The 121896-nt window shown below is 34.7% G+C and overlaps 6 protein-coding genes and 1 long non-coding RNA gene across 19 annotated transcripts in view; 4 read left to right on the forward strand and 3 right to left on the reverse strand.

Annotated features, from left to right (window-relative positions):
- Positions 1-1447, reverse strand: part of LOC119076902 (retinol dehydrogenase 7-like) — a 2445-nt gene extending 998 nt beyond the window's left edge. The window contains exons 1-4 of one of the 3 annotated variants that reach the window (XM_037183916.1): positions 1313-1447; positions 781-870; positions 505-726; positions 1-440 (exon numbers count right to left, since the gene is read on the reverse strand). The exon at positions 1-440 is cut by the window's left edge and continues 998 nt beyond it. In XM_037183916.1, the coding sequence (XP_037039811.1) occupies positions 1-440; positions 505-715 (651 nt within the window). In that variant the 5' untranslated portion in view covers positions 716-726; positions 781-870; positions 1313-1447. Of the gene's footprint in view, positions 441-504; positions 727-780; positions 1051-1312 lie in introns of those variants that run through there. The other 2 variants (XM_037183917.1, XM_037183915.1) reach the window with 2 other exon arrangements.
- A 26191-nt stretch (positions 1448-27638) lies between these two features.
- On the reverse strand, positions 27639-30303 carry LOC119076907. The gene is made up of 5 exons (XM_037183924.1): positions 30064-30303; positions 29784-29997; positions 29491-29728; positions 29400-29435; positions 27639-29336 (listed from the first exon to the last, which is right to left on the reverse strand). The coding sequence occupies exons 1-5, from the start codon at positions 30159-30161 to the stop codon at positions 29242-29244; spliced, it is 681 nt and encodes a 226-aa protein (XP_037039819.1). The 5' UTR covers positions 30162-30303; the 3' UTR covers positions 27639-29241.
- Positions 30304-40127: 9824 nt separating this feature from the next.
- On the reverse strand, positions 40128-47205 carry LOC119077224. Its single transcript, XM_037184404.1, has 10 exons — positions 46704-47205; positions 46295-46635; positions 46020-46219; positions 45692-45959; positions 45253-45631; positions 41892-42239; positions 41478-41818; positions 41198-41385; positions 40666-40933; positions 40128-40603 (listed from the first exon to the last, which is right to left on the reverse strand). Exons 1-10 carry the CDS (start codon positions 47043-47045, stop codon positions 40204-40206), a joined length of 3075 nt encoding a protein of 1024 aa, XP_037040299.1. The 5' UTR covers positions 47046-47205; the 3' UTR covers positions 40128-40203.
- Positions 47206-66038: 18833 nt separating this feature from the next.
- LOC119076903 (kelch-like protein 41b) lies at positions 66039-67441 on the forward strand. The gene is made up of 2 exons (XM_037183918.1): positions 66039-66943; positions 67012-67441. The coding sequence occupies exons 1-2, from the start codon at positions 66117-66119 to the stop codon at positions 67316-67318; spliced, it is 1134 nt and encodes a 377-aa protein (XP_037039813.1). The 5' UTR covers positions 66039-66116; the 3' UTR covers positions 67319-67441.
- A 1942-nt stretch (positions 67442-69383) lies between these two features.
- LOC119076921 lies at positions 69384-77217 on the forward strand. Its single transcript, XR_005087720.1, has 3 exons — positions 69384-69395; positions 72102-72107; positions 77002-77217. It is a non-coding gene; the product is annotated as an uncharacterized LOC119076921 (long non-coding RNA).
- Positions 75810-76884, forward strand: LOC119076906 (seminal metalloprotease 1-like). The gene is made up of 4 exons (XM_037183923.1): positions 75810-75964; positions 76023-76279; positions 76340-76672; positions 76754-76884. The coding sequence occupies exons 1-4, from the start codon at positions 75871-75873 to the stop codon at positions 76847-76849; spliced, it is 780 nt and encodes a 259-aa protein (XP_037039818.1). The 5' UTR covers positions 75810-75870; the 3' UTR covers positions 76850-76884.
- Positions 77218-79546: 2329 nt separating the features above from the next.
- On the forward strand, positions 79547-119264 carry LOC119076922 (sodium bicarbonate cotransporter 3). 11 transcript variants are annotated; one of them, XM_037183938.1, is made up of 20 exons: positions 86504-86584; positions 87288-87526; positions 94706-94803; positions 94863-94982; positions 95533-95601; positions 96763-97251; positions 97502-97657; positions 106171-106400; positions 106472-106503; positions 107241-107918; positions 107982-108117; positions 108181-108315; positions 108381-108530; positions 111156-111505; positions 111567-111740; positions 111801-111939; positions 112094-112339; positions 116931-117121; positions 117197-117338; positions 118715-119246. In XM_037183938.1, the coding sequence occupies exons 2-20, from the start codon at positions 87486-87488 to the stop codon at positions 118799-118801; spliced, it is 3663 nt and encodes a 1220-aa protein (XP_037039833.1). In that variant the 5' UTR covers positions 86504-86584; positions 87288-87485; the 3' UTR covers positions 118802-119246. The 11 variants fall into 11 exon arrangements, with proteins under 11 accessions (XP_037039835.1, XP_037039838.1, XP_037039841.1 ...); XM_037183940.1 differs by lacking the exons at positions 86504-86584; positions 87288-87526 and adding an exon at positions 79547-80287 and having other exon boundaries at positions 118715-119245; XM_037183936.1 differs by lacking the exons at positions 86504-86584; positions 87288-87526 and adding an exon at positions 92332-92405.
- The last annotated feature ends 2632 nt before the right edge of the window (positions 119265-121896 follow it).

The following is a 121896-nucleotide window of genomic DNA, read 5'->3' on the forward strand; positions in this document are numbered from 1 at the left end:
TAAATTAGTACGGGCTGCGATCGAAGACAAATTAACTATTCGTCCCTTTGACTTTCGAATCAATGGCAGAAATTTTCTCGTGACACGAATCACTCCCATCGTATTTACATCAATATGCGTGTCGTACGGATCTAGGGAATTTTCTTTCGCCCATTCAATTGGACTGGATAGTCCGATACCGGCATTATTTACCATTGCATATAATTCATTCGTGCCAGAACTTGAGTCACTTAGTACGTGCTGGACTCTATCAAAGGCTGCTGATATCTCATCAGGGTTTGTTACGTTCATTTTAAGGGTTACGATGCGATTTCGGTATTGTGCATTTGTCAGCAATTCTTTAGCACCTTCTCCATTCGAATCAAGGCAAGTAGCAAAAACGAAAAATCCGATTCGGTTCAGTTCTATAGCAGTCATATGGCCGAATCCTGAGTCACATCCTGTTTGAATTTTTTTTTTCTTATTAGTACACTGTTCAATGCTAAATGTTTTTTATGAAAGTACCTGTAATCAGAACTGCTTTTCCCGTTGGATCAACTCTGGGAAAAATAGTTTTGCACAGAAAATCTCGCGTAATTCTTCTGGCAATCCACCACGAAATCGATGCAATGACAGCCACATTAACAAACCATGAGATAAGAAAATACCAGTATCTTTGTGTTGCAATCAAACAGTAAAAGAGCACCACAGTCAACACAACCTTCACCAAAGCCATGACTATTTCAACTGAAATTTTGCCAGGTTTACACTTATCTTACCCACATTCACTTATTAACTCACCCAATAATCTTTCGGTTGTATACGATACGATTGTTGATTTAAGCCCTTCTAAGATTTCAAAATGTTTCCATTTTCATGGTGTAACGAAACCTAAAAGATATTACTATTTTGAGCTATTTGATGTGTTTGAATGAACCGAATTTTATTTCGTAGCACTAAATATGACTGTTGTAGTTGGTGTGTAAGAGATATATGCATAGTATTTATATGTATAAGATTCGTTGTTATATTGAATTCGGGTTGTGTATCTATATTATCGGTTCACCAGACAATCTGAAAGAATTTTATTCGGAAAATTTGTTTCAAAGCGTAGAGTTAAATTCAACGTATATACGACAAACCAGCTGGTCGAAAACATTTGTCAACGTTTTTTTTTATTTTTTTATTTGAGTTTATCATACAGAATCTACATTCAAACGACACGTTTTCACCTCTATGTTTAACATGTTAACGCACTGGCGATGTCGATGCAATTACAAGAGCTACAGTTTTCTTTGAGTGTAAATGAACCTTCGAATATTGCTATATATACCTTACACTCATTAAAATCACATTTTCGGTCAAGTCAGGTAAACAATTAAGTCATTCTCGATAGATCGTTGCCAGCCCAAGACAAAATATCCAGACAATGAACGTGGAGATTGATTTTTATTTTCAAGGGCGAAGTTCAATTATTGTGAACTAATCTATCACTACAATAGATTAAAAAACATTTTAACCAGCTGATTAGCTTCGATGTGCATACAGATGCATTGTTATCGGATCTATAAAAAAAAATATTTTAAAAAAATATTGAAAGAAAGATAATGAATTTCCAGTTGTATAAATATTGAGTTTAAAATGTGTACTTTAGTACTTTACGGATTCATTTCATTAACACTTCTAGCGTTAAGTTCGTTTCGTACGAATAAGGTGAACTTTTAACTTCTTATTTAATATTCTATCGATGAATTCAAAATTTTGTTTAGAATTAAGGAAAGTTCTTATTTGCCTCGTCGAAATTGAAATAAAGACCTGTATCTGCTGTGATATCTGTTGTTATGGTTAATGGAAGTCCGGGTGTCATGAACGAAAAAAAAATTGAGTAGAAGGACCTATGATCGGTGTTCAGTAAAATCGCACCTGACGCAGCCCGGCTACCCCATACAAAAAAGAAAATATCATGAAATTAACCACCCGCTACGAAACATTTTCGCCTTAAATCATTTAAGTTAAATGTCCAACGAATATCGATGTAAGGTAAGCGAGGGTATAGCTGACCGTGCAGGTGTACCTGACCAGCTACATTATTTATCAGTTTGGGAAAATAATTACAAATGAAAATACGCAAATTAACGTTACAATTAATCTTTAGAGCCTAAAGAAATCATCCTGATCTTAGCCGGTCAGCTACTACCTCGCTTACCTTATTGTTCGACATATCCATCTGTCATCTCAGATATTCAGCAGTCTCAATATATTGAAATTCCATCTACTCGATTTTTGGTTAAAGATAGCCAATAGAAAATGTTAATGAACATGTGCAGGTGCAGCAATTATTTGTCAACATTCAACAGTTGTCAGCGCCTCATATGTCTTACAGTTATGATTATTTTTCACTATCTGATCAGTACTTGCTTAGTGGTATGCTCTGTGGTAGTAAGATATTTTACTTGCAAAACCCTGCGAAGTTGAGTTTTAATTCTAGTGCCATACGTGTAATGATAATGACTCATTTTCGCGGGATGCTGCAAGTAAAGTAATTTTATCTACCTAGGTGAAATAATAGCAGTGAAAAAGTGCTATTATTTTGCCTTTAGTAGATAAAATAGCGTATTCACCTCTGTCCACATGTTTATTTAGACACTTGGGGAGTTATTGCATGAGCCGAAGGCGATAATAATCTACTATTACGTTGTTTTAGAGAATGGTAATGTTTTCTGCAATTCGTTATTGAAAAGCAGATTTTTCTCAACTTAAATATATTTAGTCTGGTGTCATCGGAGAGGTCAGATACCAGGTTTTAAGATGTAGTTGATTGTCTCGCAATATATTACACGTATTTGGACATATGAGTCAGAAATGTTTAGAAATGTGGTGAAATTATGAAATTTTCTTTTATGCATGGGGGTAGCATCAGACGGGATTTTACCAAACACTCATTATAGCTTCTTTAGGGTATCTCTACTCAAACCAGTCCACAGCGTTTGGGTGTATTTCGATAAAAAATTGGTTCAGGACACTCGTGAAGTTTTGTTGAATTTTTATTGTGTGAGTGAGCTGAACACTTTATCCACCCTACTACAAACCACAAGCAAATAAGAACTTCGCATCATAATTAGGGTTGAACCGTTGAACTGATGAACTTTCTATTTTAAGAAGTTGAATTGGGGACCAAAAAAAGAGTGAAACACTCGATATCCATTCACACACACCATTACAATGTTTATAGCACAAACAAAACCTTCCACTAACAGAGGTAATGAATATTTTTCCAAGTAAAATTTAATTGAGGGTTGGGATAATTTCGTCCAACCAAACCCATATTTATTTTCTAACGGGACTTAAAAATTTGATTAGATCATAAGACAAATTTCAGTTTTTCCTAATTGAGTACTTTCTCATTATAAATTGCTAGCATTAATTTAAATGGCACAATTTTTAAACAAAGGTTGAACTTTATTTTTCATACAAATTGATTTAATGGAATTGTTTTCGTTCATTTACCTCAACCGCCGTGGTTGAACACTCCCAAGTATAAGCATAAAGTGTATTTTAATATATCGTATTAGGTTCGCTGGGCAATAAAGGTTTTTTTATTGTGCTTTACACCGAGGAAAATGCATGTCTGTAGATTGGTAATGTTGTTGGAGCTCGAAATGGCTTAATTAACGTTAGTGAAAATAATGAATCATAAAAAATGCTTTGTCATTAAACTCACAATACCTCGACTGAGCAATAAACTATTGTCAACATGTAGCCAAATTTTCTTTTTTTAAATGAATTCCCAATAGGAACTACTCACGTATATTGAACCATACAAACACGACTGCGAAAAATAACAACACCCACAAAAAGTCAGCAGGTTTATTGAAACATCGCCGGTTTTCTTTAAACACTGGACAATAGTTGCTATATTATGTGCAATCACATGGAAATCAAAATCATATTAACCCCCTACTTGTGACTTGAAAGTATTCTTCATTATTGTCAGGTGCTGATAATTGTCATTTCGACCAACATTCCTGTAGACATTACTGGTAGAGACGTGAAGACAATCATGTCAATAATTTGAACTCAAAACTGAAGGCACAACTTTGAATTCATAAACGAATTGAAATTCCTGATTTGATCAATTGATTTATTATTGAAATGATGTAAACTGGTCGGTCTTCAGGATAAGCGCATAAGTTGTATACTATTCTCTCTGTCGAAGCCATGGCCACATAACTGTAAGTTGAGTGTGTATATACATATATTCGTCGGTTACGATGAATTTATTAGTTTACATGTCTCATTTGGTCTCTCACAATTATCCTTTAAACTCAAACAAAGTTTTAGTTGGCAAGTAACAAGACAAGAGTATTGAACTCAACAAACAAGTCTACGGTGCAATTAATAATTCAATATGCGATTATAGGAATATGCATAAGTTACAGACAAGAAATCAAACAATTTCCGGATTAAATTTATAAGCTTTTGTACATAAGATACTGGATCGTACATTCAGTGTACGGTCTACGGTACGCAATTGTCTTTTTTTTTAAAGAATTTTAGTGCATAATACTAAATGGTATACTGGTGGCTGACGTTCATGTTACATAACAAATACACATCGCCAAAAAGCGGAATAGAAAATTACATATACTCAGTATCAATTTGTATTGCATGCTCATGGAGAGCCTTCCTTCCGCCCAATTCTGTACCAATTCGAAAAAGGTGTACCAAACATTTAGTCGCACAAAACCATTTTGTGTAATAAAATTTTGGTTGTTGTTGTGCTACATTTATTCAGAAAGCACAAAAGTTTTAATTTAATTCCTCTCTGTAACTCGTTCTTCGTTGAAGAATTTCTTTTAATGTGGCATTGCTTGTTTTGTAACATGGATGTTACTCTGGTTACGTGTATAATAATACGATTCGAATAAACATTTTTCCTTTTCGTATATTTTATGTTTTCGTATATACGGTCGTTCAGATGTGGTCGTTCAAGATGTGGTTTATTTAATAATCGTTTGGTCCCATTTATGGCTTAAACTGTAGTTGTACGAAGAGGATAACAAAAATCATTTTCCAAGTCAAGGGATTTGTGTTGTCACATTACAATAATATATTGGTTCGCCGGCGTAAGATTACAAATGACGAGAGAGAATAGAAAAAGTATGAAGCAGAGAAAACAGCATGTCTAGTCTAACGTATAAGATATTTTAGATATAGATTCACAATCAGTACACAGAATTTGAAATCGAATTAAACGGTAATTTAATTCTTAAAGACAATTTATTGTACTTTCGGTTTTTAGCAGCGACACGATATTGGGTGAATAAATTACACAATGAAGTTATTATGGAAATCGAAAAATCTGCGAAACGGTCCTCAAATTTAATTTTACTCGATACAAGCCCGTTCAAGAGACTGTGTCGCATATAGAACATTCACGTTTTCGTTTCACTGGGGAAGTTGGACTCATCCTCAACTAATTTTAAATTACATAGAAACCATGAATTTTTTATTAATTTATTCAAATTTAACTTTATTAGGAAAAATAATTTAATAAATTCAACCAACACAGAATTTATGTGATTATTGTCGCCGATGTGATATTTAAAGAGAAAAAAAAGAGAATAGAACGTTCGTTGACCCATGACGAGCTGCTGCTGCTAATCTCTGTGGAATAAATTAGGATCATGTATGTGGTGGTAGTCGAAGCGAAAGATGTCTGTGATTTGCTCGCATGATTCTAACGATGCTATCGAAAGCGACGACAATAATAAGCGATGATCTCTGGCTAAAGAAATGTATGACAAAAATGTTGAAGTAATAGATTTTGTGCTATGATACTGTTCACTAATGAAGTAAAAGATTTTTTGTTATGTTATGTTATGGCAATGCTGGGCACATTCTTAAATAAGACGATTTTTATCGAGGCCGCTTTTGAATTCCAGTTTATTTTAACCAATCTCTCGATTATTGTCGACATTGCCTTCGTTTCTTTACCGGGTTTAGACTTTTATGAGACTTTTGATACGCTACTGAGGTCGACTAAACTCCTTCACAGTTGATAAGGTGTGATAGTTGCAGGAAGATAGAAGGAAATTCGACATATTCAATTTTATGATTCGGTAGTTGTTGTCGTTTGTGAGGGATTCCACAAGAATTTCGTTAAACAAATGAAAATCTAGATTTTTTTTTTCTGTATTGTTGTTACAGTGAACGACATCTCAAATGTCTCACTGTCAAATTTTTCTGAGAATTTTATTGTCATTGTAAATTCACAATGACATTCTCTGAAAAAAATGACAGTGAGACATTTGAGATGTTGTTCACTGTAGTTACAAGCTCGCAACACGAATGAAATACTAAAATAAAAAATCTTGACTTTCATTTGTTGTTGTGGGATCATTTACAAACCACAACAACTATCAAATCAGAAAACATAAGAATTTCAGCTTTATCTCCCTGTAGCATGATATTTTTGATTTCCCTTTTTAACTTCAATTTTAACTTTTTTATGAGGTAAAATTTATGTGTAGCTTCCATACAAAAGAGATTTTCGAATTTGCGGTTGTTCCCTTTAGTGTGTCGTTCAATGATGTTACACTTTGAGGTGGAGACTGCTATGCGAGGGGTACATACTAGCTTAGTGAAGGACCTATTTTTTAGAAAACATTTTCTACAATTTTCTGGCATTTGCCCTGATGATTTTCCTTGTTACAAGAAGTATAATGAATACAACTAAGAATTCTACATATAGTGCCATTCATGAACGATTCCATAAAAACACATAAATCGAGTGAATAATTTCATTACATGCAATTTGTTGTAACGAAGCAATTCGGTTTTATTTCAACCAATAAATATATCAACATATTGAAACAGCTATTGTTCGTTCCGACCATAGCAAAATCTCTCCGTTTTATGGACGCTAGATGTATAATCAAAAACATGTTTATTCATCATCTAATCCGAAAACCCTACCCGGAACACAAACAAAAGACCACAACAACCGAATGACCGAAATAACGCTAAGGAAATCAAAAACCGTAAAACAATAACAACGTTTTCGCACACAAATATTGCGTTGAGTTAATCATAAAATAATAATGCCAACCGGTCCAGACTGGGCACCAAACCAACCATCATCCACCCGAACAAAAAGTCAACCACATAAAGCATAAAACACCATAAAAGAGGAAAACAATAATTTTCTCGAAATAAATATTTATTATTTGGACATGTTATATTTTCATTACAACAGCGAACGAAAAAATATTTATAACACATTCTCTCTGTTGTGTTTGTGTGTTTAGCTTTGAGTCAATTTTCCGGCAACACATAAAATACAACTTCGTATACATGTTACGTTACACATCACACATGATTACACACATCAGAGAAATGGGTCTAATATATTGAATGATATATTTTAGTGCAGTGTTGCCGTTTTATTAAATAAGGCAATAATTATACGCCTTTTGTGGTCCCATAAAATCATTAAGGATATATAGGCCAGAAATAAATAGATAAGCATGTAGGACCATCGACTTTGAATGATTTGATTGGATTTTTGGTTACAGATCAGCACCATTACATTCGCTATTAATTTAGGATGACTTGTCGAATCGTATTGTCTCATCATAGGCCCATAAAAGGGACATGAATAACGAGGATTTTTGTTGAGAATGGGATGGACGTGCGCCGCATTCATTATATTTGGTTTGAGTCACTCTTTCAGTCTTTCAATTAAGTTGAAGACTATGACAAAAATACATACTGTATCAAGGATGTAAGAAATTTCAATTTATTATCCATTTAAGTCAGGAATAACAGGATTAGCTTCTGATCTTGAGGTGATAGAATATTTTTTTCCTGATTAATAATCAGTATGAAAATCCACCTTTTGCTTTTTTGAATCGTGGCTGCACCAGGAAATTAATTTCCATTTGTTAAGTAGTTGAAACGTTTCAAAATATCTTCTAGTATGTACAATAGCTGTTCATTGCCAATAAAATTCAATCAAAATTTAGAAAACTATGTTTATACAAAGACAATGTTCCTTACTAATCAAAAGGAAGTCAAGTAGATTTTTTTTTATTATTTAAAATTTTCCTAACTTTTTAGAAACGGCTGAGTAAATCTGTTAATCCAACTGTTCAATACGTTCACAGATACAAAATCGTCTACTTCATTTGTTTTGACATACATTTTACTATGCTGGTGCATGTAATAAGGCTATTACATGTATAGGCAATAACCTTTACATCACTCGCATAGTAAAACGTCGTACTACACACGGAAAATAAAGTGATATCTCGTATCACGATGAGTAAAAGTACCTCGGGCTGCCGCCCTCGGATACTTTTTCTCATCTGGATACGAGATATCACTTTACTTCCCTTGCATAGTAATGTACTATTGCTGTGTAAGATTACATTAACCGGAGCTCACCCCTCCAGATCCAAGTTTTTGTCAATAAATGTCTAAGATGAATTCTGAAGATCTTTTGGCCAAACGTCATGTCAAACGAAGATTTGTGGCGCATAACCGGTGTTGAGAACATGGCATTAATGATTTACTCAGATCTGTTAATCCAACTGTTCAATACGTTCAAAGATACAAAATCTTCTACTTCATTTGTTTTGACATACATTTTGCTGTATAAGATTACATTAACCGGAGGTCATCCCTCATTTTTGTCTTTGCAGTCGATAGCAGATGATTAGACGTTTAGAAGAAATTGGGAAAGAACTGGTCCCTTAACCGTTTTTCAGCACTATACGTGTACCGTCGTACGGTAGGTCACGATACAATGGTATACATTGGTTAAAATACGAACTAGTTCAACCATAAAATCTGAACATTCAAACGAACCCAACGTATTATAGAATACTTGTTACGATTTAAGAGTTAGCCGCACAACTGTTAACAATTGTCTGAGCGACACAGGCGAATTTCGTAATCTTTGAAAGAGTTGCGAGTCACCGAAAAAAAACTTATATTAATTTTAGCAAGAAGTTGAAAAACCTCGAAACTTATCGCTTTTCTATACAGAATCTCGGTATAACGTTGACAATTTTTTCTAATTGTTTCAACCAGAGTCAAGCAAAACTAACTTTTGAAAGTTTTTGCAGCCAAAAGAATTCTGTAGATACCATGACAAAACGTGTATCGCATGAAAGTTTTATTATTCGTTTTTCTATTAGCTCATAAATCTTATATTGAATATATATGTATTTTCGTGCTTCTATTAATTGAGAAACAAGTATCATATGGTTAACATTAAGTTGCTGAAGCTTAATAAATCATTCTGAGGGATTCTTTTGAAAAACAGCCTACCGAAATCGGACGCATTTTCCAGTGGACTTTTTTATATGTGCCTAGAAAGGTATTCGCCCCTAAAAGCCAAAACCACTTTCAAAAAAATTCTTTGAAGTTTGTGTGGCTGGTGAAAGGTGATCAAAAATCGAAAACTTGCACTTTTCTTACAAAAATTTCTCCAGTTACACGAGCCGTACAGGGTCGTGTGGGGTGTCATTTGAAAGGTAATCACATGTACTATTGAGCCGAATATGGACTTATTGTGTTTAAAATTCATCGACACTGAAATACGTGCAGTTGAAGTTTTCAACCGAAGACTTACACTGTTCTTACTGAAATTTCTCGAGGTACACAAAACGTACATGGTCGTGTAGGGTGTCATTTGACAGGTAATTTAATGTGCTTTTGGGCCAAATAGGGTCTTATGTGGTTTGGATGCATCTACGATGAAATAGAAGTTGAAATGTTTAGGTGCACATATTTCATCATAGATGCATCCAAACCACATAAGACCCTATTTGGCCCAAAAGCACATTAAATTACCTGTCAAATGACACGCCACACCACCATGTACGGCTCGTGTAACTGGAGAAATATTGGTAAGAAAAGTGCAAGTTTTCGGTTGAAAACTTCAACTGCACATATTTCAGTGTCGATTAATTTTAAACACAATAAGCATTATTCGGCTCAACAGTACGTGTGATTACCTTTCTAATGACACCCCACACGACCCTGTACGGCTCGCGTAACTGGAGAAATTTTTGTAAGAAAAGTGCAAGTTTTCGGTTTTTGATCACCGTTCACCGTTTTGGCTTCTAGGGTCGAATACCTTTCTAGGCACATATAAAAAAGTCCACTGGAAAATGCGTCCGATTTCGGTAGGCTGTTTTTCAAAAGAATCCCTCTCTAATAAAACAAATCATTAATGTAAAAGGTCTGAAGAGTGTAATGACTTCAGTCAACATTAATTAAAATTGTTGTTTTGTATGTCAATCATTCAATATCTGATGTCATGTTGCGCGCTTCACATAACTAAATGAAATTTTATATAATGTGAAGCTTCTTCGAGCTTCTTACAAAATGTTTTCCGGTAAAATTATTGTTGTTATAAATAACCGAAGAAAATTACATAAGACACTTTATTGCTTACAGCAAAATAGCATAAGCATTTCCTCAGAATCACTACTATTGCACTGCTGCACACACGACGATGCTTTCTCTTTTATATTGTTGGAAAATTGTGCAAAAATAAATTTTCCATAAACAGTTTCCATTTAAAAATTCAACTTTTGCTATGGGGCACATTTACAATTGTAAGACTAGTCAATGTAGTGGGGCATATGTTGCCAACCAGTACATTTTAGCCACAATAAATATTTGTTCTTGTAAATGAAATTGTAATGCTACGCTCGTATAATGTTACAGATCTTAATTCAAGTTTCGTGAATTGATAAACTTTGTATTCCCAAATGGTCGACGAAATTAAATGTTTCCCAAAAGTAATTAATGAATGCATATAATTGCTAAGCACGAACAGACCTTGAGATATGTTCAATATACAGGCGGTAATAGATTACATTGATGAGAAAAACCAATTAAGTATTGCTTCAGAGTCTTAAAGAGACAAATTAGATGGGAGTTCAATGGTGTTACGTTTTCGTATAGTATTGAAAATTATCGAAGTTCTTTGCTTTTTAGCAACATATCGAACTGATATTAGTAATGGACCTCTACTAGCGTAAGAGTCTACAAATAGTTCAGTTAATAGTATAATTCCGAAATTTAGACCAGTGGAAAATGTTGTTACCCTGATTCAAAACCGATTGAGAGACCTTGAAAAAGTACCACCCACAGCCCACAAAATACTTTCGAAGTTGGGTGGTACAGAGGCAAGTTTAACAAATTATTGAAATAGTCTTATGACTACTCCACTGCTTAAATTAGACTTAACTTTAGTAAGGGGGGAAAGTTTTTTTACGCAGCCAAAAATTTTCTGATATTTTTATTTTCAGATGGAATTTTCCTGCAAAGTGGTTCTAAGTTAGTTCAAATATATCTACTCCAATACGTACTCTAGAAGTCTGTGTCCACCAAACGAAAGGTATTGACGAATGCAATCAGTGAAAAGTTTATGAAAATTGGTTAAGTGAATTCTGAGGTGTTTCTTGAGCATGAACCTATTTCCACAGTTGAGTCGTAAAAAATAGAATTCAAACAGCGCGAACACCTAAACAAACGATCAAAAACCTGGAACGAATATAAGTTAAGTGGTCGTTGGTGATAATTTTTTGGTACTCTATGGAACCCTTGGAGTAGAAACATATGATGTGATGATACATCATTGCATTTTGATATGGTCTTGGGGAATGTGGTCGCATAAAAACACTTCAGTATTCAACATTACGCAGACTCTTTCCGGCAGTTTTGTCTTAAAAGAGAAAAATAACTTTGGGTAAGCAAAAATTGCTCCTTCCGTGTTTTTATTTTTGTCACACTATGCTGTCTCGACCTCGAGTGACAATCACCATATCTAGCCTAGCTTCTTCTTGGACTACGAATTTCCTTCTAGCGAAAACAATACATTTCACAGCAAGGAAATATTATTGTTGTACCCATAACACTTGCAGAATTCGATCGTTCTAATGCAATCCCAATCCCAATCCCAATTCGCTGCTTCAGGAAAGTTTAGATTTGGGGGTGCTTGTTCTTTCGTTGATTAAATTTCCCAGGATGTTAATGAAATTGACACATGACAGATGTAAATAGCTCGGTGCTACAGTGTCGGAGCAAATCGCATCCCAAACTAAATTTTGACATTTGCTGCATTAGATGAGTGTTACACCTCTTTCCATCATCCCTGAACATTCCTGAAGGCTCACGCTTGGCAGGAATATTTGCTGATTGTAACGTTTGTGATTTTTTTTCCTGGTTTTGTTTGCAATTTCAATTAAAAAGCTAACGAAGTATTTGTTGCAAAACCTTGGTTTCTGTTTCCATTTCAAGGAGGTGACATTATTCAAATTAAAATATTAATTGATTCAACAATAAAACCATTTATAAATACCAACCCTTGTGCCTCCAGGACTTAAAAAAAAAAAAAACTCATGAAACACATACTACTTCCTTATTAGTAGTCTTACGACATAAAGAATCCATACAGCACCCTTGTCGTAAATTTATATAAATTATATTATCATGATATCATAGTGAATATGATATCGCTGAGCCGTTAGAAACAACCTATATCCCTTTTTTTTATTATGCTGTTGTTTTAATGGTGACATCCGTTACTGCTTGCACACATTAATGTTCATCCAAAACGAGGCCCAAAAATGTGAAATGTTTTCGAAAAAGGAAAAAAAAATATTTTCCCATTTTCCAAGCATTCAACATTTTTTTCATCATGAATAAAATAAAACGTTAAATCAATGTTGTTAGCACAATATTACCCCTTCAAGTATGAAATCGTTCCATTTTACATATTGTTAAGAATGGAACGAGAGAATGAAGAAATTCAACATCTTTCTGGTGGATTATTTTGAGATATCTTCTTGTGTATATACGTATGTTTATTTACTCATACACACATTTCTGTTTTTTTTTTTCGTCTTTTGATTCCCTCATAACAAGTGTTCCAAGAAAATGTCAGAGAAAGAAAATTGGAGTTGATTTGTGTATGAAAAATACATGCATTTTAATACAAAGCGAATGGTAATATTTCGGAAAATGAACAATTGTTTGTTGTGCATGATATTGTTGTAATCATACACTACCACTACCAGCAGAACATCTTTTCATATTATCCTGCGACAGAGCACACTTTCGTCTTTTTATCTTTTTCAAACTCTACGAAACGAGACAATCATTTTTCAAGCGTTGACAAATAATAATGGAAATATTGTTGACGAGTCGAAAATTATCTCGCGTAACAATATTCTTTTCGCAGCACTTATAGCACTCGACAAGCGATGTTTTTCGTCATGTTTGCTTTTCTCAAATAAGTAATTTTCGGCATTGTGTACTTTACATGATCACATAACAAATTGTTTAATTGAAAAGAGGGAAAAATAAAGTTTCGCATTTTGTATCACGCAACTCGCATAATGGATTCTATCGAAACTTTTTAAGACATACTCTGGAACGAAACTTTTGCATAACTTTCAAAGAAACGCTTTCTTTTCAGAAAGGGATAATAACACTCTTAGTGGAACAGCCCCTTAAACGAAGAAATGTTATTATGTGAAGTAGAACAGAAGACGCAACTGTCGACTTTCTTATCTGCATGTATGTCATTGTCGAAGGACATTTTCAAAGAAACACAAACTTGACAAAAATTCTTTGATCCATTCAAAAAAGTATGGAGTCATGCTGAAGAGTTTTCTCTATAAATGAACAAAATCTACTTAAATACTTAAACAGACATAGCAACTCGATGGCATTATTATCATATGTAATCGTACACTGCACATACAAACGATATCTAATCCCAGTAATACTATACTATATGGACTATACAAATATATGTACACCGACAGTCTCATTAAAATACATAAAAGGCAACTATAAATTCATGTTCAAGGTGTGTCCCAACATAATGCTTCTACATGATTCTCTCTACTTCGATAAAAGTACATCTATAAACGAGACGGTGTGGTGTGTTATCGCCAATTTAATTTACCTCACACCTTAACCGAATAACAAGGCTTTTTGTATAACTGAAAATCTGACATCGGACGACAAAACCATTAGGGCCTGTTTGGGTTGATTTTTTTTTTACAAAACGAAGTTGGAATTATGGTTTTGGCAGCTTTAACAGAGTGGCAAGGGTAGTGCTCTTTTATAGTTGTGTGAATAGAATGATGTTGTTAAACGAGTTGTATATAAGTGGAGAGGAAAAAAATAAGATGAAAGCTATAGAAAAAGGGGTCCGGATATTATATTGTGAACTGTGAACAACCTCTCCTGAGTTGGATGATAATTCAAAATTTCAATTTAATGTTTATTAACCCATCAAAACAATCAGTTTCTTTCTTTGTAAATCGAAAATCTGGTGCTGAAATTCGTTTCGCTCGGTTTTAATCTACAAATTAATTATTCCAATCGTCAGTCAATTAATTGTAAAGGAGATGAAATGGAATCGGAAACTCGGAAACAAAACAAATGCGTGAAGAAATAGGGAAAATATTGATCGGAAATTGGTATTCTGGGAAATTTTTAGTTGAATTAATCAGATGTTGATTTTAACGACACCACATTACTATTAAATTTTAGAAGAAATTTTCTCATTCAAGCTGGAACTGGAACCAATTATTAACCCCTAGGAGACGTGTTGTTTTAATACAACAATTTCAAAAAATTTTTGTACTGAAATGCAACAAAAATGCAACAATGCAACACTTTTGGTCTACCGTTAGTAATCATAGAGTCGCGTTTTGTGGATGAAAGAGTTAAGGCTTGGAACAGGTCGACCGCTGCCAACCTGAACCTGAAAATGACTCGACCTGAAGTTTCAGGTCAGGTTCAGGTTGCTCCAAAAGGAATGACCTGACCTGACCTGACCTGGTTTTCGAAAAACCTTAAATGACCCGAACAACCTGAATGACCGGATCTCTGACTGAGTGCAGTCTTGCTTCACAATTTTGAATTTGACGGGATAAGTTTGAGTAAATTTGAATAATTTGTTTTGCATCGCTGAAATTTTCGGATTAAGATGAAATGGGAATTTATTTCAAGAAAAAAAAAAGAAATTTGATTTTGTCAACAAGTGACAGAATTTGTTTATGAAGTATGAGTTAAGTCGAATAGAAAATATCTTGATACCCTGATTTCACCAACATTGTGTTTTCTTGTAATGACGAACGGGTCGGGGTAACAATAGGAACTCCTTTGTAGAAATCTCGCTCCACAGAAATGGGTTCAGATCGAATTGTGAGGAAATCTCTCGTCATCAAGCTTAACACAGGAAAATATTTTTGGTTTGCCTTTTTGATCCACCTAAACTTTAATTGAATGAGCCAACTCAAAAATATATTAGCAGTTCTCATAACATTGCATTGACGTGAAAACGTTGAAAATAGCTATAACGGCGACAAATGTAATTGGGAGGTCTAATAAACCCCCAACGCTACCGTATGTTCAAAATGTTGTATAACAATAAGCTCAAACAATAAGGGAAGGAAAGAGACAAAGTCTGTAGTTGCGACTGTATAATAAAAACGCACTCTTGTCTGAAGTATGATCAATTTTTTGAGGCTATAATGTAAACACATTATCCGCGTGTGGAAATGATGTTTTCTTCCCGGTATCCGAGTCAAAATTTCCCGGTAGCCAAAAAGCTAAAGGGAACTTCCCGGTACATACATTTCCCGGTGGGTTTGTTCGGCAGTGGTTTTATTTCCCGGTATCCGTAATTTTTGCCAAACGATTTCCCGGTATCTAGGATACCGCGGATAGCGTGAATTTCCACACGCGACATTATCTACGGATAATAGCGGCCTAGTCGAAAATTTTGCTTTATTTTTGCAAGTGGTTCCTGGTGGTTCCGAGTGGTTCCCGTGTTGAAATCGAAAAGTTATGTATGGAAAGTGTCATTAAATTTTGATAATGAACAAGTCGTCCATACATCATTTTGTCAAAAAACTTGAAATTATAAATTTGGGTCGAAAATAAATAAATTATTGACAAATTTCAAAAGGATATGTTTTAAACTGACTCACTTTTCCTTGATAATTTTATCAAATTTGCCGTGTTCTGCGCACCGTTCCGTTATTTATACCGTAACTCATTTATAAATTACGAACCAAAAGATTTTGGTCATTTTGACTTTGCCGCTATTACCCGTAGAGTCTCTGTTGTTTGTATTGAGGCTATTTAATCAGATCGATTCAGGTCGGTCAGGTCAGGTTCAGGTTTTTACCTGATCAACAATTCAGGTTTTCAGGTCAATCAGGTCAGATCAAAATTGAATAAACAGGTTTCAGGTCAACTCAGGTTCAGGTGACCTGCTTCAGGTTTCAGGTTGACCTGACCTGATTCCGAGCCTTAGAAAGAGTGACTGATTGAAAGCGGAGTGAATGGTGAAGACGAATTGCAGTGTGTGATCTTGACGTCATGGCAGTGAGTACGGTGTGATTTGTTCTTGTTTTTTTGGATTTTGTTGTTTGTTGTTCGAATGTTTGCTATCTGTTTTCTTGCTACGCTTTGGGTTTGTTCTTCAAAGTAGCCTTCCGCTTATGTCTGAACTTTCCATCAGTAGATGGCAAATTTTTTAGTGAACTTTCGGATACTTGTTCAAGATCGAAAGTTGTACTGCTGTCTCCGGAAGGATACAACGGAAACGACTGATGAAGACTAGTCCACTCTAGTCTTTGACCGCCGTTGATATCTGAGGATGGAACAGCCCGTTCTCGTTTTGTATCGCTACACGCGACCCATGTTTTCTTCGTTCGACTGTTTTAAAATTTCAAATTTTAGAGTTTTAATTTGCAGGCATTTCAGCTTTTAGATTTTGAATTTTTAGAATTTGCATTTTCAGGCATTTCAGGGCCTAGATTTTGCTTTATAGGCATTTCAGCTATTGGGTCTTTAGAATAGGCATTTTTCACAGAGTTGTTACTAGCCTTGCGCTGTGGGTGAGTCCTAATGTTGCATTTAGTCCGTTGCCAAATCGCAACGTTAAAAAACCGGCACTGTTATAACGTAATGACATGTATAGAAAGCCAAAAATATTCAATCGACATGGACAGAAGGCCTGATCATTACACCGCCCAAAAACAGAGATTTGAGCAAATGCGGAAATGGGAGCGGGATCACACGATAAACAAAGTCATTTCAATTGAAACTGCCTATAGACCTAGAAGATCGAGTATTGATCACATCAACACCCTTCGGATAATCATCGAGCAATCAGTTGAGTGGCAATCTTCACTGTTTTTGCTCTTCATTGGTTTCTAACAGGCCTTCGACAGTATCGATCGAAACACGATGTGGCAAATATTATCGAGCTATGGTATACCTCGTAAGCTCTTGAACATCGTAGAATAATACATCGTGGCAAGTTGGGCGAATGCTTTACCATTCAGTCAGGCGTGAAGCAATGATGTGTCCTCTCACCACTTCTGTTCCTCCTCGTTCTGGCTTAAGTGATGAGAAAGACAAATGTCCAATCAAATGGCATCAAGTGGAGTATCACAACCCGACTCGACGATTTGGATTTCGCTGACGATATTACACGTTGGAAGAGACATGGAAATCAAATGGAACCGGCTCATTCACTACGGAAAGCAAGTCGGTTTGAATCTGAATTCTGGAAAGACGAAGATACTTCGTGTATGCACGTCACGAAACTGTGTACTTACCATCGACGGCAAGCAAATAACGGAAGTTGACAGTTTCAAATACCTCGGAAGCATAATCACAAGAGATGGTTGCGCGGATGCAGATGTTCAATCCCGGATCCAAAAAGCGCGACAATCATTTGCATCACAGATCCAAGTTTTTGTCAATAAATGTCTAAGACGAATTCTGAAGATCTTTTGGCCGAACGTCATGTCAAACGAAGATTTGTGGCGCATAACCGGTGTTGAGAACATGGCATTAATGATCAGGAGAAGAAAGTGGAATTGGATAGGACACACTCTACGTAGACCCAGTGAAGACATAGCAAAAGCTGCGCTAGATTGGAATCCACAAGGAAACAGGAAGAGGGGTCGCCCAAAGATTATGTGGAAAAGGACAATCATCGAAAAAGCCAAGGACCAAGGAAAGACTTGGAACGAAGTGAAAGCCTTGGCGCTGAATCGTGTGCGATGGAGGTAATTTGTTGGTGCCTTATGCTCCCCCGCGGAGTAAGACAAGATGATGATGATGAATTGTTTGCTCCCACACGCACTCAATCACAAAATTTACGAGCCACTTTGGCACTACCTCATAAATGTAGACAGTACCTATCATTTGATCGTAATATTGCACCGTGGAAGGTGAGAAAAATAGACTCTTATGACGACTGCATGTTGTGCCAGTTTAATGAATGCTTATATAAGTAGGTAGATGATAATTCTAAAACTAGGCCAACCTGTATTGACGTCCAAAAACGTTACACTTCTTCTATTTTCATGCTATACATCAGTGTGTCTATACATCACCCACCACACACAAAAAACTAGCAACTTAAAAGGTTTTGCTTGAAAAAGTTCCATTTAGCCAGTGTCTTCTATTTTATTCAAAAGTGCGGTAAATAATTTATAAACTTACGTAACCATTTTTGCATTTGCTATGCTTTTCATGGTATGTTTCTAAATGAAAACCGAAAACTTCTCCATTCAACGACAACATCGGGTCTTTTTCAACGTGATGAGAACAAGCCACATGTTCGAAAAGTGTAGTAACACAAAATGGAAAACTTTTTGTTTTTTTTTTCGAATTCAATTGCAGCCAAGTAAAATCTGGGTTGAGAGTTTTTTTTTGTTCAACCGATTCCTTTTCTTCACTGACTGGGTTGTTTGTGTATATTGATTTATTCAGAGAATTTGGTCTTCCACAATTCGAACAGAAAAATAGGAAATAAAATGATGTGGATGAAAACAGTTTACATTGAAGAACAGTGTTACAATGTTATTGGCATCACAGGAATGGATGTTACTTTTTCTTCAGCAGACACATAATGATTTATGGTGAAATTCCAGTTAGCATCGTATGTGTTATATAGGTATAATAATCGAACTGTGTTTTTATTCAACAACCTTACTGTATACATGGTAAGATATTCACCCATCCTAATTTGCAAATGGTGCTGGGTATTATACACTGACCTTTTCGTACACTTTCAAAAATACAGAGAATATGTAAATCAAGAGCTGAGGAAAATATCGTTAACATGGGTAGGTACCTAATTCGTCAACTGGGACCTATAAGTCAATATCAATTCACTCTGAATTGAATGCAATGATTAACGAAACGTAACTTTCATACAAATGGTTACTTAAGGATTTACATCGGGCATTACAGTTAGATGTATGATACTGTCATATCAGTTATTATGGAAGATTGTGTGTTTGAAACATCTTCTATGGAACAAAAGCTGAATTTCGTACTATATCTCAAAAGTCGACTTATAGATATTATGAGTCATTTGTCGGTATATACCTTTGCACAATTTATACGTTCTTCGTAGCTGTCCAATCGCCTTTCTGATGTATCTTGTCACTGCGTTCTGATTAAACTATTTGTTAAGATGTTGATTAAATTGGAGTTGAGAATAACGTGAGCTCCGACTAGGAACTGAAAGGAGGAGGGGAGGTGTCAAATATTGTGAAAATCATCTGTGCAGTTTTGTTACCCTTTCGCACACGACCCACTTTACATACATGGAGTTTAAATCTATTACTTGTTTTGGTGCACTATAGGTTTTGCTATATAAAAGAACACCACTTAGGTCTCACCTATTATTTCTGTCGTCGTTGTCGGTAACCGATGACTAATCGCTGCAAAAATTGCGATCTTGATTCTTCGCCTTTACAAAGATAAGCTTTTGTTATTAATAACGCGATGAACACTGAAGTTGTTATGTAAATGTTAAATTCCTTGAAAATTGCAATGACACCTTAAATCGTGAGACAACGACTTTTAAACAGAAAGCGCAAAATTCATATAATTCATTCAAGTAGACCGTGAATAAGACATGCCGCACAGGTAATATCTTTTCCAACTATTTATTCCACTCTGTAAATTGCTTTAAAGAATCGGAAGTAAAACACTTAATCCTCTTTTCGATTACAGCACGAAAGAGACACAAAATGTTATTTTAAATTTCCTTAAAAGCCGTGGATTAATTTAAAACATTTGTGTAACATATAACTAAAGCCTCGTATAAAGCTGCATTAAAACGTTTGAAAAAGAAAATGATAGAATTGTTAGAGAGTGCTTTAAAAACGAACGCACAGATTATGTGAAGCACATAAGTGAATTATGAAAGATATGATTGTTTTAGAATGCACGATTGTGCTGGATGGATATGTCGAGGAGATTCGAGATTGATTTACAGAATTTGCAGATGGAAAAGTATGGCAATTTTTGGCAATTTCTATCAAAAAATTCAAAAAAACTTTCGAATCCCGAATTCGTTACTGACCCTATTATTTGTAGCTTTTGGGACGCCTTCTTTGTTTTGATAATGTTGAGTAATCAATCATTGATGCCTCGAAAAAGAAAAACCGATGGTTTCAGTAAAAATATTTTTTAAAGTTTTCAAAACTGGTTTTTAAAGTCACTTCTTCAAAAATTTTCACTTTCGGTCGGACTCTTGTACCCTCTGACAAATTCTACCAAATTTTGGCAAATTTTAGTAAATTTAGGAAATCAATTTCCCAAGCAGTGTGTGTGGACGACAATTAATACACAGATTTTTGAATATACTAAATCGGTTGATGCTACATGATTTGACCGAATGACCATTCGTGACAGAAAACCATCGAATATTTCCATCATTACAAATTATATTTAATTCGACTTTCTTTCCCGAACTGTTTAAAATCCCAAAAGATTTTCGTCCGCGAGAAAGTAAAAAAAAAAAAGAAAACTTTTATACTATAAAACGTGACACCTGTTAAGCGAACAAAAATAGAGCATCAAATATTCAAATTGATGCAAATTGAATGAAACTTATTTCCCACACAAAATACACCTCATACATGCTATTTTCCCACCAAGGTACACGACAAAATTAATTAAGTGCACCAACACCTTTTCAGTTAATACTGCAAAATAAATGGAATTTCCTTAACAAAATAACGTTGAAATTCTGGCTATGCTGTGGGGCATCATGGAATGACACAACTAAAATCTCGTTTGTATTCATTCTGCCGACAGAGGAAAAAATGTGGAAAAAAATCTAATGTAAAATACACTCATTATGAGCTTAAAACGTAGGCCAGCATCAACAATATTATATATAGAGAAATAAACAGGCTGAAATTACAGCCAATGCCACTTTATACGTCAGTATTTAACCAGATAGTTACGTGAGATAAGCCCAATTTTTTAGTATTGCACAAAGAGTATGCCGGAGATGAGTTTTTTTTTTTGTGCAGAATGAAACCATTTCTGTAAGCAGATCTCCTGTTTGGTACCGTTTGAGGTGTCTTGTTAATAGTTGGTGAGAACAATGTATATAATTCAGACATTTTATGAATGTGTCCTAATTGTTGCTTCGAGCCAAATTTTGTTGTGAATGCAAAATGATGTTATCATATTGTTTACACGTTTAAATCGTGAAATGTTATAGGTTCAATTTGTGCATTGCTAAATTTTACTAACAGCATAATTAGACAAATTACACCAGAGGTGACGAATGTCGATGGATTACAAGATATTAAGTTCATTGTTCTATTGGATTACATCAAAGTCAATTAAAAGTCTATAACTTTTCCGTTTTATACATATTACTGGAGCCGATAATTATTCTTTCTAATCATTTCCGTGGTTCATCGACGCTAAATGAAAATTAACTTTAAACAAAAATTGGGAAATTGTTTTTCGCCGAAATTTCGTTTGTTCCTGCGAAAAGAACGCCAATTTGACTAGAGTCGATTGTCGGTAAAATTTGGTGGAAAATTAAATGCTTTCGTGAAAACAGATTACCGAATTATAATTTGCGTGCTATTCGGCTATATGTACAAATCTCGGCACATTAATACTAACATGTATAGGTAGTGTTAAAGGCTGCAGGGCATATAATCAATTAAACGACTTATTCCATTTTCAAACAAAATTTAATTGCTGCTACGTTACAGGTGCCTCTGGATTAATCAATCATACGGAAAATATGTATTTGCTTTTTGTTATGGAGCAGAGATAGTAAATAAATAAATAATTGTATGTGGAATTGTGGATGGTATGTTAGATAAGTGAGGAATGTACATAATATAATATTCTGGCGGTAAATAGAATGTCGGATTATATTTGCCTGAAGGTTATAAATAAAATGTCAAAGGTTTGATTCATCTGTTGCTTCAGATGATTGATATCATTTGTTTGTTGACGAATAATTTCCTCCATTATCTGGTAAGTTCTTTCCACTGTTGCATGTTAGAATATGTAATCAAGTAAATTGAAAAAAGAAACTTTTCATATTTTTTGTGGTTGGGCAAGTGGTGGGTTTTCATATATGACATCAGCGATTTTGTCTTAGTCTTTAAAACAAACTGACACGGTGAATATCAATTCATCTGTTATTGACAATGAGCAATAAGCTCTGGGTAGTGTTCTCTTATTTTTTGAAGTAAAAGATTTGGTATCCAACACTAGGTCATAATCGAAACAAGTTAACAATTGAAGACTGAAACTTTACATAGGGATCTAAGACACTCAAGTACACTTTCCACCAACGCCAACAGCCGCTTAACGCATTCACTTGGAAGGGCTGACATTTGGGGTTTAGCAAAATGTCAGAATTTCGCCCATTTCAAGGGAATGCAAGCAAATCTTACCGGTCGACAATACAGTTTATCTTCTTTTTTGTATTATATGATCGACCATGCAGGACAGAACATATTTTTAGGAAATAAAGTTTCTAAATTTTCCGAAATTTTGTACATTTTTTTGTAAGAACTTGTAGCAAATTTTTAAAAATTTAGAAAATCAATTTCCCAAAGGCTGAAAACAAACGAGCAATTTTGAGGTGAAGTTAATGGGGTCGACAATTATGTTACCTTTTCCATTGTTTACCCTTTGGCACGTACCCACGTACGTAATTGTCGATCCTATAAACGCAAAATTGCTCATGTGTTTTCGGCCAAAATTTTTTAAATATTTAAATAGGCCGTTGAAAATCATTTGAACTTATAGGTTCTAGTCCAAAACATTCTTGTACAGACCATAGTGTTGGTAATCATCAACGCCAGGCGCGCTGACTTCCACGGGTAGCCGGGGCAAATGCTTCCGACGAGAAGTTTCGTTGGGGGCGATGCCCCCTACGGTAAATCAAGTATCTAAAGATATTTTCAATAAAATATTTAGTTGTATTTAAGAATTGTGGATAATGTTTCACATTATAATCGAAAAATGTCGCTTGCGTTGCATTCTATGCACTGATTATTATTGAAAATGCCTTGCGGCGGCTCATGCTATACCATTCACCACCCGCAGTTGACGCGGTCCGAACGTGCAGACGCGTATCGATGAACTAACAAAATATATTTGTAAATTGATCGATGAGCGTCCGCCCGCCCGAACTGGAATGAGATGATATAAACCAATGTGTGACATGACGTATATATATGCGGGTAGTGAATGGTATAGCATGAGCCGCCGCATCTAAACCTCATCTAAAAATAGCAGTAAAGCCTCACATAATTCTTTACATATATGGCTTGAGGGTAACCGAGAGTTGAATTTTTCCACTTCCGCCTGTTAATTGGGAATCAAACTTTACTTTCGTAATTAGTGGAATGAATCATTCAGTTACGTCACATGGAAAAAAATATTTTTTGGAGCGTGTGAGCGTTGTAGCGCAAGCTGAAGGCGAGCAATAAAGTCAGACGCTCCTTGTAGATACTTTTTCAGTGTTGATTGTATGTCCTCATTTATTCAAACTAGTAAGACTCGCGTAACAGCGACAACTTGGTATAAAGGCGAAATATTAGTTTTTAGAACAGAGTGTTTGCCCCCAACGAGTGAAACAAAAGTCTGTCAACCGCCACCCTGTTGATTCCTCTTAAGGCTAGGTATAGTCAAGAAATATTCAAAATATAAGCATTACCTCATGCTTTCAAGTTACCTACAACTTGCGCATAATTAAATCAATTGCCAATTAAAAACAACCGTGGGTAGTAAACATCTACGCACTGCCTACAAGCCACTTCTTCTTCGTAACAAGTGAAGTTTCAGATTTATTCACTATTAAAGCGAAAAAAAGTTTGATAAGGTATGCGACTTGTTGTTTCGAATTCCATATTGTACGTTCAGTAGCCACCCACTCTAGAATGTGCATAAATACTTGAACCAGTATCACAATACACACTGAATTCTCCATATCGACCGAAAGTTAATTTATATTCGTCCCACTTAATTTGATTGAAGTATCCAACCATATTTGCATTCATATCAGTTGATCTTCAAGTTTCAACTAACCAACTGTATTTGTGCTGTCACTCTACAAGTTACAAAAGCGAAAACTTTTTTTTTTCATTTAATTTTAGAACAATTACTGTCTGTTACAGAAAGGTCTCAATGGAAAAGTAGGTAACCAGTATAGCACATAAAATGCATGACTATATTTTATTTAGCACATTCACATACACCGGCCACAATCTAACAAACAATTTAAAATATGAAATATCTGGCAACATCTAAAAACGAAAGGAAACAATTGCATTTAATTCGTTAAAAGATAAAATTTATATTTATTTTAATTGCATAAAACGCGGAGTACGGGGGGTTGTGTATGGTGGGGCTTTATGCTAGTCCATTCGTTAATCGCCCACAAGCTGTGCTGTATATAAACAACACCGTTCATGCATTGTTTATTATTATGAAACCTATTTAAAATGTTTAGCTGTTGCCTGACCTATGTACTCTAATTTACAATGTTTAACACAATCCATAAAGCACAGTCCCTAATATCCTTTGGGTATTTGTAATGTGCTTATGAAATACGTGAAAACTAAGTACATTTCGCTATATGTACCACATGGGCTTAGTATTGAAAACATTTTTTATTTTTTTACTTTTATTCGGCTCAACAAACCATACAAAACAAACCAGGGTAAATACATACTTCCAGTAATAATACAAATTCGAATTCTGAAATAATTGCATGTCTGTGGTTCCGTATTCAATTATAATGATTAGAGTAATATACGTCGTAGGAGGGAGTGAGGGACAGTTTAGGATTAGGATCAGCTATCATTCGTTCCAGTTACATACATGTTGTGGCTATAAATCGTGGAGGATTAATTGGTTGCCTTTAAAATAAATTGTAACAATTTATAAACATAATTCGGTCTAGTTTAGCCGGCTGATTGTGAATTAAATCAGCACGTATAGTACTAAATTGTTTGCGGTTTTGCACGGTTAAAAGAAAATGTAAAATGAGAGCTTACTTAATTTGCTGCAAGTCTGCTGTTGATTAATTTCTCCAAAGAGTCATTAATCGCAACCTGAAAAAGTAAGAAAAAAAATAATTGAAATTAGTTAAATGAGTGAAATGTTTTTAAATTTGATCAGTTGCACAGAATCTAAAGATTAACTGGAACACTACCACAACGGTATTCGGTCAAAATAACCCAACCAAAATAACGAGTTGTAGTAATAACTAATGTCAAAAAAATTATTTGAAAACTGACGAGATGACCAGTATATCGACAGTATTCGATGATATCGACTATATTCGATGATATGACTATATTCCAGTGTATCGCCTATATTCGAGTATATCGACAGAATTCGAGTATATCGACTATATTCGAGGATATCGACTATATTCGAGGATATCGACTATATTCGAGTATATCGACTATATTCGAGGATATCGACTATATTCGAGGATTCCAACTATATTCGAGGATATCGACTATATTCGAGTCTATCGACTATATTCGAGGATATCAACTATATTCGAGTATATCGACAGAATTCGAGGATATCGACTATAAAGTATGAAAAAGCTTGCCGCTTCTAAATTATAAGAAAACGAGTTCGAGACTGACCCTAAATATTATGGGTAATTATCAGTGTTTTGTCCTCTTTTTTTCACCGATGTTATTTTGTTAGTAGTTATTTTGTCTCGTCGATATTTTATTGGGGTTATTTTAACCTAGAGCCTCGGCGTAATAATGTTATTGGAGCTGTGTTGGTTAGTATTGAACTTTAGCATTGTGTTACAATTGAATTTGACTTGCGGCCAACGGTATAAAAATTATATTCAATTCACCTGAAACTAGGGTTCCATGAGTTTTTGTGGATTTGCTTTACCTTCATATACTTGGATCTAATAGGCGTCTTAAATCTAACTTCACAAAATAGACATCAACGTCCATTTGCCAATCACAAAACATTCTCTTTTATGTCGTATCTTTTACTTAAGAAGGGAAGGGATTTACTCAATTCAATGAAAAACATGTAAATTTGAAAATATATCTTTTACCCTACAAAAAAAATGACAATTACTGCAAAGCATTTTTTTTATTCAATTCGTCATTTATCTGCAGAAATATTTTACAATTTTTTTTTTAAATTAAAATACCGTCTACTATTGTCTGTATATTGCACATAATACCTTCACCAAGAATATCTTTCATAGAAGATGGCACGACTCTTAAGAGTACTTGAATACAATACATAACAAGAGTAGCATTTATATTTTCTTTCATTTCGCTGGAATGATAATTTCACCCCCTTATTACAATAGACTCGTGAGCATAGTTGTACAGTACAACGAACGTACCGAACGCTCATCATAAAAGATGTCTGTACTTGTTCGTATAAGCTGACAAAATACACATTGATATTACACTTATATTATATGTATAAATTGTGTACGTGATCCACGTTTACGTTGTTATACCCAGCGAATAGATCTACGGGGTGTATTATAAGATAGACTAAGGTTTCTGTTGCTTCAATGAGTAGAAATAAATACAGAATAACAGCTAGAGATGATTATAGGTCTGTATAAAACCAGTCGGATTTCAACAGAAATGTTTTATTTTATCCGAGGAGAAACGTAATTAGATTGGCCCCGTGTCTTTTTTCATCTTTAGTTGATGAATCAACAAATTTCACACGAAAACTAATTTCGACCTTCATTTTTCTTACTACTAATACCCACCGAAAGAAGCTTTTTCTTCTGCTTCTGTGGAACAAAACAATGTTTACAATTCATTTTACTCTAAAGATCCACTCACAGCACCACCGTATGATAAACGTTTCATCTGTTTCTAAAAATTCTGGAAACTCCTTTGGGAAATTCATTGAACATTTCTTGAAATCCTCACAATTTTTACTCACAGGACAAAACCCGAGCAGCAGTACTGACTCTTCTTCATCGTCTCCTCTAAACGCCTTCTTCTTTTTATTTCTTTGCTTTTTCAACGTTCGTTGATATTTGCATATAGTGGAAATAAATTCTGGATTACGACAATGTTCATGAAATTCGAACGGATAATATTCATACTGAAATTTGAATGACTTATGTTCTTGCGGTACGATTAGTATAATCATTATATAGTTACCAGGCATGCCGTAGAAGAGATCAATTTGAAAAGTCGATAAACAACCGTATAACATTCTAATCGTAGTCTTATCGTATACTAAGGTGTTTGCTAAGTTATTAACATCTTGTCAGCAAATAATATGGGTCCAATAATTGAAAAAGTCTTTCTAAGTTCAAATTATAACTTTACTTGACAAGGTTTAGCATCGTATACACTATCGATTCTGTGGAAATGTTCATACCGTTCAAACCCATGTTAACCAATAGATTCATAAGTGTAATTATCCGTTATAGTTAGATATATATATATATCCTGGAAACAACCAGACCACATATATTATTAATGGTGTTATGGTGTTATATTATCAACATTAATACAAACACTTTCAAAGTAATTATAAAGCTGTTACGCTCTAGATAACAAATAACACTCTCAAACTTACAACATCTAAGAGATATCATAACATCAAGCAATTATATATATTCGAGCTGAATAAGTTAAAGCTCACGCCACGAGATAGATTTATGTTAACGAGAGGTAAATTTCTATTCTGTGAACTATATAGTAGATGTACACCTACATGTTAAGTAACACAGTGCGGACTATAGTATGCATTAAGGTGGGTAGAGCGTCATATTGAAAACCGACTATATGTTATGTTGTCATTGTACTGTACTGTGTTGTCATTGAAGCAATGCATTTTAACGTTATACATGTGTACGGTAGTGTTCTAACCAAGAATGTTTATCTACACTATTTGGGAAATGAATGTTGTGCATAAAAACCTAATGTGCTTTTTTCGTAGCTTTAAACCGAGATTAAGTAACGGTGTTGCTGGATGGTAAGAACTCGGTTTCTGTACATAAACTACGAACAAAGTTGTTCGCTGAAAAACATAAAGAATTTCGTTAATGAGGCAGAATTAGCCGATATAGTTAGTGGATTCGTTGGCTTGGCACGTACATTATCGGTAAATAGTATGATTGCGTTTCGGCAAACTTCTATACCTCGGCACTTTTTATGTATAGTTTACACAACAGCACATAAAAAATGCTTTGAGAAACGATTAGGTTATTAGGAGAAAGACGATATTGAGCAAAATGGGAGTATTGTAACGGAAAGGACTCAAGGTTTTGATTTGCTTCTTGATTTTTTTTTATAAATCTTTTGTCTTAACAATTTATAAACAGCAAGCGATATAAATAATCTCAATCTTTCACAGTCGGAAAGCCTATCAACAGTATAGTTATCGAATCTGCTGCTTCTGGTCATAAAAGATAAAACTTTTACTTCATTAGTTTCTACAATTATTTTCCTATATCAGAGCACAATTCACATAACTCGTCGCTATTTTGTGTCTTCTCTGTTGACATCAGATGACAACGTCTAAAGGTAAACCAGATGAATTAAGTTTTATGAACATTGACTTGGAATGACAAATACCTCCGCTGAAACTTCTGCAGGCTTTAAAATTTGTTATTTTCTCAACTCCGCTGAAACTTCGACAGGCTTTATTGTGAAAAATGTTGTGTTAACCTTGGGATATTTCATTTTTCCGTGTGATCTGTGGCTCGCTAAGCTCTGGCCCTCCAACCCTTCAAATGCAATTTCCAAATGTTTCCTTGCAAAAGATCATAGTTCACACTATCGACAAAGCTCTTACTTTGACGAAAGTGAAATTGAAAAAATATTTTCCAATTAATACCAAAATTTTTTAACTCTAGTGTATTCTCCACTATATCAGCAGTACCAAAATATATTCGTAACGATTTCGTGTGATAACAATGTCAGAGCAACCCCGGAACGTTTCTTGTGGTCCACATCCCCTTTCTAAAACGTTCAAAAACATCACATAAATTAATGATCAAACCAGTCACATTATTTACGTATTACTTTCAGTGCCATCCGGACAAGGACCCCAGTCGTTACCTAAGAGAACGAAATAAAGATCCCGTCTGTAAATTAACCAATAATTTGCTCATACCAGCTCTATAGTTCCACTGAAGCGTACAGTGATTGCAAGCTACACCAGCGGGAAGACGATATTGCATCTTATACCACCCTGTGTGGTTGACCGTTGTTTTGGTTCCCTGACCGTCAGCCCTTTGTAAAATATTTTGGTTGAAGCAGTCTTGAGTCTCTCCGGATAGCGGACTGGTGCATAATCTAAATTCCATGAATCCTAAATGCGATTGGGTAAGCTGAACCTCAATATCGATAATCTGTAAACCATAACAGAGAATAGTATTTGACTCAATTGTGGACATCTAGGCTTACGCCTCCCTCCGTATATGTCCCAGTAATGATTCCTCTGTAATATTTTCCTCCTATCTCATTATCTCGAGGTATTGGATCTGTGTACCGATCACCACAAACACCACAGTTTCCCCCAACCACTTCTTTTTGGTGTATTCCACCACAAAACAGTTGCATGTCGTCATAGTTGATCGGTGGGTTTAACGGTTTGAATTGTGGCAGTCTCCAAATAGAACTAAACACAAAATAGCGATAAAATCCATTCCACAGAACGAGAGGTTTAGATGAACATTAAACTTACGAACGGTTGACGGGTTTCATTAAACGACCATGCGAATTCACTTGAGCGATAAATACAATAATACAGCAAAGTATCGCTCTTCCACCAATTCGGAACATTTTTCAACGAAGAATTTTAACAATGCAAGTATTCAGCAAGACTACGAGATAAATTTCAATTTGATGTAGATTTTTACGTTTTCAACGATTTTATTCTATTTAAGAGCTCTTATCTACTTATACGAAGTAAATGAAACTAAGAGCTGCATTCGTTCGACACAACGTGAAAATTTTGAGAGCAAGTAAGGTGTCCGTGTGTATTGTACATGTTGGGAATTTCCTCTGTTTCAAGTTTTACGTGAACAGCAAATTTTCAGTCGGTACGTCTCAGAAGTCAATGTGGTAAACTAGGTACTCGATTTCGTCTCGGACCTTTCACTCCACCTCGGTTCACCGATATACCGATTTTTCAGTTCTAGTAGCCTAAATAGTTATTATATGTCTTCACTGAAACGTTATTCAATGACAGAATATTTTGAGGTCATTAGGGTCTCTCTTATTGCCACAAGATGATCGCGCTGTCATTCTGGTTGTTTTGTTTGGTTTCTTTTTTACAATCAGAAAGGTCAGTGAGTCTGAGATCTCAACTATCTTTTCCATGAATTTAAATATTTTTCACATGGTTGGGTTTGGCTTATTGTACTGATAGCCAACCAGATGTTGCTAATGCGAATCTGAGGATTTCTTTCTTTGTTATTATTTAAAAACATTTTCTTCATGTTATTCATCAGGGAAATGTTGATTGATGTTACATTTTCTGGGTTCCACTGTAGAGAAGACTTGTTTAAAAATGTAAAACAAACACAGGAAAAAAACAGCAGCGACCCAAAAATAATGGTTTCATATTCCGCTCCTCCAGTAAATATTTTTCTTTTTTTTTGTAAAAATGAACGGAATGTAGGGACGAAATAAGGTGAAAATTCCAATTTTCGTGTGAATTTTATTGATCAGATGGGAGGTCGAGGTCAATAAACACACGACAACGTAATTAACGAAGTTATGTCGACGTTCATAAAGTTCGTCTGCGAATGGGTATAACAAGAAAAAATTTCCGAAACTCAGTGTCGAATTTGTATTTTCTCGGAAACAAAGCTATCGTTATAACACTTACATCATGCTTATTCTCACCCGTTCTCGTCGTGTTAACGAAATGAATTACCGATAATATGTGAATTGTTTCATTGAACAGTAATTGGAGCTAATAACGGTGGGTCTCCTTCCATCGTCCGTCGAAAACAAACGAAAGTTATTCTCCATCCTCTGTACGTTAAACATACATCATCGTAGAAAGGTTCAAGAATGAAAGATCTCTAACGCGAAAACATTTCCTTGCTTCTCAAAATCTTTTTGTTTTTTTTTGTTATTTAATTAAAACTGTTAGTACATGACTATATGAAGCGTGTGTACAAGATGCAAAGTGTTCATTCATTGATTAAATTTCCCTTTTCAAAAACAATTTTAAATTAGTACTTTTCACACTCTTTCATTTGCTCTTCGGGGAATTGATTCCATATGTAACCTTTTCGAACAAAAACATATATTAACTATATCTGCATTTTCTCTCGTGTAGCATACCCTTTCCGTTATTTATTCACACAGAAAGTTCATTGTACACAAGATATACATGGAAAAGTATATATGATTAGGGTTTTATAACACTCACGTTCCCATTGCTATTTTATGGATGGAAATTTAACAGCCATATATATACATAACATAGGTATATTAAAAGGTCTGAGCATGGAGGTAATTTGAAATTATCTAGACCCAACTCAAGCCACTCATATCCTCACATGTTAAAATGCCTCGTGTACAACTTAATATCTTGGGTGAATTCAACGTTAACCCGCATTCATTTATAAATTAAATACTAAAATTTATTATTATATTTCAGGATCACCATTCCTCAAGCTTATTAGCGAAGTGTGCGTAATATACGTATACATGTCGAAAAACCAACTACTTACATTATCAGCTTACAAATTCAAGTTCAATGTTTAGGTATTATAATAGAGCCGAAAATTTCTTACTTTGCTTGCCAGGAGTTTTGATATGGCTGTAGTAGCGGTTTTCCTTGAAATAAGTGTATTTACGAAAGCTTTTTCAAGTGGTTTCACTATTGTAACGTATCACGTATGATACGAGCTGTATTAAAGTAATATACTTACGATGGAAAGGAAATGTATTTTCCACCGAGAGTGTGTGGAAAGGCTTGAGAAATATAAATAATTTCGGTAAACAATTTTTCATTTTGACATTGCCTGTTCTGCCATTGTGTAGAACTTCTGTAAGACTTTCGATCAATATTTTTGGATTGTTGTTTGTTTATTGCTAACATCATCGCAACGAGTTATTTTGAATGGAAATTGTACTTGAGATATGATATTCCACACTTGAGTCTCTATTGTGTGCTTCGATTTTAAGTAAATGGTTTCTCTATTCAGTTTTAACTTGATTTTAATAGGAGTTTTTTTCACGTTATAAGACGTACATTTAATAAAGTCGTAAGTCGAACGGCAAACAGTTGCCTGAAAGAAAAATTGAAGATATTATGAATTTATCATCACAAACATTTTTAGCACTATACAAGGCATACGCATAGCCTAATATTTGGGAACTTTGAACAACGCTGCATTGGCGGAGAATTCTACACATACTTTTCATCACATACACATACACATACATACATACATGCCGAGAAATAGTACATTGAATGACAAGGGGCGAAAGTAAAAAAATTCAACCGTGTGCGAGAGTTGGAGCCCGCGCCGAAGGCAAGGGCTCTAATCGCACAGGTTGAATTTTTTTACTTTTGCCCCGAGTCGTTCATACTATTTTTTTTGATACCAACATTGAAAATTGATACGTATCGCAAACATCGCAACAAAATGTTGAAATGAAAAGGCATTTAGCCAGAAAATGCGGGGGTCCAGGGGGCGGCAGCCCCCTGTTATATGAAAAATTTAATAATTTAGCCATCACAACAATAAACACACACAAAAATTAAGATATAACTAACGAATCATTCAGTAACAAAAAGTATCAACTTTGTATGCTAATTTCAATAAGAACACTGGCGCACAGTGTTTTACAATTTTGATCAAAGTATTCTGCATAATATGAGCGGATTTTGTTGACAACTCGACTCATTTCTCTCATTTTCTGTGACGTCAGTCACTTTCGCTGTTCGTTCAGTTGCGTTTGCTCTTCGTTAAGTACTTTCTCCCCGTGGGATGCATTTTTTTACTTTCGCCCCTCATATGCGGGGCGAAAGTATCATTTTTCAATGTTGGTATCAAAAAATAGTACATTGAATGACAAGGGGCGAAAGTAAAAAAATTCAACCGTGTGCGAGAGTTGGAGCCCGCGCCGAAGGCAAGGGCTCTAATCGCACAGGTTGAATTTTTTTACTTTTGCCCCGAGTCGTTCATACTATTTTTTTTGATACCAACATTGAAAATTGATACGTATCGCAAACATCGCAACAAAATGTTGAAAAAAAAGGCATTTAGCCAGAAAATGCGGGGGTCCAGGGGGCGGCAGCCCCCTGGTATATGAAAAATTTAATAATTTAGCCATCACAACAATAACACACACAAAAATTAAGATATAACTAACAAATCATTCAGTAACAAAAAGTATCAACTTTGTATGCTAATTTCAATAAGAACACTGGCGCACAGTGTTTTACAATTTTGATCAAAGTATTCTGCATAATATGAGCGGATTTTGTTGACAACTCGACTCATTTCTCTCATTTTCTGTGACGTCAGTCACTTTCGCTGTTCGTTCAGTTGCGTTCGCTCTTCGTTAAGTACTTTCTCCCCGTGGGATGCATTTTTTTACTTTCGCCCCTCATATGCGGGGCGAAAGTATCATTTTTCAATGTTGGTATCAAAAAAATGCATTTTTTGCAAGTCAGTTTCAAGTCCGATGCATGTCTTTCTAAGTATGAAAAAGTGGGAACCGAGGTGGGAACTCGTGTTTTGCAGAAACACAGCCAAAATTGAAAATGATATTTGTAACGTTTCAGTAAATTAACGGACAAAGAATAAATTGATTGATGAGATAACAGTATCTTTTGATTGAAAGTTGAATATGGTTGCGAGTCTGAGAAAATAACCATCAGAGAAATCTTCGAGGAATCTTGGCAGTTTTAATATAGCTGAATTGCTTAGTGTCTACGAATATAAAATAAGGCATTTCGAGCGGTGAGTTTTTCTTTAAGTTGTCGAAGTTGAGGGTCTACGTGATGAACAAGGAATAGTTTTGACATTAGACTCAACCGTACCGTTTATCAACGCTCGTCGAGAAGAATGAGTCAAGTCTATGATTCGCAACTTCATCCTACTCTCCAACAGTCAATCAACGAATACAATAGACCTCACACGTACCCCCACGAAGAAGTGATAATAAATTCTATTTAAAAAAAAAAAAAACTTAATTCCGAGCTGTGCAATAACATTGAGATTTTTCGGTCGAAGGTGAAGCTTAAGGTGATGAGTGAAAGTGATGAGTTTGGACCGGTGTCGCCTTATTATTTTATAAACTGAGAATGATGACTTAAACTGTGATGTCTAACTGTGATGTGACCCCAGTCACAATGCTTCTTTCTTTTTAGCCCCGTACGAAGTACGAAGGGGCTTATAGGATTACGATGCCGTGTGTAATTGATGGAATTCGAAGCAGACGGTAAGGGCAAAGTGTTTGCCTATGTTCATAGATAACGAATCCGCAATAAAAATTTTGTCCGTCCGTCCGTCTGTCACGTCGATATCTTGAGTAAATCAAATCCGATTTCAAAAATTTTTTTTCCCTGAAAGATAGTCAAAATAGTGAGGCTAAGTTCGAAGATGGGCGATTTTGGGTCGACCCCTCCGGAGCTGGGGCCCAATAAGTGCCCAACTGTGCCTAAATAATAAGTGCCTAAAGTTTATGAAAATTGGATGACCGACTCGTGAGTTAGACCCCTTGGTGTGAACTAGGTACAGGGCGGCAAGCCGTTTTTGCTTGTAGGTTGGCCAAATTTGAACGTATTTAGATGGATTTTGCTTTATTAGATAGGTATTGACCGTACCAATCAGGGATGAAATTCGATTCACCGGAGTGTGAGCTAGGTCTCTTGGAGTGAGCTTATATGTGGCTACTCGGCCGTACAGTGAAGGTGGTGTTTTTTGGTAATATCTCGAGTAAACTTTGACCGAATTTCAAATTTTTTTTTTGTTTGAAAGGTACTAACGAATGTAAAGCAGCCGTACTACTTTCCACCTCCTAACAAAATGGCCGTCGGCCGCCATTTTGGATTTTTGTAAAATCAATATAAATCGGTGAAAATGATACTTACTTAATTTTAGGTCAATTCGAAATTTGTGTTACATTTGAAAGGAACGTCGTACGGGGCTTCGTAATTGCGCTATGCGCAATTTTTAAGACGTACACATTTCATAGGAATTTTACTTTACCGACGTTTACGGGCGCAGTAGGCTTACGGTAAGAGTAGGGCGACGGACGAACTAGGGTCACGTACGCAATAGATGTATTTGTACGTGGGGTTTGTACGTGACTCAGTCGCAGCAAACGCTCCGACTGTTCTGACGGCTCGTTTGTTTATGTTAAACCTATATCCTTTATCCTATATGACCTGTGATATCATCATCAAATACGTAATGTAATCTTTCTGTTGTAAGGAAATTAGGAAATAATAAAGAACATGTATTTTTCAAAGTTTTCACACCGTTATCTAGGGAGGGAATGTGTCCGTATCGTCTAAGAAACTATTTTGTAAGGAGAAAATAAAAATTCTTGACCAAGCAGGGAAAAAGTCTGTCAAAATCAGCTCATTGGATCATAAATTAGAGTTCTCTGGAGAGTGTCGGTCGGACCATCGTAGGTGTAATTTTTCCATGTAAATCGACTAAATTTCCCCTATTTTTATGTAACTTAATTGGAAAGTAAAAGAAGACCGAAGTGTATGAGGGGAAAAGTTGAGGTGGATACTGCGGGTTTATTTTAATTGGATGTGTCGGTATTAAGCATACGTTTGATATGTATCGTATTACGTGTACCGAGCTATCTACATTGATTCTTACGGGGCTATTGTCGTCGTCGCAGCTATCTACTACGTTATCAACAGTTTTTTTTTTCTCTTTTCTTTCAACAGCAGCGTCAACTTTAAAGCAATTTAAAATTGAATGAAAAAATTAATTACAAAGTAATTGAAATTATTAATGGTGTTGAATAAAAATTGCTGAAGCACTGAGAACTGTGAAATTTAATTTAGCAACACTGTGCAACACCATAAGAATAAAGAAATACCGTAGGTCAGGTTTATTTTAAATGCATTTTGTGATATTCTCTTGGTATTAAAAACCAACTGTAATTTTTTAGATAAACGAAAAAGTGTTCCAAGAGTACTTGGCTATACTCGCTATACTACAAAAAAATCAAATAAATTATATATTACTTGCGGAGATTGTCTAGCGCTGCAGTTTTATATGATAATATGATATGGATCTAGGCCACGTATTCAACTTTTTGATTTTGCGTGATGTGGGATGGTATATATACATCTTTTCGATCTTTATCTTTACCATTTAGATCACACTAAGATAAAATTTTGGCATAAGCCACAAGGACTGTGTGCTTTGTCATTTGTATTCAAGCAAAACAGAAACTGATTTTCGAAGTCCAGATCAGGACAACCAAATCATCTGACGGATGAAGAAAATTTTACAAGGTAGAGTTCATGAAAGAAATAAAGGAACAGACGGTTCGTAAGTTTATGCGAATATTTAAAGTAAAATTTGAAGTTGGAAAGTTTTGATGCAGCATCAACAATATAATATGCGTAGTGCCAGGTTGACCATCATGGGAATGCGGGCGTTTCTCAAAGGGTCTCTTGGGTGTTTATATGAAAAAATTGAATAAATAAAACATTCTCAAATTTTATGGGCTCTACATTAAATTATCGGGGTGAAGTTAGCCCAAAGCCAAAATCTGGACTAGTAACAATTTAACCTTATGTGTGTGTGTGTGTGCGCTGTATGTGTGTGTGTGATGTATGTGTATGTGTGTACAGAACAAATCCTATTACATAAAGAGTTATGCTACGGTATTTATATATAACATGTTCTGTTATTTACAACGGATCGTACATTCTACAATCCGATTGTCTGACAAGATATTTAGTCACTCTTGATTGCTGTGTATTTTGGTCGCCCCAATATGTTCAGTACTCTTGACTGGTGTGTATTTTGGTCGGTCCAACATATTCATTTCTCTTGACTGGTGTGTATTTTGGTCGGTCCAACATATTCAGTTCTCTTGAGTGGTGTGTATTTTGGCCGGACCAAAATATTCAGTACTCTTGACGGTTGTGTATTTTGGTCGGTCCAACATATTCAGTTCTCTTGACTGGTGTGTATTTTGGCCGGACCAAGATATTCAGTTCTCCTGACTGGTGTGTATTTTGGTCGGTCCAAAATATTCAGTTCTCTTGACTGGTGTGTATTTTGGTCGGTCCAAGATATTCAGTTCTCTTGACTGGTGTGTATTTTGGTCGCCCCAATATGTTCAGTACTCTTGACTGGTGTGTATTTTGGTCGTCGGTCCAACATATTCAGTTCTCTTGACTGGTGTGTATTTTGGCCGGACCAAAATATTCAGTACTCTTGACGGTTGTGTATTTTGGTCGGACCAAGATATTCAGTTCTCATGGCTGGTGTGTATTTTGGTCGGACCTAGATATTCACAAAATCTTGACTGGTGTGTATTTTGGTCGGACCAAAATACACACCAGCCAAGAGAACTGAATGTCTTGGACCGACCAAAATACACACTAGTCAAGAGAACTGAACATATTGGGCCGACCAAAATACACAACAGCCAAGAGAACTGAATATCTTGGTACGACCAAAATACACACCAGTCAAGATTTTGTGAATATCTTGGTCCGACCAAAATACACACCAGTCAAGAGAACTGAATATTTTGGACCGACCAAAATACACACCAGTCAAGAGAACTGAATATGTTGGTCCGACCAAAATACACACCAGTCAAGAGAACTGAACATATTGGGCCGACCAAAATACACAACAGCCAAGAGAACTGAATATCTTGGTCCGACCAAAATACACACCAGTCAAGATTTTGTGAATATCTTGGTCCGACCAAAATACACACCAGTCAAGAGAACTGAATATTTTGGACCGACCAAAATACACACCAGTCAAGAGAACTGAATATGTTGGTCCGACCAAAATACACACCAGTCAAGAGAACTGAACATATTGGGCCGACCAAAATACACAACAGCCAAGAGAACTGAATATCTTGGTCCGACCAAAATACACACCAGTCAAGATTTTGTGAATATCTTGGTCCGACCAAAATACACACCAGTCAAGAGAACTGAATATTTTGGACCGACCAAAATACACACCAGTCAAGAGAACTGAATATCTTGGACCGACCAAAATACACACCAGTCAAGAGAACTGAATATCTTGGACCGACCAAAATACACACCAGTCAAGAGAACTGAATATCTTGGTCCGGCCAAAATACACACCAGTCAAGAGTACTGAACATATTGGGGCGACCAAAATACACAGCAATCAAGAGTGACTAAATATCTTGTCAGACAATCGGATTATAGAATGTACGATCCGTTGTAAATAACAGAACATGTTATATATAAATACCGTAGCATAACTCTTTATGTAATAGGATTTGTTATGTACACACATCCACATACATCACACACACACATACAGCGCACACACACACACATAAGGTTAAATTGTTACTAGTCCAGATTTTGGCTTTGGGCTAACTTCACCCCGATATTAAATTTCCCGAACGGACTATCTAGTCCGGCCCTATTTATGAGTGTGAATGTTAATTATTATCACACCTCATAAGATAAATGCATTCACAAATCGTGTACAACTGATTGTTACGTGTTACTGAACAGTTAAAATACATTTAAAAAATTACAGAAGCCACAGATTCTTAACTCAACTGTAGCTTCATAATTTTAGATTCTCAAATATTTTCACATGTCTAATCCAGCATTTCTGGTCCGAACTCGTACTTTCAGTCAAGTTGAATACGGTACTAGAAGTCTGCAAAAATGCAAAACTTCATCAAGTTAAAAAGGAAAATATTCGTTTCGGCATTTCGAATATCTTACACATTATACATGCAAATTCAAAATTACATAGCAGCAACGTGTGGCTTAGTTTAAACATTCCCCAAAATATGCAAATTTTATTATTTCCATAAAATCAAATAACCGCACAATACAAAAGCTCTCACAGCGCTGTGTTTATTAATCGGTAACATGACCTTCTTATCCTTGCGTGTTTATCCTGTATAACTATTTAAGCTTTTAACCATTGGTAAATACACGTTCAGTTATTGTGCTTCGTAACGGAATGGGAAAATCAGTCTGAGAACATTATTGTCAAGCCCAATAGAACGAAAAGCGTATTTATAATCCGATTGCAATCACTTTCCTAATGACCTTCGGTGACCGGATATAACGTGACATATTTCACTAAAACAAATTGATTGTACTGTGCTCTTAGGAGCAAAATGTTTGGTGGATTTCTGTAAAAAAAATGCCATGATTCGGTCCCATTTTTTCGCTACGGCGGAAAGAAGAAGCACTTGGATGCATATACCAGAAAACTAAATACAAAAAAAGCTGGGAATAGTTGAAGGTGTGGCCTGTTATTTATTTATGACTATCCATCTATCTATCTATCTTCGATCTACATAACTTATTTCACCCATAAAATTTGTTTTATTTTCATTCACACATAAAAATCGTTTTATGGAAATCCAATGTATTAGTCAACGGCATTTCTGTGTTCGACTTTTCACAGTACCAACTGAAAATTATTTTACATCCTTTAAGCACGACACACTCCAGCAAGGGTTTTATAATATTGTCGCAACTTTGGTAAATTCGCTAAGGCGATGTCATTATCTGTGAGATTATGGATTTGCAGTGAACGAACTTCTTTTGAGTGATTTAGGCGCATTATTATGTATTTTCAATTTTTAATGACAATCTAATGGAGTCCATCATTGATCATTTCTGTGGTAGGTCGAATTCAACGACGACTTTCTTCACTAACTTTATTTTGCATTGACCAGGCTTTGGCATCAGTCCCACGCCCTTAAAATCGAATTCGAGCTCTTCCCTCTTGACCATCTCTATGTTATAGTGTCGCAGTATCATTACAACGGCTACCTTCGACACCAATAAACCCATTCTATAGGCTATGCAACTTCGTGGTCCCAATCCGAATGGCATGTACATGTCCTCGTTAAAATGATGCTTTTCCGATGCAAACCGATCTGGATCGTATCGATCAGGTTCGGGAAAATATCGTTCGTCCCTGTGAATTCCGAGTACCGAAACAACGATCGGTGTACCTTTTTTGATGACCGTTTGTGTACCGGGAATTTGATATTCTTTGGTGCACTCTCTGTAAGCAGAATTTAAAGTTTAGAGATACCCACAAGGACTAGACCAAATCAAATCGTTTGCCTGTTTAACATCGGAAATGGATATTTTCTCAACGTTTCCTTTACACACAAATCAACGAATTGCATATCGCTGATTGCTTCGTATGTTAATTGGCCGTTGTGTTTTTCGAGTGTCTCCTCTATATCTTCCTGTACACGTCGCACTAAATCAATGTCTTGTGATAACTCATAAAGTGTGTATGCGATTGCCGATGTGGAAGTTTCATTACCAGCAATATAGAAAATGAATACTTGACCAGCTATTTGCTCGAATGACATCGCTTTTCCATCTACGTGAAATAAAGTTTCAACTTTAATTCTCCATTTATGAATCCGTTATCCGAAAAACCGAAATTTTCCCGTAAAACAGTATGAATGACTCGTCCAAATTGATTTATTTGATTATAAACTAACCGAAAATAAGTAAATGGAGCAATTGTATATGATTTGTGTGAGCAAGTATTTCATATAGTTTGAACCGAACCGAAAATTTCGGTTTTTCGAATCTCTGTTCTACATCTATTGTTGTCGCATGCGTGTACTCGCACTCATACCTAATGAGTCAAATTTCCAGTCTTCATTCTCCAAAGGGCAGTTGTTGCGCAATTGTATAAGATACTGCATTATATCCTGGCGAATTTCACCCGTCGCTTCACGGGTTTTTATTGTTTGCTTGACAATATTGAGAAAGAAGTCTTGTAAAAATGTTGGCAGTTCCTTCATACCTACAAATTTCAATAGACTGTCCATTTTTTTTAATCAGCAGCCTTTTAGACAACAAGTAAGACCAGTACGTGCAGGCTACGAAAATTGCTAACATTATTTTTTACTTACTTCGGACAAAGAAAGGTAGCTGAGCGACGGACTCTCTCCACGAATCCAGATGTTTGAGAAATCTCCTTCCCGTTCAATAGAAATTCGTGATTCGGGTCGTTTAAAGTCGATACATTATCTAAGCCGAAAGCAATTGTAGCAATACAATCCGCAACATATCGTCCAGCTATTTGATGGATTTCAATTTCCTCGCGATTCTCGGCAATCGGTTCACACACTTTAACAAATTCACTGGCAATATTTGAAATGGTTGAAAACATTCCCTTCAATTTGGCAGATGTAAATGCAGGAGTCAATTTTGCTCTTAAATTTTTCCATCTACGTCCAGGCAATGCGAATAGCTGTTGAACGAATTTTAGAAGCATATTATGGGGCTTTCGTGTGTCACAGAGTAAAATGCAATCGAATACAAACCGTTGCCGACATAGGATCAGTTTTGGGCTCACAATAGACTCCGCGATCGTGAAAGTTTTGGAAGTCATTGAGCAGTACATCCTTTATTAGTACAGCGTCACGTACCAACAGTGCTGGACGAAAAAACAGATAGATGCCAATAAATGGCTCATTCGTACTCGTGTAAAGATCATAAATGGCATGCCCGAAAGATCTTTTCTTTTTGACTAGTGATTGAAGATTTCCGAAAGGAATAGTTGGTTTGATTGAGGGTATGCCGTTGCGTTCCCAGTACGAGTATTGTTTTTTGAGAAAAATATAAAATGCCACAAACAGTAATAGTAACAACGTAAATAACATTTTGACATTCTAAGTTTCAGTTTAATTTAATGATACAAAGATTCTCAGCTATCATTTAATGATATTGCAGCAAGTAGCAGAAGCAAACTGATTTCTTGATAAAGAGCCTGTACATTAATGAAGCACTAATTGTACCATTCCATTTATATACATCACGTTTTGCATTGTTCTAGCTATCAAGTTTTGCAATCAATTTACAATAGCGATGTTAGCATATTTTAAATCTAGAAGGTGTATTCCCGTCAGAATTTATTATCACTCATAAACTTAGCAACTGTCAGTTAATTTTTTAATAGCCTCAAGACTACTTTTTACGGTTTATCGACCATTTATCAGCGCTGATGAACTCTCTGACGGGAATACATCTACTAAGTGTATAAAGCATCCGTAATAAAAATACACATCTGCAAACTACATATAATAAATACAAAAGTTGAGAAAACACAATGCAAACACATTGGCGTAGGAGTCTTTATTTGCTCGTGAACTTTACTTTGGCTTTAATTGTAGAGAATTAATAAACTGTCAGCTAATGCAAATTTTGTAAACACGCCGCTAATGCTTGAAATTGAAACTTAAGTGTGAATAACTATCGAATTGGCTGAAAGCATCTTCGGACATCTTCTACATTACATTTTCGGAACTTTATGAAATTCCACAGAATCCTGGGAAAGGACAAAAGAATTTCTGTTGGATTTTATGAGAATGTAATGAGAGTAATGCTGGAATGAGCGATATGATTAAGTAACATAAATTAATAGTAGATTATGATACCGGAGAATATTTTCAGCGTTATACACTCGTGTATATTACACAAAATACGAGTGCAACGAGTATTTATGTAATATACAAGAGAGTATTACGCGTGAAATATTCTCCGGTATCATATTTTCTTTTATTGTATTGCGGAAACGACCAACTTATCGACATATTAATGTAGGATATATTTACCTAAACACATTTATTACATTGCGGTGTACAGGTAACCAATTATATTATGACTATGGGATTGTAGGATGCATTACTTTTACATCCTACACACTTCCCACATTCAATTGAACCAACGAATTCAATTTCATTTTTGATTTTGTCGATTGGCACCATTGACATACAAATGGTTAGTTCTCATTATCTGCTTGTGGTGGCACCATATACTTTGCGTGTCCAAGCAGTTGAAGAAGTACTAGGTAGCGTCAATCAAAATTCTGAAAGAACAGGTTAGATCGCATCTGATTTGATCGCAAAGGCAGTAAGCAATTTAGAAGGTTTTTTTGTGCACTATATGTATGTTACATGCTACATGCGTCGAAAACGGTACTTTTCATGTTTCACGCACTAATTTCGACTTCCAAAGCATGCAAAAACCACTCGGGATAAAAAGACGTTGGTACTTGCACCAACCAGTGCATACACTCCACCTGTAGTAGGTCTTCCCAAGACCGACATTAGTACAGCATAACAATGATTTACAATAATTATTTCTTGAGTTATTGCTGAAAAACTGTTCACGGGACCCTCTGACAAGCCTTCACTTTTGAACGCTTTGCACCGAAAACAAACAAAATTAATCGAAAAAATTAATGATGTGACTTCTCCAGAATTCAAAGATGAATCCAACGATCTATCACTCATTTGAATTGGGGAACCCGTATTCCCAAAGTTAATGAAATAACCTGCAGTTTTTGCGATATCACGAAAAGCTTAAAAATAACTGAAATGTCACTTCACAATCTGTTGACAAATGAACAATGAAAATGTTATGAAAAGAATCTTGCATATGTTATGTACCAAGAAGGCGGATATCAAAAACGGTGGAGGTACAGCCGATCGTCATTTTTTTGCACAATATCTTATGATTAGAATTTTGATCTTTTGTCCAATTTAAACTCAACAATCAACATACGTTTTTAACGCTTTTGTTGGTTTTCTTCATGTAATTCGTTCCATTCATTCTACATGTATTTCATTAGCGTTTTACATTTCTCCCATTTCACACGAATTTCCTTCTCATGTTTGAAAGATCAGAAAAGCATTAGTATTTTACATGACTTAGGATTAAAAGATGAAAAGTATGGTTTTCGTGTGAATTTTGTTGATCCGAGGCGTAGCCGAGGTCAATAAACACGCGAAAACGAGACATTTCGTCTTTTTATCCCGAGTGGTTTTTGCATGCTTTAGAAGTCGAAATTAGTGCGTGAAACATGAAAAGTACCGTTTTCGACGCATGTAGCATGTAAAATACATATAATGCACAAAAAAAAATTCTAAATTGCTTACTGCCTTTGCGATCAAATCAGATGTGATCTAACCTGTTCTTTCAGAATTTTGATTGACGCTACCTAGTATTTCTTTAACTGCTTGGACACGCAAAGTATATGGTGCCACCACAAGCAGATAATGAGAACTAACCACTTGTATGTCAATGGTGCCAATCGACAAAATCAAAAATGAAATTGAATTCGTTGGTTCAATTGAATGTGGGAAGTGTGTAGGATGTAAAAGTAATGAATCCCACAACCGTAGTCATAATATAATTGGGTAACTGTATATATCAACATTAAACACTGTTTTTCGGAGAATTATACGGAACATTATTCTCTCAATTATTCCATTGATATGACGTCATTATTAATTACCTAGAGTCATAAGCCTACATTAATATGTCGATAAGATGGTCGTTTCCGCAATACAATAAAAGAAAATATGATACGTGAGAATATTTCACGCGTAATACTCTCTTGTATATTACACAATTACTCGTTGCACTCGTATTTTGTGTAATATACACGAGTGTGTAATATACACGAGTGTATAACGCTGCAAATATTCTCCGGTATTATAATCTACTATTTCAACCTTTGGTCCCGTGTAAAGGCAATGTGTGTTTTAAATTAAATATTGCAAAGACTGAAGGTTGAATAACGAGTTTACAACTAATATATTTGTGAGGTATAAAATATGTTTTTACTCAGTGCATTGAGTTTTATGAGTGAAGTTTTTTTTCGTGTATTTCTAACACTTATTCTACGACGACTTTCTTCACTAACTTTATTTTGCATTGACCAGGCTTCGGAACCAATCCGACGCCCCTATAATCGAATTCAAGCTCTTCCCTCTTGACCATCTCTATGTTATAGTGTCGAAGTATCATCACTACGGCTACCTTCGACACCAATAAACCCATTCTATAGGCTATGCAATTTCTTGGTCCCATTCCGAATGGCATGTACATGTCCTCGTTAAAAGGATGCTTTTCCGATGCAAACCTATCTGGATTGTATCGATCCGGTTCGGGAAAATATTGCTCGTCCCTGTGAATTCCGAGTACCGAAACAACGACCGCTGTACCTTTTTTGATGACCGTTTGTGTACCGGGAATTTGATACTCTTTGGTGCACTCTCTGTAAGCAGAATTTTAAATTCAGAGACTAATAAGGACTAAACCAAATCAAATCGCTTGCCTGTTTAACATCGGAAATGGATATTTTCTCAACGTTTCCTTTACACACAAATCAACGAATTGCATATCGCTGATTGCTTCGTATGTTAATTGGCCGTTGTATTTGTCGAGCGTTTGCTCTATATCTTGCTGTGCGCGTCGCATTAAATCGACGTCTTGTGATAACTCATAAAGTGTATATGCGATTGTCGATGTGGAAGTCTCATTACCAGCAATATAGAAAATGAATACTTGACCAGCTATTTGCTCGAATGACATCGCTTTTTCATCTACATGAAATATACATTTAACATCAATTATACATCTATTGTTGTCAAGTACATCTATACCTAATGAGTCATCATCATTAATATTGCTGTTTTCATTTTTCAAATTTGAGGAGTTGTTTCGCAATTGTATCAGATACTGCATGATATCTTTCCGTATCTCACCCGTCAATTCACGATGTTTTATTGTTTTTGTGACCAAATTGAAACAGAACTCTTTAATAAATGTTGGCAACCCCTTCATGCCTATAAATTTTAACAGACTGCGAGAAAGCAATTGTTAACAAGCAGATTTTTAGAAAACCAAGTTTTGTGATAGAAATTGTTTTCAAACTCACTTCGGACAAAGAAAAACAGCTGAGCGACGTATTGTACCAACAAATCCAGATTTTTGGGACATCTCCTTCCCATTCAATAGAAATTCGTGATCCGGATCGTTTAAAGTCGATACATTATCTAAACCGAAAGCAATTGTAGCAATACAATCCGCAACATATCGTCCAGCTATTTGACGGATTTCGATTGCCTCGTGATTCTCGGCAATCGGTTCACATACTTTAACAAATTCACTGGCAATATTTGAAATGGTTGAAAACATTCCCTTCAACTTGCCGGATGTAAATGCAGGAGTCAACTTTGCTCTTAAATTTTTCCATCTACGTCCAGGCAATGCGAATAGCTGTAGAACAAATAGAGGCATATTATGAGACTCTCGTGTCACATAGTAAAATTCCATCGAATACAAACCGTTGCAGACATGGGGTCCGTTTCAGGTTCACAGTAAACTCCGCGATCGTGAAAATTTTGGAAGTCAGTGAGCAGTACATTCTTTATGAGTGCAGCGTCACGCACCAATAGTGCTGGACGAAAAAACAGATAGATGCCAATAAATGGCTCGGTCGTATTCCTGTAAAGATCGTAAATGGCATGTCCAAAAGATCTTTTCTTTTTGACTAGTGATTGGAGATTTCCGAAAGGAATAGTTGGTCTGTGGGAGGGTATGCCATTGCGTTCCCAGTACGAATATTGTTTTTTAATAAAAATGTAAATTATTGCCACAACCAGTAAAACTAACAACGGAAATATCATTTTAATATTTTACACTTTAAGATTCTGAGTATTGAGTTTATTTATATGAAACGACCGGTTGACTTATCACAAAATTAAATTGCAGCAAAAATAAACTGACCGCTTGATACTGTGTCTGGACATTAACTGACTGCTTGATACACTCCATTAACGACGTATACCAATCGTATCATCTCAATTTACATTACAATTGGAATTGTTCTAGCTTGAAATACAATCAGTTTACTGTATCAACATTAATAAGTCGCGAATTGCTTGAAAAGTGCACTGAGTGGTAGTGCACAGATAAGAGTTTCTTCAACCAACGATACGTATTGTAATTTAAAATAATTTATCGTTCACTGGCATTATATGTGCGTATATCATCAAAGTACAAAGTACTTTGGTCTGAGAAGTTTTGTTTGTTTATGTGAACTTGACTTTGGCTTATTTTCCACAAGAGGATTAGTTATACCGTTAGTGACAGCTTATAGACATATAATGTTGATAACTTGAAATTGACTCCTAAAGTACCCCTTCGGACAAATTGGTCGTCGTCGTTTGCGTTTCGGGAGCGTATATAATTAAATTGAGTAGCATTTACTCTCTAAACTTCGGCTGTTCAAAGCATCGCATGGATAACATCTGTTTTCTTGTTTATATAAAGGCCATGTGGTGAAGCGATAACAGAATAATAGCACTTTTTCACTTGTATTATTCCACCTAGGTAGATAAATAATTATTATTCGTGCTTTACATCTCAGGCCATGTATTTGGAAGTGTTATTTTGTTGGAAACAATGCGAGTGATGAGTCGAGATTTGTTTTTTATTTCCGGATACTGGTGTGGGTTGAGGCTGTCGTATATGGATTGCGCCACTAAAGATATAAATACCTTTTCACCATGCAGCATTCCAACAAAGATCAGCAAATAAAATAGGAATTCTTAAGAGCTCTCAAATGTTTGTACTAAGGTTCAACGTCTCATCAGCCATTCCGAGTGTAATGAGGCAGTAAGGATAGAATCAATCTTGAACTATTTAGAACAACTTTTGTATTTGTAGTGTTCCTCCTTACTTTCATTTCTTCTGAGTTTCATTTTTATTTCTCTTTTATTTGCTATCAGAAAACAGTCGGATAAATAGCTATAAAAAATGCAGACCTTCGGGAGGCATCTATCAATTGAATTGTAAATTCGGTTGATGACAATCTAAAAAATGTTATGGGATCCGTCTGAACGCTATATGTATGCGAAGATAAGTGTACGGAGATGTTCATTCGGTTGAAAAGAATTTTTACGGTTAAATGATTAATATTGGGGTGTGAACCTTTATTCTCTTATTTTCAGCTGCTCTAAATTTTCTTCTTTTTTTGCTATAAAATTTATTTCCCTTTTCGATCACTAACATGCGGTTGGTCTCCAGTTATCACCATTATGGTTTGGTCGAATATTTTACAGAAATCGTTTAACCCAAACGGCCTTTTTTATCTCGGAAATCAATGAATAATTCTACAGTAACCCGATGACCGTCAACCAGCCTAATTACACTAACAATCGAAGGGACTTAATTCATTAATTTGTTTATTTAAAATGTTCACCCATCTTGCGAGGAAAAAAAGCAATTTTTCCGTTGAAATATTTTCGCAATATTTTCCATATTTTTTCCGGTTCGCGTTTACTTATGCGAAAAGTAAATGATCGAACAAGTTCAAAGAGATTACGAATTAAACTGCGTATTCTTCCGTATTGCCAAGGTGATGACCCTTTTCAATGTTTTTATGCTATTAACAATTAACACTTAACGAACGAAGCGAAAAATATATATTTTCGCTTTGGTAAGTTTTCAATCATTGAAAGCTTCCAAAAAATTCTTTTCTGTCATAACGGTAGGTTATCTGTGCACATTTACACGCAGCAATACGATGGATCAATAACCTAATGTGCACAATTAGCAAACTTGGTAATAATTTAATTCGTTGCGTTTTTATAAGTAGCCCCTTTACTAATTAATAAAGTCAGTGCCGGACTGGCTACCAAAAGGCTCTTATGGGAAATCGGGAAAATTCCTGTAAAATTCGAAAAAGGCTGCTTTTTTATATAAAAATGCAAAGGGCCAGTCCGGCACTGAATGAAGTTAAATCTATCACCGATACGTGACTAACGAATGAATACATTTTCAACCGATATACAATAAGTGTCTGCATCGCTATCGATTACAATTACAAATGATACGAATTGTTCTACATCTCAGATTTTGTGTGGTTCACTAGCTAACTAAATCAACTGACTGGATTACCACTGAGTAAGTTTTATATCGAATTTATAAAAAGTTTCATGAGAAAAAACGGAAAATTCAATAAAAATTTAAATTTTAATTATGCAAAATGCACCTGATGCTGATGCAGTGCCACTTTCACAAAATGGATTTTTCTTTAAAGAAAATGTTGTCAATGGAGTCTTGTGTGGTGTAAAGATGTAGTTCATTTCAGCCTAATTGAAAAATAAAATCTGCTTTATTATGCCAAAAATATAAAACGGAATAAAGAGAATTTACTATTTTGTTATTGGTGCTGTAAAGTGGTGCTATAACTTATTTGGAGTGTCATTATTATAATTCTGTATTTAAAACCTGGGTTCACACGGTGAAAATGGCTTGCATCATTGTTAGGCAGGGGGAGGAGTTTCACATTTTTAATATATACGAACTGAGGGTTTTATATTCCTCTCCATCCTGATCCATTCACGTTAATTCATTCTTCATTCACGTTTAGCTGTGATTTTATGTGTCCTTTACATTTTTTATTGATTTTAATAAATTTGATCATTTAGCTGCAACCAGGGCCTATTTTTAGAAATTCGTTTCCTAAATACTTATTTTAAAAAAATCCTACTACGATAAACTCTCTAAATGTCCGTGTTTTTCTAAATTTCTTATTACTCTTACTTCTCCCGTTTCTCTATAAATACGTTGTGGAGAAATGAGAGAAGTTGGTGAAATAAAAGATTTAGAAAAAGACGGTCATTTAAAGAGTGGATCGTTGTAAAATTAATAAATTCTTGAAGAATTTTCAAAAATTATTGGAATAAGCCCTAGCTACAACATATCCGAAAGTGGCAATTGAAATAGTATCGGAAATCGGAATGAAACTTGACTTCGAAGTCAATTCAGCTGTTGTAAGAAAGCCTCATATACACCGAGTATATCTAGACATTTATTAAGTCAATTCCATTTATAATAGCAGAATAAAAGAGCAATCTTATGTCGCGAACTGCGTTATTAAGATTCTTTTGCTGTTGACATATTCTATAGGTAACGTATCTACGAATCTATTGTTCTGGGGCTCGTAACAGATACATTGTTTCTTATGGTAATAACTGAGGGCGGTACGTAACTGAAACATTGTTTCTTATGGTAAGAGGGGGCTCGTAACTGGCGGACGGCTCATAACCGGAGCCGTTACCCCAATCTTTTAGAATCAGTCCATCACGTTATAAAAATGAAATTCATATACTCTCACCTCCAACCTTTAATGCTAATACCTCATTCAAATTGTATTTACTTCTAATTCGATATTATTTACATTTAAGTTCGTTTCGTTGAATATATAATAATGCATATCAAGAGTAAATTAGTATTCCAGTATCTAAAACGGCATATAACATGCATAAATATCAGTTATCCATCAATGAGTTACAAGTTAACAGAACCGATTAACAGAACATTGAGGAATACTTAATCAGAATGTGAAATTTACGGTGACCTCAATACCGGTAATTGTATGACTGTTACTGTAAATTTGATTTGAAATATTTATTTTCTATCGATTTTTGTAGCTTCACGAACTGTACAACACATTACTATTGTAACTCTTTTCAATAAATCTAATGGATGACTGTGGCAATTGGAAGTTAGTGAAAAATGTGACTACTGGACGTTTGATAAAATGTGACTTGATACAAATGGAGTTCTTGAATAAAAATCCATTTTCAAAACTGTTTTCAAATAAGTATTTCCCATCTTTCGATTATGAACCAATTCAGCAGAAAATTACATAAAATGTTTGTAAGTACATGTTGAATGAGATTTGTATTGCTTTGATGTATTTCTAGTATAATAAAGGAAACTGATTTCAAATCAATGAGCAATCGATGAAAGTGTACGAGATAAGGACATCACATTTCGAAGTATTTTTTTTTTGTAGTTTCGTAGTTTTGTAAACTTTTGTCGATAGGATTCTATGAACGTCAGTTAGTAACAACTTCGTAGACTTCCATTGAGACAATACTCTTAGCATAATTTTTTAACTGAACAAAGGACACGGCTTCCAACGGTGATTGGTCTTTTTATAATTATTTAAGAAAACATTTTGAGTTTGAACTGGCCCTGATTCGTCTGGATGTGTTCAATTGGGAAATACTGATGTAAAATTAAGTTGGTTACACTCTCTCACGTTGATTAAAAAAGAGAGATCACTGAAGATGTATGTTGCATTTCTAATCAATTCTATAAAAGAGGTTGATCATCCAGCCGACGATAGTTCGTACATATCCTTTTAGAAATGAACTTTCGGTTGTATGCTTGTGACTTAAAACTATTTGACTAAAACGCACCCGGCATGAATGCCAAAATATTTGTGCCATATCGAAGAGTTCATTGCTACATTGCAGATTGGAAAAAATTTATTCTACCAAAAGGATCTACATGTAGGTCTACAAAATGTACAAAACTAACATATAAAGAACACAGCAGAAAAAAAAACAAACTTTCTTATGATTCCGCATCCGCAAATGCATCGCAACTCGCAACCGATCACATAACATGTATATAACAATAGAAGATTTAACTTTTATTGGCAATGTTTCGCTTGAACGAATATCGTTAAACTATATCCTTTTCGAATGTAAGGCTCTGCATTGAGAACTTTTAGCAGCTAAACTACATTCGTATATTGTACAAACTAAACTTTTACAGAATATATAGATATACATTCAAACAACTATGGGATTCGTCTGACTGCATTTAATGCATCTGTTACTAGAATTTATTGTATAGGAATGGTGGAAATCTTGTTTGCCGGTTTATTGTGTAGTATAGGAAAGCAGAGTGCATATTTCATTTATTATATTGTTGTACTCAGTATATTCTACTTGTAAACCCCCTCCCTTCCCATTAGACATGTACCGAAACAATTACATTAATTTATAAATTTCACAAAAAGGAGATTTATTCGTATACTTACCTCATTTCTTCAAGCATGCATTTTACAACAATGTTTTTTTCTTCCTCGTTTATTAAGTAAAATAAATCATCAATCTGATTTACGGCGATATAAACGATGAAAAATACGAAATGTAAACATAGTTAGAGTTAAATTGTACAACGAAAACTTTCTGAATAATTACAAGTCAAATACGATAAATGATTGGAGGAAAGCGTCTGATTCCCGTGAATCGACGAGTTGCAGTTTTAATGCTTGTCGAGTTAAGAATCAGAATAATTTTTCACATAACCAGCTCTTCGTGAGTAAAGAAAAATATATCCCGTAGATTGCTTAACGGTGTTAATCGAGACAAAAATGAATCCTCAGCGGAAAATAGAAACAATTCAGGTATTAAATCACTCGGAACCTCGGAAGAGACACTGACGAAATGACAAGTGAATGTTTAGTCGCTACTTTTCTGTCCAAAAATCATGGAAAAATGGGATACACCTCACGTTTCATTTATTGGGCATTCCAAAAAGTACAGCTACAACGCTATGAAATTACCTTCCCTTTGTGATGAATCGGATGAAAAAAATGTCTGATTTGATCAATAAATTTGTTTTTGCCGAAAATGCTGAACAAAATTTGTTTCAATTGTGTCATTCCAGCCATATACCGTATACTGTACATCCGTTTTATGCTTATCAACAAAAGTACTGGGTCATTTTCGATATTTAGGTATCCTATTATGATTTGAATAGAGGCTTTAGTCTGTACGAAAAGGTTGTTTTTTCGCCACAAAAGAAACGAAAAAAATTTTCTTTTCAAACAACAATCCACAAAAAGAAGAAAGTAGAAAAGACTTTAAGAAAATCCATGAACTTTTCCAAGAAAAATTTTTCTGCTGTTGTCATGGACGTATGATGATGTGTATTATATGCCTGTGGGCTTTATGATCAAAATCAGATCTTTTTTCTCCGTCGTCCGTCTCGTGAAAAGAAAGCAATTATAGATAACCATCTTAAGATTTAAATCTTGGACCGACGGTAATATTATGACATTTTTACCGTAATGAAGACAAGACCCAAATATGCCATAAATTTATGGATTTCTCTTCAATTTGTTCGCTTTGACGTGCCGTGATGAGCTTTATGTTATCTCAACTTCATGTGCTAAAGTTTTTTTTTTGTTAGAATATGCACATTCTGTATTCTGTAGCATGCATGCTGGATGATGATAATCTTTGAAAGCGACGGAGAAAAAATCTTTTATTTTGGTGAAGTGCAAACAGAAAGGTGATTTGTTAGTCGTTCAGAGTTTGTTTAACTGTTGCAATTCAACGGTGCTGTGACTTACGTCATAAAATGATAAATTTTCTACGAATTTCGCTCTAAGCGAATACACCTAGGAAATAATATATTGAGGCCACGTTTGAATTAAACCATTAGCTTTGATACGAAAACAACAAAATTAGAATTTAAGTTAAATCACTTTACCGCACTAGTGCGATGAAATACACGAAAGACTATTATATTGAAATGACGTATGATAAGTTAACATTTCGATAACAAATTACAACAAAACAATATTTTCTAATCTCAACAGACTATCCTAAATGAAATACAGATAGCTGCGCCGCATTAGCATACAATCGGATATCATAATTCATTCCCAATAGTAATTAATTTCGCGTGACCGAATCATGTATTTTCGTCAGATAAAATAAACCAATTTTCCATGATTATCCATTCATCCAGCGAATTGAACAAAAGACTAACCGTGCATCATAAAACTATCTCCATCATAAACAACTTCATAAATTTATTTGCCGGTCAAGTAATTAATGGGGTTACGTGATGGAGCGAAATAAAATCGACAAACGGCCAGAAAGCTTACGTCAATATAATAATTTACATTGGCTTTTCGTATATTTTCATCCATTGCATGCACTTCTAACTCCATTTCATTATTATTACATTTTTTTTTCAGGTCAGCGCGCCAATGTGGAATGTGTTATGGTTTTCGAAAACGTTTTTTATTTGTCTTTTTTTCGTTGTCCATTTTTTTTCCATTTTCTTTATTGAAACTCGTACTGAAAATTCAGCAAAAGGACAATAAGGGAAATATGAACACATGCGGTTGGACATTTTCATTTTCGACTTAATTTAAATAGGCAATCCCCACTGCAAACACACAGCTTAACTGGAACTAGAACACAGGACCAGACTCGTGTATCAATGAAAATCGAGGAAAATTTCGTTAGATTATCATTTTCCTTTTACAAATTTTGCAAGTACTTTGGCATTTTGGCATTTCATTGATATAAGATCTTTTCACTATTCGACTAAGTTCTTACAATGATACAACCAGTGCTTATACTATTTATCAATGACACACTTGTGAGACGCTTATTATAAGGCCCGAACTGGCCATACTGGGCGTTCGGGCGATTCCCGAAGAGCCTTTTGCCTTAGTCGGGCGAAGTCCCGACGAGGCCTTTTTTGAATTTCAACCATTTATTGTTCAAACCACGTCAAATAGAGTAGTATTTCGATACCAATAATACCATTAGCAGCCTTAATGGTAATTTTTCGATGACATTATGAATAAAAGGTATGGAAATATTCGCATACTTCGATTAAAGTACTACTCTATTTTTTTCTACTACCCTGCTAGGTGCTTTGTTCAAACAAATGAAGTCCATTTTAGCGAACATAGACAAAATCTTTAATTTCCTATCGAAATTTTTCTAATGAGGCCTTTCCGTTAATTCTTTCTTCGATTTCCAATCAAAATTTTCCTACTGAGGCCATTCCCTCAATTTTTTCTTCGATTTCCTACTGAGGCCTATTTTTCAATTTTTCTATGTTTTCCAATCGAAATTTTTCCACTGAGGCCTTTCTGTTTGTTTGTTTTCCAGAAATGCCTCAGTAGGAAAATTTCGATTGTAAATCGAAGAAAAAATTAACAGAAAGGCCTCAGTAGGAAATCGAAGAAAAAATTGAGAGAAAGGCCTCAGTAGGAAAATTTTGTTTGGAAATCGAAGAAAAAATTAACAGAAAATATTCGATTGGAAATCAAAGAAAAAATTGAGAGAAAGGTATCAGTAGGAAAATTTCGATTGGAATTCAAAGAAAAATTAACAGGGCGAAATTTTTAAAATAAATTTTTAGTTGGTTGTACATTTTTAAATTCCCTTCGAAAATTTTTCTTTGAACTATTTCCACAATCTTTTTTTTTGACAAATCGCTGCACCCTAGGCAAATGTCCCAATTGTTCGTGTGATGTGGCGGAACTGTGTGATTCACTTACACTGTGGAAATTACACTTAATTTTCAGTCATAAGAATAGAGGGCCTAATTGGAAAAAGTCGCCCGAACGGAAGGGCCTTTTGACTATTTCCCCAAAGGGCTTTTTTGAGCCAGTCCGGGCCTGCTTATTAATCCTACAAGACCAATTCATATCTGTTCTGATCGACATCGGCATAATGCAAAATACCTATAAATTGAAATTGAAAAGGGACAAAAAGTATTTCATGTACACACGTGATGAATCCGTACCGATTTTTTTCCATTTCATAAGAGCTATTGAATGCCTAAAACTGTTTTATTAATACACGTGAAAAATGTGGAGTAGACCGTAGGCTTTTGAATAAATGCGATAGCATTCCATGATATAAATGTTCTCATCGAATATATTTCATGTGATGTGTAAAGGGAATTACCACATTTCACTTCAATTCAAATCATATTGTTTTAACAACATTATCAAGTAGCAATGCTATACCCCACGCTGGGCCACCCCTTCCCATTGTGACTATTACAATAAATGTTCACCATTACGAATTGATTGCCCAAATTTCTGTTTTATTAAGTTGTATGCGAAGGTATAAATTGAAAACTCCGAATTCCCACTAAAAGCTACCCCCATAAACGATTAATTGGGTTGGTTAAAACACAATAAAATTAAATTAATTCATTTCGATTTCCGTAAAATGATTATGAGTGTAATGAAAAGAGCACAATGCAAACAATATAATACACCGTCGCGAGAAGAAAAACCTTTTGTGTGATGATTGCTCATGAAGTTAGACGGAAATTCACATTTCAACGAAGAAGAATGGGTTTCCTTTCTATAGACAAGACATTTCACATTTGCACTTATAGGTTTTCCTGAATCGAAGAGTATATGCCTCGCTTTATTATCAGGAAATGCAATATACGGTGGATGTTAGATGGTATATTATAAGTCAGCAATTTCAATCAAGATATATATTCGAACGTCTTAAGTACGGTAGAATGTGGATGTCACTACAATTTATTGGTATTGATGTGGCAAATATCTGCAAATACAGTTTTCCATTGTGCACATTGTGCGGTTAGTTTGATGTAGTAGGGGTCTTAATAATGTAAATAAATTCTATTGCAATTCAACCGCATTTTCAACTTTGAAGTTCTACGGGTAAAATTCATTGTGATGTGGAATATTTTGCCAGTATTCGTTGAATACTATTCGATCGGTTCCGATTTCTTACATTAAAAAGTGGAACGGAATGCAATTAAGCTTTTCAATAATTTTCTTTGGAAGAAATTCTTTGAGATATTTCACTTTTGCAGACATTGAATGAAATGCGAACTAATTTTACAAATATTTTTTGGAATAAAATACGTCGATCTCCAGGCGCTATAAACAGCTCAATTCTCGAAGAAAAATTTGGATTTTTTTCTTTGTCCATACATTTAAAGTGGGAATCCATGTTATAAAAAATCAACAATGACTCTCGGTTGTCGTTGAAAAGTTTTCTCATTCGTCATCCATTTCATCTCCCATCTGATCAACATCGACGACAAAGATACGCGATGAGATGCTAGTGTTTTCGTGACTATATAACGTATTCTGAATCGAATGAAATAAAAGTTTTCACATCGAATTTCTTAAAAATTATGCAAGCAACGGAAGTAAAAAAATTTATGATCACACTGTATTACGATTACCGTCTGTGAAACGGAAACATTGGCAAAAGTACAGTCACTACAGGGAAACTTATAAAAGTTTAGTGTGCGATAGAGATAAAAAACTTTTGAAGTTTTTTTTGCAGAGACAATTCCAGTAGTACAATATCAAATGCTTCGAATTTGAAACTCGAAGTAATTCTGCCGCACCTAATCTACATACAAACTTTAGAGTCAATTTAAATGATTCTTCCGGTGATTCGGCTTCCGCGACCTGAGCTCGCATCCGTAACAGGAGTGAGTTGATTGTCATGCAACTGACTTCATGGTAGTTATACGATCATTAAAAATTTCGTTAATTCGGTCGTTTCTCTTATAATGAACCATTTATGCATCGCATATCTTGGTTCTGCCACCGTAAAAGTAATTTAATTCTAATTAAAAGATGTTGGCTGGACTTTTTCGCAAAATGTTAAACTTTGCCAACGCCAACGGAAAGTATGAGATGAAGATAAGTTATTATAATAGTCCAAGGTGAAAGCTGATATTTTCTTTCTTTTTTATAAACCTAAAAGTTTTTAAACGAAACAGGAAAACTTCCGTGTAGCTCATAAAATGTTTTTAAGGAAAATTAATAATGGCAAAGTAAAACTATTATTTTTGTGGTTGATATTAGGAAACTGTTCATACCAAACGGGAAGTTTAAGTCAAGAAAACTGTGCAATATTAAACGTTATTGTTTGTAGTTTGTACATACCGCGCTCGCAGACTTTTCTCGAGCTCACCGTACTGACAACATTTATCTACAAGTGAGTTGCAGAGAAAAAAAAATGAATAAAATGTTAACTATTCATTGTGTGGAATTGTAACTTACGAGAATGCTATTTACAACATTTGTTGCCTCAGCACATTTCGTCGGTAGACAAAGAACCTTATCCGCATATTTAATTATAATCCACGAAATGTTCAAAACACAATTTTCGAAAATATTTTATTACATTTCCCACGATTTCCTGCACCCACACACACACCTGCACAAAAGAGCACTTACAGCGATGCTAACAATATTTCCTACCCGATTTTCCTTAAGAAATTCTGTTTATTTTATGCATAGACTATATTTTATTGTGTTTAGGTAACGTTCCTTTTTGAACATTCATATGTTGGCTGTGCATGGAAAATAAATCATAGAAAAATGTACGGCAAATATAATGTAAGTTGTAAATTGAATGCATTTTTGCTCGTTCCATACAATTCCGCATGTTGGTTTGCCGTATATATGCACAATAAAAATCAACATTTTAAACTTTACATTAACCTTGCGAAATAAATCTTGGTATGTTTGACTATAGATTTCAGTGGCCAAGCACGTAACACATTCTTTTTTAGAGTTTAAAATTTAAGATTTTTTTTGGGGGACAGAAGACGATTTCAAAATGTTCATATTGTTAAAAATATGGTTTGCACCGGCTGCTCTGTACAAAAGTTGGTATAGTTGCTAATGCTCACATTAATAGGGTAAATAGTAACTAGTTTGATGATGTAAACAAACATGTTTGATCAAAAATGTTACCTAACATTTCACAATCGGCATGAGCAGTCATCGAGTCTATAAAATTTTATCACTTCTCAATGGGCTCATAAATGGTATTTTACATGACTAGGGATAAAAAGTAGAAAAGTAGAGTTTTCGTGTGAATTTTGTTCATCCGAGGCGAAGCCGAGGTAAATAAACTCACGAAAACGAGACTTTAAGGGTGTCGAAAGAAATGCTTGAAGCATGAAAAGTACGGTTTTCGACGCATGTAGAGGTCGAGGCTTGCCGAGACTGATAGTGACAAGTGTGTACTCTATTTTATCACGTAAGCGAAAACGAGACAACAACATAGAACTGAAGTGTAATTTTTGAATTAAACTTCTAGTTAAGTAATTTTCACAGCCGAACACCGCGCGTATGTGATAAAATCTATTACTTCATTGCCTTTATCATTACCCATATTGGCCTTTTCGAGCCAGTGCGGCACTGCGTTCATGAACTGCTATATTTAAAGAGTTTTGCCGTTTTTATTTCGATGTGCAGGTAATTGATATGCGAAGTATATCGGTCACCCTTCTTATTATTTCAAATGAGTCTGACGTAGGATCCCTAATTAATGAATATAATTAAGAATAAGCACAGAACTGGAAACAATCCATTTTTCATTTCACTCACTATGTTGATGCTAATTTGACTAAACAATCAGCTCACATAACATCCACGTATCATTTTTCCTTGTGTCGGAAAAGCGATATTGTAGTGTACTATTTGTATATTCATTTTCCGTCATAACCCAAATCCATAAATTTTATCTTATTTACGTTAACAGTACAAACCTAACTCCTTAACACAATCTGTACCATAATTCCGTGTGTAACATAACTCCTCTCGGTTATATTATATATGTCTTATAATAATAAGATTTTCTCTTTGTTTTCCTCGTCCGGGAAAACTAAACCGAGAGAACCGTATTTGCATAAAACATTATAGAAATGTACAACTTAGCGTCAAACTTTGGGTGAATTCTTGAAAAGCTTTCTTTAAAATAGTTCAAATTATGCATGTACAAATACGAAAAATTCGCTGCAAAAATCTTTAACCCCTGGAATATTTTGTTCCGAACAGCTTCAATCTCAAGTAGATATTTTAAGAATAATTTTAGTTTATGAGGTGAAATGTTGAAAATTCGTTAAGTCCTCTATCACAACTTTTGTTGTTTTCCATCCAACTTTTGGATACCAAATTGCTTAATGATCATTTTTAAATTTAGTTTACTTTGGAGCCATCCACTCAGAAATTAACATTTAATTAAAAACTTGACAAGTTTTCCAATTATAAAATTAAATTTGAAGATTTTTAGCTTTATTTTGATTGTAACTCAAGAAAAGAAACGCTCACACAGAATAGAGCAAATCCTCGAGCAAATCGAACATTTTTTTTCTTCTTACTTAATTTTCAATTTATGTGTAATCGCGTGTAATTTTTCGGTGGTCGTAAATCTGCCAATAATTTAAATTGAAAAGTTTTGAGTTTTAGCCACAGCTAGCAAAATTTTGGGGTATATCGTTTCAAATGAATTGAAACTTTGATGGTATCATTGATAATTTATTGGTTTTTGATGACAATTGTTATTTCGTACAATAAAGTTTCACTTTGCTATAATACGATTTACCATAACATTTTGACTTGATAACCCACATCCATTCGCATTTTCAAGACCATTTATATTCAAACACAAATGCAATTTTCTACTTTTCCGGTAAATTTTCCTCTTGAAATCCTAATCACTTGAGAGTGTAATAAACCACTTTCAATTTAGAATGTTTCTAATTAAGAAAACCTCGAAGGATGCGGTTTCCACATTTATATGCCATTCACGGTAACTTAATATTTCGAAATTTTCAAATAAATTGAGAAATTTGTTCATGAGAGCTCGTGATTAAGTGATACAATCAAGGGATCATCCATAAAGTACGTCAAGAAATTTAAAATTTTCTTAAAACGTCATTTCCAATGACTTTAGCAATAAATACACTGACGATATCGTAAGTATTGAGAAATGTTTAGTACTTCTTATTCGAACTAAACTTGTGATGGTTATCGTCCGTTTCCGTTTCTGCCAGTTGGATAGGATAGATCATTGCGCCAGAGTGGATATGTTATGTCTCTGGTTATTCTTTTTCTTACGTCCACGACCAATTGGTTTAATTAATGAAAACTATTTATTTTTTTGGATGCCTTTACGCAAAGATGTACGCGAGGTTTCCAATGAGATTTTGAAACTTTTCATTCATTTTTATTACCTCCACACTAAACTTATGCTCCATCACAAATTGTAAATATTATTTACATCGATATTGTTTACATCCAATTCTTGTTGGACTGAATTGCTTTATTGGAAAGTCACTGGAAAAAAATCAATTTTACCGATGCGAAATTGATAGTTCATCTGATTTTATGAATGAAATTCAGTGCTGCCATAACAGAAAAATGTGGCATTAGGTGTTGTTGTGGCGAATATTTTCCCTTACGTCACCGTTGTGTATGGTCAGTTAGTCTCTCTCTATCTCTCTCTCTCAATCTTTTTCTCTCAATCTCTCTCTATCTCTCGCGCTGTGATTTTCCGAATTATAAATTTCTGTTAAGCTAGTACTTCGGAAATATGATTGAGTTAACTCCTTCTTTTTTACTATTGCGATAGCTTATTTTGATGGTCTTTCGATAAACAATATAGTAAGAGCGTTCAGTTCCAATGCATGCTGAAAGAAACGTCTCCGCTTAAGTGTGAATCTGTGCTACATGATTGGTTACTATTTGAACTATGATTTGCTTTGCTTTATTCATTTTTCAACGTATTTTAGAAATGGGAAATTTATCGAGAAAATATCAAATAACTTTCAAGAATTCTGATTGCTTCTGTGAATGAACAAATTGCCGGAAAAATATGTCAAGCAAAATTATGGATTGGTCGGTTTAATTTCAAAATTGAAAATATAAAACTTTTTAAAACTTTAATAACATTACTTTACACGTCCGGTCCTAAAAAATAAATTTCCCAACAAAAATGTTGGATAATTTTTTGTCACTTATCACAACCATACAAATCCTGATAAAAACTGGTTCAAAACTTTAACAAGAAACATTATTTATGGTCCTTTGGGTTATATAAAAATAATCTGCTGATAGTAGCTCTGAATATAAATATTAAAATACGTGATTTTGTATGGACTAAATATTGTAAATTCCAACACGCCATCAAACATAACCCATTGTTTGCTTGCAAACAACAACAACCACCGGGAAAACACAGAATTGAAAACGCTGTTTCGGCTATTTCTTATTTTAAATCACAACACAAATAACCGAAATGTAACATTGGATATAACCATCGCAGTGCGACAACCCTAATGGAGAAATATATGAGGAAAAAAGGGAATTTTATGGAAGCACATCCGTGATATTACGATAATTTGAAGCTTTTTTTTAAAGAACTTTTCAATGACTATAGGACAATTTAATGGTTTCGGCGTTTTTTTTTATACTGTATATAGAATAAATATACATTTGCGTCGGTAGATGCCTTTTTCAGTGGGAAAGTAATGGTGATGGTTGATGAAATGAATCTTACTTTGCATTTAAATGGAAATTTTTGGAATTTAAATTTATTTTTATTTCGATTTTAAATAGAAAGTAACTTAATTTTGTGGCGGTGGTGGTGTGATGATTAAATTTGCTGAACGATGTTTACTTTTATGGCGTAAGTAAATGTAAAATGGAATATACGTAAAATAAATATTAACCCACGAGCGCAAACTATCAATGAATGGTATTTGTACGTTGAATTTTTTTTTCTTTGAAAATGCAAACCAACTAAATTTGAGAAAGCAACAAGGACGACTTAGGGCCAGATTAAGGAGTTAAATGAATTCATTGTGATGTAAAGCCTAGCCTTAAAAATTATTCTAAGAACTCTACATTCTTTGCATGATCCTTGAGTAACAAGAAATATAAGTCACATCATCTGAGGGTTTTTCTTCTTGCAATTGTACTGATTTCATATCGCTACATTCTTTACATTTTTCTTGAGTAATAAGATTGTATCATCTGTATTGATTGAATATTCAGGGAAAACACTGTGATTTCATCGAAGAAACATTACAGCGAGGGGTAAATCACTGATTTTATGACAAGTATTATATGGGATTATACGGGATTATATGGGATTATTTGGTGATTATATGAGAAAGTGATTACCCCCTCGCATTAAAGTTCATTCGATTGTTTAATAGACTCTGCCGTATGCCAATCAACTTTAACTAATGATGGCATTTTAAAGGTCGTCAATAGTGGTGACTTTATCACTATTTTATTTTACCGGAAACATGTACATATTCAAATAAGAGCATTTCCACCAAAAAATCGTTTTTCAAATTAACGGTCAAAATAATTTCAGTTATGTGGTGTCACTTACAACTTCACAACATGTTAAGAGTTTTCGTTTACCTGAATCGCAACATATTTTTGGATGTTTTCTTCACATTGGAAAATGGCTGAAATCACATATTTCAGGAAGTTATAAAGTGAAAAATCTTTCCGGTTTCCATTTTTTTCGTCAAAAGACGAGACGCGGGTATCTTAATTTTCAATTTGTAGTTACTTTATGCAAAAAATTGAGAGAAAGTCATTTTGGCATAGTTTATTTCGTAAATACCACGAATATAAAAAATGCCGTCGCTTCATTCGCGTTGTTTAGAAAATTAGGAACATTGTAAGTTCAGAGCAACCATGAAAGAAAATTTTCGGCGTGACTCTTCTCGTGAATGTGTACGAAATGTTTTTCTACCGAAAATCATAGTCAAATAGCTTCTAGTGGCGACACTAAATTGAAACATATTGACAATTTATTACAATTAATGTTTGGAACCATTTTTATTAGTGATGGCAATAGTCAGTATTATCTCTAAATTAGTAGAGCAAACTATTAAACAGACCATTTATTATTTCCGACACCCCACTCGTCTTATATCTTAGTTTTATATCGTATTTAATCAACTCCATTTATCTATCGTTGTAGAGAGAATAATACATACAAACGATAAGCATAACAATATATCGAATAACAATGGAAAATGTTGGGTTAATATCTTATGCCACACATTGTCCACTCATATTTGCCAGCATACAAGGCGAAAATATATAAACGAGAACTCGAACGTAATACGAAATGAATGTTATGTATGCTCTCGTAGAATTAGAAAAGCTGCAGCCAATACAAAAGAGTTTTGCTGGTAAATGACAACTATCGTTATATGTACAGTGAACTTTACACAAGTTGGCACAATCTTCCCCAAAAGAGGGTCTTACATTTTATTTGCACAGCACATAGTGGGTATGCCATTGTGATACTAAGTGTAATTGTTAATTATTTCTCACTACAGAACCGAATAAAAGAACTTAAAATGGTACACTTGCTGTGTAAATGAACAAGGTGTATTCAATTCTTATTTTTCGCTTTCACCCAGCGAGACCAACTTAAGCTCAGAGTAATTATTTCTTTTATAATTAGAACTTGTGCACTTTCCATCTTGATTTGATATCCACAATTTTATCTGGGAATCTGGGTAAAACATTTTAAAAGTTTTGGATGCTGCAGCTATTTCTTGCACTGTACATATAGCAATATTATGCGGTCACAATGACTCCACTTTTTCTTCAAGCAGTTACATGCACGAAAGATTGTGTTGGTTATAAATTTTCTGCAAATATTTGCGCAATAATTTTTTGGTTGGTGCTTGTGGGAGTGGGTGTGTGGGTGGTTCTATTCAAACTCCCCATATTGTCACCTAAATGATGTTGTTTTTTTCATCATAAAAACTGTATTGTTTTTCATCATGGCAGTATAGATGTTAACGAACGCTGGGTGCACATAACAATGGACTTCTTTGTTTTTCGTGTAATTTTGTTATTAGTAGTGTATCAAAGACCTTCACGGACTGGTATATATTTCATTAAAAAAATGGTTTTGTTTGTCGGCTTAAAAAGAAATTTAAAAAGAAGGTTTGGGATAGAGTCGTAATTATTTCATTGTTTTGTTTCAAACATTTTTTATTTAAATTAAAAGTTGCGGGAATAATGAAGAAAATCATCGTTACAGTGAAGAAAAATACGTCAAGTCAAGTCAAGTCAGTCCTTTTTAAACATGTTTAAGTACCAATACAATTCTACTGTGCCGATTACACCTCTGGAGTATAACTGTAGGTACACAACGCAAAAATGACCACATTTTTCTATTGTTCTACTGTCAACGTTGACAGGATTAGTAATAGTTATTTACGTATCTGTTGTGGACGGTATATTTTAGACAAGCGAAAGTGCGTATACAACTTTTCATGATGAAGGCCAAAATTAGGAGAAAAATTCTGTAATTTATGGCCAAGACATGAAAAGAAAATTTTGAATTAGATCTTTTTCGAGTTTCTATGTGTTTAGCCAGGATACGTCTCTTACCCACAAATACTATCAAGTTGTATCACCTCAAAATTCAACAAAACAGTTTTTTACTTGCCAACCAAAGGTCACAAGAATACTTAAAGAGAAACATGAATTCGTATCCTGTTGTAACCATTCAAACTCCAAACAGCACAAAGCATTACATGCTAATGAACACGATAACAAACTATATTTGAAAAGACAACAAGGTACCGATCTTAAGTCAAGGTCAAAAACGAAGAAAATTCGAAATTCCTTCTTTCGAAAAACATTAAAAATTACACGATTAAGTCACGTCAATCCTAAAGTACCTAAAGATACCGTCTCGTCCCGCTGAAATCTACTGAAATCTGCACTGGGGGACTCGTCAGGGACGACAATGTCGATAGTTCTGACATCATATGCGTTCTTTGGTTTGGGGAAAAATTCTAAATAAACTCTTTGGAAAACAGAAACCGAAACAGCAACAGGGAAACAAGAAAAAATCAAAGTACACATCATCATGCCGCCAAAACATCCATATGTTTTGTTGAATGGTGAGATTCAAAAAAGGATTTGAAGAATCAGCCAATCACAAGTATTTTGTAATTGTTTTTGAGGTATTTGTCAAAATATTTCTTTCTCTTGTTATGATGCGAGCGAGAGGATCGACGACCAGTTTAGTAGGTTTAGTATAACTCGCCTAGGTATCTATCCCCTAAAAACACTTTCATTACATCGTGAGCGAAACTGACCGAAACTAGGTAAAAGAATATTCGTTTCTGAACGTAATCTAAGAGCGCGTCAGCAATTCTTCGATAAATGTTGAATCGTTAAATACTAATGACGTCTCTCCAAAGATTTATAGATCAAAATATCGTATTCAAATATTTTTTTGTGTGTTAATTGAAAATACGAGAAAAATAATAAAATGGAAACGAACCATATTAACAACCGGGGAAAAATGTTGCTCAAATCCAACCATCTGACTGACTGTAGTTTCTATTTTCCGGAAAGTAAAGTCCAACTTAAATCAAATAAAACTTTGCTTGCCTTTGCATCTCCAATAATGGATGCAATGTTCTTCGGCAATTCTGCTTTTGTAGAAGCAGAGACGGCCATCGTCGAAATACATGACATCGATGTGAATGTCTTCGAAAAATTCCTGCTTTGGATTTATGCTAAGGAATTGGATCTTGTGGACACGGACGAGGCAATTGCTGTATACCAGGCGGCAAACAAATACGAAGTGATCGATTTAGAACTCATTTGTGAACAGTATATCGTTGCAAATGTGACTGTGGAAAGTCTTGGTTCGTCATGGAAGTTTGCACAGCTGTATAACAAAACTGATTTGAAAGAGAAAGTGATGAAGTTCATTCGACGTTATACAACTCAATTTATTGATTCGCCACAATTTCTAACGTCAGATGCGACCATGTTGCAAGCGATTCTAGAACAAGATGAATTATGGATTGCCAACGAAATGACGCTAATAAAAGCGCTGGAACGATTTGCTGAAACGAATTCTGTTGAGAGAAAGGATTTGGATGCTGCTGTGAAATGTATCCGTTTCAAGACGATTGACAAGGAAAAAATCATCAAATTCAAATCCGTTTTGCTAAGTGACGAAGAAAAGATGGCTATCGCGGCAAACATAGAGTCAGACAACGCTTCCATTGGTTACCCAGATGGATTTTCCAAATCCACTATACCTCGTTGTATGGACTACGTTCGTCTATCTGAATGCGAAGAACGGTAAGACTGAATTTTCTCTTTCAGTGAAAGGAATTCTTGTGTATTTACAACAAACATATTTTTCATAGGCTTTTGAAAAGCGTCAAAGAACTACATTACAGCGGAGAAGAAATCGATAATTACATCAATTACGATGAACGAATTTCCGAGGGTACTATTGGCCAGTTAGTATTTACTGATCTAGAGTGGTACACACACTTGAAAATAAATTCAGTTCTTCGGGATCACCTTCCGAGACAAATGGGCGAAGACAACGACAGCTACTTGACCAGAATCTTTGAAGATGACAATCCTAGAATTATTGTGGCGTTAATTTCTTGTTTGAAATCCTTCTGTTTTCCGGATTTTTTGGAGATTGAAAACTTTGTCTATTAATTTTACCTATAACTGGAGTGCTGAAATTGAAATAACCTAAACTTTGTATGTCGTCACAAATAACTATTGTCTGCAGAATGGGACATTGAACTTTTGACATTTTTTGTATTTAGATTAAGTATGTTATTGTAAACAAAAAATTGTTCTACACTATTGCCGAAATTTCAAGTTTTTTACTTTTAATTTATATTTCAATTACGACTACGACCCAAATTCAACCCAAAAGCATACCTTTTTCGTGAGAGAATTAAGAAAAAATGACATGAGAAGAAAAGAGAGGCATATAGAGACGTATAGTCTTTTTTATGTTTGACTGATCTTTGAAAATCAGAAAACAATTAATCAAAAATATAAATGTTTATAATTTTACGATAGTGTAGAATAATTTTTTGCTTAGAATAATGTTGTCTATCGAAATTATTGAAACTTCAGTCCCCCATTAAAATACCTGCGCCTTCGCTAACACCGAAACATGTTTACTCATTTTAAAAATTCATCAGAAGATTCATACCGTGCTCCCTCCTAAGAACTTGTACTGACCAAAGCTATCACCCGACGAAACTATCAACTCAATTGCAGAATGCTAATGGAGACTCTTGAATCGGGTTCAATGTATTCGGAGTGATATAAAGAAGTTTCGTTAAGTCATCAAAAGCACAAGAAATCGATGCTTATTGTAAGGAGCATGTGAACGACTAAAACCTTTAGGGATCTAGGATCCAGATGTTAATCGTAGTAGAAGAGTTTTCGCCATGACACTGCAGGTTATATGCATTCCATCTCTTCATTTCACTATCATTATTAGATCATTAGTGTAAAATCATAACCCGTCCTATTCGATTATTAAAAAAATCGATTATAATACATCCGACGAGGTGTCCTAAAACGAGCGTATAGAACTTTGTTGTCTTGCGACAAAATGCTACAAAATTACTGTCTCAAAAACGGTGTGGCTGTTGTGGTTGTGGTCTTACATTTTTCAAAACGACTTTTTTAATAGTTATTTATAACAAGGGATAAAAAGTTGAAAAGTAGAGTTTTCGTGTGAATTTTGTTGATCCGAGGCGAAGCTGAGGTCAATAAACACACGAAAACGAGACATTTCAATTTTTATCCAGAGTTATGTAATGGATGCTTCTGATCACTGCCTATGTTTAAGAAAATGTTTTCTCGAAATTTCTTGTTTTTTCTATATTTTCTAAAATTTTCACTAATTTTCTTGAAAAGCTTTTTCGAGAAAATTTGCGAAAATCCATGAAAATCAAGAAAATTCGAGAAATTTTTTCTAAAACATAGGCAGTGCTTCTGATACTTAAACCAAATTTCTTGTTTTCCCTAGATGTGTAATAAGCCACTTTCGACCCTAGGGAAAACAAAAGCATGAAAAAAGATATTATAAAAAGTAGAATTTTGAAGTAAATTAATATTTTAACGATAAGGAGCATATCATGGACAAGACGTAACTAACAAATTTTAAAATATTATTTTTATAAGTGCCTGCAATATTTTCAACGTTTTAAACACTGTTAACACATTTCAGTGACATTAGGCCGAAAATCTACTTTTTTGTTAACCAAATTTATCAATCCTTTTCAAATTATGAGCTTTGTTTGATTGCCCGCTGTCGATTTAGTGTATTGACCATATAATTTACGTTTTTGCACACTTTCATCAATGTTTGTAGCGAGTGGAAAATCACAAAATCACCTTCGGCGAACTTTGACACACAAAAGTATTTTTCAGGTTTTTTTTTCTGGTAATAATTTCTCTTATATCTAGAGACTAGATTAACATATAGAACTAAATTTCTGTGTTAGCTTATTCAACCGTAAAAATTCGATCTAATAGACCCAAAACGACGCAATTATTTAACATTCGGCTATTCATCTGTTATCGCTTCGGACGACAAAAATAATGACAAGCTCTGGGTAATATGGCACTTTATATCGAAAAATTCATGTTCAAAAAATTGAAGTACAAGATTTGAAATCAACCTATCAAAAATACTTTGATCGATTGAACTAATAGACCCAATAATAATACTGGTCGTGGTCATATGTAACAGGTTAAAGAAAAAGTTTCTTCCATAAAATGATCGGACGGACCTTCTGAGTTGAGCCTGAGTCCGGTTGAACCTTTCGAAAAGTAGATGTTTTTGTAAAAACGCTACACCCTAATTTACATGTAAGAAGACAATTTTGGTAGGTAAAAATGTGTTGAAACTTACAACAGCTCACATTGAAGTGAACTCGCAATAAAATAATTCTGCGATACTGCGGATTCTTTCGATTTTATCGTTACTCCCTAAAATTCCGAAAGTGGAAAGTCATCTATTTTCATCAAAACGCACATAACATTAGACAGTGCTTTGCATTAATAAATAATCCATTTTCTTGTGATGATCATTAAAGAAGCAACCAGAACAGTATACAGCTTTAGAATTCAAAATAATGGAAATTAAACATTCAAACAAATCTTAATGGTTTGTATCTTCTTTTCGTCAAAAGCAAGCTCTCTGTTTTTTTTTGTTAATTACAGTATAGAAATTATACAAATGGGATATCATAATGATTCACGAAACATAATAATGTGCCTCGGAAAATAAAAATTTCGTACACTTTTATGTAAATAACGGTAACCGGCGGAGATTATGTCGATAAAGATGGAGAGAAATTTGAATAAAATCTCGCTGTTATGTATCCATCCATTCGGAATGAAGAATTTATGGATGACTTGCTGTATTGGTAACGACTGGCTGTTATCCGAATTCATTTTTACCTATTTTTTGAGACTAACGTCCATTGGAAGGGTCCTGCGAAAAAAAAACTTCTACTTAGGCGTTGAAAGTTCGACAACGTCTTAACGAATTAAAACTTTATTCAATGTGAATGAGGACTGTCTATTCGAGATAAGGTGGCATTAATGTTTCACAATTATTGTGTAAAGTTTCCGTTAGGCTTCTGGCAAAAAATTTTGAGATCCTCTTTTTTAGGTTATTAAGCTAATTTACGTATAAGAAAGAATATTCTGAAATCTTTTGCATCTGGCTGATAAATCTGTTAATGAAAGCAAGAACTACTAGGCCCCACCTCTTGGGTGGGTCAGGACCCTTAACTGGCTTTTTTCTATAATTCCAGTCTTAGTTTTCTAACCATTTTTAAATGAGATCACAAAATTAAAGTCACATGAAAAGGTGATGTCTCTTTTATTCAGAAAACAGCAGTCATCACATGCTTCATTTTACTCATATTTATTTAATTTCCTGAAGAAACAAAAAGAGCTATGAGTTGCTGGCCCAGCGAGCGATGTTTTGCTATTTTGCTCTATTACGAGTCTTTTTTATCGTCTCCAAAAAAGCGCTATGAGTGTCAAATAACAGAAAACATACAAAGCATACGCTATGAGTGGAAGATCCAGCGAGGTACGTTTAAGACCTAATATGAGTCTCCTATATAGTCTACTAAAAGCGTATTTCCCGCCTACCTCTTGAAAAAATATAACTCGTGTGAATTACGGCCCTCGCTTCGCTCTGGCCGCAAAGTTCACACTCGTTCAAACATTTTACGAACGAAAAAAATTCTTTTAAGAATACAGAATTCAACCAAAAATTGTCGTCTATTCCAGATTACTAGTCCAATTAAATTCCAATGTTCGAGTTTAACCACTTGAATTACGCTACTGGTCGAAATTGATTTTTGATACCTCTTGAATTACTCGAGCTATCGGTTTCTCAAGCAAGCAAGCAAAAACTCTTTTGGGAAGTACTTCTTAATTGTTAGACCAGAAATCCAGAATTTCACAACTCGTCAAATAAGAAATTTTTCTGGAAATCCGTTGCAAAAATGTCGTCGTATAACAAGTTATGTTTACAATTACTCCAAACTCACTACTCCAATATCATTCTCTGTCAATTAAAACAAAACATTTGAAAATCTGGTAAAAATTACTCAAGTTATCGCGCAGTAACAAGAGAAAGCGTCTATGTAGAATTTCTCCCATCTCGTTGTTCGAACATTATCCATCTGCAAACTCAGCCTCAAGAGTTTCAATCTTCGTCGATTAAAACAAAATCTTTGAAAATCGGATAAGAATTATGGAAGTTATCGCGGTAACAAGTATAAAAATCTCTTGAGAATTACTCCCATCTCATTACTCCAATATTGCCCATCTACGAACTTAACCTCATGATTTTCATTTTCTGTCGATTAAAACCATAATTTTGAAAATCGGTAAAGAATTACTCGAGTTATCGAGTCCAAAAGGAAAAGCGTCTATGTAGAATTTCTCCCATCTCGTTGTTCTAACATTATCCATCTGCAAACTCAACCTTAAGAATTTCAATCTTCGTCGAACAGCACAAAAAAATTGAAAATCTGATAAGAATTAGGGAAGTTATCGCGGTGACAAGGAATAAAATTCTCTTAAGAATTACTCCCATCTCATTACCCCAATATTGCCCATCTACGAACTAAACCTCATGATTTTCATTCTCCGTCGATTAAAACCAAAATTTTGCAAATCGTTAAAAAATTACTCGAGTTATCGAGTCCACAAGTGTACGGACGTTTTCTGTATTTAACGTTTTTTGCCAATGTAGAACATTTTCAAAATATCAAAGTGAACTTAGCGTTACGGACATTTAAGGGTATTTTCTTTCATAATACCCTGACTTTCAGTCAAGGGAACAATTAGTGATAAACAGTTGGCACTGTAATCTTATGTAGCAAAACCTATGTAAAAACTAAGGAAGTACAAGATCTGCTGAAAACATTTCGTTCATAAGTAATATGTGAATTTCCATGAAAATAACATTTGATCCCTTCTAGATTTTAAATTAGTTGTAGGCAAAATAAGAAATAACATCGCCATGAAGCGTTTTATTCCTGCATGCGTAGTTAACATTGCTTGCGTTTAGAAATTGAGAATCATTCGAAAAAAAAACTCAACATAAACTTCGAAATGGCCCAACGAAGCGGATTGTCGAAAGAAACTCTTCAGGATTTTATCTTCTGCCACAATTTGTTTTGTTCCATTTTTCGCAGCTATTGGATTAGAAGAAATCTCAACCGACAAAAACCAAACATTTCGATTTTCCCTCATTTTTTCCGGTATCGTAAAAAGAATTGGCGGCAAATAGATAACTCGTTTTTATACTTACTTAAAATACAAAAAGAGAAATTCGAACACAAAAACGAGTAGCGTCAATGTTACATGAGAAAAGCTTATCAACGGAATGTGAAATAATATGAAAAACAAAAATTGGAATACAGCGACTGCGACATCAAGATTTGTATATTACATAGAAATTCGTTATACAGCTCAAGCTATCCCCGTAAGTACATCAAAGCATTGTTACCATAGCGATTATCAAACTGTTTACATTTAATCAATAAACGTAAAACATTGTACGTCCGTAAAGCGGATTGACAGGGGGTCGCCAGGTAATATAATAAAGGAAAGAAATTTTTATTAATCAAATTGATTATACGCACATACTATACGCGCTTATAACCAACAGCCTGAAGCACACAAAAAATCAATTCAATTGAACTATAAAAATACATTAAATTTTTTCTAAAGTCAATCACATCTATACACAATACACATTATAACCAAATTACTCACCGACAATATCAAATCCAATTGATGTATCGTATATTCCCTTTTATTTGAAATCCAAATCAAATATCGTAATTTATGTTTGCACGCAACACATAACCACAAAAAATTCACATAAAAATGAATATTATCGATCAACAAAAAGCTCAACGGCAACCGAAAAAGAATACTGTAGAACACTTTTTAACCTTTATTCTGTGATGTATATATTACTACTCTCCGTTATGTGCTGTCGAAATATTCAGTGTGTGTATATATCCACAAGCTTCCCGAAATTGCTTTTTATTTGCAATTCACTCAAACGGGATATAACAATTGAAAACTTCTTTATTTTTCTCGTAACGGTTATAAGTTACCGAACTCCCTTTCGCAACATAACACTGAACTCCAACACATAAAACACAAACGTGTAGCCGCACGTATTATTGATATGACTAATCAGACATGAAACACCGATATTTCTGCTAAATTCTCTCGATTTTGTGTATTTGACTGTACAAATCGAAACGGAAGAAAAATGAAAATTCTGACGAATATATGGAAATCACTTTTATAATTGCCACGAAATTTGCACAGAATTTTCCTATATATTTCGTTGCATGCGATTTTAATTAGCACAGGATGGTTGGATACAATTTAAACTCTATAGTCAATAAATAATCTCGTCGTTGAGACTCTTTAAACTACAGTATATGTAGGTTGAAATATACAGTCATATGACAAGAGGTCGTGTGCAATGATTTCACTATTAGTTCAGGGAAACTAACACCGGCGGAAGTCAACACAAGACTGTTTTAAGTTTATTTCTTGCAAAGAGAAAGGTTGAAGCTTTTTTAAATCATAACTTTTTCCTATACACAATATTTGAGAGAGTATAGAAAAGGATTGGTGGTGTGTGCTGGTGTGTGAGCGCATGGCAAAAAGAGATGATTATATGGTGAGACGTAACAACGGTTTTATATTTATGGAGTGGAAAAGCGTATTTGAAGGAATGAATCCCATGGGCAAAAAGGAGTCAAAGCATACACATATTTGTTGAAGCCGTGAAAATGGGCTTTATGAGCTGAATAATTTATCGAGAAAGGGATATACGTATACAATATGAACTTTTTTTCTGTGTTGAGTTTGATGTGTTGGGGCAGTCATGGTGAAAAGATACACAAATATTTAGTTTCGTTCATGTGTATGACGACGGAGTTGCGTGCATAAACATGTAAATGATTATTAAAGTAATCACAGACAGCGGTGGATAAATAAACATACATCTTCGCCTAAACTTCTATGAATTTGGACGAATATTAAAATGACTACCACGAATGTGTTCCAACAGATCTTTTGATATAAGTTCATCCTATAAAATTGCATATACCTGCAACATACTCGGTCATTTGTGGCGCCTTTTATGCAATCTACTATAAAAGGGGTCTCGATGTCTGCGAATGCAAATAATTCGCCGAACTGTATTTTAGAGACAAATGAATTCTATCGATCATTTTCATTGAATTGTAAATTTCTACTTTATATACGAGCGAAAGACAAACAGCTATTCATTGACAAACATAAGCAATGAATTCTGTTCCAGACTAGTAGTCTCTTATTTAAAAAAACATGTTTAAATCAAGTAAAGGATTTTATTGCCTGCTCCATGCGAAATTTAGAATACATTGGATGCTACTGATGTGTAATTCATTAATTTAGAAAAAGCCTTGGGATACTCACAGACTAACTCGTGTTTTTTTCCTAGGAATCCTAGGTGTGATATTACTGCATCAGTTTTCTATATTCTAAACTATTTATTCCTTTTTTATTATTGATTTTTGAAAATTTTAAGTGTACATGAGACATTGTTTTACAAATCAAAAATATTCTAAACTCTTCCCTTTTCTATTCTACCGTTGCTTCGCTATTTCAAGCAAGATGTAGTTGGAATAACTTGATGTCTGCATAATGTCAACATAATTAAATTTTTACTGGACGAATTATAGTCAACAGTTATTGGAATGACATGGGGTGAAAGTAAAAATGCAAGAGTTGCGCTGACATTATATTTTACTAAAATCCGCTAAATTTAATTACTTTTCTGGTAATAATATACCGACACTGGGTGATTGCAACGACATCTTGCTTGAAATAGCAGAGCGACTTTATAATATAAAACGAGAAGATTTAGAATATAGCAAATTCAAGTCGTAATACTGTCGCTCTATTGTAATATTATCGCTCTAAAAGTTGACAAGCATCGGGTATAGGTTTGTTCCAAGGCCATATGAATTGTCAAATTTCATCCATATAACCATAACCTCAATAATACCTCTGTGTAAATCGCGTAGGCGACGTTGGTCGATTTGTATGAAATATCACGTAAGCGACGTTGCTATGGATGAAATTGTCGTTCTTCGGGTTGTCAAAGTTCGTGTTTATAGTTACTTGGAACAAACCTATCGGGTATACAATAATAAAATCTTTGAACACATTATCCAGATGCTTTTTTGTTTTTGCCTTTCACTTGTCACATACGGCTATTCATCTGTTCTGGATAACGACTACAAAAATAATGTCAAGTTCTGGGTAATATGATCTTTTATATAGTAAAATACATGTCAAAAAAATTGAAGTAGAAGATTTGAAATCAACCAATTAAAAATACTTTGATCGATGGAAGAAATCCCAGCTAACAGTTTCCGGACTATAATACTGGTCTATGCTTGACGTCTCAGATTTACTTATCAAAGTGAGACCTGATTTGTTTGATTACACTTGGACAAATGTATCTGGAAAGCTGAAGCGCGCCTGATAAACGAAGTGGAAACTGCTGAATAATCGTATTTCGATAAGAGAAAGATTATTTTCCGAAAATAAATTATCTGCAGTAGACCGCTTCTGTACAAATCAATTCAGTCTTATTGTATTCAAACCGAAATAAGGCTAGTAAAATGAAGGTTGCCGCAATTTTAGTTGTACTAACGTTGGCTCTGGTTCATTCCAGTCCGATATTCCAAGAAAAACGAGATTTCACTGCCGAGAATGGTGCCTAGAACATTTTGGTCTAAGTGTTTCATACATTTAATTGTTCCTTCCATTTCAGATGGGGAGTTGAATGATAAATTTCAAGGGGACATTATTTTAACGAAAGAACAAGAAGAGCAACTATTCGGATTGAAGCGAACCGGACTTGTAAATGAAAATTATCGATGGCCAAACAACACGGTTGTATACGAAATTAGTTCGGAATTCGAACAGGATCGTGTAGAGTCCATCGAGTTGGGCCTGGCACGTATCGAAGAGGTGACATGCATACGATTCGTCAAACGAACAGACGAAGTAAATTATGTGTTCGTGACGGTAATTGGCAGATGATATTTTCTTTTACATCGACAACATTTTAATATTAAAATTAATTAGGCCAACAATGCTGGTTGCTCGTCTAATGTGGGATTCTTGAACAATGGCATGCAACGGTTAAATCTAGAACCGGGCGATTTTTGCTTTAGAATTGGAACAATTATTCATGAATTTTTGCACACGTTGGGTTTCTATCATATGCACAGCGCCACTGAACGGGACGATTATGTCACTATAATGTGGGATAACATTCAACCCGGTACTGAGTCTAACTTTAATACATATGGAGCCGATCGTATAACCAACTTTGGTGTGGAATATGACATTTTGAGTGTGATGCATTACAACGCTTACAGTGCCACTAGGAATGGTTTCGCAACCATTGTGCCACATGTAAGTTTTATTTGTATAATCAGCACCAAGCACCATCTTGTGTATCAATTTTTCTTCAAATTATCTTGTCATTTCTTACAGGATATATCATTGATCGATGAAATGGGACAACGAACGGGACTAAGTCCGAAAGACATTGCCAGAATAAATAGAATGTATTATTGTGAAGTAGTGTGAGCTAAATTCAATAAAAACGCATGCAACTAAACACATCTGCTATCCACTTTCCCAAAACTTTTGGTAGTGACCTGTTTATACAGCAAAATATATGTTACCACAAATGTGTAAAGACACTAGACCGATACCGTAAACAACTTCAATACAAACAGATTCAATGGTTGTGATACGCCATGCCATTTATAAGTAGCTTTTTTCAAAAATTTGTGACATTTATTGCTACTAATTGATTAGGTTGGTTAAGTATCCACTGATAATGAAGAGTGGTGCCGCCTGATTGATGATGATTTATTGTGAATATCTTATCTAAAAAAACGTGTAAATAATAGGTGTCCTCCTAATTCAATGGGAAAACAATGAACCATTTTTGCATTTCCGATGAAATCGATTAACGAAAGTTCTGTCATTTTCCTTAAATTAATGAAAGGCAAGAACCAAACAAAGACCACCACAATACAATCCGTCATAAGCAACCACAGCCAAAGGTACAAAAAATCATCAAAACAATCACACTCTAATATGTGAATTAAACATCCTTTTGCCCTTCTTTTTCCCATCTTCCTTCACGTTTAGAGGTGCACACACCACCAGAGGAATTGCGTTTAGGAACATGACATCGTTCTACACCACCGGTAACTTTTTGACCGGCGCTCAACTCTAATCACGTTAAATGAATTTTGTTAATCCAACTATCGAATGAAGATCGAGCTGTTTCGGCCTCGGGAATCGACTGCGAGGTCTGCTCTGTGTGTAAAGATTATCGGAAAATCAGTTAGTTTGAAGTTTTCTTTCTTCATTTCATGTGGTCATGCGAGTCGTTAGATTGACACAGTACTGTGTTACTTGTTTCCATGAAAAACAACGAAATTACCAATTTATGAATATTTGAATAGTTGGCAAAATTTGTTCAGCTTTGCATTTAATTTTGAATCTTGAACGAAATCATATGCCTGCATTCACAATATTTGGCTATGCATATTTATACAAGGAAAACATAGCAAATTTATTCAGTGTTTTAGTATTATTTTCGAATCGAAAATCGTAATCTTATTCCAGAAGGTTTTTTTTTGTGTATAATTGATATAGTGGATTTTACTTGAAATGAAGAGAATCACTTCACCAGTGGTCCTCGATCACAAGAAGTTGTATATGCAGTCTTTAATGCCGATTGCAGGTGTGGTGCAGCGAATAAAAGGTATCAACTCTATCAGATAATCGCTTTTATCGCACTGTATTTAAACAAGAATAGAATTATTAGTCTTAACTTCAACAGTTTTAGTAATACAATCAATTCACACAAAAAGCGAACCTTTTCATTTCATCTGTTAGCGACAAAAATGCATGTTAAAAGAAATGAAGTAAAAGATTCCCCATCATCTTATCGAAAATTGTTGAAGCAAAAGTAGTAAAAGAACCGCTAATAATACTGCTGGGATACTTGCCCTCTCTGAGAGGTTAATTGGTTAATTCACAATATATACACAAGTTTTCTTACAAATAGCAAGCTTATTACAATAAATAATAATCATAACAGAAACACCAAATCTTTAAATTCATTCAACATTTATTCTCCAATATAAGAGAACACTGGATAGAATGCAACATTAGTTTTTGTCGTAATTGTCGATAAAAGATTACTAGCCGTGGCTAACAAGTTAACAGAACGCCCTCTATTGTGAATACGCTGCACGAAGCATGTTATCAAGTTTATATCGAAGCTTTTTAGAACATTTTAGCCATGCCAACATTCATAGAAACGAACTTGCGGTTTTCATAGGTGAGTTTTCGAAAATTTCCATTGAAAATATTTAAATGATTATTCATATCTCGTATGCCGGTGTTGATTTTGTGTTTTTGGTTTGAATTTTCACGAAACATCTCTTATGTTAAAAGTGAAACATTTTCCGTAATTTTGTTTTAAAGGCGAAAACAAGCTTTCGTCATTTTGGAATTAATGCAAAAGAAAGGTTTCTTCTTTCTTAAAGCCAGTCTTTGAGCTACGAGCATAATCAGGAAAGCAAAGCGGAAATTAGACATCATCTGTCACCGACAACAACTGCAACAAAAAAAATGAGCTCTGGCTAAACGTCTTTTATAGCAAAGTAAATGTTAGAACAAATGATGTAAAAGATTATATTTCAAACTATTAAAAATAGTTAAACAAAATCAGGTGTGAGATTCGAAAATGTCCTAATCATAGACAGTCTGTGGCGGGCTAATGAACTTGCAGTAGCATTTAATTAAACTCTCTAAATAAATAAATGGAATGCAGATGATAAGCGCGAGGTGGAATGTCAGCACGTATAAAAAATGATTTCATTACCACCGGTGAATTTGCGAAAATTTTGATATGATTTTTGCGGTGTTTCAACCTGCAATTACAGATTCATACGAAAAATATGTTCAGGTCTCATAAATAATATGCTTCCTGAAACTTCATTTCTCGCACCATCAACAAATCTAATATTACATCCAAATTTAAACATTGTAAGACATTCTTCTCTCTTTTATGTTATATGTGTTACCTCGTACGTACAAAATAATTTTGCACAAAACTATCAATTTGATACGATCAATTCATTTTCGAACACACATGCGCATTACAATCGGACACGGAAACACGATAAAATACCGAAGTCTGTCATATTTTCTGTTCCCTATATAATAAGCAATTCCCAGCTTTTATTATTCAATCGCATACGTCTCGGTAGTCTTGTTTCAGAGTCGTTACAGAGATATGTTTTTGGTTCGATCAAAAAGCTTCTTTGTTATACTTCTGTTTCTTTTCCATATTAAATTAATAAACAAAAACGTTGCCCATAGTTCAATTTTAGTTCAATAAAATCTAGGGATTAAGTGTTTAGCATCATTGCTGGATATTCGTTAAGTTTGTTTTTTATAGTGAAATTAAATGTGGCTTGGTTAATGGTTTTGTGTCTTCACATTATCTCTTTTTATTGAGAAAAGAACTGTCACACGAATGCAGATTGAGTGTAAAAAGATTTTTTTTTTATTGTGTGACAAAAATAAATCGATAAATGTGTTTTACCAACAACAACAACAATCACATTACAAAGGTGATCTACAAAAATTATATTTAAATTCAATTAAACCTTGTCGGATGACAAATAAAATGTTCTAAACGGATTGTGAACGTATTTTACTTGTGCTTTGATTGTATGTTTACGGTGAATAGAAAAATTATGTTTTTAATCAAATCGTTGACAGAAGTTTTATGGTGTACCAGCGTAGGCAATAGTAAAAATTAAAGAAAAACTTTAGATTTGAAATCAATAGAATTTGTTGTGTTTACGTTTAAAGTTCAAGTGTGTAATAGTGTTAACTCGGTTATGTTACGGTGTGATTTAACAATGATACCAGCTTAAACCAGAAAGGAGTGAAGAATAATTTATTTGGGGCATCGAAACTGCTATTTCGGTAAGTTGACCAATTGTTTGTTTTACCCTTGAAAAGCCATGCAAATTCGATGAAATTCCGATGATTTCGGTTTATTTTAAAGCGTTTGAGGATTTCTCACAATTTTATTTAAAAAATAAATAAATTTCTGACCGATCGATTCACTACCAAGGATGGACAAATTTAGTTCAAATTAAGCTAATTGAAGACAATTCCTAATATTGAAGTCATATATTGTTGAAAGTCTAATGTGAAGCTTTACTAATGCTTAAAGTGGGTTACCATAGCAGACGTACATGATTGAATAAACATTCTTTTACTCAATTGTAGTTCTTAACAACTAAACACATTATACCAAATATTTATGATTCGTTCAGCTGTAACGGTCAAGGATTTTATCTCAGTTTGAGTCTGAGGAAAAACCTTCATTTTGTAAGTTTGGAAATACAATGACACTCCCCAAACTTTCTGTCTTCATTCATTTGTTACTCAACCATTCATAGCTCGTTCAATGGTAAAGGTCAAGGACTTTCTTTAAGTTCAATTCTGAGAAAGAAAAAACCTTCATTTGGAAAGCTTTCCTAGCAATGCAAAGACACTCCTCCTGAGCCATCTCTCTTGATTTCTGTTCGAGTAAATTTTCTTCTTTGTGTGTTACGGTAAATTGATTATGATGAATTACTTGACACTCGCCATGTAAGCATAAAATGACTGCATATGGGCATTTTAACCATACAAAGCATGTCAGGGTGATTTTGTGATCGATTTAAGATTCATGTAACAAAGAAAAAAATGTGCAACTTATGTGTAATACATCATTGAACCACTTATCGAGTTGTTGGTTGAGGTGTCTGCAAGGGCAATGTAAGTCAATTAGTGTCGGTTCTGATTTTAATGAATAATGTTGAACAAATGTAACTAGCCCTAATTTTGACCGTTTTTATCTCAGCACAAGATGTCACATTCCGGTCCTCCAAAATAGATAATTTGAAAGAAATCAACATTTTCCGTTACGGATGCTGAAACCCTTTTACTTTACACACCAAAAAATAAACTCATTCAATGAATTTACGAGGCCGTAACTTGATTCCACTTGAATGAGTTGATCCTTTTCTCGAACCTAAACGGAAAAAAAGGATAAAAGTGTAAATATAATAAATGTATCTCCTGACATGTATTCGCTTTCTTCAGTGTTAATATGAGTTTATCATTCAGAACACGTACTTTGCAGGTAGACGACGTATTACAAATGAAGTCGCGGTTTGGTTTTTATTCACATTACTTTTCCATTCGCTTTAAAATTGGCTAACGTTCGATGTGATCTCATTTTAATTTCGCGACGAAGGAGTGAAGTGAGGATTTTTTCATATTTTACTATTGGCCAGGTGTAGAAAGTTTGTTGGCTGTAAGCATTGAATAAACACTAAATGATAAATTTTCTACTTATCGTTCATTAAATACAGAATTTCAGTAATCTTTTTCCATCTTAACTTATTGACTCGCCTCGCCCTGATTTAGTTGAGTTAGTTGTCAGGTTCTGTAGGTGCAGATTTTGCAGATGATTTAGAATATTTTTGGTGTTTGGCATGGTACGAGTGTGCAAAATAGATATTTTGTTACTCTTGAACGAAGGGTGCATTTTTTCAGACACATGACAGAGTCTGAACTCTCATAATAATATGTAGTTACTCGGGTCTAAAGAGACGAGAGAAAGAAGTCAACTAGTGTACATAGTTTGCAGCCTGCTAGTTCTTTGATACCAATAATACCATTAGCAGCCTTAATGGTAATTTTGCAATGACATTAGGAAAAAAAAGGTATGGAAATATTCGCATACTTCGATTAAAGTACTACTTAATTTTTTTTCTATTAACCTGCTAGGTGCTTTGGCTTCGTAGATTTTGCATGTTCCATTCGAAGCTTTCTTTGGAATTTTTCTATTTTAATTTACGGTCTTGACTTACACGATTCTACTGAACAATGGTTTGAGAAGATTACCTGAGACAGGTAATTCGTCTCCACAAGCCATCTTATTAATTCCTTTATTTGTCAGTGTGATTCATAAAAAAATCTAAGTCATCCGTTGCTGGTCAACAGTATATATGTCTTATATTTGCGGTTTATAACTTTGTGTGCCCAGATTAATATAGCGTAAGTTTTACCTATATAACGACAGGGTCAGTTACGATTATTGTATGTTTTCGCAAAGGTAAAATCAATTTCACACAACAGGATTATCGGAATAAATGTTTGCCCATTGTTTTTTCTTTGCGAATAGACTCACGGTATTCGGGGTGTAATCTTCATGAACGGAAACAACAAATTCCAATTTTGACCTGCGCTTATCTTTTTTGTACAAAGTTTGTTTACTCATTTCACATAACATAATTATTGGATCGTAAACCCTGAAAAGCTTTCGTTCCCTGTACGGTATAAGCAAATTTTGTTTATGTAAGCTGTAAATTAAAACGGTTGGTGGACGTAAATATTTTCATCGTACATCCTAACAGTTTTGCGGGTTCTGACAATTAAATTTTCGAAACTTTTGGGAAATGAAATCATCGTAAAAAAAGTTTTAATTATTCAGGATTTTACATGTGGAGGAGGTTACGTAGATTGTCGGACGGCAGTAAAAGCGAAAGTGTCGCCAAGTTTTACTGAAATTTGCGTACATAATTTCGGCTCAGTTTGTCCTAACTGTATGACGGTCTGTTTAACCTATCAGACCTTTGAGATTTTGTTGCATAATGTAGAAATGATGTAAAGTATTTGACTGAGTTACAGTACTGAAAACCTGACCGTGAATTGCTTGTGGAAATTTACATGCAATGAAAATAATAGGATAATTAGTGGTGTTTATGAACCGTAAGTTGTGTTACAACGACAACTATATGAAATACCACCAACCAGGATCACCATAACGCAACTCTCGTTTCACTGAAAACATTAATAAATCCAAAAACCCATTTAAAATTAATTAATTAAGACACCAAAGGATGAATCTGAACTATAAACGTGATATTTGCTCGTTTCTGTGAGTAGGTGTCAAGCAATAATGCTTCGAAAATATTTCGATTCCCCCAACTCTCGGTCAAACACCTTAATTTTAATGGAGGCGAAAGTTATGAAGTAATGTCTTCTTATTTCACTGACTTCCATTAGATCATTTGTGACATTTCTACAATTGACTCTTATCTGTTTAATTTCTCCTTAGTTTTTTCATCAATGAAAGTACGAAATGTATTCACAAAATATCCCATCAACTTCGTAATACCAATAAATATTTAAAGGACACGATCGATATTTCAATTTAATATTACAATGAACTGTATATCAATTGTTATCAACTTTATTATTGGATTATATTATCGAACGGTGTATCTTCTCTATATTGAATTACCGATATACAAATATATCAGCAAAAAATGAAGAGGCAATTCTGTGGATCAATTGTTCAAATTGAGGTATTGAATATCTTTTGTTGCAATACGCTTTTGTATGCATTAAATTTACTGAAACCTTCAATGTTCACCCTAAAGCACTCTTCTTGATTGTTCTTTTTTTATACGGTCTGGTTGGTTAATGTTCAGGCATTCAGGAAAATTGTCGATAGCATGTAGTTGAGTATACATTTGGAAAATCTGCAAATACGATCATCTAATTGTCAGGATATTCTGTTACATGCTCGTGAGTGCTAAGCTGTACGTTGTCGAAATATAAAAGCTAAGAATGTGAAAGGTTAAACAAATTTATCGAATGATTGCGAGTTATTCTTTTGACACAAAATGTTTCTCGGTGAAGTGAATCATATCAGTTTTCCCATTTTTTATTTCATTGAACTAGTCTGAGCAAAGTGATTTATATTCCGTAAATTTGTCTTACCTTTTATGAGAGAATTCGCCAAAACTTCGAACAGTCGGGATTGAAACCGACGGCGATTTCGCAGGAAAAACCGTTACTTAGGGAACTTTAAAGTTCGATTATTTTCCAAAATTTGATGGGTTGAGACACATTGTGGAAAATCAACTCCATTTCTATCTGGGACAGTGTGTATGGTCGAGTGGGGTGTCAGTGGATAGAGCTTGAAGTAAGCTACAAAACTCCGGGTTAGAGCTTCCTGCTACTAACTTTCCCAGCCGCCCAAAGCCCTTCAAAAATTTCTGTTTTCTCGAGGTTTTTCACTTGTTGCGGCGGCTGGGTGGGCCGAACATCAGCGTTTGTTGGTCAATAATAGTCAGCTAATTGACCTTCATAAACGTGCAAAATTTGACATCATTCACTTTTTGTATGTTGGAGTAATTGATAAAAAACGGTTTTTGCGACCACTTCGGAGAAAATTTTTCTAAGGGCCATGACAGCCCAACAAAAATTTTTCGGGAAAAAAGTTGTTCCACGATATTATCAGAATTGAACGACGTCGGCTTCAATCCCGATTCCATATAAGCTGTTCGACGTTTTGGCGAATTGACTCTTATGTTTTGTGTGATGCTATATTCAAGTTAGTCACAAATGGAGTCACTCGTCCGCAGTTCCTGACTCCGTAGATCACTAATAACGATGAAAAGAGACAGCACTGTAAAGATCCATTAAATTTTTCAACAATATTGTTGATGTAAAATAGGGTGGGTCGTATTTTCATTTTGTTTTTATTTTAAAAGGCCTGGCCCCAGGCTGTACTCAGAAATGACCAAGGAATCCGAAACAGCAAAAAAAAAATTTAAAAATTCATTTTTCCCTTGCCTCTAGGCTGATTTTTGATTTTTGGGGTAGTAGCATGAAATTGCACACAATGTTGACAGATATCTCGGGCAGATGGGAACAGAAGACATTTCTGCTAACTGTAGTGAATAGCTGAGGAGTCCAGCTATGAAATACCATAAGAACGTTGTTGTTCTTCGCCTTCACTCGGGCAGGGTAACTCTGTCAGTGTTCCCAACTAAGACTCTTCAACCAAAAATTTCAACTTTATTTGCAAACAAAATCGGCAAATCACGACATAATACATCGTGTGAGGTATGTCTGAACAGGTAATCTTATAGAGAATCCATTGCAGAGACGTTTTTTGAAAACAAGTTGAAAAAACTCACAGGAGCTGTGTTTTTGAAGCCCAAAGTTGGCAATTTTTTGTTAGAATGAAAAAGTTAAATGAACAGAAAACCCTAAATGTAAAATTTTCAAACTCTCAAAATTCCGGAATAATTTACTTTACCAGCCACCCATGTTCGTACAAAAATGTAGAAAATGTATGCCACACCGTTGAATATTTTATAGAAACAAACCCTTGTGAACGGAAAGTAAATAGCAAATAAACAAAAACATGTTATTGTCGGTTCGATTCATCAGCTTAATGAATGTGTATTATGTTTTCATGCTGCTCGATCAAAAATTAACTACATTTTCACCTCCGGATACGTTATTCGTTTGGTAGACTGGACAGGACATCATATTGGTTCTCTCTGTATCTGTAAACACGAACGGAATAGTAATTAGGATGTGCGAAGGGAAATTAATTCTTCTTATTCTTTTCGAGAATCGAGAAAAATAATTACTACTTTATGGTGTGGTGGAGCGACCAAACATTAATATCACAAAAGCGTACAGTTTGTTTAGTCAAAACCTTTGTCAGGAGTTGAAATTTTGTTGAACATTGACCTTATACGTGAAGAGAAAAAACATGCGCTGTATCCACATGGTCACTATTTGCATCGAATATTAGAAGTAAGAAAGCTGCAGCTTTGTTATAGCTAACTAAAATATTATTTACCCTCCATCTCATCTCACTTTTACTTTCTCATATATAAGAACATCCTATTAGGAAGTCATTTCCATGAATTATTATCTATCTAAAGCATGAATTTGTCACTCCCATCGTTATAACTGTCGCAATCATAATTTGTTTTATTTACACAAAAATGAATTGCTTGCCTTGTTGAATCCAAATCAATTGCACACAGTGTAAAATTAAAGTTATTCTACCCACAAATTTTCTTTTTCTTTGTGAGATATCGTGAGCTATTAATTTTCATTAGCCGCTTGTTACATTGCGTTATCAAATCGTTATGATTATCAAACCTCTCTGTGATGTTGTTTCTTGAAATATGGAAAACAATTTTCTTTATCTTCAGTTGTATTACACTCTTACTATGAATAACTCTGTAGACGCTCTCAGTTTGTAAGAATAAAAAGCAAATCGTTTTCATACTGTCATGATAGAACGCATGCAACAATATATTCAGTTTCGTTTGTGAACTCCAACCGCGCACATTAAAAATCTCTTTTTCGTCTATGAACTGCATGAACGCTATTGATTCTTACTCGGTTTCATTAAAATTTTATTATTTTTTTTAATTTTTATTATTTTTAAAAAGAGTTCGGTCTTCGTTATTCATAATCGCGTAGAAGTTTTCAATCGAAGATGTACTTTGCTGGAATTGCTTAATATATACACTACACAGTCGGTGGTTCTCCTTCATTCATTGATATTTCAGTGCTGAAAGATTTTATATCGAAATTCGATTGTTTATAAAAGAACATGAAAACAAAAACATTCGTTGGGAAAATATGAGAAAAACCGTTTTCGATCGTCTAGTGAAGTGGAATCAATGAACTGAATGTTTTGTTACAAATCGAAACGATATTTTCGTGTTGGATTATTCTCAGTGCTACTTCATATCATCATACCGTACATATTAAATTGTAACACGGACGTATAACAAAGAACAAAGCGGAAATTCATTTCACTGAAATGTTGCTGCTACGTAGACGCTTCAGTTTATTTTAATTTTATATGAACATTTTTTTTTGAAATATGCACACACTCATTGGTTCCCATTCGGAATAAACCTGCCTCGAATTAAATGTAAAATTAAAATTTCGACTTTGATTTGTTAATTGACGCAACTCCGGAACGCACGTTGAGAGTTAATAACATTCTAAAATTCAAATTTATTGCCAGTCGACGATTTTTGTGTGTGTATTTTTAATGAAAAATAAATTCTTTTTTGATTACATTTTTTGTCAGTCTCATGGTTGGTGTTATCTTATGATTTAACTGAGTGTTGTTGACGCTTTTATGTAAAACTGTCTGCCGCTGGTATGACTGAACGTAAAGCTTTGTATGTGTAAAATTAATTATTTTTTTAAAAATCCGTTAACCCAATTCTTCGTGTGATAATTTTGTTAAATGTTCTGTGCCTTAAATGAAAATGATATAAGCTGAATGCGACCGACGAACATGGATGCATACGTAAATATTAGGAAGTAAGTTTTGGACACAAGCACGGGCACACATGACTTTTCCTTTTCTTTAATTATCGGATATGATGAAACGACGAACGCTTTAAACGCCTCTATAAGAATGATTTTACAAAGACACTTATTCACTAAACTTAAACAAAGATTGTATATGCTGGCGTTATAAAGGATGCAGTTTTGTACAGATTAGGTGACTCTCAAAACGAAGCGAGGAATTACAGACAAGCTATGACTCCCCGTTGAATGTAAGGTTTTCTTATGTAAGTTCTTGGTAACAGAACTTTGACTTCCCTTTGTGTTTTAATACAAAAACGACTCACAAGGACGTTAATTGTGGCGTAGTTCATCGTCGTCATTGATAGAGTTGTAAAATCGAATATTAATGAATTTACACCGATAACTCCCTCGTAGTCTATATAACTATCGAATGTTGACTGCCTTTACATGGTTATACATTCCTACAGCTTTGTACGTTATGCATCGATAAATGTTATTAATGTGAAAGTGAACCAGACTCCGTCGGACCTATTTTTTTCAAAAGATCTACTTTTGAAGTTCATCATAAAACTTACTGACATATTGCTGGCCAAGACATTCTTTAAATCGATTTTTCACCATGAAGCCATGATGGCTCATTTTTGGTCAAATAGATAAAAATGTAGATCTGGTTGCGGTCAACATTTTTCTCCATTTGACGAAAAATGAGCCATCATGGCTTCATGGTGAAAAATCGATTTAAAGACTTTTGGTGGAAGTTCAATAGCCAATAAAAGATTATCTGGGCATGTAAACAAAGCGTCGCTAAAAAAAAGCTCCAAAGGAGCCTGGTCCACTTTCAATAAAACTCCTCTGCAGATTTACTGAAAAAGTAGAAGACGGCAAATTGGAAGCAAATGAGTAATTTCATGTGCTGACTTTCCACACAAGTGTTGTGGACAAGGGACTATACTCAGAACATTTACTAATCGGTATAAGATAAATTATCTTCAAGAGACCTTACGTATAACGATATCATGTCATAGTTTCAATAAAACGAATATTTTTCTCACACTCATATTGAAATGCCTTGAAAAATAAGCCATGCAGACAGTCGTCCCAAACAAGGGAGTCATATTTTATTAGCTAAATGATTTACATGGTGTAGCAATTTAATAAAAATTGATATGAATAAGTATTAACAACAAAGCCATTATTCTTATCATGTCAATAAAACAAAATACGCGCCATAGTACAGACCTGAATGGTCTGAACTTGTTATCATACAGTTTTTATAGTTCACATCTTTCAGTATAAGGCTAAGCTGCTGTCGGTTTTTTTTTTATATTCATGTTGGCGGATTTGTACTGCCTTTCTCACTTATCTGACACATTTCAGCGTGAGCGTATGAACTCAACATGTATGTTGTGAAAGAGATGAACGTTTATTAGTCAAATTTATTTTTTCAAAGAAATTTAATTTGATGCTGTTGTTTGTTCAGGTTCAATTTCGAGCAAAATATTTCAATGAAAAATCAACGAGTTTTCGTCTCTTTTACTTGAATATTTTTCACTTAAAATAATTTAACTTTCAAGACGTTTTATTGAAAAAGTTTCTTCTTAGTTAGGTACATAAAATCGTACAGCGACTGTTAAGTTAAACAGCAACAAAGAATGTTTAATCAATCATACTAAAACGACGTAGCTCACAGTGGCATGACATCGACTACCTTTGGATGTAATACCACCCTTTCGCCTTTCCGCAGTATAGTAGTGCATACTTGTTAGACGAAAAACATGCATACAGACAGCTTAGAGGCGAAATAGTTGTCGGCTTCTAAGGTATTAATTGTTACAAATACCGTACCGAACTCAACATGAAACAGAACCTTCTCCGAATTATTTCATATATCAAACGCTTGTGTTGCCCCCGAATTCCCTTTGATGGTTTTGCTGGCTATATTTCATAATTATTTACTTCATGAAATTGCACCTACCATACGTATCAGCACGTGTACATCAGCGTATATAAAATACACGTACAGTACATAGTAAAGCTATCTGACTGCAATATGCGATTTGTCTTAGCAAATATTTGCAGAGTTTTATTAATATTGATAACATTAAGGTATCGATTTTGTTTAATGATATTCCAAAAGCAACATTATATCGAACATTCATTCCGTGTCGTAAAACGAGAGTTAGCATTTGGAAAATATTTGTTATTTAAAAGAAAATCGCTTGTTAGTCTAAATCAGTTAGCAATAATTTCTTATTGGATAATACCATTCACCTGCTTAAGAGATCATCCTTTTTATGATCCGCTGTATGATTAGTCACTTCGTTTTCTTTTGTTTGTTTACTTTTTTCTTCATGACTCATCACTTGGTTACCCTCCAACGTTTTAGATTTTATCCTACAAACACCAACTGTTTGGCCTATTGGATTTTCCATCATTTAATGTTTTGTTCGGTTATACTCAGACAACAGGGCCCATTTTAAGGGAATTTTATTCTTAAAAATTCTTACATTTTCCAAGCGGTTTTCGGTATATATTTACTCCTAAGATCGCTAATCGCAACCGCTACAGTCATTTTCTGACTTTCTCCATTGTTTTTGATGTCCTCGAGTCAAACAAAAAACTAAATTTATCAACTTTTTGCCATTTTTCAGTTATTTTTTTGTGTTTTTAAGATTTGCAAGAACTTATTCCTTAAAAATAGGCCCTGACAGACACAACCATAAAAAGAATTTTTTTTTTCAACACACAAGATTTTATGCACGATATTGAAACTTTGTGCTTTTAATACCATGGGGACGTCTGAAACTTTATGACGAACTAGTAAAAGTGTCTGGTGTAATTTACTGTAAGTAAATGACATCACTCGTATCGAATATAGTTTTCTTAATTAACTCGCTCAGAATTTCACTCGGATGTCATAAAGTTTTTATTTGAATATGTATATCAATGTGGCATATAAAGGAATGGCATTAATCTACTTTACGCACGCTGTATTTTATTGCAATTTCCTGAATCGTTAAACTAAAATTATGAAAATTATGCTAAGAAATATACCCAGCCGATGCAAACAGGTGGAAGAATAGAGTTTGTTGATAAAGGAAATCAATAGAATATTTACATAGAATTGACTCATGTTTTACCTTTGAAGAAGCTGAATTCTGAAGTGGTTATATATATCCGTATCGAACCTTTCAACCTTTCTAGACAAAATTATTAATCATAGAAAGTCTATCCATGACTTCTGTTTATGTTGTTGGCACAGGATACAAGAAAATTTAAATATTCATTGGTCGTTTATAGAGGTGTGCGCCGATCTTAAAATAGTCGGCGGCGGTGCGCCGACTGGTAAGGGATCGGCGGTGGCGCGCCGGCAGAAATTTATAGTCGGCGGCGGTGCGCCGATCGGCGCGCCGATAAATTTACAAAAAATCTAAACTTTCGAAAATAATGCAAAAACATTTGAAAAAGCGTGCGCAATCCTTTTTCCGAACACTGAATTCTTACTATCTTGCGATCTGAAGTATCAACCACTTATACAAGGGGAATCAACTGAGACGTATCTCACCTTTTATATTTTGAATGTACAATCACTGACCTATTATTTTAAAAACATCTAATTTAATGAATCCAAGAATGAGTTTGCGTAAATGACATATAAGCTATAAGTCAACTTATAAGTTGGAAATTTTAAGTCACATCTTCATACTAGATGTTCTGCAGGTTTCTTATTTCCAACTTATAATTTATGTCATTTACGCAAACTCACTACTATTATCTTTCGATTTATGCAATAACCGTTCCCGTTGCCTTTAGTCCATCTTCGATGTAGGAGTGAGATCGTAGTAGAAGGTTTTCGCAAATAAGAGATTTAGATAAACTTAAATTTATAAGTAATAAGACTACGCCAAAATGATTCTTTTCCCAACTTTTTTACATAAAGCAGCTAAAAATTGAAAATAAAGATACCAGTGTTTCGTCTTTTGACGAAAAAACTTGAAACCGGAAAGATTTTCCACTTTATAAATTCCTGAAACATGTGATTTGCGTCATTTTCCACCCAAATTCCACATAAGGTCTTAAGTTTGCCACTTTACAATTACAGTAGTATTCACCGAGTTTTGACTGATTCACTGTATTTTGATCTCTTTCTTCTTTCTCTTATCTGCATCAACAGACAATAAAAGAAACTTTGTCTGCCGTCTGCCGCGCTCCATTCCATTGCACAGAAAATAGAGTAACGTACCCAAGGGTTCACGTTAAGTGAGGATACAGAAAATACAAATGCTGTTTCGATCTCGGATATCGATGGCGGTCCCAGGCCAGCGTGATCTGATCATCCTTAGTTGTATCCATCGATACCCTTCCCAAGACAGCAGCAAACTTTTTCTTTGGACTAGTATTTAAAAATTTGCATAAAACACTTGCCATCTACTGATGGAAATAGGATACGTTATAGAAAGCTACTTCGAAGATAACCCTATCGTAGCATCAGAAACAAAATCACCGTCGCCGTCGTACAGTGTGAGTAAGAAGAAAAACCCAAAGTTCCAACAAAAAAAATTAACAAAAAACTCCTTTCTACGCATATAGAAACATAGCAGCATAACCTGACTTATAAATTAAGAGAGATAAACTTTTGATAAAACCTTGTTAATTAAAATGGCTGAAAGCACTAAACGTATAAAATTTCGGCGCGACGAAAATACAATTGGCGGCGGCGGCGGCGTGAGCTATTATTTTTCAGCGGCGGCGCGCCGAAAAATTAGCAAAAAATCGGCGGCGCGCCGGCGTAAAATCGGCGGTGCACACCTCTAGTCGTTTAGTAAAGAGTGAGTATGGATCCGTCTCTAATCGCTATACCGATATTGTTACTTGGGGTTAACCAGAGGTATCTTTTCCAATTTCCAAAACAGCTTAATTAGTACGACATTCGTTGAAACTGATCCCTCTACAACGTAATATCAATGAAATGGTTTGATAATAGCGAAAATAGACATCAAATTCGTGACTGAAATTGCTGTAAAAAAAAACTACGCTTTTCGGAATAACTTATACTCTAATTACGGTTTGCATGTCAAAATACCATAAATAAATAATTTTTAATAAAACGAACGAATCGAATTCGGTGACGAATTTACTTAACCAAATTTGAGTATATAAAACACTTCGTCTGGTGCAAATTCTTCATCTAAATATGTTTCTCGCGAAGTTAATTTGGCCCAGTCTACATTTTCGAAACTCTCACGAACGTACCATAACAATCTAGATTATAAATTCGTTGTTGTTGACGGTATGCATTCATACAAAAGAAGCATGAGTACATGTTTTTCTGGTTTCATTTTAACTGAGACTCTTCTATTTATATGAACGAAAAATGGATTTTCTTGCAATAATGTTAATTACTTATGCAATTTGTATGAATCTTTGATTGAATTTCGAACGAAAGTCGATCCATCTGTTATTTTGCTGGGCCTCTTGTTATGTATCAGAGTCAAATACTCAAGATTATACAAACTGTTTGCCAAATATTTAACTGAAGTAAATTTTTGTAGCTGAATTCCCCTCAGAGTTTATCGATAAATCTTATTCTTAAAGATACATATATCTCTGAGTCCCGTCAAATTCAATAGACTCTGAGGAATTTAAATAGTGTACAAACCGCAAAAAATTAGTCTCAAGGCTATGAGGTTACTAGGAGCAGTACCATGCTACTATAAATTTACCAGGATAAATTCAACTGACGTCTGTCAAATTTATCAGCTTTAACAAACCTTGACTAGGAATATAACTATTTTGCTAGTTTATCGAAAGTTAAATAAAACGTGTCATAAACTCTGACGGGAATCCAGCTACTAATTTTAGATATAATTTAGTTTACCAAAAATAGACCTAAAATCCATCATAATTTGGAGTCCCCTGTACCGTGATTTTGACAAACTGTTGAGGTTAAAAGTCATGGAAACGATGTGAATCCATGAAGGTTGTGAACATAAGAATAAATGTGCGATGAAATTCGGTCACACACATGACTGACTTTAAACGAATCGATAGAAACCTTTCAAAGGACCAAAACAGTACTTTCGTTCATGATTACTGATTAAGTCTCAACCGACTTCAATCACATTTCCTTGAACCCCATTTATGTGATGAAATTAGATATTTTCGCTGATTACACCAACAGAATGTAATTTAATTACGATCTAATATGGTATCTCAAAATTCATCAAATATTTTATTGATGGCTTTGTTATTTTGTTATAAATGTATACATAATTTGGTCGTAATATGGATGTTTGTTCCTCATACATTGTGTACGTAATCGATCGTTACATATCTTTCTCAATGTGTTCTTATTATGTTAATGTAATTAAAAACATGATTCCAATGGAAATAACATAGAAACAAACTGGAGATTAGTTTTTGATTAAATGTAAAAATACATTTTACCCTTTTCATCTCCGGAAATTCGCTTTCCTTCAAAACTTATTTCTGGGTGTCTTCGCGAAAAAAATTTACTTACCTAATGGTTCGGATATTGTTATTTTGACATAGCTCGCCCATAGCGAACAAAACGGAATCTTTGTCAAAATATAGATCTTCAAACCAATATGTAATGTAGTAATGTAGCCGCAACCATTTTATCTATTAAAAGCAATATTGTTTGACGAAACAGTGTACTTTGTGTTTCTGTTTAATAACTTGAATTTTACCACCAAGTTCATAAAAGTTACTCTCTCAAGGATTGCGAGAATTAAGGCCAATACACATTAACATCTAGTGTCAATTAAGAATATGATATTTCTATTGTCATAGTATGTACATTATGTGCGTAGTTTTAAATTTGTGGGGTCGGCAATCCTACTCGTCAAATAAAAAATTTAGAGCCACGTATGTACTGTGCCTTACGTAATTAAGCATTTGAGCGAAGCGAGATTTACATTGCCGTAACACGTAAAAGCTTCAGTAAAGAACCAATTAAATGTCAATTTTTGGCCTACATATTCTTAAAATAAATTTTTAAACGTGAAGCCATGATGGCACATTTTTGGCCAAATAAAGAAAAATGTAGAATCTCCTGTTTTTGTGAGTGTGAATAAAAGTGAGGTTCCCCTTAAACAATTAGTTGAATCATTTCTAAAACAACTTGTTTGATCAAAGAAAAAATTTTAATGTTTCTCTTCATTACAGACCGTGGACGATGGACAGTTCCGGTGAAAATGAAGCTTCCAAAGATCCAGGAATATGTCAGCCCTCGCACCAGGGATACACTGAACAAGACTTTGAAGGTAAAATTGAATTTTTATTTAAAAAAAGGACAGAAAATAAAATTGAGTTAATTGGACAGGACATCGAGCTCACACAGTGTTCGTTGGTGTTCATATGCCAGGAGGTCGTCGACATTCGCATCGACGGCACAAACACCATCACAGGGATAGTGACAAGCCCACAGATTTCGATCGACCAAGTATGTTATACGTTCATGTTTATAACCGTTTCATTTGTATATCCCGTTCATGGCATTTTATTCCATAAAAATATAATCGATAATTGTTACGATTGGGTTGGGTTGGAATGCGTTTGAAACTAACATTTCCATAATAACCATAATTTTAAAAATTAAAACAAAAAATTGTCATGAAAATGGTTTTGTTTGTTTCATGTCAAAATAGACTAATAATTTTACAAACAACAAATTGATATTTGTTTAAGCTCTCAATAAATAATTTTTGAATAAAATGAAATGGAACTGCCACCGGCAAGTGTTCATTTTAATTTAACAATCAAATTTTCGCTCACCATTTTCTTCCTTGATTTTTCGCGAATCATTTCCAATTTTCATTATCTGCAAGGTTCAGATTTCGAATCTACTAAAAAAAATTCTCCATTCAATGCAGATCCATATAATAAATCAAATATGATAGGTAGATAATTGAAACTTTATTGATTTTGATTTCCGTCAACCTTTTAAATTGTCTTCAACAAATTCTTTACAAGAAAAATTACTGATACTCTAGGATCTGGCTCAATTGTTGGACTGTCTCGTCGCCGAATGAGTATAACGACAGATGATGGAGCGACTATCAGTAAGAAGGAGACCACCAGTCTTTACATTTTACCTTACTAGATCTGAATTTTTGCATGAAAAATTTTACTTATTTAGTAGTTCTATAAAATGCATGACTAGCGTAGTCACATCAAAGAACACGAGTTTTAATCCAACACATCGTTCTGTACACAATAAGTTTACACTGCGTCTGAGAAATCACAGGTACATAGTTAATTGGATTACAAGCACCAGAGGAGCACCACTATGAATGTGTAAATATAGGTCGACAATACGATTATGTTCTAAAAATTCTATTTTATAAGTGGGACAAATCTAATTGTTTTACCATGGAAATTGGTCAAATACTCACACGAAATATAGTTTTTTTGAGGTGCTATATACGAGTCGAGAAAACTTTGAATTTTTTTTGTGATATTAATAGTCCATGTCTGTGGATGAAAAAGAAAAGGTTTAATTATAATCAGTCACGAAAAACTATTACAAGGTGCAACGTAGTAGTTTCAGTTGCAGCTCTTGCATATTCTAGTCAATGTTACTGTTGTTTCCGTTTCTAATTTTCCACACTGCACACACTAAAATTAATTCAATGTTTATACCACTTTATCGCATTCATCTTGTCATTAGAAGCGCAAACTTTTATAACTTTCGGCTAAAATAAAAAACCGACTGATGTTGACTCAACTAATTTAGGTATTACAGTAGATAAATAGCAAAATTCAATTAGTTAATTACATGATATACATTCCTTAATTATGTCAATATAATTTCCTTCCATTTTTTTTTCTTTCTAATTTTTAAGCACGACACCAGCAAAATGGAAATAAAATGTTTGAAATTCAAGGACCGACCTGTAAATTCTAAGTAGATAAACAACTGAATTTGTTTGCTGGAAAATGGTTTCGAAAAGCAATTAAAAGCTTTTCAAGGTGTTGTTATCGTGGCGGATGTAATAATTCATACAACGTAATCCTCCCGAGGAACAACATCTGCCGACGGCTGGCACTTTTTAATTTTTCTACGAATTTTATGAATTTCAAACAATTTTTTTCTGCTAAGCTTTCAACATCATTTGATTTACCTTTTCCAATAGAAAAATACTTTTTCGAATCTTTGTGTCTGCAAAATAACATTACCTACCGTCTACCGTATCACTAACGCATTACCTTTCACATTTTAGTTACACCTCCAGCTCAAAGAGTTCAATTTATCCTCGGCGAAGATGTCGATGATGGAACACATGAATCGCATCCCCTTTTCTCCGAAATGGAGGAACTGGTCAAGGAGGGCGACGAACTGGAGTGGAAAGAGACTGCCAGATGGGTGAAATTCGAAGAAGATGTTGAAGAAGGCGGAAATCGATGGTCTAAGCCACACGTCGCAACCCTATCGTTACATTCACTGTTCGAACTGAGAAGTCTGTTAACGAATGGAACGGTTATGCTGGATATGATTGCGACCAGTTTGGAGGAGGTGGCTGATTTGGTTTGTGATAATATGGTCAATGCTGGCTCGTTGCCGACCGGTTCCAGGGAAAAGGTTCGCGAAGCGCTTTTGCGACGCCATCGTCATCAACATGAGCAAGCCAAAAAGAAAGACAACAACATGAGTCGATTGCCAATTATTCGATCGTTAGCTGAAATAGGAAGAAATCATTCAACATCAAAAAGTATGTGTTCCATTTCAGTTTTATTGATTTTTTTTTTGATTCTTTAAATTTATCACGATTTTTTAATGAAATTATTTGCTCCTATTGATGATGAGTTCTTGACAAAAAAAATATAATGAAAGCAATGAACGAGAGTCTAGTAGATCAGATTAATTATCGTGCGCACACTCTGCACTCCCTCCCAATTTGTCTGAGGATCGTTTTTTGTTTCGCATTTTGTTCACAAACATTTCTAACACAAAAAATTCAGACAGTGCATCACCGAAGCGACCCAATTCAAAATCGTCTTATTCACTACGCGATGCCCATTCACCGGAAGAAGACATCGTTCCGGCATCACAAAGTGGTGGTTTATTATCTAGATTCAATAAAGACCAAAGGGGATCGTATCTTGCGGTTCCAACAGGTATTACACACATCTACTGAATAACTTGCTTATACCCCTAATTTGTTGTAACGAACTGTATAAGCTTGAACCACCTGTACAAACAATTTATAGTCTCAAAATAACCGCAAGAGTAAAATTTTACCAAGCGAGAAATGGTATGGTCATAATCGAATGGCGCATTACATAGATTAAACGGGTGTACATTGCATAAATTACACATTATATAGCTTTGTGTTGTCTGCTGTATAACAAGTATGTACTTGGCTCGCCAAGATGAATAATAATTTGAATGTATCACATCACAAATTCACTCTGTAAGATACATATAGGTGTAACAAGCTCTAATCCATTTACTTCATTATCACACTTAGCTGCATCGCATTAACATGAAAACAACGTTGGCTATCGGTATGCTTACAATGATTTTACTGCCAACTTTACCCTTTCCACATTTTGTTTGACAGGGACTAGGACTCTGTTAGAAAGTAATTAACAATTACTAGGCTTCTTAGACGTATTTCTGTTAATAACATACATTGAAACCTAATAGGATAGAGACTGCCTCAAACATAAATTCCCGAAATATGTTAAACCACTAAAATTTGTGGGAAGGTTCGTACCTCGATGGAGATGGTAAATTCGCGGCAGTGTTTATGTAAAATTTGTTAATCAAACCATAAAGCAATTTATTACGAAAATATGCGAACGTAATGAAAAAAATTGGTTCTGTTTTGCGTAACGCGTTTCCTCTGCTTTGAACTGAAATGCTAACGGCTGCTTTATATAGTGAAAAAACAATCTCTGAGCAACACATTTTCGTTTCTAATTGCCCTCGGGTTTTATTCATTTTTGTCTTATTACAACATTGTCTTGTTTATTTAGCGCTGTAAGTGGAAATGGTAAACATTTTGTATTGTGTTCATCTGGAGAGACTTGTATCCATAGAGGTTTTGAATCAACAACCGCACTGTTACATATTGCAAAATTACTTGAACTTTCATTTCATGAGATTCAGTTGTTCGGTTCACTTTATACTTCAATACGAATTAATTAAATTATATCTGCAACATGAGTTGCTTCCAGTACGTCAATAATCTTACCACATAAACTCAATTCTATACAGGGCCTTCCTTCCATAAACTACGTTCTTATCATAGAAGAATTTTCCATTATTGAATAACTTCTTTGCATCTCGTGCGGTTGACTTCTTTTGAATTTTGCATATTGAATCCATGCTGAAAGCTGAAAGGTTGGACATAAAATTGAAATGCTCTGTATTCAGGTGTGGTATTTCTAACTTTTTTTCTACAAAAAAAAAGCATTCCCTGGGGATGTTGTCGTTAGATACAAATCCTGAAGCATTTTTCAGGCTGCAAAAAATTTGTTTCATCTACTTCGGTCGACTCCCACGCGCACATCATATCTTCATCGGAAGAAGATTGATTTTAGAAGATAAACTGCTTTCTATTCATATTTCAATTTGTAGAAGAATACTTGGAATATATTTGCCTTTGTTATAGTTAGTGCCAAGGAACGAAATATATTGAGAGGCTGAAGTGGTTTGAGAGATTCAATAAAATTAAAATTTCTCTTAGTCGGAAATAAAGGGCTTCGTGGTTTTCTTGAGGTTTTCAATGAAAAATTACATTCCGAGTATGTGTCTATTTATCATGTCACGACGATGAAGCTTCATCGAGGCTGTTTAGTCACGACTGGGGTAGACCATACCTAGTTGGTTTCACTCAATGTCTATGCATTAATACAATCAAATCTGTTCACAACTTCAATCAACGATAACCGTAATAAGTTTGTTACGAGAGTGACAATTTCAATCCAAGCGATTGACACAATAGTATTTTATGCATCAAGTTTTGAATTGTTGATTTTTTTCAGCACTAGCCCAAATTTTCCTTAACACTAGCTTATCACTTGTCATTAACTCATTGTTGTCGATAACAAAATAAACTTTCGAAAATTGTCTACAGACTGGAGACTGGCCTCTCATATTTTTCGAGGGTACTCCGACGTACTTAGAGATCACATATAATGTAAATATCTAATAAAAACCTTCTTATATACAAATGTATCGTCAATCACTTTCCGATGTTTATTTCTACTATAAAAAGCTTTTCAACCCTGCGAAAAAGCCTAAATGCTTTCACATTTCTCTGTATGAACATAATTTCTAATTTATATTGAAAGCAGTGGATTAATTTCGATAAGTTTTCCTTATATTAAAACTGATGTAGCTATTAAGAAGGTTGTTGTTTGTCCGCTCTGTTTGTTTAGGTACGTCTTCAATTATATTTATACAATCATTGGACTAATAGCCGCCTGATTGAACATTACGCCATACACCTAAGTTCTATTTTGATTGATTGAATGCGTCATTAAATGGCACTTTCAAGTAAAAGTAATTTTTATTAATAGTCAGTCATATCGGAAAGCGAGAAATGGTTTCTTCGATGGATGTTACACGATGAGTGGAAGAATGTAGGTCCCTCTCAAAAAATGATCTAAATTTATGATGTGTTTACTCAGCTATGTTAACCCATGTTTCAAGGATGCAAGTATAAGAAACGGATGACGACATTTTCTCCGAATTGCTGTTGGGCATTTTGCTATTAAATTATGTTTTCGATTTTGTTTTTATAAAAGAAAAAAAAAATGATTTTATTTTGATAGCATCATATTTTTACTTGCTGAATATATTAGTTTTAGAAAAAAAGGTTTCTAGACGGCCAAATTCCTTGGGAAATTATTTTTTTTCTCACAATTTTAAGTATAAACCAACAAGTATATGAATGGATTATTTTTTGAGCTTCGGCCTTAGTAACAGCAAAGATTTATTGTTTAATTATGTCATCATAACATACCTAGCAACAAAGCAACATCCAGAATTGGATATTATGAATTAATAACGAGATTAATAATTTAGAAACATTTTTGAAAAGAGTTTCACACAAACGGGAAACAACAATAATACATTTACTTACTCAACACAGAGCGCGGCTAGGGAGATTAGTACATTACGTCCGAGGTTCCAAATTTTTATTTTGACGAGTGAAGACATTATTGGCCCGACCCGAAAATAAAAATATGGAAACTCGTACGAACCGTGGTTTACGTGCTTCTGGTCGGTAAATGCGAAAAATTGATCAAAAAATTTCATTTACGTGTTACAGCATGTTTCATTTTCATTTACATTGCCTAATCACGTAAAGCATTGTACTAACGAGGCTCCAAGTTGTTATTTGACAAGTGGAGAATACAGCCCTCCCCTTCGGGTCGGGCTGTAACACCTTACTTATCAAATACACAATTGGAACCTCGGAATTAATATACTATTACCGACCAGAAGCACGTAAAATAAGTTACTGCTTCTTGTAAAATTTTATTTTGTTAATTTGTTGAATAAAATAACTCAAATTTTGAAGGAATAGTTGTTTACCCACTCGACAGATTATATCACTCGTCTTCGGCTTGCGATACAACCTTCCTCCTCGATAGCACATAGCATTATATCACATAGTTTTGCTAAAGGCTGCTTATGTTGCCTATCGTTCGACTTAATGGATCGTTCTCTGACATTTGTTTTGCAGCCAATACATCATTTAAGTCAATTTTTCCTCCTTTTTCGTGCAAAAAGAAAATGAATTTTCTTATTTATGTTAGCTCTATGTAACTGATGAAATATCAACTATACTTAATATCAAAAGAGAGAAGAGACGGTAAACCAATTACTGTTCCAAATCATGTCACGTCTCGAAAGCGTTGCTTGTCCATGTTCTGTTCATTATTGTGTTTCAGAGAAGAAGCAACTTATTATGCTATAGATAGAGTCGTTTCAATTTCACAAATTCGATTGGAAATTTTCGCCAAATTGATCAACTATTTTATTTAACAAAAGCCGTTCGATCTTTCTCCGACCAGTTGCATATAATCACATTATTTTCCAATAAAAACGTAACCGAATTTACAAGAAATTAATTAACAATTCTTAGATGACATATCCGTCTTCCATACGAGCGGTATTGGTGTCACAACGTGGTTTCACGCTGGTTCGTCTGGTATTACGAACCCTACACCAATCTCTCGAGGTTATTTTATGATATTAATTTCTACTATAATCACAATTTTCAATTATACTTCGATGTGCTAAACAAATTCTAATTGAATTCTCAATGTAATTTCATTATTTTTAGCTCTTCTGTAACGATGACCAACATTCTTTTTCTGTGTGTTTTTTTTTACGTATAAGTCAGATCTGTTTTTCATTCACAATTTTTTTTTTTATTGTCAATCCAGATGCAAGTATAATTTTGTTACAACATTGATTGTATAGGCGATAATTACAACTTCCGTTAAGTCACCTTTTCATTTGATGCTATAAATTTATGAATGGAGTACAGATTACAATGTTATTGTGTATTTCATCGATGTTGTCGTACACATTTGAATTAGTAAAATCCGGAAAATTAAAAAGAAATACGATTTGTCATGTCTGGAAACTAATTAGACCAATCCCGAGCACCAAACACTCGAATATCCACACAAATTTTGAGGAATCATAATGGGTTCCATGCGTTACCGTTTAAACGAATAAAGAAAAGGAAAATACCGAACAGTGGATTTTGGAGAAAACCCACCTCTTTTAAAGGTCGACCTATCTTTTAAAAGGATACAGTATTCGTATCTGGCTTAATAAGCAAGCACCTGAATTTTTCTTTTTAAACCGTTTTTCTGCGAACAGGTAGAAAATGAAATATAACGAAATTGGTTTGTTATACAAAATATTTTTTTATAATCTCAAACGAAGCGACCTTTCTTAGCGAATAGTTCGAAATGCTTTACGACATTTGTCTGATCGTATCGAATCTGTTACTCCTATTTGATCTAAACTTTTTTCGAAAGATTGATACAAAATCTTGTACTTCATTTGATCTAACATAAATTTTGTTATATAAAATCACCTTTGCGAAGTATTGTCGTTTATTTTTGTCGCCGCTGTCAATAGCAGATGATATAGCCGCTCAAAAAAGCTTCACAATTTTCCTGTAACAAATTGCGAATTTTGTTGTAAGCAAGTGTAAAATAGAATTCACCAAAATATATTTTAAATGCGACAAAAAAGACTGCTCACAATTATAGATCATTTTCATGACCTTGTAAACGTCAGACACAATCCCAACTGTTAGACATGTCGAAAAATATCGAATGAATTGAACGAACGATTTTCATATAAAAATCAGTAAATTGTACGTCAATTGATTGAGGTTAAGGACTACTTGACGAAAAATTAAGTGGGGTTGACAAGTACCGTATAATGAAAATGATCTATGGCGTAGCCGGTAAAAAATCGATCTTTTCAAAAAATATGTATGAAAATAGAATAAATAATAATCTAAACAAACAGCACCATCTGCCTTACAGGATTGAGTTTGAGCCAATCAGATGATAGTATCTGCCTTACGTGAGAGAAATTTTCCTTACCTTATAAAATGTGTTGATTGAATGAAACTCAATCACTGAATATAATCAAGATAAGACAAAAGGTATAAATACAAAAAATTGTTAGACGGCCGAACTCAAAAAAGACAGCTACAACATGATTAAATGATGAGAGATTCAATGATCATGATCTGGATTTTCGATCGTCGTTCGAACCAATTTTTATCCAGAGCATATAAACCAAATTCTGTCGAAAATAAACGAATGAAAGTGATGGATTTTCGTTGTGTATCGCTCAGGTGTGAATGGAAATTTGTAACGAAAGTGTACGACGCATCAAAAATTTGTAAAAAGTGTATGTTGTGTCAAACTATGAAACAGAGTATATTCACTGGAGTGACTGGTCGATATACCGGCCATACAGAGTCATGGAGGAGTTTTTTTTTGTAGCATTTTCTTTTCAACTGGCGCACATTATTTTTCTATTTTCTCGTTTCTTTTTCAAGTACATTTTCACATTCAATATGTATGTGTATATCAAGTGTGCATGTGTTTTCACCATACCATAAAATTATTCATAACCTTCTATGAGGAGCTATTCCAGCGAATAAATAAATAAGAAAACTAAATAAAAATCTAAAATAAAACAAATCTGAAATTGTAAAAAAAAGATGGGAAAAATAAGATTTTTATCTGCGTCGTATACAAATTTTTATTGCTTGTTTCGACAATTTGAACAGTTTTTATTGAGATGCTCACAAAGTCATTACGATATAAAAATGAATATAATTGATGGAAGTGAATTACTTGTATCAGAGATCAGAGTTCTCTTGTTATGTCATCTTAAATTGCAATTTTAATTGTTCCCATTGTAAAAACTAATAAATGAACGATAAACCGACCCCATGAAACCGATATTTATCTAAATAAAAAATGTTTTAATGCTAATGCTAATTCTATTGATCATATTACTCTCCCAAAAAATAAACCTCATCAACAGTGGATGAACATACTCACACAAGTCTATCAAGTTCAGTTCCATCATCGCATTCGCTATTTAATTCAACATTGAAGCCAAATGATAGCAGTGGCAGTGGAAATTTTTTAACCGTACCTGGAAAGACCAGCATTTTCAATCTTTCATCCCATAAAAGCGGTAAAAACGAAACTGCGATATGTTGTTGAAATCGTTATAAACGTTGATTATGTTTTTTACTGAGATAAACGAAGTGTTAACTTGTTGATCATTTGAAATTTTAGTTTTGAATTGAATGCGCCTGCATAATGCAAAATTGTTAATTGAAATTTTGTGCTTTAGTTCTAGAAAAGAGGAAAAGAAAATCTCTTACATTTCACATGTATATATAATATCGTTTTCATTTGAACATATTTCATCAAACAAAAATGCCGAATGTATATTTACTGTTCATTTTAACATAAATTTACCAGAGCTTTAAAATTCATGAGTTTTTTGTATTTCAAAAATAGTTAAAATGTTAAACGTTTCTCGGCATCATTTTACTACATAGAACCAGAATTGTTAAAATATTCATCAAAAAAAAGTATTTTAAAGAAAAATGAAAATAAAATCCTGTGCTTACGATTGTCATTCAAAAGCATGTTGCATGGGCGACTCTTTCGTAAAATCGTTTTTTTTTTTAATTCATCACTCGCTCATCAAATATTATTCATGCTCCTCAACATCACTATCACTATATATTCGTTCATCAGTTGTATCATTATCAAATAGGACAATAGAGATTATCAATCGAAGAAACATAGCTTTGAAGAAATGAATCTGTCCAAAGAGATGGGTTGTCGTCATTGTCTATGAAAATCTTTTGTAAGCATAATGCAGATTACATAGTTGTCAGTTTCAGTTATTTTTCTTATTATTCTAACTGAGACAACGCTGTCGTATCGCGTGTCGATCTGAAATGAACTGCCCACTTTGATACTGTAAATACCATAAACTTATTGAACAAATAATCCTAATATCTAGGTCAAATTTGTGCGACATATTTGCTGAGTAAAATGACACTTGTTTTCCGATTATCCATTCAAATAGCACAGTTTTCAGATTTTATCATGTCTACCACGTTCTTATACAACAAGTGGTACATTAATAGGCATTTCATGTGCGTCTGAAGGGTTTTTCTCAGAATTATTTATAACCTTGCAGACTATCGATGCCAAAATACTTTTTAATGCGAAGGTCTATAAATAGACTTTTCGCTACTATGTGGGTGAATGTATCAATTTAAAGACGAGATACAAGACATTAAAATGTGTCGCATATCACGTCGCAATTAATTTACTTCGCACCACTTGTTACAATTCGTAATTTTATTGCACGAATTTAAGTTGCGTGAACGTGCTATAGGGAGTTAAGTTAAATTGATTACCTCGGCCACTTATGTATTTATTTGCCCTTTGTATGGGCTTACGACTCAGCAGCTTCCACAGCGAAATTATTGAAATTGACAAGATGCCTGAGGTGCTACATTTTGTGATCTTATTCGTGTATGAGATCCCAAAAAAAAAAGCTTTTCGTGACATTTAATATTCGGAACTCGCAATGTCGAGTTGAATGACAACCGAATTCAGAAGATGAAATGCCATGAGATTTACCTATCTCTAGCATGTAATGAAAGGTATTAAGTAAACTTACAGACGAATTGTACAGAGCTATAACCTAACATTGACCGTATTCCTTACCTCACTGCGCCAGTATTTTTAATTTGAAAATATTTTAGCTAGTAATAGAACCTTAGGTTGACTTAGACAGCATCTCACATTCATTCTTCACTTAGATATATTTTACCTTAATAGTGTTATAGTCTTCGTATATACATTTCATGTGTAATCATCAAGCTTTCAGCTGTTTCATGTATATTATCGCAATCATTCACATTCACTCTGAATCCAGAACCATTTCATAGAAATTCTTTGTACTGTACTTTCATTACGTTATGACGATTGTTGTTTCTATATAGTCGCTATGTTTGCATTTTTAACATAATGCTGCGTCCCACTTTACTGTTAACGCCAATTAATGTTTTAATAATGAAAATTGCCAGGTGATGACATGGTAAAAAGTCCAAGCAATTTGTCAATGCAACGCAACACAAGTGCCAGTGATTTACATCATGCTAATGGTAGCAATGGAAACGACTTACATAAGGGCAACACACATTTTATGAAAAAAATTCCGCATGGAGCAGAAGCTAGCAACATACTTGTCGGTGAAGTGGACTTTTTAGATAAGACATTGTCTGCATTCATCAGATTGAATGAAGCTGCGATGATGGTAAATTCTCATTAAAATTTACATTGCGCTGCATGAACATCGACTAACATTTATGGTCTTTTCATTCATAGGGCGATTTGACAGAGGTTCCAGTACCGACGAGGTTAGTAATGTGAACTAATATACACAAAATGAAACGTTTCGCTTGTTGACGAGTTTGTTAATCACACTCAGTTCGGGGAATAATATCTGCTTGTAATGTACATTCATAAAACTTAAGCGACGAGCTCTGGGGAGTGCTTCCAATATCTAAAAACACATGAAACACACCCGTTGGCCGTTTCAAAAAAAAATTAAAAGAAATTTATCCAGATTTTAGAACAAATTCTATCGCAAACACGGTCCACTACTGTGTCTTAGAATAATGGACTTTTGCGCGCAGTACGAAAATTGTAACATTTCAGGTGGACTTTTACACCAAACCTATTGAACAAGCGGTACAACGTGAAAACGTTCGTTTTTCTCAAGATTCAACAAAAATTTCATTTATCAGAAAACTAATTCACACAATTTCCAAAGGGAAACATAAATAAGCTTCGTCCTATGTGGGTGTATTGTACGATAACAGTGCAGATATTCATTTCCGTCGGTTTGTTGCTGTACATTCAACGAAAACAGATGTGGAGCTTGGGAGGGTCGATATGTTTATTTTTGCGAAATTTTGTAAGAAATGAGTGAATAAGTGAATCATTGTTAGTTTGCGGAGTTTTTTTTACAATTTTCTGAAGTACTTCTTATTGTAAACTTACAAATAAAAAGTTGACAAAAGCACCCACATAAAAATCATATTCATGATGACTTTGGCAATTTGGTAGAAAATTCGTAAAATTCTTTCCACAGATTTCTCTTCATCTTATTGGGTCCACCCGGAAGTCATGGGAGTTTCCACGAAATTGGTCGAGCTATGGCGACCCTTATGTCCGATGAAATATTTCATGAAGTCGCATATCGTGCCCGCAAACGTGATCATCTATTAGCTGGCATCGACGAATTTCTCGATGCAGTTACGGTTCTACCACCGGGCGAATGGGATCCAACGATCCGCATCGAACCACCGGCAGCAATACCATCGCAAGAAGATCGGAAACGTCCGCCGGAAAAACCGAAAAAGGAAGAAGTAAGCGAAGAGCAGGAGGAACAACGACTACGTGATGAATCTGGTCTGTCCAGAAGTGGACGATTTTTCGGCGGTTTAATCAATGATTTGAAGCGAAAGAAACCATGGTATCTGTCTGACTTTAAAGACGCATTATCATCGCAATGTGTTGCATCGTGGATATTTTTATACTTTGCCTGTTTGTCTCCGATTATTACATTCGGTGGACTATTGGGTGAGGCAACGGGCAAGAATATGGCTGCTATGGAGTCTTTGGTTGCTGGCTTTGTGTGTGGAATTGGTTATGGATTTTTTTCGGGACAACCATTAACAATTCTGGGTTCAACCGGACCGGTATTGGTTTTCGAAACAATCGTTTACGACTTTTGTACTGCATACGAGTTGGATTACATGTCATTCAGGTGCGTGATCAATATCGTCTCGTTGTTTTTCGGATTTCAAATTTAATGATCGTGAATTTGTAGGTTTTGGATTGGCACATGGATTGTTATTATATTGGTAGTTTTGGTAGCCGTCGATGCCAGTGCACTTGTTTGTTATATTACACGGTTTACTGAAGAAAATTTTGCAACTCTTATTGCATTTATCTTTATATTTAAGGTTAATTGTGTGCCATCGGAAGCCTCCACGCACAAAGTAGTTAACAATTTCTAATCTTTTAAGGCGATCGAAAATGTCTTGTCAATTCGAAAGCGGTTCCCAGTCAACCCTCCAGAGTTTTACGATTGCAGGTGTGGATCACCTGATAATAGTACGGAATCACTGCCATGGGCTACATACGACAAGAAACATTGCATAGTAAGTCTTTCTTTTTTCCTAGTGGCGAGCGAATTTTTTTGAATCGATTTTAATTGATAATACAGAAATTTGGTGGTACGTTGTTTGGTGCCGACTGTGGTTTACCCGAGTACGAACCGAATGTTTTTCTTATGTCAGTTATATTGTTCTTGGGAACGTTTATAACATCTGTGATTTTGAAAGACTTTAAGAATGCACTGTTTTTCCCATCAAAGGTTCGTACAAATATGATTAAAGCAAAAATTACAAAAATATTCCGATGAGCCTCGCGATAAGCTTTCCTCACAGAAAAATTTGTGTTAAAAATAATGAAGTGCAAGATTCTGCTGTAAAACACTAGGAAGTACTTCAAGCAAGGTAATCTATAGATTGAAGAGCCATACCGCAAAATGCTGATCCATCATACTAAATCAACGGTTGATATTATCACGTTGATTAATATGTATTAATCCTCACATAGAATGTCAAGGTCGAAGGTCTGAGAGTTCGCCTAGTTTGCAATTGATCTCTAACGCAATTGTGATGGTCAAAGAAGGGTTGGTCAAAAGTTGCAACATTTTTTCTCTCGCTACCTGAAATAGCACCAGTCACAAAAACACAAAGACTTTTATTGAGGAAAATAAGCTATCAAAATAACTGAGAGGGATTCTTCTGAAAAACAGAAGACCGAAATCGGACGCATTTTCTATTGCAATTTTGTATATGTGCCCAGTAAGGTATTCGACCCCAGAAGCCAAAACCACTTTCAAAAAAATTCTTTGAAGCTTGTGTGACTAGTGTAAGGTGATCGAAAACCGAAAACTCGCACTTTTTTTTACAAAAATTTCTCCAGTTACACGAGCCGTACAGGATCGTGTGGGGTGTCATTAGAAAGGGAATTGCATGTACTTCCGGGGCAAATATGGTTTTATTGGGTTTGAAATTCATCTACACTGAGATATGTACAGTTGAAGTTTTCAACCGAAAAAAGACTGAAAACTTACAATTTTTTAACAGAAATTTCTCGAGGTACACGGAACGTGCATGGTTGTGTGGGGTGTCATTAGAATGGTAGGTAATTGAATGTTTTTTCAGGGAAAGTAGAGCTTACGGAAGTTTGGTAGCATCTTCGATTCGATATTAGCACTTAAACATTTCAACTTCTCATAATTAGTCGTAGATGCTTCCAAACCCCTATAAGACCCTATTTGCCCTGAAAGTACATAAAACTACCTTTCTAATGACACCCCACACGACCATGCACGTTTCGTGTACCTCGATAAATTTCTGTAAGAAAAGTGTAAGTTTTCAGTCTTTTTTCGGTTGAGAACTTCAACTGTACATATCTCAGTGTAGATGAATTTCAAACCCAATAAGACCCTATTTGCCCTAGAAGTACATGCAATTATCTTTCTAATGACACCCCACACCTGTACGGCTCGTGTCACTGCAGAAATTTTTGTAAGAAAAGTACAGGTTTTCGGTTTTTGATGACCTCATACTAGAAAATTCGTCCGATTTCGGTCCTCTGTTTTTCAGAAGAATTCCTCTGAACCATCGCGATGCTAGAAGGGAATGAAACTTAAACAACAAAAGTTGGTCATAGAAATTTATCGGTGTAATCATCATCATTCCGTTGGAATTAAATGAAATGTTTTTGTCAAGAAAATAGCCGTTCAAATGGATTTTACATTTTGAATAAAACATTTTTATTGATTTGCCAATGAGTATACATGCCGATGCCGAGCATTTGAAATTATTGTTTTTTGTTTCGTTGGCAAACTTCACAATTTATGTGGGGCTGAACATCAAACTTCTAAATATAAACTTTCAATTAAAATCTTCGATTATTTGTAACATTACGAAACAAACAACGTTGGTGTTATTGTTATGTCGGTTACACCAACAAAAATTAAACTGCAACATACACTCCTTCTCGTATCCCACATAAAAAACCATTTTGCATTAGCATCCTCTTTGTTGCGACCATGTAATAATTTCTAATTAAATTTGCAATTTAATTTGCTCATTGTGGTGGCACCATTGTTCGCAACTGAGGCATCAAACATTATTTTAATTTCGTCAAACAAAATTCCATTTATACCGTTGAACATCATATAGAGTATGAAAGCTGGGTAAAATGAAAACGCTAAAAATATGAACGTACCTATCGTATTACATATTGTAGCTGCAACGGTGATGTACGATGAGTTTGTAAATAACCAGGAATAATTTTTAATTGGAACGGTAGCATAACCTGGGTGGTAGCATATATGATATTGCTGTGAAAGAAATTTAATTGGTGCGCATACATCGTATGCTCATTGCTCACTCATAAACAATAACACAAACACAAAGTTTAACCGTTCACAGGCCGGAAGAATATAACCAGAACCGCCAGTAATATTATCAAACGGAACTAAGGCGAGTAGTTGAGGCACTGATAAACCACTACAAGCTTAACGATCTTCTCCATAGAACAGCTCAGATTCAACACCTTCGGGTGTTACGAACTTTACGATGGGGTTTTGCCATCTTTAGATGGAGCGCCTGAGCGACTTCCTGCTAGGAACCTGGAAGGTTCCAGTTATTGAAGTAATAGAAATAGGAAATAAGGAATCCCAGATCTGGGTTTGCGCCTCTACGTATAGAGGCCTTCCTGCACCTAGAAACTAATCTAATATTTTACTTCTTGAGGTCAAAGTTTAATCGAAAGACTTACAAAATCTGCTACTTCATTAGTTTTAACATAGAGTTTCCGATAAAAGATCAATTAAACAGAGCTCATCACTTATTTTTGCATTAGCTATCGATAACAGTTGATTTATAGCCGTCCCCCACTGTTTTTTGCAACGCCATAGGTACGCCAATTCATAAGCGACTTTGCTGTTATTATCGCTATTTTCTCCATGTCAATTCTTGATTACACATGTAATATATCGACACCAAAGCTGGAAGTTCCATCCGAATTTAAGCCAACATTATCAAAACGTGGATGGATTATCTCTCCATTTGTAAATCCAATGTGGTCGTGGATCGTAGCTATTGCGCCAGCTTTACTCGGCACAATACTCATATTCATGGACCAACAAATAACGGCTGTGATTGTAAATAGAAAAGAAAATAAATTGAAGAAAGGTTGTGGCTATCATCTGGATCTATTTGTCTTGGCTATTTTGATTCAGATTTGCACCGTCATGGGACTTCCATGGTAAGATCTTAAAAATTGATTGAAAGACCTTTCAATTAATTTTCGTTTAAAATTGGAAAAGGTTTGTCGCAGCCACAGTATTGAGCATAAACCACGTAAATTCATTGAAGCTGGAATCAGAATGTGCTGCACCCGGCGAAAAACCACAATTTCTCGGTGTACGAGAGCAACGTGTTACGCATATTTTTATATTTTTGATGATCGGATGTTCGGTTTTGTTAACTCCATTGCTCAGGTACAGCCTTTCTGGAACATAACTTGGTAAATTTCATAATTTAATCACTCTAATTCGCAGTCACATTCCAATGCCAGTATTATTCGGAGTATTTTTGTACATGGGCGTGGCGTCCTTAAAAGGATTGCAATTTTTCGATCGGATTCTCATCATCTTTATGCCAGTCAAATATCAGCCGGACTTTATGTTTTTGAGACAGGTAAATGTTCTGTCGTTTGCCACGATAAATTCTTACAAGAAGCAGATTCTCAGCATTGTACGCTTGGGATGAAGCATTACTTCCCTAACTTCTTGTTCAAATTTATTGGAGCGAGTTTTGCAGCCAGTATAACCAATCAATTCTATGCATTCAGGTGCCAATCAAACGTGTCCATTTGTTCACTCTGATCCAATTTGTTTGCTTGGTGGTACTGTGGCTAATCAAATCGTTTTCGCAAACATCAATCCTGTTCCCGTTGATGTTGGTGTTTATGGTGGGCATTCGCAAATCGTTGGATTTCGTCTTTACCCGCAGAGAATTGAAAATATTGGACGACATAATGCCGGAAATAACTAGACGTGCGGCTGCCGAAGATCTTCATCATTTGGACGATGTAGAGGTGGGCATGTTCAGTCGCATTCTAGCTTGTTGTATTGGAACGAGTAAACGCAAGGAAATTCCGAATATCAAATAGATTTTTGAAATGAAATGAAAAAACACGAAACTGACTAAAATTCCAAAATGTTAGCGTTGTAATTTTTAGATTTAAACTATTTTATGTGAATGCCAATGTTAAGAAAAAAAAGTAACTGACTTTTAGTTCGTCATTAGTTAAATGTTGATTCAGAGATTGAACGTTTCTAGGCGCTTCTTTATTTTGAATTTTTATGTTCTGTTGAGTAATTTAATGTTATTTGGATTTTGTTTTTTAATTAAATTTAATTTCTGTTAATGTTTATTGTCGAATTTGCCATAAATCTAACGTGTGACGTCCGATTGTTTTCCGTTAGTGTTGGTGTTCTAACTCCACTAGACCGCTGCCAATCTCACACTCATTTCACTTGGACAAAGCTCTCTAAACACTGAACTCCAGACACCACACTCAATTTACAATCTCCGTTATTAATTATATGCCATTTACAGACGACGTTAAATGAATTCAAGGATCGTGTGAAACTCCTATTATCCGTGAATATTCAAAATGCAGACTTGCAAGGTCAGAGCGACTAATCGGCAAAAAATTTAATGTTTTAAAACTATTATCTAAAATTTTAAGTTTGAGAAATTTGTGTAACTTCAGAGAAGTTTCCACAAACTTTTTGAAATTTAGAGGAATTTAGGTAGAATGTGCTTCAGGGGATTTCAAAGAAAAAATGCTCACTCGTCAGTCATACGGTCAGTCATGACATCATCCAGACAATAGATCATATTCTAAACGAATGCCTATTCGTCAATTCACCGGCGGACTCCAAAGTCTTAATAGAGAACTTTAGCAAATCACACAATAATGACAAAACCAATAATTTCCAACAATAACGAAAACGATATTGACACGGAAAAATTTTATCATTGTGAATGAGGCGGGATGGGTAAATATGTTCACAAATCATGGTGTGTTATGTGGTGGTAGAATTCAGACTTTAACAAAAATTTAATTCAAAAAGAAAAAATATTTTTTCGGGTGTCTATATAAACTGTGGCAATGCGATAGCTAGTAATTTCGCGCCGCGCATTTTGTATCACAAATGCCGGTATCCCAACTGAGATACACGCATTTTCGTATCAGATATATACCGATTTCCCGACCTAGAAAATGCCGATTTTCCTTTGACTTATACCGGGATACCGGTATCCCGAACTAGAAAGTGTGGATTTTCCTTTTATTTATACCGGGATGCCGGTATCCCAACTGAGATACACGCATTTTGTATCAGTGATACCGGTATCCCGAACTAGAAAGTGTGGATTTTCCTTTTATTTATACCGGGATGCCGGTATTCCAACTGAGATACACGCATTTTGTATCAGTGATACCGGTATCCCGAACTAGAAAGTGTGGATTTTCCTCTTATTTATACCAAGATACCGGTATCCCAATTGAAATACACGCATTTTGTATCACGGATGCCGGTATCCCAACTGAGATACACGCATTTTCGTATCAGAGATACCGGTATCCCGACCTAGAAAATGTGGATTTTCCTTTTAGTTATACCGGGAGACCGGTATCCCAACTGAGACACACGCATTTTTTATCACTGATGCCGGTATCCCAACCAAGATACACGCATTTTCGTATCAGAGTTACCGGTATCCCATACGGCAGTGTATAGAAAAGTTCAACCCGAAAGATTATATTTTTCTATTTGAATTTAATTTTTGTTAAAGTACTTTCACAAGAAAGTTGGAATTCTACCACTACGTAACACACCATGATTTGTGAACAACTGGCCTCATTCACAATGATAAAATTTTTCCGTGTCAATATCGTTTTCGTTATTGTTGGAAATTATTGGTTTTGTCATTATTGTGTGATTTGCTAAAGTTCTCTAATGAAGCGACAATCGAAGCAATAAATTGGTTAAGTGAATTAGACATCGACATTTGAAAACAGTGTTCTTAAAATAGTGATTTCAGCTATCAGTTGTTGATTGATTGAAACTTAAAGTTTCAAGGAAAACTTGTTAAAGAAATTAATGTGAACCATACGATCAATATATGGGTAACTGCAGCTAATTTGAGACTTTTCGAAATATTTTCACCAAATGAAAACCGATTTCAGTAAACTTTTTTTAGTTGAAGGCTGTTGACCAGACGCGTCGTTTAAGCCACATATTAGGTCGGTCGCCGAAAATCTCGGGGAGATACCACCATAAAAGTGTATGCTTTTTACAAATTTTTGAAAATTCCAGTTTATTTCACGAAACTTGAACCGATTTCACTAAGCTTTTCTTTTTTCTGAAAGCTATTGACAAGATGCGTAGTTTGACTGATTTCTGTAAACTTGTTTCCCTGTAGAAACGAACGCTATAATTCCACAATTGCGCCAAATGACACGAAATTAAATTTTTAGATTTTTTTTGGTTCATTCAGCTTCGAAGTAAGGTGAAATCACCTCGACTCAAACGTTGCCAAAATTACATTTTTTCATATAAAAACTATAGATCGGTGTCATTCGAAAGCTACAGCATATGACTTCACGAGAAAAATAACTTCGGCTCGATCAGGTTAGTTGGGTGAGTGAAGTAGGTGAAATCAGCTTACCAGTGGTGATAAGTGTCATCCTCGAATTTTGACTCGTCGAGGTTATCTCGAAAAAATTTGTAACCATTTTTTTAAACGGTTTTGAGCCAAGGCAACATTTTCTGTGGGGCAACAACCACCGATTTCGAAAAAAAAATATGGCTCTTAATGATCACCGAAAAATGTCCCACAAATTTTGGGCTACCAACCTCATATTGGGCTTAGACTGCGCGTCTTGACCATAGCTTTCAGGGAAAAAAAGTTTACAGAAATCAGTTTACATTTGGTGAAAATATTTCGAAAAGTCACAAACGTGAAACGCAACTAACCGCCGACTTCTTCGATCGCACAAGTCACACTTCGCATGATAATTCCAATTCTTGTTTTCAATTTTTTCGACGAAATATTTAAAAAAATTTATTTTAATTTAAATTTTATCTTCCTGAAACAGCTTAACATAAAATTGGAACCTTTGTAAATTATTTGAATTAAAAATGGTAAACAGATTTATTATACTGGAAAACTGAAGACGCCCAATTGGTTGCGATTATTTTCTAGCTGCTTGGCATATTAATTTCAGCCAACAAATTAATAGTTCAGCTAACTAAAGAACTTATTTCACTACCACGCAGATTTATGGCATTTTTGTTCAATACAATTTTTTTGCTTACTTGTAATTTATAATATGAATTCAAATCAATCTTATGAAAGTGATGAAATTTTGTGATTAGACAATTCATGTTTAGGTCAGTCATTAAACAGACAATTAGTTTTTACATAAAAAAATAATCGTCACAACAGCAACAACTGTAATGTAATCAATTATATCCTTTGTATTTGTATGAAAACGGTTATACACACAGGTGCACGTTTTGTGCGAACTTTATTTTTCACAACCCCATTAAAAGAAACAAAAGATAATTCAATCAATTAACAAAAAGAAATGAAATAAAAACAAACGTTCAATTAACAAGTAGAAAACACAATTTGGTTTTAATTCAGGAAAACACAAGAAGAAGATGAAGAATAGTAAGTCGTGTGTTGTCCTATCTAACACAAAGTCTCATCACTTTCGATGGTTTTTGATTTTTCTGAAAACCCTATGCATGGATTATATGTGAAACGAACACAGTACAAGAAAGGGAAGCAAAAATTTGATTGCCCTTTCCTGTAATTAAACTAAACAACCAGTCAGTCAGATCTATAAACATATCGGGGTGAGGGTATATACAATAGAGACGATCTAGTCTTGAAACTTGATGCTTTCGTTCATGTAATTAGCGCCTTAGCCGTTGTCATTGCAAATCTTATTCATAAATCTAAAACAATATTCAACTGATTCTGGCCATTGTGTCTTACGTACCTCAATCAAAGGGAGCGAAATAAGGTGATCAAGGCATCTAAGTGGTACATACCTATACACCAAGCAATTAAATGCTCATGCTCTTCCGAGGCTATGCACTGCAGCAACTCGAATGTGCAACGTTGAAGTCGACTTAATTAAGATTGTCTAAATAATGTGGAAAAGATTTTCAAAAACTCGCGACTAAAAGCCCAGAATACCCCAAGATATAGAACGATATTTAATGTTCTATAACAGCTTCTCAGCGATAAGCAATTACTCAGCATAAATCATTAAATACGACAACACTGTACGTTAGAACTTTCAGATCAGTTCTGTACAGAAAACTGGAACAACCAGCTCTTCTATAAAAACTATCCAAAAGTGAACTGAAATTAATGTACAGAAAAAATTGGTTGATACGCAAAACCCCATTTTTCAGTCATAATTCTTTCTCTTTGATAATGTTTCCACATCACCCACTTTGCGCTGACATTTATAACTATTGGTTGCTCCTAAGTCATCGACAAAACAACTGTAGCTAAACTGTATTCCTACATAGTAACCTTAACTGCTTTAAGATGTTTACCGCATCGTGTTTAAGTGTTTCTCATACATTTACTAGGATCCTCCACCCGAATACCCTGGCAACAATGCACCGTCCAATATCATCACAAATGGGAAATTGGCCAGCCAAAATGCCATAAATATAACGGAAGAATTCAATAAAACGAACATCTGGAAGCAAGTGAACGATGGAAAAAGTAAACGAAACGATGCAAACTCGGAAAATCGAAAATACTCAAAGAATCAGTCGTAAGAGCGATTTGAATTATCTTTTTCGGCAAGGATCATGGAAAACTAATTTTCATATAAAATTTTCGTGCGTAGAACTGAAAAGAAATCCAAATCAAACAATCGAAGAGACCTGAGCCCAAATGGTGAGCAACGACTATCAACAATGAAGGAGGAAGAAGAATGCCAAGATATCAATCGAAGCGAATTATCCAAATCCGCACAAAATTTGTCCCAGGTTTAGATTTATTCCTTTACTTACAACAACCACTAACCAATTAAATACTGAACACTAAACCTTAGTATAACTGAACAATCCAATTTACCGTACATATTTTGTGTTATATGCACCTACTTTTCGATAGATTTTCAAATACGAAAATTTAGTAATTTAAGTGTAAGTGTACGAAAAAACAGGGTTGGGTCGTGCTATTAGCCCAAATGTCTGCGCCAGTTTCGTTTTTCGATAGTATCTCTACTGTTTTTGGTCCAAATCAAACAAGTAAAAATGCTATTGTCTCTAGAAGCTTTTTTACGAAAACCTATTATGTCAAAAGCTAATTGTGCACATTTTTGCTTTGATTTCATAGACAATAGATTTTCATGAAAAACCTTCTGAGAGACAAACTTTACTAAAGCCAAAGGCCTTTTAACTTGAGTAATTTGAACCAGAAACAGTGTCGAAAAACGATCCTAGCGCAAGTTGTTGCGCAACTAAAGCGTACCCAAACCTGAAAAAATAGTTTACCTTTGTGGCTCGCGTTTTGATTGCGTTAAAGTTGTTATTGTCATGACCACATCATTGAACCATCAAAACTGTATGGCTTCGCCCGTTATTGATTAAAAACGCTTAGTTTTTCCTGCCATTTTCCTTGTTATTAAGTTAATTGAATTTAAGAAACTTTTATGTCATCTTCTGTTCTATCGATACGTCACTGCAGCGAAGACAAATATAAGCGTTAAGAGCTAGTCAACACTCTACCTAGCAAACAAACGAATTTTATTAAGGTGGTGAAAGTGTCAAGTAGACTTTGGAATTTACATGTCAATTACAGCGTAGTCAGTCAAAATAGTCAAAATAGAATAGTGTGTGGAGAATACAAAGGTGTGAATTTGACACAGAGAGCTGAAAGTTTGTTTGCTATAGAGAGTATTGGTCTAGCACCAAAGCTTACTGTGCTAGACAGAGCATTTATTCAACAACATTTAGAGATGAAAGACGAATGCTTCTCTGGAGTATAGTTCTTGCGATTTTATTTGGCTGAAAACATCAACTACTGCTCGCTGGCTTTTCTTTCAAATTTTTGGCACATTTTAATTGCAAATAAACTCTAATTTACTATCTGCCACACTGTTACATTTTATTCAATTTTGTTAGTTTACACACTTAAATGCTTCGAAATTGTGAAAGAGATTTCTTTCAGCTGGTCTCTATATTCCAATCTATGAATTCTTCAGTGTTGGAAGTTGTACGAGAGAGTTAGTATCCAAATAAATATTATCCAGCTAGAATATATCTTACACAATTTCGAGTGCTACACAAATATTTTGCTTGAATTATTTACAATTGATTTTACTTGATTTTTTATTTCAATTAAAAATCCGCATTTTCAGAGTAAGGCGTACAACAATATCAAGGATTGGTGTAAAAGCAAAGTGATTTCTAAAGATGTGGCCATTTCATCGGAAACGTCGGTGTGAAAAAATGAATTTTAGAAAGTAGAATAGTAAATTTATACACTGTTAAATCAGCGGCCATTGATCAGCTCAATTAAAATAATTTTGTATTGAGTTTTTATGAATGCAAAGAAATGAATTAGAAGAAAAAGGAAATATTTGTTCTGTCTAAACTTTAATTTTAATTTGAAAATAGAACTTAGCTAAATATTTATGGAAATATCTGAATTTAATGGAACAAAATACTCTTATTCTAAAAGTTAATCTACGCATAATATTTATGGTCTTAATTTAGAAATTTGAAAAGCATTTCTAATGATAATTTCAAATGCGCTATCTCTTGCCCTCACCCCAAAGCACATCGTGTTTTGGATAGGAAATGAAACATTTTAATTTTTAATCAATTTTTTTAATTTTAATTATAGAATGTTATGAATTGTAAAAAAATATTATTATTATAGTCTTGTAGGACCGAAATAAACAAAAATATTTGCAATAAAGTTCAATCAAATAATCGAAATTGTATTAAATTTCATCCTGATAAAAAAAAAACGTAAAAAGGGAACGTAATAGGCCCAGGTGGCGCGGCGTAGATGATGATTTATTGATTGGGATGCAGTTGGATTGGTATAAAAAGAATACTGTGCTATTGACGCTGTGGCATATGGGCAACTTTTCGAAAAATGAAAAAAAAAATGAAAAAACCTTCTAATTTTTGGAGACGTTTAAGAGGCATCGGTGCTTTGCTGAAAAGCATACATCAGGGCGATTTTTAAATACTGGATTTTAGTTTACTTTTGATGATATCTTTCCATCAGAATCATTTTTGAAAAATGTACGACCGCAATTCCGACCACGAATGTGGTAGCTTTCAACAGAAAATATATTTGGTTGAAGCAGTTTGACCGGCTCTGAGAAATGTGAGCAAATTATGAAAATTTCGTTAAACTGCTCACTTTTCTCAGAGCTGGTCAAACGATTAGAAGCAAAACTAATTTGTGTTTAAAGCTCTTCGTCGTCGGTATTGCGGTCGTACATTTTTGAAAAAGGATTCTGATGGAAAGATATCATTAAAAATGAAATATGAGGCACACAAATGTTGGCTACAATTTCAGCTAAGTACCGGGGCCTCTTAATTCTACGTGAAAAGCTTTAGTAACGCTGCAAAATTCATTCATTCATTCATCATTTTATTTTCCCATTATGCAAGGGTAACCCTTATACAAAAATTTGCGCATAATTTCGTTGGTCCACAACAGTAAGATAAAAACAGAAGAAGAGAAAGAAAAAAAGGAAACAAAAGACTTTACACTCTACATTAACACATGAAAAATTTACGAAGAAGAATAAAAATAAAAATAAGAGAACAATAGCAGAATTGGCACCTCCCTCACTGCTTAATAATAATTTATACAAACAAAGTATTAAAACATAACGTTTGTCTGTCATGAACAAAGCAACTCAAAACCGGATACAACTAGTAACGTATCATAACTTTCATCTCAACGTTATCTGATTTACGGAGTTCTCTCACTCACAAAAATAGACTAAACCGATAAAAGTCCTCACTCACACATATATCGTTGGCCTACTTTGACCATTGAAAAATTCCACACATTCCTTCCGAAACAGGCTCAACGAACTAGCCATTCTCGTCCTCACTGGTATTGAATTCCAATCGTTGATTCCTTGTACAAACAAAGTCTGCTTTCCCACCACATGTTCGGCTCGAGGAATAACAAATTGTTTCGTCCGAGTTGACTGACCACGCACAAGAATTTCATTCAGATAAGCCGGTTGTCCCATGCAATCAATCTTGTACAACAAAGTCATGGCCCGAATTTTAAAAAAAGTGTCAAGCGAGCAACCTAGGAATCGAGTCACATACGATTCAGTGCTATCATAACGCTTTAGACCATAGACATATCGTACTATTGACTTAATCGAAGCAGTCAGCACCTTCCACGACTCATGATCCAGTCCATAGTAGAATACAGCACTGCAATAGTCCAGATGCGGTAAGAGAAGCGCTTTAGCCAGAGTGCAACGTGTCCGCAGAGGAGTCGACCTTGATTGAGGCCAAAGGCTGCGAAGACCAATGTAGACTCTCTGCAATATTTTAGCAACATGATCATTCCACTTACACTGAGAGTTTATAATCAATCCCAAATTTTTCACTGTTGCCGAATAACCAATCTCCACTCCATTCATGCTGACCACTGGAATGGCACCTACATTACTCGCCCCGATGACAATGGCTTTCGATTTGTTCGCATTAAGTACAAGCTTATTTCTGTCAGCCCATTCACACACCAGTTGAAGGTCCAAATTGACTTTTTCAACGGAGGCCTGCATGTCGCTCATTGTAAAAAATTGGTAGAGCTGCGTGTCATCCGCATACAAATGAACAAACATGTACTTGACTGAGTCAGGCAGGTCATTGATGAACACGCAGAACAGTAGAGGGCCTAATATTGACCCTTGTGGTACACCTCTGGTCAACAGTAAAAAGGGTGACAACGTACCATTAATCTCAACTGCCTGCTTACGATTTGACAAGTAACTAGAAATGAGCTTCGTTGCGGTGTCATCAAAGTGGAATTGGTCGCGTAACTTTGAACAAAGAATGTGGTGATCAACAGAATCAAAAGCTTTGGAAAAATCTAGAAGAAGCACAACTGCAACAAATTTCCTATCCAATGCCCGTTGAACATCATACATGATTTTCAGAAGAGCTGTTGTGGTGCTATGGGCCTTACGAAAACTGGATTGTACGGAAGTTCGTAGACGCTGTACTGTAATGTATTCATTCATCTGTTCCGCAAGCAGAATTTCGAACAGCTTCGATAGCACTGCCAGGATGTGAATCGCACGATAGTCAGCCAAGTTGTAGAATCTGGTTTTCTTATGTTCTGGGTAGACTTTCGATATCTTCCAGGCATCAGCAAATTTCGAACTGGTGATAGAGAAGTTTATGACATGCGTAATGAACGGTAACACCGCCGGTGTGATTAACTTCAGAAATGGGAGTGGAATATCATCTGGTCCAACCGCATTTGATTTTATCGATACGAGCGCTTCATATACCTCACCTTCATTTACCGTTCTAAAGGCAAAAC

This window comes from Bradysia coprophila, unplaced genomic scaffold (genome assembly GCF_014529535.1).
Source record: "Bradysia coprophila strain Holo2 unplaced genomic scaffold, BU_Bcop_v1 contig_232, whole genome shotgun sequence".
In the NCBI taxonomy this organism is placed as follows: Eukaryota; Metazoa; Arthropoda; class Insecta; order Diptera; family Sciaridae; genus Bradysia; species Bradysia coprophila.

Bases quoted from the DNA above. Each gene is read 5' to 3' on its own strand.
- LOC119076903 (XM_037183918.1), top strand. From the start codon at position 66,117: ATGGAAACGAACCATATTAACAACCGGGGAAAAATGTTGCTCAAATCC. The intron at 66,944-67,011 runs GTAAGACTGAAT...TATTTTTCATAG, and splicing joins CTATCTGAATGCGAAGAACG to GCTTTTGAAAAGCGTCAAAG.
- LOC119076922 (XM_037183936.1), top strand. From the start codon at position 92,353: ATGGATCCGTCTCTAATCGCTATACCGATATTGTTACTTGGGGTTAAC. The intron at 94,983-95,532 runs GTATGTTATACG...CTGATACTCTAG, and splicing joins CACAGATTTCGATCGACCAA to GATCTGGCTCAATTGTTGGA. The intron at 108,531-111,155 runs GTTCGTACAAAT...GCAACGCCATAG, and splicing joins CACTGTTTTTCCCATCAAAG to GTACGCCAATTCATAAGCGA.
- LOC119076906 (XM_037183923.1), top strand. From the start codon at position 75,871: ATGAAGGTTGCCGCAATTTTAGTTGTACTAACGTTGGCTCTGGTTCAT. The intron at 75,965-76,022 runs GTGCCTAGAACA...CTTCCATTTCAG, and splicing joins AGATTTCACTGCCGAGAATG to ATGGGGAGTTGAATGATAAA. The intron at 76,280-76,339 runs GTAATTGGCAGA...AAAATTAATTAG, and splicing joins TAAATTATGTGTTCGTGACG to GCCAACAATGCTGGTTGCTC.
- LOC119077224 (XM_037184404.1), bottom strand. From the start codon at position 47,045: ATGATATTTCCGTTGTTAGTTTTACTGGTTGTGGCAATAATTTACATT. The intron at 45,960-46,019 runs GTATAGATGTAC...TATTTCATGTAG, and splicing joins TAATGATGATGACTCATTAG to ATGAAAAAGCGATGTCATTC. The intron at 40,934-41,197 runs GTATGAGTGCGA...TATTTCACGTAG, and splicing joins CTGGAAATTTGACTCATTAG to ATGGAAAAGCGATGTCATTC.
- LOC119076907 (XM_037183924.1), bottom strand. From the start codon at position 30,161: ATGTTCCGAATTGGTGGAAGAGCGATACTTTGCTGTATTATTGTATTT. The intron at 29,436-29,490 runs GTATGAGCAAAT...TCGTTCTCTTAG, and splicing joins TCAGTGGAACTATAGAGCTG to GTAACGACTGGGGTCCTTGT. The intron at 29,337-29,399 runs GTAATACGTAAA...TGAACGTTTTAG, and splicing joins TTGTCCGGATGGCACTGAAA to AAAGGGGATGTGGACCACAA.